A 104,407-nucleotide genomic window follows, 5' to 3' on the forward strand; every position below is an offset into this window, starting at 1 on the left:
CATCATCATCCATCATCAGATCCAGGAGTACACCCAGATGATGATTTTATATAAACTGTATATAAAATCAACCTCAGATAAGAAGAAATGAAATAAATTCTTGTGCAAACATTTGAATAGCAATTTTAAACTCACATGGATTCATTTTATTGCAATCTTGCACACGTTTGATAGATAGTATAAGATATGAAAGGTATGTATAGTAACTTTTTAATGTTTTCATTCAACATAATGATAAACTCATTAAATATAAAGATGATCTCATTCAGTTTAAAAAATGAATATTAGAAATATTTAAATGCAGCAGTGGTTTTTCCCGGAAAACCACAGCAGTCTAACTAGGTTAGTCATCTTTGTCATATCAGCGAGTACGTGAATTCAGCAATTTCTATATTTATCTTGACAGTGCTCTTGGTTGTAAGGTTGGAATTTTTACTCCAAACAGGCTTTTATGTTGCTCATCTATTGTGCCCACAAGCCTAAGACTTGCATGGCAGCTTCATTTCCTGGGCAAGGGATTTCCTCTAACTTTTACTGAATGACTAGTCATGTTTCATCATCACCACGTTCAGTCTTTTTTACCTCACTGGCAAATTTCCAAGCTCAATATTTCAGTTACATAACATATAAACAACTTAATAAATGTTTCTATAGAAAATAGGCACTAACAGCTAAAGTCTTAATAACAGCAACTTTATTAATAATAGGACTTTGTCTCAGCTCGCCAGAACCGTGTTTCTTCCTCACAGCATCTAATTGCAGTAGGATTCATATCACTTGTTTTTCTTTTCAGTGTTGATGTACGTAGGCAGGTACCGAATTGTGTGTCCTCTCCAGACTCATTTCCTGGCACTGCGCATCGGACCAGCATTGCTTTGATTGTTCTCATCAAACCTGCCTCCTTAATTCTCGTAATTGGGTGTGGTAAGAACTTGGCATGGGGACAGATTTCTGAATCCTGCTACAGTGATTATGGACTACAGATATGAACCAATTGTGCATTCATGTTCAAGTTTTGTTTTATAATACGCAATTTTGAAAGACTTTCAAGTGCATAGTATTAGAATGACTGGTTTACTGCTCTTCATTATAGATTCCCCTTTAAAAACATAAACCTTAAATATAATCCTTGAAAAGTTCATGATGCATCTACATATTGTACTTAATGTATTGGTACTATGCTCCTACAATCTTGATAGAAGCACGTTTTGTGGTAAGTTCAAGTCAAATCAATGGTGTGACTTTTCTCATTTTACAATTGATTCTCAATTGTAGAATCAACACCTCGACTTAATTTGTGTCTGCAACAATCTCCTTAACACTGCACTTTGTACAACAGAGCCAAAATAACAAACACTACATTTGATATAAGTCTTCTGTATAAAGTATGTGGAGTTAAAATGCCACAACAGAAGAAAAAACAGAGCAGCGATTGTTTGTGTTGTAACACAAAATAAATTCATGGCAACATTGCCTTTCTTAAGTAAAATGATTTTATCCCATTTGAAATATAATACAAATATGTAATACAAATCTTTGAGTAAAATAGTATTGTTTATTATTTAAGGCCATGCTAACAAACAGTTTTTCTCAGTTTCATGATAAATCAATGAATTGATTCCAATTCCAATGGCCCTGCCACACACAAGGCTGCAACTGGATGATTGAATTCATTTTGGCACTCATAATAGATTTGGGCAATGTGTGACTTCCAACACAGAATACAGAGAGAAATACAATCACCTGTACTCTATACTTGTACCTGTACTTGGATTTTATTCAGAGAAATGTGAAATTAAAAAAAATAATAATTAAGAAAATTATTGACAGCACAGTTGTATGACAGCACAGTTGTATTTTAATGTGAGTAAAAATGTACAGTACAATAATCATGTCTACGTTTTGCTATTAGCTGTGGCATGGTATGCATACTTCTAAAAGAGAAGTGGAAAATGTAGATTACACAAGATTGCTTTTATGTGTCATTTTATTTGGCTTTTCTTTTTTGATCTTCCTTAGATCTTGTTACTGAACATATTTATTAAATATGTTTGGAAAAGTAACATAATTTCATTTTTCTTTGGTAATTTTTCATACTCTTTGTTACCAGATGTATCTGTATGTGACCAAATATGATTTTCTCATATCTCTTCATGGAAAACTAAAAAAAGAGAGAAGAAATAGCACACAGGAGCAGAACCTATGGAAGATTAATTCTGAATTACATGAAAATTATTCTTTATTGCACTGACTACAGTGTCTGTCTTTCTTAAGCAGAAAATAAAATATTAAAAGAAACTGATAAACATTCCTAAATAATGATCGTATATTGTGAAATCCCACTTACATTTTTGGTGGAAGTCGTGAAGGGGGTAATGATTCACGCTCTGATTTTCAAAAGGGAACATCGTGTACAACATCATCAAACATTGCAGGGTTTTTCTTTATTTAAATAAGCTAACTCTCTGCTAGGTTTTCTGTGGCACCAGTCATTACTGGAAGGAAAATCATTTTGTCTGTCATTAAAAACGTCCACACATTTTGGACTGTTTTGACATCATCATATAAGAGGCCTCTCCGACTTCCTCTGCATGTGTTAGTGTGGCAGATTATAAACCCACATATGTGTAATGGAGATCAAATTTGCCTGATACCATTTGAGGAACAACATTCTCATTATTTAACTAGCTTCCTTGTCACCACGTCCCTAGCATGATTGTATTTCATTACTTAATTTATTTTATTAGTCAAGCGCTAATTTTAACATAAATTTAGGATTTGATCTTAAATTTACATTCGACAAGCAAGCAGCTAAACTTGGCAGTAGACTCAATTGTATTCTGTTGTACTGTTATGTACTAGTATTACCCAGTAACATCACACAGTAGCTTTTTAGTGCTGTTATACTGAATATCATCATCATCTTCAGCATTCTCTGACTAAAATTCTTTCGTTATTAAATATTCACAGTCACTTTTCTGTCTGATTTTTTTAGAAAGGTCAATGCAGCTTAATTTAGTGCTATCACTGAAATGACATAGTTTAAAACGGAAATCACTGGAATTTGATCACTATCGAGGGCAACCAACATGACCCTGCCTAGGCCCACACCCCACAACAGGGCAGAAAGCTCGCCCAACAAAGTGTTTGTTTTTTTTCCCCCACACTTCAAGCACTGGCTAAAGCGTTCTAATTAAGTGACTGACAGGCATGTATTAACATGCAGGACTGTGTCTAAAAACTGGTTGTTTTCAACCTGATATGGAGAAGTGTAAACAAAAGCACCTTGCATGAAGAAGGAAGGGCCACTAATATGGTATTATGTCACATTCTGTTGAGGTTAAAAACGCACACACAAAAATCTGGGCACTGCGTGCAGGCATTTTAGCACATGCCTAGAATATTCTCTCTGATTGTATCAGCTGCGTGCTTTTCCTACCACCAGGTGGCAGTGGTAAGTAGAAAATGCATGAAAACATGAAAAACACAGATAATCTTGAAATTGTGTTCTAGTCGTTACACTATAACAATTTAGAAATATTACATTTTAATTGACTTGACACATCATGTTATCATCCTCAATAGACTGTTATCTCTCTTTTCCTCTGACACATAGATTGAACATTATCTTGGAATGTGTGAAGCTTACACATTTATAGAAGCATAAAAGCATTGATCATTGATTAATTGATCATGTGAGCCTTCAGAGAACACTGTGATAAAGCACAGAATTTATTTATAAAGAAAAGATGCATACCAGGTGAAGGCAATACATATATGTTTTATGTTACCTAACAGACACAGGAACATTACGGACATTTTAACTACATGGTAGTCACGTTATCCCCTCTTGTAGTTTTCCAATTGTCTCTGCCTCCCTTTTAACTACTTCTAATAGTGTTAATCTTTCCCCTTATATTCTGCTGTTCCAGTACATTCATGTTTAAATATTATCCTTTCTAGATTCATAACTACACTTTAGATAGCAATGTATGTCACTTAATGCGCCTTCATTTCATAGATATTTAATAGTAGTTAATATTGATGCACCACAAGGATATAGACAAAAGTGATATCTTTAAAGCAGAAATATCCATGCTTGCAGCATTTTTTCATATTTGTTTAATAAATATGATATTTAAAGCTCAGAAAACATTCCTGAAAGTATTAAAAAAAAAACCTTTACGTTATCATTTCCTTGTGTTTCCCATAGTACTGCTTGATTCAATCAGTACCGTCAAGTGGACAGGAGAGCTGTGCATACATATGCATGAACGCGTTCAAGAACTTTATTTTTAGGAGATTTCAGACTTCTCCTATATCACTATGGAATGGAGATGTCTGAAGCACATGATGACCTCCATGGGAATGGGGGGGCTCAATTGATTCCCATCCAGCCTCAAGTACCTCAGCTTGGGGACGCTGCTGAAATCATGGACATCCTCACTCATGCTAAAGGGACAGATCTCTGTTCCATTTATTCCTAGAGGGAGAAGACAATGGTTCATTTAGCAAAGTTAGTTTTGCAAAGTATTTACGTTAAAATGTAGTGACAGCACAACAAAGGTGGGTAACTGAATGAGAGGGTGAGCGGTTGAGTGTATGATTGGATGAGAGGATAAGTGAGTGAAAGGGTGAGACGGTAGTCTCCTATAACTCACTCTCGATATTGTTGTTGTTGAGGTGTAGATGCTCCAGGTGGGCACTGAACAGTGGAACGTTTGCAAGTTTGTTGTGAGCCAAGTGCAAATCCAACAATGTGCTAATATTGAACACCATCTTTGGGAGGCCCTTATCAGTCAGCTGGTTATAGTTGAGTCTAATGAAGGCTATGTTTGTAAAATCCTTGAAATAGCCTTGTGGAATGTCCTCGATGTTGTTCCTGTCTAAGAACAGCTGGTAAATTCTGACTGGCACATTTGCGGGCATCTTCCTGAGGATGTTGTTAGCCAGATTGAGCTGTATAAGGCTTGTAAGGTCTTTGAAGACATTTTTGCCCAGATTGCTGTCGCTGATCCGATTATGATGCAAGTCCAGTAGAATTAGGTGTTGCATCTTGCCAAAAGCACCTGGAGCGATCTTTGAGATCTGATTGCGGCTTAGTCTCAGCTGCTCTAAGCCACGTGGAAGATCACTTGGCACTTCTTTCAGCTGGTTCCTCTCTATATAGAGATACAACAAATTTGGCACCTTCTCAAACACTTGTTTCTCTATGGAGCGAATGCGATTGTTCCCTAAGTTTAACCACTTGAGATCTGTGGCATTACTGAAAGAATCTGCAGTCACTTGGTCAATGAAATTGTTCTGTAGGTAGAGATAATGGGTACGGGGCGGGATGACTGGAACCTTGCGGAGGTTGCGGTTCTCGCAGTACAGGGCATTTGCGTAGGAAGGGGGACAGAAGCATTCCCTTGGGCAGTCTGGGAATGAAGAAGGTGGGCCAAGGATAGGAGGCGGAAAGTCAGTGGGCTCCCGGGGCTCAAGATCAGTCTTGGGAGGTGCAGGAGAAGGTTTCCTTGGGGCGGGAGGAACAGGTTTCCTGGTGGTGGGGGGCTTTGGTCGTGGCCTCCTCCGCTGCCCCCAGACATCTGTGGCCAGAAGAAGGACCAGCAAAGAGCAGAATCCTAACCCAGCCTTCATCGTCCTGAGTCAAATGAGAAATAGAGTCCATCCTATCGTATCACTATATTCAAGCTTTAATAAACTATAGTTTCAACTATCAAGCAATTCATGGTATTTTAAAACAAATGAAGATCACAACTGCAAATAACTTGCTGAAGGACGATCTTATTACAAATTTTACACTAAATCTCAGTCAACATAAACCTCACACACCTGTGGGAATAATTTGAGCTTTTAACATTTATGTGTATTTCTATAGCATGGTTATGTAACTGATATGAAACACCAATTCCTGTTCATAGAAAAAACACAGAACTCATAATCTCAGGCAGACAGATTTCCAGAGAGATGTGTGCAAGTGGTCCCAAGTGGTTCCACAGTCTGTGCGTTCCAGACATTGCCAGCCTTTGAGTTGGGGTTGTACAAATTTTCCTGGATGTTAAATAACCTCGCAGCACTAAATTTCCCTGGTTCTCTTCCAGGCTCTGGGCATAGATCTCCAGATAAAGGCCCCTTTGTGCAAAGCAGAACCTATGAGAGATAGTCTCAACAAGGGAAACAGCAGAGTCCCAATGGCTCAGGAAATCTCAGAGGAAACTGGTGACCAGTGGTCATAGGATTGCTATGCTTTCTGCTTCTCTGCTCACCACACATCTGAGACATAGTTTGCCAGAGGGAACACAGCTTCAAAGGTCGATAGCTTGCTTGTGCAACATATGGGCCTGAATTATTTCAATTACCAAGCGATATCTCTGCAAAGGCATGCACAATCACACAAGTCAGGAACACACAAGTCAGTTTTCCATCTTTAATTACCAATTCTATGCAAAATAGTCTTGCTTGGTCTATGGGGTCAGCAGGATTTTGCAGGCAACAAACTGGTCATGTCTAGTCATCATCAAAAAGAAGTAGGTGCTTATATTTTCCCAAAATTCTTCAGCATGTTATGGCAATGCTGAAGAGAGACTTTTGGAAAAATAAAAGAAAGAAAGCGTTCATTCTTCCACTCGAATGGGGAGAAATCTTCTAAAGTAATGAGCTATGTATAATCTTCAGGTCTCTAAAACTGTTAATGCATCTTAACTACAGTGTCTTTTACCGAATCTTTACCACAACAGCATATGTCAGGTTTTAAAGCAGGGAGCCATGTCAATATGATGTGTTGTAATGTATTATATAATGTGTTACATCATACTGCATGCTGGCTTCCTCTTACACATGACTAGAGCTGTGTCAGCTGTCAATAGCGTGGCTTATCTGTCAACAGTGGGAATCACCTATTTATTTTCACTGGAAATATGATTCATGACTTATGGTGATTTATTTGATCACTTATTGAAACTGTTAAGAACATAATGGCATGCATCTGTTTTTTGCACACACACACACACACACACACACACACACACACACACACACACACACACACACACAGGAGTTACTGCCAGATGTGCAATGTGTATTTTGAAAATCTTTCACTAGTGAAGGATGCCAACTTTGGGAAATAAATGAAACATTTATGAATCATGATAATATATTATTCAAACTATGGTTCAGCCCCAATATCACACTCTTAAGCCACTGGCCACTGATGTCTATAGGCATTGACACTGATGTAAAGCATGAGAAAACAATAGGTGATCATATATATATATATATAGAGAGAGAGAGAGAGAGTTCCCAGCTAATAAGCATAAAGTTTGCCTTTCATAGATTTATAAACATGATTATTTGGACACATGAGCACTAACCCTAGATGGACACATACATTATGACTCCTGGCAGTCCCCTACAAATGATCACAATCAGATGTTTGGCTCAAACCCTCTGGCTGAGTGACAGTAGCTTCATCACAAAGGCCAGGCCATGGGGGCAGAGCCGAGGGAACATGGAAGCCTGAGAAAATAAGGGTCTGTTTATTAATTCAGCTAAATGCATGCTTTAGATGGGGCTGAGTAGAGTATAGCTGCCATTGAAAAAGCTAATCATTTAATAAAATCCTCTTTAAATGTACACAACAAGGACTGGGAGTGATCATATCTTTGGCTTACGGTAACTGATTAAGGTAACTGGTAACCTAAAGTGACCGGTACAGGCATCATGCCTTTAAGTATTTTTAACGGACTGGCAAAGGGTTTAGAAACTCCAGATATAATAATGATGTCATCGTTGAAAAATATGAGAATTATATAATGGTAGCTTATGCTAAGTAAATAACTACATTTTTGAATGATGATAGGGTTTTGTATTGATCAGGGCTTGATATACAAAGATTACAAATACATATTTAGCTGCTCTCAAATAACAAGGGACAATTCTGTTTGCTTAGCCAATATAAATAAATCTGTACTTTTCTTCCCAACGGTCTTATCCTTTTCAGTTGTGATAATGGTTTGTTCTTTCCCCATTGCCCTTAAAAAATGTGTTCAATCACATTGTTGTCTGAAGTTAGGGACTTACAAAGAGGTTTAACTACACAGATTTGAGTGCTCAGAGGTCATCATGGAAGTTTGGGTTGTAATCATCTGATTCATATTCATCTGTAGTTTTAATTCTGTTAAGAGCTATTACATTATCAGGAAATACCACCACTGAAACCTTGATTCAAAGTTACAACATGAGGCTTCTTCACTCGATTATGTTAAGGCAAAAAAAATCTTATGTAACGATGTAGTGAATATTGTCAGACTTGCCCATAAATGTTGTATGTATATATATAGTCGGACAGGTGAAAACAAGAAACAAGCCTTATAGTTGATTTGTGTCCTTATTAGTCTCAATGTGCCTGATTTTAAAGACTGGAGAAATGATTTCATCACATATTTGAGTAACATCAGAAATAATGCTGCAATTGTCACTTTTGGATTTGTTGATGCTTAAAGCAGTCAGAGTTCCCTCTGAAAACCAACCAACAGAATTTAAACAGAGAAGAACCTTATAGGGAACAAGCCATGTAATGATCTAGTAAAGAAGTACTTGCTAGACATCAGAAATCTAAAAAACAAAAAACAAAACATAGTTCTAAGACCAGAGAAAAAGCTTCTGTTTTAAACAGCAGAAATGATCTCATCTCTGTCAAACAAACCACTACTATTGTTTTTATAAGCCTCCACCAAAATGTGCATGTCCTACATGGTTACATCAGCATCAGATAAATGAAGACCCATGTACTTGCCTTTACTTTGACACATGGAACTGGTACACAACAAGAGAGCAGTGGTGTCCAGAAAGTTCCAACTGAATGTTCCTTGAACAAAATGCTAAGGTCTGGGAGGGGAGTGCCAGTCTGGGGGTAGAGGGTTTCTATAGAAACAGAGAGACACTGCATGCGCTTGCCAAGACCTACATGTCCCCTAGGCAACACATTTTCTCTGTAGTTTTATTCTCTATGACACTAGATGTTTCTCTGAGCTCTCCCACCTTCAGAAAAGGGCACAAGAACAAAATGTTTCTTACCTGCTTTGGGTACCTGCCCTCTTTTTATGGGTCTTCTTAAGTTTTCTCCTGCACACTAAAAGTTTCTCACTTTTTCTCCTCCCTTTTTCTCCCTCTCTTTCTCTCTCTCTCTCCTCTCTGCTGCCCCTGCACTTCTCTTTTGAACAGGCTGCCTATTGGATCACTCCTTTACTGCTTTTCACTTGGAAGGTCAACAATAACGACTCTCTCTCCCACCCTTAAGGAATGGGCCCGAGCTAAAGTCTAAATGCCCTCACAAGAGTATTTGCTCTCATAGCTTTCTTGCTCCCTTTCCGTCTCTGTCTCTCTCTCTGTTTGTGGGTGAAGAAAGGGCTTTCATGATAATTTTCTGCAACCCTTCAACACTGTGTATTGTCCAGTCACAAAGATACTTGGCCAAATTTTCATGTGCCTTTTATTTAATTTCCACAATACTGCAGAGCCCTGGGAGACTCTTTCCTTCTGGGTTTGACATGCTGTTGATTACAAGCTTGCATGATTTTGCCTGATCTTAATACATAAAAACATACATGCACTGCACAAGCTTCCTTTTGGGGGTGTGGCTTTCTGTGTGGGCAGCTGCTTTCCTCCCTCCCTGCAGCTGAAGGCTTTGTGTGGATGGTCATTAGCTGAACCCACATGTCCCCCCCCCAGAGAGCAGAGATCAAGCACACCCACTATCACAGGTGAATATGTGTCAGCATAGTTTTGAAGGGTAGTTGGTTTCAACAGATTTTGCTGTCACAAAATGGCACCACTGACCCAGGAGGGCAGAGCTTATAATGACACCAATGACCCAGGAGGGTAGAGCTTATAATGGCACCACTGACCTAGGAGGGCAGAGCTTATAATGGCACCACTGACCCAGGAGGGCAGAGCTTATAATGGCACCACTGACCCAGGAGGGTAGAGCTTATAATGGCACCACTGACCCAGGAGGGCAGAGCTTATAATGGCACCACTGACCTAGGAGGGCAGAGCTTATAATGGCACCACTGACCCAGGAGGGCAGAGCTTATAATGGCACCACTGACCCAGGAGGGCAGAGCTTATAATGGCACCACTGACCCAGGAGGGCAGAGCTTATAATGCCCTCTTTATTAAAATACCCCCAGACCCTCTCAACAATGTCAAGGGTCACAACACACCAGGAGTAGAACATTCAGCCCTCAAGTTTATCACCTCTTTATGGAGACGTTAGTAGGCTGGGATATAATGCAACAGTTAGAAAAGAATAGTGCTGTGTGTGTCTCTCACAGTCCCATAGCCACTTACATACTCTGGGGTTTATTGCCACAAACAGCACATGCCAGAGATGACGCTTGAACCCCAGCTGAATCACAGGCATCTCATTGCCCTTACTTGGTGCTCCCTAAAGTAGATTATAAATGTATTATGACCATTTATAAATCTCTTCTCCAATGAAATGTATCAAATGTAATTTTTGGTAGATGTCCATTATTGTGGTTTTCAGAGGAATTTCTGTAGTCAGGATTTCTGCTTGGACTAAGATTCTGTAAAGCCTTCTGAATTAATCTCTAAAATCTGTAAACTGGCTTTGCCACACATTATTTCAAACATTTGCCGTTATTTATCTGTTGCTCAGCTAGTCATTTTTTCAACTGGTTGCTGAAGGTAACTGTTTGAGATAAAGGAGACAGGGCTATGGAGTTTTCACATGTTCTTTCTCATGTGGTGAGGGTCAGTCTGCCCAGTGCCTTGATCACAGTTTAACATTTTCAACAGGCACATCAGGGACATAACTGACTACAGCTGAAGTTAAGCCTCTTAAAGGAACAGACACTTCAGTTTTGTCAGAGGTTTGCCTCTGACACCTCTTGACCAGACTTTGGCTGACTTTTGGCATTTTGTCTGCACGGTACATATTTCTGGGAGTTCTGTTTATAATTCACTGTGAAATAAATTGAATTATGTTGAAGAATAAATATGAATAAAAGTACACCAAAACTAACAACATGGAAACTGTATTTTGGTCAAGTGCTGAGTTTAAACTGAAAAGGTTTTCAGAAATAATACGAACAGCTATAAGCTCAGGGATCTAGTAAAAGGTTTATCACCATCAGTTTCCTGGGAGTAGCAGCGGAAACATTTTGTCCATGTGCTCTAAGCTCTAGAAGACATTTGATAATAGCCCTTCAAAGTGTAAATCTGGCCTGGCAGCCCTGAAAACATAATAAACATTCCTCCTTGAAAGTAGGGAAACAATGGTGGCAATTTTCTGGACACATTAAACTTGATTATGTATTGCCAATTCTCATCTGTTATTAAAAAGCTTAAGGACTGTGTCAAATAAGACATATGTCAGGTTATGGATTCTAATACTATGCCTGTTTGAGAATGATCAAATCCACCTTTTCTTTCTTATTTTTACTGGATTTAAATGGATTCAGGGTGTATTTGACGTATGGCAGTAATGCTTTTATTCGGTCTTAGCTTGAAAGCACACACACACCCACAGCCACATGTACACGCCCACATACACACACACACACACACACACACATTGTGCAAGATACTAGACTGGGAGCGGCTTGCCTGAGCAAAATCTACTTTAAACTGCACAGCATGTCCTATAAAACATGTGCAGGCCTGGGCAGACACTCAGACACGCAGGTATGCACTATAACCATGTGCACCCACACACGTGTGCGCCCTCACACTCTGGTACTGTCTGCCTTACAGATGTGTGCTGATGTGGACGTCTGCCAGTGCAGGCACAGGAAGCATATGGGGCAACAACTGAAATCTTGCTTGTCAATGAATTTCATGAAGGACTCCACCAAGCACTGATGCAACACTGTTCACAGTAATATTTTTGGATTCAGTGTTGATTCTCTCTGATGTAATGAACAACTGTTGATTTTCCTCCGTCAGAGTGTTGGTCCTATAGTTTCACTATATAGGTCTGTATGTGTGACCCACAAGCAGATGCTTAACATTTGCTATGCAGTCATCAAACAGGAAAAAAGTCACGCCCACACGGTAACGTTTAATAGTCTAGACTTTGCTGCAATAACTTATTGCCACAAATAACTTGAAATATACTATATTCAGTTGAAAAAAACTGTATGTTTGACAACTTTCCATAATCTTACAAAACCAGTTATGTTATATAATAATAATAATAATAATAATAATAATAATAATAATAATAATAATAATAATAATAATAATGCATTGCTCGGAGATTTTGGAAGCAATAGTGATAGTTAACAGGAAATCGGCTGTGATCAATTTAGAGTGTGGTGGGCTGTGAAGGGACTTTTTGCAACTAAACTGTAATCACGAATATATCTAAAGAGCTGGGCCTGGTTTGTGTGTCTCTGAGCACATGAGCAGGGAACTGAGAGGCTCTTCTTGTCATCATGGTGATGTTGAAGGCTAGGGTCCAAGCCAAGGTTGGGTCCAGAAGGAGTATGAGCTATGCATCTGCAAATACTTCCCCATGAGCTCCAGTGGGAAATGACACAACTCCAACAAATGCACCATGAAAGATAGCAACTCCAAGATATATGGGAAGGTTTTTTGGAACAATGGATACTAACAAGAAGAGGCTGAGACTCAATTTTAAGAAGTTATGTGGCTATTAGTGTACATTCAAGATACCAACTTCAGCAGAACAAACACAGCTTCTGACTGAGGCTTCATTGCATTTTCTGGCTGAAGGATAGCAAATGCTTAGTTTACAGGCTCCCACTCTGGTCCGTAGTTCCCAAAACGTGGCCCAAAAAGAATAAACAAGCTCAGAAGCTTCTCGAAGGGAAACATCTGAGCTCGTTCATCTTGCCAGATGACTCTGTGTACTTCGGCCTGCTTGGAGTGCCTGGACTCGGTTTGAAGGGAGGAAAACAGAATAATTCTCTCCTCAGAAATTAAATTCAAACCATTCATGAATTTCTTTCTGCTCCAGGCATTCACGAACTGGTAGAAAGAGAAAGCTGATGATCTCAGGAAAGTTTTTGATCCATCACATTCCTTCCCTTCTGCACATTAGAGACAGCCAGTGTGTTACCATGTCTTGCTCTGACCTGGTAACAGATAATGCCTCACTGTCAGAAGTCTATTCTATTATTCTAGTAACAGGTTTCATAGATACAAAAGAGCTGCATTATCGAGGGAACAATACAACAAAAAAGCCACCATGAGCTAATAAAATCAATCCAAATTTAATGCAACTTTTAATAAAACATAATTACCCAGAAATGTATGTAGTTCTAATATGTAGTCAGGTATCAGTCTGATACAAATAATCTACCAACATTTACTTTTCATGGTCACTCACTGTTAGGTGGTGGCATAGAGAGCATGAGTCCTGATCTTTCAGTGTTTTTGTTCTAGTAAATTTAAATCCAAGGACCTGGTCTTTCTCTTTTTCTGTTTTTGGAAATGTGATTCAGAAATGACAATAATGTTTCCATGGTGATAACCAAGAGCCAATGGCTTAAAAGGCTTGTACAACTGCAATGGAATGTTATAGCTTCTAGAATCAGATGTTTTCTGAAGGGATGGAGAGAAGACTACTTTTTACTAATAAGAAAGCAATTCCTTTTGGTTAAAGCCTTGGCAATGGATTGGAATTCCTTAATTCCTTGAACCTTTTTCAAGTGTATACAAGCTTGTTGCTTTTGTACATTTTCAATTTTCCAGCCCCACCATTGAGAGCTTTCTGTTAGTAAAATTATTTTTTAAAACTTTTTTTTGTATTTTATTTATTTCTAAACAGCCTACCCAATGAAAGAAATTAACATAATTTGTTGTGTTTCTGCTGGAAAACTCTGTGAATGTAATTTGAATCTATTTTAGAATTTATTTGTAAACTTTGGTGTTATACCTCCTTTTATAAGCAAAACAACTGCCTTTGTCTATTTGATATTTATTATGGTTAAATACATGGGACCGCCTTTCAATTTTCAGACTAAAAATTTTAGAATGTAATGATTAGCAACTATGATACAGTTATGTGTGGAATCTGTCTACATTTCCAGACTTAAAACTGCTACAAAGAAGGGGTCACAGAAAGCACCATGCTTAGCATTGATTTCCAATTGATATGTAAAAGCAAAACATTTATCTTACAAACCATATACAATAGCTTCTCCCCTTCATTATTTAAAGCACTTTTGAATTATATCTTTTCAAGCATTTCCAGAATTTGTTACCTGAGGATTCTGTCTATGAGTCCTGGCAATATGTTACCCAAGTCCTGTCTATGAGTCCTGGCAAGTTTCATCCAGGTCATTTCTCCGTCCCGCAGGCAACGCTCAGCCACACCCGCCACTGCCACGGAATACTATCATGAAAATTGAAAATGATTCAAGTATCCAGTTGTACATCTAAAATTTTCAGGACCTTTAAGTATCTGAAGCTGAACGATGTACCATTTTTAGTAAGTCGCATTTAGTTCATGATTCTCCTCATCATGTTCACTCTTGTTCCCTCTAATCTCTCTCCTTTCCTCCACCCCTACACACCCACCTGGGCTCCCAGGTCATCCACCCCTACACACCTGGGCTCCTCGGCTGGTCTGATAGTTGTCCCATCTTCCAAACTCCACTCTTTTGGTCATTTAGCTGTCCCTCCCTTCTGCACCCCCAGGGCTATAAAAGTGTAATGTACCATTAAGTTAGGTAAGGTATAGGTGGGTGTTGTTGGAGTAGGTCAGATATAAAAGTTGTGAATGACTCTGAGGCAGTACACCCAGTCAGGGGGCATCTGATATTCTGCCATTTTATTTCCATCCAGGCGAAGTATCTTCATATGAGAATATGACATTGGACCAACCGTCTGGCAGAGGCTGCTCACGTTAAATTCTGTAAGAAGCAATAACAATAATAAAAAACTTAGACATAATGAACATAGACCTTTTCCATCACAGCTGCTCTGATGTCTCGCTGTAACGCCTGATGTCCTGTACTTCAACAATATATAAAGAGTACCAATGATTCAACTCCTGAATGCTTTCATAATGAGGTAAAAGCTGACGAGTCAGTGTGGTAGAGCAGAGGAAGTAATATGTGCAATAGGTGGCGATTTTGTTAATGCATAGGATGCAATGGCTATGCACTGCACTGGGTCTCCAGTACTGGAATTCAAAGCTGTGTAATCTGTATGGACCTTGTTTGTGCTGTTTCTATGATACACACTATCATATTAACCAAGGCTGGGAAATAGGGATTTTCAGGCTTTCATCATCTTCTTAGAAGCACTAAGAATCAACTGTGCAGAAGTTGCTTCTCCAGACTCCACATTTGAGTGGAATCACGTGTACATGCACTGTTGCTCATGGTGTTATGCCACCGGGAAAGGAAAGTGTTCTCCGTCAGCCTGGAACTGCTGAGTTCGAGTCGTTTTGGACACTGCAAGAAGATGTCTTCTCACTGAAAGTTAGGCATTGAATGATTGTATATGTGACAGACCTGTCTGCTCATGTTTGAACTTACTGTTGATGCATGTATTTGGTGTAATGTCTGTTGAATATCTCTTTTGGAAAATAGGCACACATTCTCTCCTCTTGCCAGCAGGGCTTTGTGGATTAAAACATTCTTCCTTTTGAAGTGGCAGGCTAGAATGTTCTCTCTGTCTGTCAGCATTTAGAAGGTCGAACTGGCAGGTTGATGTCTGAGCTCCTAACCCACAGCATCTTACATAAATGCCGTTTGTTATAAACACAAGTTACATGGCACCTCATTATTGCTGCTCTCATTACTAGCCTGCTTTGTAAATCAGTCAGAAATACTATTGATTTCAGCAAACCCACAATTAAACAAGAAAGGTTCTGTTTTCCCGTTCAACATTGAGGGAATTATAAGTGCTATTGACTGAAAGATTCTCGTGTAGACGTTTTGTGCTGCTCATGAGTGAAGACGGTATGCTCCCAAGAAGAGGGGAGGGGGGAGGGAACAAAGAGTGCTTTTGGCACTGCTGGAATCCTGCTGGAGTGTTCACAGATGTTTCCAGATGACGCCCCCCCTCCCCCATCCATTCCTCCCAGTTCGTCAGCTAACCCACTTTCCCTCGCTGACCAGCTCATGTCTCTCTCAGGGTAGCTTGTCTCTTGTAACTGTGACAAGTGCTTTCAACGGAGAGGGAGTCTTTTCTTTACCCTCTAAACATGTCACATTTTCCATGATTTTTCTCACTGACCGTTTAGTCCCGAGTGTTGATGTTCGCATGCCAAGGATGAGTTCACGAGTCTGACGGCATGGTTTTCCTCTCGAATTCAGCCGTGCAGCAAGCAAACCTCATAATAGATTTCAGTCGTCAGACAGCACAAGACCTACTGGATGCATGAATTCCAGCCAGTTTTCAACTACGACCTCAAAGGCAATTCTTCAGAAGAATGATGGCCTTGTATAGTGCACATTTAAATTAAGCAGCTAATTCACTGTTGGACTGCCATGCCAACTTTGTAGACCTCAAGAGAGGGTCACTGCAGAATCCTTTCAGACCACTGTGCTAAAAGTGCCTGTTTTTCCACTTTATGCTTGTTCATTTCAGGAACCTGCACTAGAGGGGGCTGCTGAGTGGACCGGTAAGACAAAACCCAGCTGTGGCATCAGCTGCTCATAGCAGGTGATCACTCGTAGCCTGTGGTGGTTGTCCTTGTTCACACAGGTCCTCCTCTTCCTGCTGTTGTGTGTGCCAGATTTGGGTGATTATAGCAAGCCTATGTTATTACCTGCATTACTCCTCATTTATGATATGAATCATTGGAGAGCTTTAAAAGTATTATGTTCTAAATGTATTATTACATGTTGCTCCTGAATCAATCATTATTCTGCTCTCAAACCATGAACTGGCTCAGGGCCACCACAAATGACAGCAGTCCAGGAGGACAGAGGTGACCTCCATTAAGAAATAAGCCCTAATGTTTTAGATCAGTCTGCATTTTTATCATCTCACCTCCGATGTTGTTGACCTCCAAGTAAAGGTACTGCAGGGTGGTGGGAACAACTGGGATTTGGGTGAGCTGGTTGTAGGAGAGATCCAGCTCAACTAGAGAGGTGACGTTGAAGGTACTGGGGTGCAGAACTTCACTTTTCAGCTGATTGTGGTTGAGACGCAAATAGTGGAGCCCACTGAAGCCCTGGAGGCTGTCTGATGACATGCCTGTCAGGACATTGCCGGAGAGGTAAAGCTGCTGAACAGATGGAGGCAGATGCTTGGGGAAAGTGTCCAGGTGGTTGTGGCTGAGGTCCATTAGGTTAAGGATGGAAAGGCCTGGCGATAAACATGACAGACAGATGCTTCAGAATAATTTATACTTGCAAGTGTTGTGGTTGTGGCCACTAATTCACTCTTTTCTATTTTGGAGAAAATGTCTAAGGATTTTTTTTTAAGAAATTAAGAAATGCATTGAAAAAACTGTCAGAGAAGAAGTTCTTTGTTTGACCTCAGTCATAAGGAGGAAGGAGTAAGTCTTGCATCAAAACTGCTTGTGCAACAAATCCACTGTGATAAATGTCACATACCTTTGAAATCATTCTCTCCAAGAGTCTTCAGCTGGTTGCCTTGCAACAGAAGCAGGTTCAGGTTTGTCAGATTCTGGAATGTTCCAGAGGAAATTTTCTCAATATGATTGTATGCCAATCTCAGCTGCCTGAGTGTACTGGGCAGCCCTGCTGGTACCTCTGTCAGGTTGTTGTGGTTAATGAAGAGGTTCACAAATCGGGTCAGACTAGACAGTGGCATCCTGTCGAGCTTCTTGCTAAGAAGCTGGTTGCGGTCCAGGAACAGCCAGCGTAAGATGGTGGCATTGGTGAAAACACCAGAGCCAAAGCCATTGATCATGTTACCTTGGAGAAAGAGGTATTCAGTCCTGGATGGAAGGCCTGCAGGAAGCCTGCCCAGACCCCTGTGTTCACAGTACAAAGCAGTGGGCCACTGGATTGGACAGTCACATTCTGGAGGGCAACTCTGCCCGGAACCAGCCGGGGTCCATCCGACCCCTCAGAGTGAACACGCTGCGCTCCCCCCGGAACCGGTTGATCCACAGAGGCACGCCTCCATAATCCAAGTCTGAGGTTGCAGCCTGCGATAGCCCACACGCAGAGAGTATTAGAAGTAGTGGCCTGATGTCCATTGGTTACACTGTCTAAGTTAAACAAAAACAGACAGTAATGACATGTTGTGCCCCGCATGCAGTTTAATATTAGAGGGTGCACAGGAGGCATCTTTCTAAACATATAAATGGCAGGAAGTCTCGTTGTGATAAATGGCAGTTTCCACCTATGTCATCTGGGAGACAGCAAGGCAGGTAGTCATGTTGTTCTCTCAGTAGCTCGTCAAATTTTGAGGTATGATGGAAATCATTTTACTTCATTCTTAGCTCACCAAGTTTTTTAAAACAATGCTATTTTTTGCCAGTCTGCTTCCTTACAACATTAGCTGTATTCTAGTGTTGTAACGTTGCTGCTGGCCCAAGTGCCAATGGGCGTGGAGCAGGACGCACAGACTCCCTCGATAGTGAAAGACATTTATTGACACAGAACACATACTATGACGGTGGCACTCACACAAAACATTAAAGACGGACATGATTTTACATTTAACTGTACACAGGCTACAGCAACATTTAACAGTGACTACACAAACGTTTGACATACATTAGCAAACAATGACCAACAAGATGCACGCACTAGCAGAGGTTGAAATAGACAGACAAAACACATGACGGTAAACCCCGTGCAGGTGCGTGCAATCACGGAGGGCGTGGCTACAAATGACGGTGAACCCCCCTGCACACGGCAGGCCATACCACGTGACTCTTGGGAGGGCGGGGGGTGTCCCGTAACAAGTGTATTACTCATTCTTACTGAAATATCAGTTTATTTTACATAGGCAAAGTCTATTAACTCAGACCTATCCAGCAGAAGAGAAAAAAAATGCTCACCAATTTTCTGCTAACATTGAATCATCTTTTCCTCCTCACATCATTTAGAAACAGCCTAATCTCAAGATGAATCTCATTCCTATCAATGCGGTGCTTACCTCTCTTTTCTCAGCTGGCTGGCGTTCTGTGTTTTGCAGAGGGCCTCCGGGTAGAGTAGGTTTGCCTGGCTTCTGATTGCAGCTGCTAATACAAGCTAATGCACGACGTCCGTGCGGGCAACCTGCAGACGTTAACCAGCTACAGCAGCATTCTGCACTCTGTGGCCAAGGCCCCACGGTCCTCTCATCCCGCACCTTTCCTGTCTTTTCCTTTTTTCCCCCCTCATCCTGCCTCGGCAGCCCATGTGCTGCAGTGGCTCAGTGGGATACCGAAGGGAATTTTACTTGGATTTTAGCCGAAAGCATCAGGACAAAAGTTGCCTTCATATGGCACGTTACCATACAGTGAAGGTTATAGTGATGAAAAAAAGTAATTCAGTGCGTGATGTTTTGCTCCCTGTGTGTGAACATGCTAAAGGTCATTCACAGTGCTGTTCAGTTGTATGGTTAGTAAATGAAGGCTCATGTTTTAAATTACCAAGATGAGCTAAACATCTGAAATTACTTTAAAGACTACAGAATTCTATGGAACATGTTTTGAAAAAAGTACTCAGAAAGTTCCCTTCCTCGATGCAGCCACAACTACTTGAAACCCAAACATAGGAGTGAGGGATATGGTGCACAGGCTATGTCTTGAAAAAAGCCTGATTGAGTAGTGGAGTGTGTGTGCAGAGCAGTGTGTGCGGTGTGGAGTGGAGTGCATGTGCCTGAGGGTGCAGTCTCACCACACGTGCACCCTCACGCGGCAGACGTACTCAGGACTGAGCTGTGTTACAGTGCAACAGCTGGACGGGTCCTGGGGAGCCAAACAGACCCTGCGCCTGTGTCTCTGTGCGTGCGAGCGCTTCAGCCGAGGAAACTTTCCTTGAGAGGCGTGAGGATGACAGAGTTTCATGGCTGTGAGAATAGAGAGCAGTCATAGCGCCCCCTTCCAGACAAGCAAAACAAAACAATAGCAGTTTTGTTTTTATTTATCTGTAACTCCTGATTAAGTCTGAATACAGTCCAGTGCACATGACTTGGATGTATCCAGGGCTGTAAACCTGAGTAGAAAAGTCCATTTGTCATTAAATATCCCGTCAATAGTTAAAAATATTTTTAGACTTTCTCTCCAGAAGGGAGCTAGTTATTCAGTGTGGTTAAATGAGCCTAAAACTTTTCAGTGTTAGGTCATCATTGTAGAGGAAGATATGCAACTTTCAGAGTCTGCAGATTAAATCTCATTTTCAAATAGGTGAAGATAGTCATGTTTGTTTAAAACTGTAAAAATATTTGACAGACCTGCACCACATACTAAATGTCAGTCAGTACTTAAATGGAAAATATTGGGCCACATTCCTGACTGAGTATTTAATGCTGAATATGATTTCAAAGTCTACAGCATAAATTCAGACCCCTTCCTTCTCTTACTTCGACGTTGTTTATGTAAGAACACAGAACTCATGTGGGAAGCTGCTAAATATCGACAGGCTGTCTAATGCCACAGGAGAAAAATAAATCAATATAAATCATCCAGCTATCAATAGTCTGTGAATCATTTAAAACAGTAACTCATAGATGCTGTTTTGGTCCATAACTGTGAGTATGGACAGCTACATGAAAACTCTACAGCTATATACTGTACTACAGTGTTTACTGTAGCCACATCTGTCTAATGCATTGGGTTATCTTTGCTCAGGCAGAACTCCCACTTCAGTGTAATGTGCACATTATAACACATCACAAGATAAAGGCCACACTGACTTTCTCAGCCTTAAACTACTGCTTAACACACATGTTATAATGTGCATTAGCCAGGTCGCAACACTGAACATTATTAACTCAGTATTTAATTAATAATGATAATCGTATTATAATAAAGCAGAGGGTGAGTTTCATCTCTACATGCAAGTGCATTTATGAAATTGAAATTCTTCCACCAGAATTTCTAGAAAATATTGACTTAAAGCTGAAAGTATGGCTGTTTTTCCAAAGCAGCATAGTGAAAAGGTAACACATGCCATTCCCGTCAGACACGTGGTAGTCTGTCACTGGCAGCTTGAGTTCTTTTCCATGAAAACTGAAGGAAATGAAGGAACCATGCTGTGCTTTTCAGACCCAGACACTCAGTCTACAGAGTACACCTAGGAAGCAACAACTCATCCACAAAAAAAGTTTAGTCCTATTTTACAAGGACTATATATTACATCATTCATGTTTAAGCATCGGTATTTATATTTTATGTAAGGAAAACAATAATAAATAATAATTATCTGCGTGTGTGTGTGTGTGTGTGTGTGTGTGTGTGTGTGTGTATGCATGCACATGTGTATGTGTTTACATGGAAAATTCCAAGGTCAACTTCTTTTTGATAAATTCCTATGTATCATTTAAGCAACTCATAACACAAAGCTGATTTTGAATTTCCAGTGAAGTCCAGGATGATATGAACATTTTGGTCTTTTTCGGTGTTGGGTTCCTGTATCTTGAGGAACTGTACATAACATAAGCAATAAGACTTTGCTCACTGGCCATAAACAGCCATGCATGAGCTGTACAGCCCCAGCAGACACATTTCTCTCCTTTCACCCATCTGCTCCTGACTGCCATGACTTCACCATGACTTCACCTCTGTAGCAGACTGCCAGACAACAAAGCCTCTGCATGCAACCGTTATCTAGACGCCACCATGTGAATTTTTGTTATCCTTCTACACACATGCAAGCAACAAACTTCTCAGCGTGTATGTGTGTGGTTTGCATCATGCATATGCACAGCAAAGCAGGTTTTCCTGTTTGTCAGGTGCCTACTAGCTGCTTCTGTGTTTCGTTTTCCTCTCGCCGGGCTTGCGACAGAGCTCTGTGGGTGGGGGGGTTGTGGTCTTACCTTCGCTGTGGGTGAGCACGGCAAAGCCACAGCGATTGAGCAGACAGGTGTGGTAGGGTTTACTCAGTGCTCTGCATACATGGGAACTGACTCATCTCATGCTCACTCTTGCTTGTTGTTCCACTACTCAACACAGGACTGCTCAGTCATACAAGGACAAATGTGGCTGCAGTTACCAACAATTTGGATGTATTGTGAATCTGTGGTGGAGGTCTTGAAAGAAAAACACTCATTAAGACCTCACATTTACTCTCTACATTAAATGTCATTTTGAAACGGTTGCATTCAAACCGCATAACATGAAGTTTTAAAGCTACGGATATTGCTTCTAAGTACCTGTATAATTGACGCAAGGCAGTTTTCATGGATGTAGTCAATCTTATGTTGGCTTCTGCACTCACTTATTTTTAGTGAGCTCATTTGACTCTTCCATCCAAAAGTAGTGCACTCAGATCCTAGAGAAACAATGAGTCAGGAGTTGGCTGCAGATTTGCTAAAGTCTGCCCCATGTGATCACCAGAGGGCGCCACAGGAACCACAGAGCTTACTGAGGACAATTTAAGTGTGTATGTATTTGATAATCAACTGTTTTACAAAGGAGTTTCCCCATTTTGTGACTCATATGTCTTTTATTTGCTTTTCTTTATGTTTTTGGAAAAGGAGAAATGATTTTGAAGAGATTGTAATTGTTACCATCTGTGTATGCAGGAAATGTATACCCAGCATGGGAGGAACTGTATATATTTGATGGCACATTCATGGGGAACTTGGCTTTTGTTAAATACAACTCAAGTATCTAGCCTACCCAAGAGATTCTAACACTTTATGAATCATATGCAACTTGTGAAGATGTGTATGAAAAATGGACAATGGAATTGCATTATAGTTAGTTAGACAGCTGAACAGTCAGGAAAAATTACTGTGTTCAATTTTCTAATCACTCAAGCTTATTATCAAAGTGGTCCAAAAGCAGAACCAAAACACCAAGGGAGAGATTTTTTGCTTCTTAGTTTTTATGATCTCCCTAGAGCATTTTGTTATTGCTATTCTCTCTCTCTCTTTCTCTCTCTCTCTCTCTCTCTCTCTCTCTCTCTGTACGTGTGTGTGTGTGTGTGTGTGTGTATCCTGTCTGTTTACTTGGTCTCTTTTTTTGGAATCAAATCCAAATGCCTCTACAATGAAACAAAAACAGGAAAAATATTTCCTTAGAAATATTAGAAAAATATTAGAAAAAATTTTTTATTACCCACAGCAGGAACCAGTTAGCATGGCAAAACCAAATGTCCAAGAGTGGGTCAGAAGTATGAAGAACTAGGCAGCGTCTAACATGATCCGTACCTACTGGCTAAGGAAACAAACAACTCTGCGTGGCTGACTAACAGAAAAATTAACCAGCTGCAACTCTGATCTGGGCTGGCTAACAGAAGGCAGGGCAGGGCTGGTCATGAAGGACCAACACATGCCAAACCCCATCCAGTTACAGATCAATAACATGCCTGTTCACAACATGGAAGCTCCTGTCAGGAAAACTAGCCACCAAGCTGAATGAGCATATGTGCAAGTACATGAACAGAAGGGGATTTCTAACAACACCAGAGGCTCAGAGCACCACTTACTGACAGCTTGAGCTATTCACTGCTCACCAGGATTCAAAAATCAGACTGTCCAACTTGATCATCACCTGGATAGACTACAAGAAAGCATATGACTTAAAGGCACACACATATTCAGAGTGTCTAGCCCTGTATAAAGTCAATAAGAGCATTAGGGCCTTCATCCAGAGCTCAGCAGAACATCGGAGGACAACACTAGAAGCTCCAGACAACACTAGAACTCAAAGTCAATTTCCCAGGTCACCGTAAAGGTCACCATGTGGTATATATCATACTGTATATATCCACCAGAACAGGATCTAGAGCAAGGACATAAGAATGTCATCCAGGCTGGAGAAGTGTCATTTTGGCTTATAATAAAAAGAGTACAAGTGATCAGGACAAAGGGAATTGAATTTCTGGAAGTGTGTATATCAGACCTGGAGGAATGCTACAAACACCTGGAGATTCTCTAATCACACAGGAACCATGATGCAGAAATGGGAAGGACAGCAGCAACCATTCACCTACAATCTGGACAGGCAGACCCTCAAAATTCAGTCGAATGGGAGCTTTAAGATGGAAAGTATAAACAAATTTCCTGCCAGTCATCAAATCCACAGCAGGCATGATATGCTGTACAAGAGAAGATCTAGACGCTGCCAAGCTGGTCAAGACCAGAGAACTTGTCACAATGCATGGGCTGGTCCATCCAAGATCCAACATCCAAAGCCTGCACGCCAGCCAGAGGAAGGGGGGGATGGGGCCTAGAAGATAATAAGATCGACTGTCCAGGGTGTGACACAAAACATCCATGAACACATCCAAGCAATGTCTCCCCCAATGACGAGCTGATGAGGGAGTGCCTAAGAAAATAAGAAATAAGAAAATCTTCCAGTGGTTGAAGAATAGCACAGGGTCACTAACCCCATTGACACTGTGTGGGTTCAGTGCAGCCAGTTCCATATGGGTTTTATGCACTAAAATACAAAACACCAACAGAAAACACAGTGTATATAAAACTTCCTGTCTAACTCTTCCAATAGGTGGTCATATCTTTTTTCCTCATATTCAAGCTTTGGTTAGTCCTTGGAGTAAAGGAGTGCTCATTCACATCTGCAAGTAAATTAACAGGTCTCCCGTGTCCAGTGTGTGGCGCGTCTGATTTATCGACTTTTGAGCCACCCCAATTGTCACTATCACATTATACTTCACTGGAAAACAATCACCAGTATTTCAGCTGTGTGTGTGTTTGTTTTATGTTTAGATATGTCTGTGCATAAATGTTATGGACATGTGTTTCGTGATGAAAGGTTCTGTAGATCCCTTTTTAGGGTCAGTTTAGAGATTCTACTAGTCGTCCTACTGAAAAAACATCTTCACCAGCCCTACGTTTTGAGTTTTGAATTCTTAAATGCATATAAAGTGTCCAGTGTGAAGAGAGATTATTGCAGTAAAATAGATGCATTGAGTAACAAGCTAACCACTTTTCACCACTTTTTTCCTCTATGTTAGCAGAGAGATAAACTAAAGTATGTGTAACCTTTCTACCAGCCTAATGAAACACAAATGCCAACAAGAACAGACATATAGGACCGAATAAGGTCAGTTTGCCTCTGCTGACTCATCATTTCAGTCTCCTCTGAGTTTATGAGAATATAAAAACTACTCTCCACCGATTAACCAGTACTAATTACCAAATGAAAAAGGATCCATTAGCTCCTAATAGGAGTTTGTTTTGTATATTGAATTCCTTTAACTGAAATATAAAAAGGATGCATTAAGAGATTTCTCATCTAAAATCATGTGATACAATCTTAACATACTGGGTCTTTTCTGAAAGCAAAGTCCACAGCTACCAGTTACTATACAGCACACACTGACTTTAGCTGGCTTGTAGTTACATGTTCAGCACAAACCATATCAGTAATAATAGTAATAGAACTAGCTTGTGTTTCTAGCTTTGCATCCAGTGTTTGAATGAAAGATGACAGTAAAATCTAGCTGATGTATTTATTGCTTTCTACATTTTTATGTAATATTGCTACATATGCAACATCCCCAACCCAGTCCCTCATTCAAAGGGTCCCAGCTCATCACAGCTGGAGAGACTTAAGCACGTGAGGGCAGGGGACACCAGGAATGTGAAGTGATTCCTGATGTTGGTCTTAGCTCACTCCATATGAGTCAGGGTTGAGTTCACTGCCTGCTCCATGATGGGGGAATTAGGTGCTGGGTAGATGCTGTTGCAGTATTGGGCTCCTCTGGATATAAAAACGCTCCTGATACATTAATATCACCTATCGCGTGAGTGTCATTGCTGTTTTGCTGATGTTTTTACACCAGTCAGTTACCAGCTGCAGTCCTGCAGTCATGAAGACCACTGAGGAATCAACTAGAAGGTGGCTGACACCTTTTATATGCTTATAATATGTACCTGTAAGGTTTATCTATTTTAAAAAAATGACCAATGAATATAAGCACAGGATGTTTCTAATAAGGGGACTCATAATGTGGGGAGACTGGATAATGTATTTTAGAGTTTAAAAAGACAATGAGCCACTCTTAGGGCACCCACTCCTGCCACAATCCTAGAAAAAGTTACTGAATCCCAGTGCCACCTGGCCTCTGTTCTGGTAGTAATCTATAGCCTAGGTCCCTTGTCTCCAGCGCTAACTCCAAGCATTTGCTTATCTAAAAACATCTGTCTGCTCCAGGCAGGCTTTAGTGAGGCCTCTCAGGGAAGGGAGGGTCCAGGCATTCCAGCAGCAGACAGGACATGCAGACCAAGGAGCCCCAGGCTCACAGCCTCATGGAGAGACTCTGGAATGAGCAGTTACAGTGGTTTTGGTGTTCACTTGAGCATTTTATCAACAGTATGCTGAAGGAGAACACAAGAGTCCTTCACCTTACAGTGTCGCTCATGCTTGAGTCAAACTTGGCAGCCACTGCATCCTGGTACCATGCAGAGAGTGGAAAGTCAATTTTCATTCAGCAGATGCTATTCTTTGGAATTACACTTAAGCTTTGTATTTGGGGGATGGTCACTTACCTTGGCTTTGGACTTGAACTCGGATATGAATGTTTCTGCAAGGTATCATGGGAGGTTTTGTGTCTGTCCTTTAACTGTTTTCTGTAGTCATTGCAAAGCAGAAGCGATATTTCATTCTGTAGATCACGCTGAGGCACATTCACAGCCTACAACATTCATTAAAGTTCAGCAGGTCACAAATAAACCCTTATGCACAATTTAGCAGCACCAGAGATTTTGCTCTGTAGTGTTCATTTGGTGCTTCTTCTCAGGTCCTGGCCAGCTGTTGGGTTCCTCTGTTTTTAAAAGTCCAAAGGCCTCACTCCAGAGAGGACAAAAAAAGAAGCCGACACAGGGAGGTGGCCTTTGATGGGCAGTTAACGAGGGCAGGTCAGTCACACTGCAAGGTCAGCTCTTGCCATAACAAGAACAACGTGATGCGTAAAGGAGCAGATGTGTCTAATGTGCTTCCCCAGCTGTGAATGAATATGCACAGCTACACAGCACTAATGAAGAGGGGTCCAAGGATGGAGCGAGAGAGAGAAAACAGCAGTTATAGGATGAAGTGTAGGAGGGGGGCCTCAGGAGGGTGGGGGTGGAGGCAGGAAACCTTGAAAGGGCTAGGTGGTGGGGGGGGCACTTACAAAGTGTTTGGCAAAGTCACTCTTCGCAGTGCTGCAGAAGCTCACATTGAGACTGGATAAAAAGGAGGGAGTGCCTATTAACTCAGTCAGGTAGGTGTGTTCCTGTCTAATCTATAATCTTTCTTTATTGTCTTTTATCACTTTTCCCCCTTTTTTCTGCATCAGGGAACAATTCCCTCCACTTCATGGATTTGGTTCTAAGGGGAGTCCATCTCAGTGGTTGGATTCATATTTGTAGCATGTACTGCATGTTTTTTCCTCACTTTAGTTCAACTTGAATATAAAATGGAAATTTAAATATTTTGCAGTGATGGTGGTCTCCCCTTATTTAATTTATTACATCTTGACATTTAACAAAATAACAGTAAAGAGGAGAATAGTGTGTCTTTGTTTAGTTTGCATGTCAACATATATACTGAATTTAAGAGTACTGAATTTAACATTGCTGAATTCTAGACTTTTCTTTCAAATTTTCACTCATATTGAGCTCCATTATATAAATATTTTGTGTTGATATTGTATTAAATTCTCATTTAAAAGTTTTGTGCATATTTCTCTTACAGTTTTTGTTAGGTTTTTTTGATGTTTTGTTCCCTCCTTTTCTGTTTTCTCTGTACATTTTTCATTTCTTTTGTTGGTTTCTTTGCATATCTGTAGCATAAGTCAAGTTCATGAAAGTAAATGTGATCATCCTCCTGCAGCTCCAGATCCTTCTCACTATGCGCCTTGCAGCCATCCTCCTGGTTGTGGGTCTTGTGTACCTCACACTGGCCCAGGAAAGAGATCCGTTCTTCTGGATCTACACTCTGCATTCCATGGCAGCCCTGACTGCTGACACCACCGGGGGAGACTGTGCAGCAGAGTGTGACTGTCCACCGACCTTCCCCATTGCCATGTACTGCGACAACCGGGGCATGAAACAGGTGCCTTACATCCCATCTCGCATGAAGTACGTCTACCTGCAGCACAACCAGATCACCGCGGTGCTGGATGATGCCTTCGGCAATGCCACCAACCTGGTGTGGGTTATGCTGCATGAGAACAATATCAGTACTGTGGGAAAGAAGGCTTTCAGCAACCTGGCATCCCTGCACCGCCTCTACCTGAGTGGCAACAACCTGAAAAGCGTGCCTGCCAGCCTGCCCCCCAGCCTGCATGACCTCCGCCTCAACCACAACAACATTGACACAGTGGCACCCAACTCATTCGAGGGCATGGAGAACCTGACCGTGCTGTTGCTCAGCAACAATGCCATCCAGGATCTAGGCAGCTCTTTCAAGGGCCTCAGGTCCCTCACTCTGCTCGATATCAGCAACAACCAGCTGAAGAAGGTCCCTGATGGCCTGCCCGCTATGTTGCACCAGCTCTACCTGGGCTTCAATGCCATCGACACTGTGCCGAGAAACTTCCTCAGCCACTTCTCTAACCTGCAGTACGTGCGCTTGTCCCACAATGAGCTCACGAATAAAGGAATCCCACCCAGCACCTTCAATGTCAGTGGACTGATAGAGCTGGATCTCTCGTTCAACAAGCTGGAGCGAATCCCTCAGGTCAGCACTAGTCTGGAGCACCTCTACCTACAGGCCAATCAAATCAAAGGTACAGCTGTTTGCAAATTCCTCCTATGAAGTAGACAAGGGCTTTTCTAGGAAGACCAATGGATTCCTAGATTCAGCCCTCTAATGATGTCTCATGAGGATTGTTAGTGTTAAAAGGTTCTTCTGTCTCTCTGCCCTAGCGGTGTTTCATAAGTAAATTCCTGTACAGGAAATTTGGGAGCAAAAATCTCCACTGAGCTCATAACTATCCCACTTTGCCAGATTCAACCTGAAGTTGTCTGAAACAAAGAAATGCTCTGATACATTTTTTTATAATCCTGTCCCAGATGTATTTGGTCAGATTCTCCATCTTGTTGTATCTGCATATGTAAGTAGTACAGCAGTGAAAAAAAGCACAGACAGCAAAACGCATGCACTGCCCTCTGTTGTTTGGCACTGAAGCTCATCTCTCTTAAGAGCCAATTAAGCAAACTCAAGGCTCAGTTGTGCCAACTCGCTTTAACATTCCGTAATAATAATCCTGAGAATTGTATTTTTGTGTATGAATCATGTATGCCAATCAGGAAAGTATGAACTTGTAGCACCATCTTCACTAAGTTATTATTTTAGTAATATGATTCAGAGTAGTGACTGGGCTGATTTCCCTGTTTTCTTACAGAGTTTACCCTGGGCAGCTTCTGCAGCACGGTGGATGTGATGAACTTCTCCAAGCTGAAGGTCTTGCGTTTGGAAGGCAACGAGATCACTCATAGTGACCTGCCCTCTGATTCTACTCTCTGCCTGCGCCTTGCCGCAAACATAGTCCTGTAATGCCTTCAGTCAGCCAGCAGAGGCCAGCCCTGTCTATTTCTCTTCTGTTTGTCTTCTGTATAACTGTTCTGCAGCATATGCAATCTTAGCTAACTGTTGTTGTTGTTGTTGTTTATTGGTAATATTTTCAATGTGTAATGTTGATGTCAGGGGTGGAAGTTAAAAGTTGTGTTTTGTTGATGTGTTTCCTGTGTGCAAATTTTTCGAAAAGAGGCAAGATGGAGAGAACCTAAATAAAGGTCAGGAGCACTAGACTGATGGGAACTGAACGTGTTAGACAAAGGTATATTTATCAGTTTTTTCCTTTGAAATACTTTCTTGTACCTTTAGTTTATTCTTGCAAGTGTGTGTGTGTGTGTGTGTGTGTGTGTATGTGTGTGTGTGTGTCTGTATATGTGTGTGTGTGTGTGTGTGTGTGTGTGTGTGTGTGTGTGTGTGTGTGTACAGAGGTCTCTTTGTCTTTGCACGTATTTTTTTGTCTGGCTGTCTCCACCTAATGCTGTTTTCAACACTATGGTTAGTTGGTCACATTTAATGGTTGATGGTCAGTTGATTTTGGTTTACTCTAAGTGTACTCTGCCTGGGCTCACATGAGCTCAGGACTAGTGGTTGAACAAAAATGCTGTGAGTATTTATTGTGCTTGTGGGCCAGGGAAAATCTCACCTACAGGCACACCTAGCAAACATGTGCTATTTGACATGTCAAACTATTAACATACTGTTCCTTGTCTATGAATAACTTGAAATACTTGTTGAGTATTCTAAGAGCAAATGTATTGCATGCAGTATATTAAGGAAGACTAAAGTCCTGATCTTTTTTTCAGGGCTGGAGACCTTTTACCTGGGTTAATAAATGTAAAACATGGTTAAGAAAAAATATCTTGCTTAGTCACCTCTTCTCTAAAACTAAACTTTAAAACTCTGTAGAAGTCAAAGATTGTGAGCATATGAACAGCATCTTTGCAGTGGAAGATTAAAAGTAAAACATCATTAATTAAATGTATTTATTTAATCGGTTTGGCTATCACCTATTAACACTTATTCAACATGGATGCACATGGCCTATGAAAAGGAAAATATGAGGAAAGTGATGTAGTGCTTTTAAAAGAGGCAGGTATAAAAGCCACAGAGAACTTCACTCGGCGTTTTCCTTCGAAATAATATTTTTTTCCAGGCAGCACACTATATACATGTATAATATTTGCCCTTAGAATTATGTCCTGAAGTCAGGTAAATGACTGAATTATTGTGCCATAATTCTTCACCTTCTGATGTATAATGGGAGGTCATAATGTTGGGTAAAGCTTACATAAAGTTCCCGTAAGCTTTATCCAAAATAGGCTATACAGTCATGATCACAGAAAACACTCAAAGGTAGTCGAGGTGATGATGTTATTTTGCAGTGAAGTCCATGCAGTTTTTCACTATCAACAGACCTAGTCATTTGTGTTTCAAGTCTCATTTTCATCTTGATAGAAAACATAAAAACCGTTCATTGCTGGGAATCCAGAATTATTTGCAAAATTCTCATCGGGAGGTTCATGCCTCTTGTAACGGCCCGAATGCCACGGGGCAAGGAGCAGGACATACAGAATCGCTCCATAGAGACAGAGGTTTATTGATAAACATTCACGACATTGGCACTCACAGGTAACACAAGTGGTGAACACAAACACAGGCATGGAGATGGTAGACAGAGGCACAAACATGAACTCGAACAGGAACAATGACAATCATGTACACCCTGACAAGGGTTTAAATAACTAAAAACATGACACAACTAAACCGATGCAGGTGTGCGCTTAACAATGTGGGCATGATTACAGGTATGTGCTTAAAGTGGGTGTGGTTACAAACGATACAGTTAACAAAGAACTCCCACTGCATGTGGTGAGCCATACCACATGACCAGTGGAAGAGGCGCGTTCCGTGACACATATATGGGCGTATGATTCTCTTTTGTGCCATTATGCCATTATGCCAATCTCACAATCTTTGGAGAACATCCAGATTGTTCTTAGCAAGGACTGATGAGGCAACCTGGCTGCTATTTGCCCATTTAAAAAAAACAAATTCAAAATAAAAAATTACGTAATTTAAAAACATAACAGTCTAGTTTAGTATCATACAAAGATTAATAATATTTTACAATATGTTCCAAGGGTATTTAAATTGCATCTGCTCCATGATGTGTTAAAATAACTGACAACTGTCACGGACTGCTCCTCCGTCCACAAGTCATGTGGTACGGTCCGCCGCGTGCAGGAGGATTCACATGTGTACCCCTGGGATTGCACACATGTGCACAAGGTTTAATGTTAGTTTGTCTATTTAAACCCCTGTCCGTGTGTGCACCTGTGTTGGTCATTGTAGCTGTGTAGCTACTTATGTGTTAAAGATGCTCTATGTCAACATCGCTGTAGCCGTAACGTTAGTCTGTGTACTCACCAATAATGTGTATGTGTTCTTTGTTCAATGTTGATGTGTAATCATGTTCACCATAGATGTCTTATGTGAGTGCCACCTATGTTGTCTAAGTTTAATGTTAATAAACGTCATTCACCGTCAAGAGAGTCTGTGCGTCTAGCCCCTGCTGCTCTCAGGCCAACAGCGTTACAACAACAAAGTGTTTCGATACGTGCATGCCTAATATGATGCAAAGGAAACAGACCCCCGACCACAACTGCCTTAAGATATGAACATTTTAATGGGCTCTACTATACTCCCTATACTGGGTGAGAAGGAAGCTGCTCTGATAGGACAGCGACGTAATCCATGTGACCAACACCTATTCACTGATTGACTGTATGGAGAATGTGATGAGTCTCTTGTCAGTTGGGGAAGTGAACTGTGAGGCTTGGGGACTGAGCCATGGTTCACTGTTGCTTTTATTCTACACTTGCATTATTCTTACACATGAAGCAAAATGTCTAACACAGTGGTCAGCCATTACCTTTGGCTTCATGTCAACATTTGGGGTTTGAGGCCTGTCATTCCTAAATCCCCGGTCAGCTAGTTGTAAAGTTAAACATTCAAATATAAAATGAAGATGCAGACTTCAGAATTCAGAATAGCTGGTCCATCTTTTACTGCAAGTTAACGTTATCAAGCATTATTGAGGCACCTTCCGGAGAATGTCCAACAACCGAACAAAGAACCCACATTTTTATACACTGGTCAGAATTGATTATGCATTCACCCCACCGTTTTACATAATAGTGTTTGCATTACATCCAAACCATACATTAGTCAACATATGCAAACTGACATTCAACAACCACACCAGTTGTAACACGTTACCACCACATTCCAAGAGAAGACTTCTCTTAACTTTGTCCTAAAGAAGATTGTTTTTCTGTACCATCCTGAGCCTGGTGGAGAGGTCATATATTTTACCCTGAGCTCCACTAAAGCCTACCCAGGATGCTTTGCTGAAGCCTATAGAGCCCTCTACAGAGGCCCTGTATGCAATTCATTCTAAAAGGACAAAGACTCTCTATACTCCTTTATGTTTTACTTTATTAATATGTCTAACGCAATGATAGGCATCTTTTGCCTGTTAACACTCTTTTATTACTTCATTTCCCCCCTTTCATGACTTTATGTCATGGACCAATCTGCTATTTTTTATGCTACTCTTTTCAAATGTTCTAACAAGAGTTTAACCACATATAGAGTCTATTCGTAGGGTTTGTATAATTACACTTATCCCAATATGTGTAATATACTTCATGGCAAAATGTAATATTGTATGTAGCAACACTGTTATGTCTGTTATTGGTAGTGTCAACACTGATGTCAAGAGAACACCAAGAGAACAGTTATATAGGAATACCTAAAAGTACATCTGTTCCATTTACTAATGCTAAGCTTATTACAGTCTTAACTTCTAGTCAAATGCAATCTTATGCAGTTTCTGCTTTTCCTATAATTACATAATATATAGATGGTTTTTAACTGAATAACATAAGCACAAAAGCTCAATTTAGAGCATAAAATGGGTCAAAATTACACAGAATCATCAAGAGTTTCAAGACCTTTGACAACCTGAAATGGATATGTGATGTAGCAAGGTACCTGCATATCATATAGTGGTAGCATCACTATACCTTGATAAACAACAAACATCTGAGATGATACTGATTTATCAACCACTCTCAAAACTAGACCTCTGATACATGGAATAACACAACACCCGCATAATGCAAATGAATTAAAATTATATGTTTCCATTTTCCAAACATTGAATCAAACCATCCAGGAATACTGTTATCAATACCAGAGTTCTCAGCTAATTCATTGCACAATGACTCTAATTTGGACAGTGCTCTTGTAATAGAACCATCAGGTGCCATATTGTTTGGAATAAATGTACAACGTGATTCACCAAACCAAACACAAACATCACCTCTTTCAGCCAACAGCATATCCAAAGTCACACCTTTGCCAAGCCATTAATGAGGAAGCTTGTAATTGTTCCGCCACAGCTGACAAAGTATCATGGGTGTAATTAATAAACCATTTTTGGTTATAATAAATATAGTTAATCCAGTCAACCTTCTTATTAATGTTAACCCACCAAAACAAGGAAAACTCAAAACCTGCTTTAATCTGATTTCTGGCCTTATAGGAACCCCAATGGCATCTATGTATATTTGATCATCTTAGCTATGTAATACCGCAGCACACTTATGATAGGATGATTATTGTGTCCTTTCAGTGCACTCTCAGGGACAGAGATAATAGAAAAGGGAACTACTCACATCACCCTTGTACAAAGACTTGTCTATCCCACTACCAATGTTACATTCAGCTCGTCATGACCACATACCCAAACAATATCTGGTACTATCACCCCTCAACGTACTAAGAGTTTAGTCAGTTTGTTGTATAACTATTAAGTGACCACTAGCATTAAAATAACGAGAACCCTAAAACATTCGACTGGCATGATTCACAACCAAAATGCTTTTACACAAACCTGTGAAATTTTCACATACTGTGACCAGATCCTCCTGTAGAATAAAACAATCAGGAAATATAGTTGAGTTGGTCTATACTGCTCTCACATCAGTTCGATTTCCATCAATGATGCGGTATGGCTCTGGGGAAAGAATAGTGTTATATTGTATAATAAACTTTTGACAGGATGACATATTTTCATGGTTTTAACAAAGTGTGAGCTACCTCTGTACACTAAACACCATAATGGACAAGGTTTATGATCAATACAGTCAGTGGAATTAAAGGGAAGAGACCATATCATTGGCTGGGATCTACACAATACAATTATCTGTTGTTATGGTCTGGGCTGTATAACTGGCATAAGACAGCCATACATTATCAGACTTCAAGTAAGTTTTATAGAGAGTGAATAACACACCATTTATTCTGTCCTAGTCCTGTTACTACTGTAGAACTGATCAAATGTGATATACTAGTGCCTCTTAATCCTATCATAGGTGTGTGATTGACACATGTATGCACATCTTCCCTACTTAACCTTATCCAGTTGTTGGTAAAAACGACGGGCGTTGCAATAACAAAAACAGTCAAGACCATTACACAAATGGAACCTCTAATACCAAACAGTCCTGGATGATGAAATGGATGCCACGGAAGCACAGTTATTGTTCAATGACAAGTTCAACGCAGCTCTGGTAGTCAGCAGAGCAGTATGGGCAGTACTTGTCTCACACCCTTACTGTATTGTCAACGTAGGTTGGAGTTGGATGACTGCTTACCAGCCGTTGCCATAGATTATAAAAATCTAATGGAAATTTTTAGTCAGAATCTTCTGAGTGTTCAGCCAGTATTGCTTGACCTGTAAGATTTCTAGTCACTAGCCTGGAAATTCCACTTGGTCCCAGGTCTTTTGCTTGTCCATCTTTTGTAGTTATCAGTGACACATCTGGAATGTCATTGTTAGATTTTGTGTACCAATGGTCAGCTCTAGCAGCTTAGCAAGTTTTAATGTTTGTGTTCCGAGAGAAACTTTGTGTCCTGAGCTGCTGATTGGACAGGGGAGGTGAGCGCCTTCTGGTCCAATCACTGAGTGCATGACACCTGTATCTACCAGGAACAGAAATCTTTCCTGACTGTTAATTGCAACTTGCACTTTGGGCTCCCCTACCGATGAGGTTGAAGTTATCAATTGCAAGTGCTCCTCCCTTAGGTCCCCTGGGCACCTTCAATACCATCCTTCAATGGGGCATGTGCGGCTTATATGTCCAGGTTGCCCACATGTCCAGCAATATATCTGAGGTCTCTGATCTTGCTGACCTTCTAATAATTGTTGAACTTGTTGATTTCTATCTTGCTGGTACACACCATTTGGTGGCATGTTGACGGGTCTTTGCACTCCTCCTCATCCTCTACCTTTTTGTCATTGCAGCTTGAGAGATGGTGTCACTTGGATGGGGCACTGCTGGGTTCTCAATTTGTTGCTTAACTATTACAGCAGTTATAGTTGTTGCATCCTATTTTTTCTTCTCTTTCTTTTTCAGTTAAACCTACAAAGTCTTCCTATGCACCTTACACTTCTTGAGACAGGTTTTTCTTGAGCATCGTTTGAAAGAGTCTTTGATTGGTTTCATTTTGATTCCATGATGACCCTGTTTCCTCCAGCCACTTTCTTTGAAAGGTGTTGATGTATTCATTGACACATGTTCCTGACTTCAGTTTCATTTTTTCTACCTGACTGGGATCCATCTTTAATGGGAATTCTTGTCTGATTGCATCCCACATCTTGTTTATGCGAGGGTCGAACGGAGTATCGTCCCATCCATTCTTGATGTGGTTCTCCATTTGTGCCATTGAGAAAATATTTTCCATCCTTCCTTTTCCAACTGTTTGTGACAAGATATCTTTTATATCTCCATTAGCCAACTGATGCCCTGCTGTGCATTCTTCAAAGGTTGTAATCCATCTTTGATCTCCACTATTGAAGTTTGGCAGTTGCTCAATCAGTCCTTTTAAATCCATACATGCCATGGTACATATGTGCATTTGTGTCCTTATTATAATAGTGCACATTCTCTAACTGGATAGTTCTGTGCTAATCTTGCAGATCATCTGGGTGGTTGTTCATCCTCACTTTCACTTTCACTATATTCTTCAATAAATTCCATTAAGTTTTCTTCCTGTATTTGGACATCAGTTTCTTTCATAACTTTCTTTTGCCTTTTCTCTTCCGTTGTTAAGAATGCTCTGAGTTCTTGAAGCTCTTTTTCTCTTCCATGCTGTCTTTGAACTTCTTGTCCTCTTTGTTCTTAATGATGAGCTTTCACTTTATCCACCTCTCAACATACTTTCATGTCTCTTTTCTTCACTTGCTCTTCCATTTCTTTCAACTCTTTCTGGCTGCTCTTCTGACTATTCTGACTATTATTATATCTCCTTTCATTTGTCAGTGAAATGGGCCTTCTTTGTATGGCTCACTCCTTGATTCTGATTGTAGTTTTCGTATTAACTCATTTTCCCAGTATGGAGTCTTTAACTGAGCTGGTGGAGACTTTTCTTTTATCTTACCTTCTGAAATAGTCGATAGACTGCTTTGGTTAAGCCCTGCATTTGGAACTATAAAGGGATTTCCTTTACTTCTGGCTGAATATTCAGTCTCTACCCTGATCAAGGAAGGTGGTCCACTTCTTGTTGAGTCTGGTGTTAGGATTCCTTCTCTCAGCAAGTCTCCATTCCGTTCTTCATCAGTAGCCCTTATCTTCACTTTCCCTTCCATCTGTCCTTCTGCTTCAGTCCATTCTCTTGTAGTAGGTACCAGATATAGGTTTGATGTAGCTCCCTGTCTTGGGGTATATGGTGGTGGTATCTGTTTCTGTTGTTGTAAATACTGTTCACATTTCTCCTCTGCTTCACTCTGCTTCACTCTTCTGCTTGTATTCCAGTTGAAAACAATTGCTTTGCATGTTTTTCAAAGGCTTGCAGTATTGTTAATTCCTGTTGTTTTTTAACTAACTGAGCTCTTATTATAATTTTCACATTTGTGTCTCTAATTATTTGACATAATTCTTCATCAGAGGATCCTCTCGTTGGCCATTGCATTTCTTTCTTGTTTGTCACTTTGTTCCATTTCTTCATAAGACATTTCAATTCTTTCTTAGTTCCTATTCCCGCTAATAAAATTAAGCTAAGGAGTGTTGTTCCTTCTTCAATTTTCTGCTTTACTGATTTATTCCCCATAATTGTATTTGATGAAATGATGGAGTGGAATGATAAAATAAATGAATGGAATAAAACAAAAATAAGCAATAAAATATTTTTATTTATTTAAATAATCTTATTTTCTAATGACTTCTAGTATCTATTAGGTGTTGCTGTTCCTCTCTATCAGCTGGATGGAGCTGTGCGTGTGTCTGGCTCTTCTGTCAGTTGGGAGGGCTGTGTGTGTGAGTATAAGGTGATTCCTCAGCTGGGAGGAGTCGTGTGTGTGTGTGTGTGTGTGTGTGTGTGTGTGTGTGTGTGTGTGTGTGTGTGTGTGTGTGTGTGTGTGTGAGAAGAAGCTCACTTTCTCTCCTCCCTGACTGCACTTCTTTCCTTAGAACTCTGACTCTCCTCTCCCTTCTGCAGTTCTCTTCTACAGTATTAGCCTGCTAAAATACAATATTAGTACTCATGCATTTTACACTCCACACTTCGTTGCTTGTTATTATCTTAAAATATGTCCATCATTTCAAATTTTATTGTCACGGACTGCTCCGCCTTCATAAGTCACATGGTATGGCCCGCTGCGTGCAGGGGGATCCACACAGGTACTGTGTTCATCTGTTTTGTAACCACGCCCTCCAGGATTACACACACGTGTATAGGGTTTGCTGTTAAGTGTCATTGTGTCTCTTTAATGTGTCTCTGTCCATGTGCTCCCTTTGTTGGTCATTGTCGCTATGTGTGTTAACACCTAGCTCTGTAGCAGTAACATTGGTTTGTGTAATTTGTGTTAATGTGTATAAGTCTTCATTTAATGTTAAATGTACAGTCATGTATGTGTCATGTATGTTTTATGTTAATAAACATGTTTCATCGATGAGGAAGTCTGTGCGTCCTGCCCCGCACTCGGGCCAGCTTCATTACAATTTATTTTTTATAACATTATATTTTCCAACAGCCATGCTCTGCTTTTGCCATTACTTAAACGTAGCACTTAAACGTAAATCATTTCCTTAACTATTAAACTATACTAAATTAGTAACCACCCCCTTGAATATCAGATACTAAGCTATTCATTTGTAAGAAATTGCCACTTTACATCTAACATACCAGGGACAGTATTGTACATTTTCCACATTTTAACATCATAATGTATATCACTAATTAAGAAGACATATTTAAAATAATCTTAACATGTTCCACTCAGAATTTCCTTCTCTAAAACTACGTAATACAGCTGCTTAATAGTTTATATCTGATGATAAAATGTCATACAGCTGATCACCCCTTACTATCTTATCTTATCTACCTAACAACATTCACCCCCAAGCAATTACTTTCCTTTGTATCCTCAATTTTCCTCTTTACCAAAAACATGTACTACAGACCTTTGTCTATACACACTAGCACCCTTATACACTATAAACCAAAGTCTCTGGTTTGCCAATCAGCTTTATCCTATTATTCCCAATCTCGATGTTCCTGAAGCTGATCATCTCTGCAATGTCTAGGGTTATAAACAGCCGTCACATTCCAATTTAAAACCGCCACTGTTTTCTTCACCGTCACGTCTCTCATCTTAGGCAATTCCCGGCAATATCCTGGGCTCAATTAATTCATTCTGGCTGCCAGTAATAATATAGCTAGTCTTCTTTCACTTCCCGCTTCCTTTTTTCTTTAAATGATTGCTGGCTAAACAACAATAAGTAAAACACTACCAGCAGTAGCACATTTGCTCCCTTAATCATAAGTGAGGAAAAGCAGATTCTTTGTCATTTAAGTTGTGCCACTCGATCAATAGCCAGTTTGGCATTCACCAGTTCTGACTACCCAAGACCTATCCCTACTGAAGTCTCTCAAACCAGTAATAAGTTCAACTTCCCTATGTTTCAATCAGTAATTACTATCCATAAGTTTATTTCATGTGTTCTTCAAAACCCGACCATTCTAAGACGTTTAGATTACCTAATACACCATTTACTTCACTTTTAGACAGAAACAACGACAAACAGACAAAGACTTTAGACAAACAAAACGAACTACATTTAACATTTGTCCATCTGCGTGCTTTTTCCTTTTGGCTCTGAGCCTTTTCATGTATCTCTCTGCACATTTTCTCATCTCATTGTTAACTGTTTTTATTGAGCCAGGTTTTTTTCTATCACTTGTTTCATTTTTATAACATGGGTTTTTCACACCATTATTTTCATTTTTATAAAACGTTTTCTCACATTATTTTCATTTTTTGTACCCCAGCCATTTTACTTTTTATACAATTTTTATAAGGTTTAACAGTCTATTGTTATTCACCAACACTCAGTCTGCATTTTCTATAACCCCTAGACCTAACCTCTACAAAACTGTGAGCTGAAATTTCTGAAATTTCTGAAATTAGCAAGGTCTGAAATTTCCATCTATGCAGAACTTTTAAAAGGTGTTTGCTTACCTTCAAAATGCACACTTTTGGAAATTTCAACCCTCAAACACATAAAAATGCAGCTTTTAAGTCATCCATCAGTTGGCGCTGATAACGGTGTGGGTGTACAACCAAAGGTACCCGTAGTATGGGCCAGCAAAATATTCGTTCCTAAATCCCCAGTCAGCTAGTTGTAAAGTTAAACCTTTAAATATAAAATGAAGATGCAGACTTCAGAATTAGAATAGCTGTTCCATCTTTTATTGCAAGTTAACGTTAACAAGCATTATTGAGGCACCCTCTGGAGAATGTTCAGCAACCAAACAAAGAACCCATAGTTTTATGCATTGGTCAGAATTGATTATGCATTCACCCCACCGTTTTACATACTAGTGTTTTTACATACTAGCATTTGCCACCATTACATCCAAACCATACATTAGTCAACATATGCAAACTGACATTCAACACCCACACCAGTTGTAACCCATTACCACCACTTCACTTGACCTTGTCCTAAAGAAGATAGTTTTTCTATACGGTCCTGAGCCTGGTGGAGAGGTCATATATCTTGCCCTGAGGTCTACCAAAGCCTACCCAGGATTCTTTGCTGAAGCCTGCAGAGGCTTCTACAGAAGCCCTGTATGCAAATCATTCCAAAAGGACAAAGACTCTCTATACTTCTTTATGTTTTACTTTATTAATATGTCTAACACAATGATAGGCATCTTTTGCCTGTTAACACTCTTTTATTATCTCAGGCCATATGTGCTTTTAAGAAGGAGCTCTTTAATAACACCTTGTCATGCATCATTCCACAAAGTTATACAGGCTTAAAATGAAGAGGTGAATGAGTACATAGAGCTGAGTGTAATGAAAACTGGTTCATGGTAGAGGAACAGCAGGCTAACTCTGGACGGCTAAGCCTGGACTAGTGATTCCCCTGCTGGATCCTCCATAACATTCATGCTCAAGTCCAAGGACTAAACATAGTCTATTGGACTAAAATGGAGATATTTCATGGAGAAATACTTTCTGCAGTGTAACTGAGTCAAAGGGGAGGTTCAGTCTGCGTGCAGAGTACCTGTGACCATGGAGTGTATGAGGTAACTGGTGTGAAGACTCATTCTTCCAAACAAGAATTCTTTTATTGCTTCATCCTTTGTTTCTCTCACAGGTTTCAGTGTCAGACAAAATCACAGAGTCTTGCTGAAGAAAACAATATTTTTCTCTGAACCAGATGACACCTGGTAATTGCTTTAATAATAACTTTACTAATCCAGTGTCATGTCATGTATGGCTCATGACTAACTATATCAGTCTCATATTATTTGGTCATCAGATAGTATGCGTGCATGCATGAACAACTATTATTATTATTTGCAGGGTAACAATACTGAATTTCAAGGTTCACACCCATAACGGTTTTAGTTGTTTTTCAATACAGCTATTAATAACACTATGTATTGGCAATGGTATCATTTAAGAGTATAATGTCTAAATGTACAGATCAATATATAGTCAATTCAAAGAGTCTCCCATTTCTGCTATGCCATACATTACTCACAAAAATAAATAAATAAATAAATTTCAGAAAGGGACCTCAAATCACATAATTCCACTCAGGGTAACTGAACAACATATTGCCTTTTATTTATTTATTTTACTTTATTTTAAATTATTCATTTATCCTGATTTGTCTTTTATGTTCTAACATTATGCCGTCCTCAAATTTAGAGGAGAAAAATTAAGTGGCCAAAACACTTCTCTTTGGATTAGAGCAGCCGTGAAAAGATAACATTGCAAACTCTGCATACTTTCAATATTTGCACTGTAGGGTAAAAATGATGCAATGGTGAACTCTGTTCTTTGGCTTCCACATGCTCTTAAACAGCATTTCCCAGCATCCTAAGCACCTAAAACAGTGTTTTGGTGCAAAACATAGTGTTTTAACCATCATGCACAGAATGATGAGAACACTTTCTAAGTGTTTCTATTTCGTGCGAAAACAGTGTTTCCAAGTGAAAACAGGCTGTTTTAACATGTTTGCAATGTGCACAATGCAGTTACTTGCAACTTTGTTCTTTTGTTTCCATATACTCTAAACAACGTTTCCTAGCATCATGAGCCTAAAACACTGTTTAAGTGTTTTGCACTGTTTCAGTGCAAGGGATAGTGTTTTCAGCCAACATGTACAGAATGATAAGAGAACACTATCTAAGACATATTTCATGTGAAAACAGTGTTTCCAAGTGAAAGCAAACTGTTTTAACACATTTGTAATGTGCACAGTTCAGTTACTTCCAACTCTGTTCTTTGGCTTCCACACACTCTGAAACAATCAAAGTGATCAAAAATCATCTGTGTTTATTTTAACTTCAAAGTTAAAGTTTAGGTTGTTTTAAAAGCTTCATCTTTAAAACAGCTGCATCTTCGTGTTAGTTTCCTGTTAATGGATTTGTCAAGACAGGACAACACTCTATGGGGGAGGGAGAGAGGTCTGAGTATAAGATGACATGGCTGCAGACAGTTTTCACTCACAAGCGTGCTGCTTCACAACATACAACTAAGCCATGAGGCAGCTTGGGCTGAAGAACATCTCAGACTTAGTGCTCAAAAGCCCTAGTGCACCTGATGTGGTAAGAGCTATAATTTGTGCCTACACAGGTTTTTTCTTGTTCACTTGCAATTACAAGTTTGAAAACATTTAAATCTGGTCAGCTTTTCTTAGTGTTCAGGTGTTTCATCATGTGTTATAGAGTAAATCTGTAATATTTAATTGCTTTAGGAGAACAATGCTGGTAAAAACCCAGACTCTCGTCTTGGGAGTGGGGAAGAGAAAACAGACAGAGGGAACTGGAGCAATAAGAGAGAATATCTGCTGTCAATGATTGGATATGCGGTTGGTCTGGGAAATGTATGGCGATTCCCATATTTAACATACCAACATGGAGGAGGTAATTACCTTTCCATATTAGTACTCACTATTCAGTGTGTCAATATATTTATTATGTACCACATCATTTTAATAGACGTCTAAAATTGTAAAATGCTCATAAAGCACTTCGTTGTACTATACTTGGGCATTCCTAACGTGCCCTGGCTGATCTGTTCTAAGGGGCCTTCCTGATCCCCTACGTGATCATGCTGGCTGTGGCAGGGATGCCGATCTTCTTCATGGAGAGTTCCTTTGGCCAGTTCTGCAGCCAAGGACCCATTAACGTGTGGAAAGCAGTGCCAATACTGCAAGGTGACTCGGAGTGAGGTCTGAATCTACAGACCTCAGCGTTCACAATCAGTATGTTCCTAGAAACACTATGCCGTGTAGTTTTAATACAGCGATAAGTGATATGAAAACATTTGTGATGTTTAATCTAGGATATGTTTTTGTACTTTATCTGAAAAAGCATATGTAGTATTTAGATCTTAATCTTAATTTCTTGTTACTGAAGTGCATAACAAAGGTAGCCCTCACTGTGTTGCAAGTAATACAAAGGCAGGCGTGTATAATCCAGTACAGTCCCAACATGATAGAAAGGCTGAGTGCATTTTCAATGGTTATGCATATCTGTTGCAGGTGTTGGCATTACTATGATGCTGGTTAATACGTTTGTGTCCGTCTACTACAACATCATCATCGCATACAGCATCTACTACCTGTTTGCCTCATTTCAGTTCCCACTGCCATGGAGTGAATGCACCAGCTGGTCTGTAATGGACTGCAACATCACTGCCAGAGGTTTGACAAGCTCTTCTTCAGCCTGAAATTCCATATGAAACAAATCTATAAAAGGTTATGCAAGATGCAATATTTATAAATAGTGTGCACTGTAGTGTATCCTTGGCCATATCTTTGCCAATGTGTAATGTTTCACTGTAGTGGTTTGACAGTCTCTTCTTCAACCAGTTACTGAAATGCCAAATATGACAGACTGTCATAGATTCCAAGATTTATAAACAATATTTTGTTTGCACACCAAAAGGAATTTGTTCTACTTTTAATCTAGCATGTGCAAATGTAGAATGAGCAAAAAAAAACAAAAAAACAAACAAACAAAAAAAACAGTGCGAAAGTTCAAAGTTCAAAATAGATGCATATTGTAGTACTTTTTATGATACATTCCATTCTGTTTTTAATTTTTTTTCACGTATGGTTTTTAAGTAACAGGGAAATTGCATTTTTACATTACATATATACTCCTTTTTATAAATAAGGTTGTTATTATCCTTAGGTTATGTACAAATGCACTTCCAAAAAGTTTATTGTATGAGTTTTACTATATTTGGCCTCATAAGCATCCCCCTTCAGTGTTCAGCAGTGGTCTGCCAACACAGAGGGGAACTTTCCTTAGTGCTGCTTTTCCACATAATATATGGTGTCATGTGAGTGCACTGGAATACTCAAAAAATGATGAGTGATAGAGAAAACATATTTGGATTAAGCATGCAAAAATACATTACAAACAGGAATCTTTTTGTATGAAGTTAAATTATTATTGACCAGTGTAAGTTGTGCCACTTCTAATGTACCATGAGCAAACTACACTCCTGGAGAAATTCCTGGAATTGTTGAATGATAAGAACACCTAGCAAATTGTGATCATATGAGGCTACTCTTTACTTTTACACCTGTACATATGACCTGTAATCATGGTCAAGCTCTATTATGCCACTAGACAAATATAAAATGATATGGTCCGTTTAATACATTATGAATTATTTACTTTATTTGTCTCAGCAGAACACTGCAATATGTCTGCTTACAATGGGAGTTTTACAGCTGTAAATAAGAGTGCGATGGCTGATGTAAATCAGATCTGTCCAGAAGAGTTCCAAAATAGTTTGCCATTACAGAGCCCCAGTGAGCTGTATTGGGAGTAAGTGTTTAGTATTAAATAAGTGTTCATGTGTGTGTGTCTGTGTGTGTGTGTGTGTGTGTGTGTGTGTGTGTGTGTGTGTGTGTGTGTGTGTGTGTGTGTAGCTGCTTGTCTGTTTCTTTTTCCTAATGATATCATCAAGTATTATTCTCATGTCCCATCCATCATTACATTGAGTAGACAAAATAAATATCTGGACAAAAGCAGATCTGGAATTTTATAGATTTTCAGTAAACCATTACCTTATCTTTAATGCCTTAATCTTTTAAGAGCTTTAATACAAATATCATATTACTATCATATGTATTTATTGGTGGTGGGGGGTCATTAAAATGACTGTGAGCACTTTGTGCTTTAGCCTGGTAGTCCTCCAGCGCACCAGCAGTATAGATGATACGGGGCCGGTGGTGTGGCACTTGGCACTCTCTCTGTTGCTTGCATGGATACTGATTGCAGCAGCTCTCTTCAGAGGCATCGAGTCCTCTGGCAAAGTGAGTGATCCCCATCACACCAAACACCACACCTTCAGCAGTCAAATTTGCTTTTCCTTCAGCCTGACAGCTGGATGTGAAGACAGAGAAACATCAAACACTTAAAATATCAGTTATTGTGCTAAGAGTGTTTGATTGAATAGGTGGGAGGTGAGTGTTACCAAACATCTACACACATCTACGTGTGTGTGTGACCAGGTGGTGTATTTCACGGCCACATTTCCATATGCTGTCCTGATAATCCTTCTGATTCGTGGAGTTACACTAGAGGGCGCAAGAGATGGCATTGAGTACTACATTGGCTCTCAATCGAACCTTACCAAACTGGCTGACGCCAAGGTAAGACTCAAGTCTCAAACTTCAATTATCCTTACTGTGCAGGTTCTTCACCACATGCCTCTTTTCCCTGATTCACTTGACTCACCAAATTTGTCTTTATTTGCTTCATTTCCCTACGTAGGTTTGGAAGGATGCAGCCACTCAGATATTCTTCTCACTGTGTATTGCATGGGGAGGTTTAACAGCACTGGCTTCATATAACAAATTTCATAACAACTGCTATAAAGACTCCATCATAGTGTGCATCACAAACTGCAGTACCAGCATCTTTGCTGGCTTTGCAATATTCTCCGTCCTTGGTCACATGGCACATGTTTATGGGAGACCAGTTTCAGAAGTGGCACAAGCTGGTAAGCTCTTTTGATGTATCAAGTATAGAGAAATGTTAGATATTTTAACACACGTTAACAAATCCACAATGTCAATGAAACAAGAGGTGATCATGACCCAGTATAATTATATCTGACACTTAAGACATGTGTATGCTGGATAAATGCTGAATTTTTTTCTTATTACCAGGTGTGAAGTTCAGGTTCAGAAAAAAGTTTAAATCCTCCCCAGAAATTAGTTCCTACTTCCTGATTCTTTAATTAGCTTAACCCAGCAGATAAAATTAATAACTGAAACCAGCAAAAGGCACAAGATCAGCTTCTACTTTTGGGACCTGAACTGCTGTTAGTTGGGAAAATTCACTTGACAGTTCAACTTTCCAAGAATCCATCTTATATTATATATGAAAACATACAAAAGGAAATATTTGTTTATGACGACCAACAATGTGATGTGATGAGTATTATAAACATTTTTGTCAGTGTGAGGTTGTCTATGTACTGATCTCTGAGTTCCCCAACACTAATGGAGTGCTGACTCTCCTCTGTAAGGCTTTGGTCTGGCGTTTATTGCGTACCCTGATGCTCTCTCCAAGCTCCCTATCTCACCCCTGTGGTCCATCCTGTTCTTTTTCATGCTCATAACTCTCGGTCTGGATTCCCAGTTTGCTGGAATAGGTAAGATTATCTGAGAAGGCACAAAGACAATAGGTAACAAAATATGTCTAAAATATCTTTATTGAATTAAAATTTCCTTAATGAGGAATTACTAACGCACTAGGTATAATGATTATACACCATATGTGCATCTATGTACTAGACTCACAGCATATCTCAAGGAGCTGGAGATATTCCTTATATTTAAGTGCATTCATCATCTAATAAACACATGGTTTCTTAAAGCATATACAAACTTTTCAAAGCCCATTGTGTGGCCTGTCTAAATCAACCTGCAGCTATTTTATCCCTAGAGGAAAAAGCTTTCTTCAGAAGATCAATGGCCCCTTTCCAATGTTTCACTTGCATGGTGTCTGTCTGGCAGAGGTTATCACGACATGTCTGCAGGATGCCTATCCAGCAATGCTGAAGTCCAAACGGGGCCTCATCACTGTGGTCATCTGCGTGGTCCTTTTTCTGCTTGGCTTGCCGTGTGTCACTGGGGTACATCCTTTGCCATCACTTATTCGACTCACTGCGTGTAGAAATATGTCTATCACATTTTGTTCTGTGTTGATTTAGTTTTAAAATAATCTGAAGAAGAATAGATAGTGTTGGGTTTGCTAAACAAGGAAAATTTGCTTTTTCAAAATGCACATCAGAGGACATGAAATAAACTGAATCAATCAATCATTAGAAAAATACTCTCTTTAAAGGCAGGTATATACTGGGTGAATCTTATAGATACCTTCTGTGCTGGATGGATCCTGCTGGTGGCTGGTCTGCTGGAAGTCTGCGGCCTTTCCTGGATATACGGTCAGTATATGACTATGTTGTTCAGCTTCTACTCCATATATGATCAGTTTATGACTTTAAGTGTTGTTTGATGTCTGACTGACACGCTAGCCTGTTATATGTCTGAGCTAGATTTTTGTTTTCAGGTGGGAACCGGTTTATCAAGGACATTGAGATGATGATTGGTACCAAGAGCGCCCTCTTCTGGTTGTGGTGGCGGGCTTGCTGGTTCTTCATTACTCCTGTCGTTCTCTTTGTGCGTGCACCATAAGCCCAACATTTCACTTCAAATTCGGAAATAATGACCCATAAAGTAATAGTGTTGACAATTTTCACTTGTGAACAGACCACATTCAAGAACTGTGTATTGCCTCTGCAGGTCATTATTGGGTGGTCGCTGCACACTTTCACGGCTCCAACGTATGGCTCTGTTGAATACCCACAGTGGTCCATTGCCCTGGGCTGGTGCATGACTGCGTTCTGCCTCTTGTGGATCCCAGTGGTGGCCGTCTGGAAGCTGGCAAAAGCCAGCGGAAGCCCCTGGCAGGTGGGCGGTGGGAACACATAGCTGAATAGGAAGTGGGACGTATTAAAACATGTAACATTTCATTACAATGTCTTATGTGCCTCTGCTCTGGTTTTATGCCTTTCTCCTCACAGCGTGTCAGATCAGTATGCTTGCCCACAGAAGACTGGGGTCCCTACCTGGAATGCCACAGGGGTGATCGTTACTGCCAAGGTGGACTGAACAAAATAGATGTCTATGTGATTTCAAACAAAACCAATAACAGATTGTAAGATATTCTTCTTAGTAAATTTGAGGGGTTTGTTGTTTTACATTTTGAAGATGTAAAATTTATAATACTGTAAACCATACAGTCCTCATTATTGTTTCCAGTAGGGTTGAATACACTTGAGTGCATGCTGGAAAGGAACATTTGCACAGTTTACTTATAAAGATATGCTAACATTATTAGCATAACATGCATTTGAATCTGTAAAGTTTTATACAGTTTAAAGCAAAGACAAACATTCAAGCACAAATGCTCTAAACACTCAGAGAGTACTTATTACTGGTTTATTGGATGAATGGCTATAACAAACACTTAATCTTACTGGCAGGAACTAGCGCGTACTCTGATACTTAAGCTTCCTGAGGATCTATACTGTTTTAAGGAGAGCCAATAATAACATATTTCATTTTTGTACATTGTTCAGGATGTATATTATTTCTGGCTTCAGTTCAGTTCCTCATGGTTGTATTTGTTTTGTCCTGAGATGGTTTATAATTCAGTGTTTCTGGGTCTTTTGCATTTCTTTCAATTTTTGGTTTGGTTTTTTTTCTGTATATTTGTTACATACCATTTTTGGTAAATGCCAGTTTCGAATAATCGGCACAAAGATACATAAATTATCACAGATTATTAGGGATTTGTAATTAAAAAAAAACCAACACAATTTACTCACTCTCACTGAATGAGATCTCTGTGACGTATGATGTACTTTCGGGTCTGAAAGGCTCTTTAAAATGCAGACAAATGTTTTTAGTTTTGTTTTGCTTATTTTAACGATGTTTAGTTGATAACAACAGACATCAGGATTACTTTGCTGACTTTTCTTTATTCTGGAACAGAGATTTACATGTTTGAAGAACAACCAGTGGAATCAACGCCAAGAGCAGCGTGCAAGCATTAGCTATGAGTTTAAGACCAGTTACAGCATGAGCAGCTGGTATCGAAGACCAAGCCGACAGCACAGTGCTCGATGTAGGTCTTGCCCTGGTCGCAGTTGTAGAACTGGTTCTTGCTGGTGGCGCTGGGGTACAGTCCATTAGCCTTGCCGGCACAGAAACCACTGCCTCCGCTCGGGCTGCCTCCACTGCTACTGCCTCCACTGCTGCTGCCACCACCAGCAGGAGGTGGAGGTGGGGACTTGGTGGGTGTGACTGGGGGCAGGGGTTGGGTACGGGATGTGCAGCCTGCAAATGGGGGTGAAAGTGAGATGACCACCAGATGAGTTAACAGCTCCCACTGCCTTGGTTTCTATTAAATATATGGCTAGATGATGTTTGTTTGTTTGTTTGTTTGTGTGTGTGTGTGTGTGTGTGTGTGTGTGTGTGTGTGTGTGTGTGTGTGTGCGCGTGTGTTGTACTGTATGTGACTCACTTTGGCCAGTTCCCAGTCCGCTCTTCAGGGTGTTGATCAGAGGGTATTTGCCCTGCTTGCAGAAGGTACCAGAGAAGTCATCCAGGTCCAGAGACCACACCATGGCGCCTCCAAAGTTGTTTTTCTTCAGCCAGTCAATCTGCAGGAAAATTAAGGAACTACACTGGTGTCTATACACTCTACATGTGGACTTGGGCCATTGTAAAATATCTGAGGACAAAAACATATTTCAACTAATTTGCAAGAATATGATACTCATAGCCAAAAAATCTTTTTGAAAGCCAATTCAATGAAAATCTATATTAATTAATAATGAATATATTAGAATTAATATAATTATTAATATAATTGATTATAATTATAATTATAATTATATTAATATTACTAGCACATCAAGCCTCAGAAAGAGTCTTACCTTGATCTGGAAGCTCTTGATGTTGTCATAACCCACCCAGACTTTCTGGCTGTTGTATGCATAAGGCACCTGCTGAGGTACATCCCATTCCTGAGTTGCTCCTTGAGCCAGGAAAGTGCAGATCTAAGAAGAGAAGAATGAATGAACACACAATCACTGGCACACAGACAAACACATACACACACCAGGACAATTTACTAGGATAGCTAATTGACCTAACTTCCATGTTTTTGGCTTTTTGAGATTCACTGGTATTCTCTTTCTAAGTGCTTCACCTCATAATAGGCCCAGAATCCAGACTGTCTGGTATAAGGTCCAGAAGGACCAGGTCCACTAGCAGGAGCTCCAACACCAGTGTTAGAAGCACTGGCCAGCATGAAGGTGTGTCCGTAGGTCGGGAAGCCAACAAGTAGCTTCTGAGCAGGAGCTCCATTGCTCTTCCAGTAGTTCATGGCATAGTCCTGAATGAAGATAGGCAGTACAAAAGATGCTGGGAATCAGGCATAAACTAGAGTGGCCTGTTTAAGGGCTTGGAGGTACACATACCACGTTGAAGTAGATGTAGGATCCCTGATCTGCTGGTCCTTTGTACAGAGGGCTGTTCTCCCCAGTCTGCTGCTCCCAAGAGCCATGGAAGTCATAGGTCATGACATGGAAGTAGTCAAGAATCCTGTATGTAGAGTAGAGGGACTTTGTAAAGAATGTGTAGCAAAATGCATTGTTTGTCTGTCAAAACCACAGGACCGAATACGAACTCGCCAATCTGTGCAATCTGGTATCCAGACTCAATGGTGCTCTTGCCAGCAGAGACGGCAGCAGTCAGCATAAGACGTGGGCGATTGGTCTGCTTACCCTCAGCCACGAAAGCAGCCATAATTTCCTATCATATAAAGACCCATACAGCAGTGTCAAATGGGCGTGTCTATGTGAAGCTCATCAGAATCTCACAATAATATCCAAATTAGCAGAAGGCCGAGGTCAACGAACAGGTTTTCAGATGTATGAATGAGTTCAGCTAAAGCTCTAAGCCATATGCACTGATGCTGGGATTTTGTACATTGTGTCATAATAGCTGTGGCTACCTGCATTAAGATGGTAAAGAGCTGCTTGTCCTGAGGAGGGCTTCCACGGGAACCAGGGTACTCCCAGTCAATGTCCAGACCGTCAAACTCATACTGCCTCAGGAACTTGATCACAGAGCTGATGAAGTTCTGGCGGTTACCTGAGGTGGACACCATTGCGGAGAACCTGAGAGACAGAAAGAGAGAGAGAGTAACAGCAAGCCAGTGTCATGAGTTGCTTTTTACACAAGCTGGATCTGATCGTAATAAAGGTTTTACATACTTGGCAGTCCCGAAGTTCCAACCGCCAATAGCCAGAAGTGTCTTTAAGTTGTTGTTCCTGTTGATAATACAAAGGGATATGTAATTCTCCTCATTTGGTGGTGAACAAAAAAAAAATTATTTAAGATGAAAAATCTCTTAAAATGACTTTATATTTATGCAGTTAAGAATTGGTCAGAAAATCAGTTGCATCTTAATTGTTTGATATCAAATCAAAGCAAAGTAAATGTGAGTACTGGTTTTTCAGGGCCTGGAACTCTCCATAGAGCTTTACATCATCCCACTCATAAGTCGCGATCGCATTGTTGTTCATGCCAGCAAAGGCATAGATTAGATGGTCACACAGGCAAGGGTCAACGTTGGTGGGGAAGTATTTCCCCGCTCCTGGTCTGTACTGCCCCCAGTTGGTGAAGTAACATGAGAGCAAGTAAGAGGATCCTAGGTGACATAAGGAAAAACGGCGAGTTATTATCAACTCACAGCATGAAAGAACTACAACCAGGGGAAAAAAAACTACAACTGAACAAGCAGTGAGTCCAGACCATACAGTCTATGATCTCAAGACTCTCATTCCTAACTCTTGTAACTATATGACTTTCATATTAGTTGTAATGTAATTGATAGATAATTTACAGTATCTGCTGAATAAAATGTCAGAATTAATAAATAAACAATAAGCCTGGAACTGAAGAGGTTAAGATGCTGAATATTGTTTACTTGCTGCAACAAAGGTAACAAGAAGTAAAATTGACGAATAGTTGAAGGATATTTTTTAAAGGCGATCTTACCTAGCTGTGCATGCAGCAGGAGAGCCAGTCCTGGAGATTAAAATGAGATCATCTACATTACAACATCCTTGGACACAGAAATGAATTCTAACACATATTGTTAAAATATGCTTTGTGATATGTTAACTGTCTCATACTGCATGTAGCCAATGCAGTAACCAATGACACGACGAAAACATTGTGCCTTTTAAATGTTCTTGTCATACACCAGCCTAGCTATTATACAGTAAAGGAATACTGGTTAGCTGAATAAGAAAACACAGAATAAAATATCATTCTTTAAAGCAAGGTTAAGGTAAGGTTTCACTTATGTACCAGCGCTAAGGATATTTGTACTAGATTGTCTTGTTCTTTCATCATTGGACAAAAAGGCCAAGCATTTATCAAATTATACATATCCTATTGCATCCTATTATAGTTTACATTGCAAGAAATTGTCAGAAATGGAAAAGGAAAAGACAGAAAAGCAAGTGGGAATTCTGTCTTACCAACGCAGATCAGCAGCTTGCCCATATTGCCTATGTGCAATAAACCGTGGGCAGGTTCTTCTTTATATACTCTTCACTAGAGTGCTTGTCTTGTTCCATTCTCTTTCATGTACATTTGCCCAGTTACAAATTTGATATCCATCAGCACTTTGGAAAAACAAAGTTTGAACAAAGATAAGTTTGCAGATATATCTCATTGTTTAAAAGATAATCTTCATTTGCCCTTGAGCTAAGGGAGTAAAGCTGACATTTTAACAAATATGTTAAATACTGGAAGGTTACAAATAAATTTTAATATATGTTATATTTAATTAAAGAAACTACAAAAATGAATTAACCTAACATATAACCTAACATATAATTGTAAGTTGCTTTGTATAAAAGCATCAGCTAGTTGCTATAAATGTAATATAATGTAATAAATGTAATATGGAGTAAAAACACTGTCAAATTAATAAAAATAACTATATTATTTTAACATGTACTCATTTAGCAATCAGAATGTGAATTCAAAAGTGAATCCAAAAGTCAATTTCAGAGAAATTATATATAAATACAAAGAACTAAATCTTTTGATGATCAGATGAAATATTCATCTAAAAACATGAGTAAAATGAAGTTCGAAGTGATTTTAAAAAGGCAAAAGTCTGTTTACTTTTCATGGTTCATTGTAAAAGTACTGAACATGTAAAAAGAAAAATAGGAATTTAGAGACAGAAAGATAATCTTGCGCATTGATTCATTTTAATGCATTTGAATGCATCCCATTATAGACTAATGCTATAAAAATGGTAGAGTAGTGGGTTTAATTAGCTTTTAATCACTTTTTCCACACATAAATGATATATCTGAACCAATGGACAGAAGTAAAACCATTTAAAGTATAGGCAGCTCTGTGTGTGCGTGTGTGTGTGTGTGTGTGTGTGTGTGTGTGTGTGTGTGTGTTTGTTTGTGTGTGTGTGTGTGTGTGTGTGTGTGTGTGTGTGTGTGTGTGAGTGTGTGTGTGTGTGTGTGTGTGTGAGATAATTTACTCATGTTTTCCATTCAAGATTATGTATGTTGAAACTTGTCTTATCAAACTGAGGCAACAATGAATCATGCATTAGATAAGTAAATATTTATTTAAACAAACGTAAAATCAAATGTTTAATTATATATCATTAAAGATCATGAGATGGGAAAGCACTGGGACACTACATCATTACTCCTGACAGCAACCATTTTCTACTTTAAGCTACAGAATCCATAATGCTTCATGGAAATAATGAATATAAGCAACAAAACTGTAATGTACCTCCATAACTGAAACTAGACAGTCTCTTCACTGTTGGCTCTCACTCCTGAGAATAGACTCTAAACTTAACTAGTTATCCATTATGTTCCTAATTAGGGTATATTGTCCTGATGACATCAGCTGCTGGTGGAGACCCAGTGGAAAATCAAGTGTTTTCACTGCTCTTTGCTGTGAACTCTAGTTAGTAATGGGCGGGATTGTTTTTGCAGTGTTCTGTAGTCTAGAAGGTAAAACTATAACCAAGCTACGTTCAAGCTGAATTGTTAGGCTGGGGTATTCAAGTGTCATACAAGTTATGCTCTTAGCCTATTCATAACTGACGTGGCAGCCAACCTGGAACCATTTCTAGCAGAGCTGAAATACTTTATTGTACTTTAATTATTGTTGTTTTTGTTGTTGTTTGTTGTTTTTATTAAAGCACCACTTTGTTAAGATGGAAATAAACAGGAGTACATAAATGTACATACCCCAGCAGGCGGACATTCTGTAGTTATACTAGAGCATAGAACAAACTCAGGCCCTCAGGGCAAATCTGGCCCGCAGTGTAATTATATTTGGCTCCCATGAAAATACCAAATGTGTGCTAGAGCTGAGCCACCTGTAGACAGCACATGCACCGCTAATACTACAAATCCCGGAATGCTGTGCTGGTGCGTTGGCGCATCAGTCAGGACCCGCAGGCTCCCTCTCCTCTGTGTCATCACAGACAAGTGAGCTGCAGTGAGGGCTTTTAAAGCCAAATTGTACCTGTGGGACACTCAGATGCTGCAAGGAAGCCTGGGTCATTTTCCTTGCTGCCAAACCATAAAATTGCAGATCTCTACCACCGTGTTCCCAAGTGCACAGTTTGCTGAAAAACTCAGTGGGCTCAGCGAAGAGTTTACCTGGCGATTTGTCGACTTTGATGTCGAGAAATGTAGGTTTGCACTGCTTAGTAATCCGTTTGCAGCTGATGTGGAAGGCGCACCAACTATCCTCCAAATAGAGCTGATTGTACTCCAGGGTAGTGACACACTGAAATCCAAGTATCATGCTGTGGGCGCTGCACAGTTTCCACGTTACACCCCTGACTCAGCTCCATACCCAAGCTGCTCCAATGCTTTCTATGTTCGGCAGCATATATCTGTGTGAGCAACCATCCTCCTTGATGAAGATGAACAAAACATCACACGGGAGTCGTCTCACTGATGAAAACCTTCACTCAAACCTGAGGATTTCCTCAGCTCAGAGTATCTGGCTTGGACCAGTGTGAAGAGATGCCAGGTATCTGGCTTGGACCAGTGTGCATCAGAGTCGATCAGAGTGCAGCAAACTGAGCTTGAATGAATGTTTTCTTTATGCACTTTTCCTTGCTACTCCAAGGCATGGACTTGAATGGTTGGATTTTCATTGAAGAAAATTATTATTATTGTTGTTGTTGTTGTTGTTGTTGTTGTTGTTGTTGTTAGCCTGGGGGGGGCGAGGTTACCTTTGAAATTAACACAGAAGTCCACAAATAGAGAAAGAGGCATAAGATTTTTATTTCATTATTTAAGAAATGAATGCCACAGATGTCTTTTATTTGACATTTGATTTCACATTTGTTTACAGTATTAAGCTTTGCTTGTTCCAGATTCAATGTTTAAGCACAACTTAAGTTTGTTTCCATATGAAAAGGTTCATGGTTATATCTGATGAGAAGGAAAAACTTCCTCAATTGTAGACCTTTTTTCAATTAATATGAAGGCTGGCCTGCAACTTTGTCCAAGTTTTTAATTTTGGCCCACTGTGTATTTGAATTTGACACACCTGTACTGGAGTATTAAACGAGAGCTGGTTATTGCATCTCCGGGTCAGAAGGGGGCGCCAACACCATTTACTATCCCATAATCGCTATAATCCATCGAACCGAAGAGAAGACAAGTAAGGAGAATTATTCGTGTACACATAGTCTGCAAAATGAACAGTTTGGAGTATTTAAACACTTTTTTGACCGAACGCCTAATGACAGTTGCTGGAGAAATATTTCAAGTCTTTAAAGATACCGTTACTGAATATCAAGGCGAGATAGAACGAATCAGACACGAAAATCGCTGTCTAAGAGAAACCCTTGCTGAAATCGACGGTAATATCGCTCAGCAAAGACAAGGTACAGTAGCGTCCGACCAGCTAACGTTACCTCATTTGCTGTCATATAATTAAAGACAAAACTGAGTTGCGTTTTACCCGTTGTTCGTAAAAACATACTTTTGTTCTGACCACCACTATTTGAATCAGTCCCATCATTTCTGTGCCTTCCATGGATGTATATGCTGAATGTACATGCTTGTATTGCGTTTCGTAAAGGTGAGTTAGCTCTGTGTTACCTCCACCACAGGTGCTCAGATGATCGACGCAGATGGAGATCAGCACAACTCAAACCAGGGACCTCTGGACTCGGAACACTCATTAATACAAGTGAAGCTGGAGTTTGCCACTTTGGAGCAGGAGTGTGAACCGCAGCAGGCTTCCAGCGAACCGCAAATGTACACGTCTAATGTTGCAAAGGCTATTCATGGTCCGGTGCCCACCCAGTGTTTCTCTGACAAGACTGTTGTCCTGGACGACATGGAGGACAACAGTCTGCACACGAACTCGGCAGTCACAGTCAAAGTAGAGCCGTGTGCATCCCACGCGATATATTCTGATAGCACAAGCACAGCTGAAATACTGAATGATGCTGCAACTGACCAAGCGAGGCTTGGACAGGACTCCTACTGTGGCAGGGCATTTGATGAGGTTTCTCATCTAGCATCCCACCTGCAGAGTCATGTGGACATGTTTAGCTGTGAGGTGTGTGGTAAGTCCTTCAAGAAAAAAGGTACCTTGAAGACACACATGATAGTGCACCAGAAAGAGAGGCCCTATCGCTGCAGGTTGTGTGGAAAATCATATAGTTGTGCCAAAGTACTGAATGTGCATCTCATAAGTCATACAGGTGAGAGACCCTTTGCTTGTGGTTATTGTGAAAAGCGTTTTAAGCTGAAAAGTCATTTGAAAGAGCATGAGAGGATCCACACTGGTGAAAAACCTTTCAGCTGTCCAGTGTGCAGGAAGTGTTTTACCAGATCGAATCCCGTAAAGATACACATTCGAAATCATCATCGTGAACAATCACAGTTTCTGCTGAACCAGTAAATGAACAAAGAGGGTTTGCTGCAAGAACACTTACAGTATGTTAAAAATTCCAACATTATTGTTGCTTTCAGTTTTGTTTTCTCCACTCCAGACGTTGCTTTAAGAGTTAGATGCTGTTAAGAGTTAAGAGATTGTCTGCAGGTACAAACTAAAACTGATTGTTTACCAAACCATATCTGTATAGCTAATCCTTAGTATCCCTACTATAGTATTGGTCATATGACAAACACTAATTCCTTATTCACGTGTGATTATTGTTTAGTTACCTTTTATGCCAAGCAAATGTCAGAGACATTGGTGGCTTTTGCTTCTCCTAATCTGCTTACTAACAGTAACTACTGCACAGCCTCAAAATGAGAGTGCAACTGCAGAAAATCACAGGGATCTTTTTTATTCTGGATCCATCTATATTACTTTAAAATCTTGACTACAGTTTTTTAAAGCACTGAAATACAATTCTGTATACTTTAATGAAAATTTTAAATATGCTAAACATTTTTAATGTACTGTCTATTCTTTTTCTTCTTTTTGAAATATAGGTAAATTTTAGGTAAATTTAATGACAAATGCTCAGAACTTGTAGAATGCATTTTTTTCCCAATAAATGATATTCAAAGCAGAAAATTATTGCCTTTTATTTATTTTTATTACATTGCTTTCTATTGACATAACATAAATTATATTAATTAGCTTTTATTTATATAGCACTTTTCCTCCAGGTAACACTAAAGTGCTTTTCAAAACAGAAATATAATAATATTACATTAAAAATTGCATCATGGCTAAAATTAGACCTTAGAGACTGTCAGTTGCCATTACCTCTCATCCCATGTTGAGTGCATAAAAAATATAGTTTCTTGAGAATAAGGTGCTATATTTGAAATGCAAATAAATGCAGTCAACAGAGTAGCAACTCAAACACAACAAATACACAAATTATACAGTGGCTGGAACAATCATTAAGCCTAGGACAGTAGGCAAGAGAGTAGGCAGAGTGCAATAGTGTAGGTGGATTCCTATTTTACATGTGCCCTTTGATGGCTGGTAATAAACCTTAGTATATTAAATATATAGTATATAAGTATATTGTTAGAGAAACAAACAATGTGTTCAGATTAAAGTAATCAAAGTTTATTGTCAACTGTAAAGTGACTGGGTGCTGTAGGAAGTGCATAATAATAGACATCTTAAATACAAAGTTTAAAATAAAAATAATCTAAATAATAAAAATCTTAAAATAATACATGCTGTATTTTTAATAACAATATCTTGACTATCCAATTTTTACAACCCCCATTCAAGGTGCAGAGTGGCTCATTAGTTACAAAGGCTGAATAATAAAAAGAAATGATTCATTAAAAACAAACGAGCAAAATAACAGTAAAAGAGATTAAAGTTTAAAGTAAAAAAACCAACAACATTGTTTTAAGGAATTGCCATCATCATAATATGTGAAAATAAATGAATTATAATTAACGTGAGACTGGTCACATGATTTCTGACGGCTCTTTAAAGTGAGGAAATTCACATTTAAAAATAAGAGCAATACTAATAACTCTCTGATAGGTGGTAGTAGTGTTCTCACCTCGTTGATTTCTCCTGTTCAAACCTAAGGAAGAAGACGTCCCAGACCGATTTTACCATGGCTTGCAAAGAAAAAATGACTCAGTTGGAGATGCTAAATTCATTTTTTTGTGAACGCTTGATGGCCGTCGCTGCAGAGATATTTCAAGCAGTTAAGGACACGCTCTGTGAGTACCAAGATGAAATAAATCGTTCCCAACAGGAGAATTTTCATCTGAGAAAAATGCTAGCAGAAGTTAGCCTCAGCAGTGGAGCAGGTAAGTCGTTTGCTCAAATGTCCATGTTAACGTTGTAACCTCCATTTCGTTGTTAATGTCTATAATGACAGAGGTGGTATGTGTTAACTTTACATTTTTATAGTTAAATAGCTCTATAAAGCTAAATATGCTCTCATTGTTAAATAGTTATGTATAGTTTGGGTTCAGTTGAACAGTGTTGTGACCTCCCACAGTTTCGTTTTCATCAAGTAACCGAGCTACAGAAGTGGAGGCCAGCCCACCACATGCACTTCCTCTTGTGCCACTGGACTCGGAGGCTTCAGTTATACAAGTAAAGCTAGAGCTCAGCACAGCGCAACAGGCTGGTGAACCACAGTTTCCGCTGAGGGACACACCTGCTTGCCGTGGCCCAGAAAACGCTGACAAGGCTCAGGAAGTAGATGGCCACAAAATTGTGGACGAGGACGAGGCCGTATGTTTGGACTCCCATGTCACAGTTAAATTGGAACGATGTGACTCACAGTCGCTGTGCATGGATGAGGTGAACTCCTGTGAAGTCCAAACTGGAAGTGTGTGTCAGAGTCAATTCAGGGTTACTGAAGATGAATCAGGCTCCCAGTGTGACGTTTCTCATATAACATCTCATTTGCAATGTCCCACTGCAGAAAGAGTATTTAACTTTAAGGCTTGTGGTGAGTCATTAAGAAGTGATGGGGATGTGAAGACACACATTTTGGTGCATAAGGAAAGAACATTTTGCTGTGATCTGTGTGGAAAGTGCTACAGTGCTTCACATGGACTCAAAATACATCTCAGAACTCACACGGGAGAGAGGCCATATCCCTGCAAGTTCTGCATGAAGACTTTTAATCAGAAAGCTCATGTGAAAGAACACGAGAGAATTCACACAGGTGAAAAACCTTACAGCTGTTCAGTGTGTGGGAAATGTTTCAATCGAACTTACCAGGTCAAAGTACACATTCAGAATTATCATCCAGATCAAGTGGCTAGTATTATCAAAAGTCAGCAATACAAATGATACTTTTAACAGCTATTAGTTTAGTATTTAATTTGTCCCCTGATAGGTCTCTTACCTCCTTTCTGTGCACATCAAAGTGTTTGGAAAATTTTTTATTGGTTTATTTGAAAACAAGCACTTAGAACAAGTGCTATGTACACTAACATTTACCTTTTACCTTTTTTTTTTTTTTTTTTTGAAGAGGAGATAGAATTACAGATTTCTACTATATGTGGTGATTTGCATTATATTTGATGCATCATTTTCTGGTTGGTTGTTTTGTGAAATCAAAGTTAAATGATTGAGTTTTCCGAATGTCCAATGACTATCCCCTTTTTTCTCTTTTATAGAAATTAAGGAGAAGCCAAAACATTAGTCATGCTGAAACTCTGATCATGGCATGCATGCCCTTCTACACCCAGGTTGCTTAGGCCTTTTTATGCATTTTGGGTGACATGTCATGTTGTCAAATTTGACACTTTGAACTTAGCCACATTTAGGCTATTTCTGTCGGGTATAATTTTGCCCAATAGCTGCACTAACGTTACTTCTAAAATATGCACTATGTGTTGTGTGCTTACCCAGGGTGGGGTGTGTTTTGACCTCATTCCTTCTCAATGTGTGACTTGAAAAGATGTGCATTTGTGAAATCTTTCTGGTGAGGTACATGCCTTTCTTTGCTTACATTAATGCACATGACAGTTTGAGTGCTAACATCTTGACAATGAACATGGTATTTATTTCATGTAGATATTAGATTTATTTATAGTGAACACGGGTCTTTTTCAGTGTTATGAGATTTGTGTTCGCATCTGTGTGTTTGTTTCATTATACGTGTTGGTTATCTTGATTTAAATTAAAGTTTTCTTCTGTTGATGATAAATTACAGATTTAATGTAGTTCAGACAGCTAGTCATTGACCTTGTTTGTTTTTCCCCTCTAATGTTATATAACAATCGTTACTAGCAATCGTAGGTAACACTCCAGTTTAAACTAGTTATAAAGCGGGGGGGGGGGGGATAAACCCGGATTACGATCCGCTTCCCTTCTCAGTCGAGTGCTATTCTGCTTCTAACGGAAGTGATATCTTTCAAATAAGAATCTAAAACGTAGACGATTCCATACGCTATCGTGGAAGAGTATTTTAATCAGTGTTTTCCAACAAAGCACTATAGAGTCTATAGAAAGAACTTCGTTCTCACCGATGCCAAACATTCTATACCTATCTGGGGTGTTCACACATTGGCAGGAGTGTATTGGGTATTCTGCACTAAAGGGCTTTCTCAGCAGTGGTGGACAACTAGACAAGGGGCATGTTTGTATGGATGATGTCATTCATGTGGCTGAATAATAAAAAAAAAAAATTACAAGATCCTGTTGGTGGCCATGCTGTATGGAAACGAGGTGTTCTGAAACCCTTTAGAAATGAATGGGTTAAAAAGTAATCAAAAAATAAGGGATCCGATTATGTTACATTAGACATTTTGGATTAAGTTACAGATACATTTTATTAGATAATCAGTAGTTTATAACTGAATACTTTTAAAAAGTAACCCTACCACTCCTGCATTGGGGTAATTTTCAAAACAGTCAGAAAATAATTTTCAAATAAAAATGTATTTATATAATGCTTTATACAGCATGTCATAAAGCAGTAATGGTGATTCAGCAGCGCCACTGCAGTTTAGTTCAAGACACTTTACATGCACCAGCTGCATGTGTGTTGTGATACTACTAGGTTCAGATTATCATTATTAAAACATTTAAAAGACATCTTCAGGTGTGCTTACTTTTTCTATCGTACAAATTTGCTCCAGTCATCCTAAAGCAAGATGCTTGCCAAATGTGTAAGGATGTGTTGTTGTGGTAGGCTCGCTTTAATCTGACGGATTAGGAGGAGTCCTTGTGGTAGGCTTGCTTTAATCTGACGGATTAGGAGGAGGCATTGTAGGTTCGCTTTAATCTGACGTATTAGGATGAGTCTTTGTGGTAGGCTCACTTTAATCTGATTTATTAGGATGAGTCTGTGGTAGGCTCTTTAATCTGACGGAGTAGGATGAGTCCTTGTGGTAGGCTCGCTTTAATATGACGGATTAGGATGAGTCTTTGTGGTAGGCTCACTTTAATCTGATTTATTAGGATGAGTCTGTGGTAGGCTCTTTAATCTGACGGAGTAGGATGAGTCCTTGTGGTAGGCTCGCTTTAATATGACGGATTAGGATGAGTCTTTGTGGTAGGCTCGCTTTAATCTGACGGAGTAGGATGAGTCCTTGTGGTAGGCTCGCTTTAATCTGACGGATTAGGATGAGTCTTTGCGGTAGGATCGCTTTAATATGAGGGATTAGGGATTGGACTGGATTATCGGATGTAGACGACGTCATAGCATCCGCCATGTTTCGCATCACGCACCAACAGGCTCGTCCGATTCAGAAGCCAGACTAAACCTAGTGGTCCAAACCCGTGGAATACGTCGCCATGGCTTCTAAAACCAAAACCAGTCAGTTTGACACTCTGAATGTGTTCATACACGAACGGCTGGCGGCCATAGCTGGGGAAATATTTCAGGTGGTTGCAGACTCGCTCGCGGCCTTCCAGGAAGAGCTCGAGCGCTCGCGACAGGAGAACGTGCACCTGAGGAAACTGCTAACGGCCGAGGGAGCAGGTAGACGGCTAGCCTGGACCGCCTGGCTCCGTGGTGTCACGTCGTGATTAAATCCGATAAACGCTGCCTTGACGGCGTGTGATGTTTCCGATTATCGGTCAAGTTTAATTTAAAATCGACGAACAAAACTTCGACCAGTATGTAGCTGTTTTCTTAGCTAGGTCACCGCTAGCTGGCTATCCTAGCTAATAGCTAGGATAGCTAACTACGTTTCCTAGCGTAAGGTCTAGATGTGTCCAGTTTTCCTCACAGGCTCGGGTCCTGTAGGTTCAAATTCTTCTCCTTGTACGACTCAGGACGTCTGACAGCCAAAACGGTATGCTAGCTAGCTAACTGCGATGTTTGTGTACACTTTTTTTTTTTACATTACGTCCAGATGCGCCGAATAAGAAGCCTGATGGATCTCCGCCTGAGCGTGAAGAATCCTACCAGGGGCCGCCGGACTCGGATTTGGAGACCTCGGTGATACAAGTGAAGCTGGAGCTTAGCAGTGTTCCTCAGGATCCGGAGGCAGAACAGCTACCCACTGCGTCTACATGCGACTCTGTACTTGCTACCAGAGGTCAAGGGCCACCTCATGTTTTCTCAGGTAAAACAAATGACTCTGAACGGAAGGGTGATGCTGATTTGTGTATGGACTCTTATGCTGCAATAAAACTAGAACGTTGTGACCCCTTAGTCATTTGCTCTGATAAGTCACACGCAAGTGAAGTCCAAAATGGATGCAGCAATACTCATTTGAAAGTTATAAAAGATGAATGTGAGCCTTCATCTCACTTTAACAGCTCATCTGCTGATGTTTCTCAATCATTTAATTTGGAAAGCCTCACGACAGAAGTATTAATTTACTGTGAGCTTTGTGGTAAACACTTCAATAATGACGTGCTGTTGAAGAAACATATAGTAAAGTATCATGAAGAAAAACCACACCACTGTGAATTTTGTGGGAAATGTTTCACTTACCCATATGCACTCAAATTGCACCTCAGGACTCATACTGGAGAGAAACCATATCACTGCAAATTCTGTGGCAAGACCTTTGGTCACAAAGGTCATGTAAAGGACCATGAAAGGATCCACACTGGTGAAAAACCTCACTGCTGCTCAATTTGTGGGAAATGTTTCATCAGGACGGATCATGTCAAATTGCACATTCAGAATCATCATATTAAGCAAACCTCTTCGGCTGTCAAAAAATGTGCAAAATATGGCGAATCCAAGCAAAAAGCACTAAATGCTTACTGCTGTGAGTTGTGTGGGAAGAGATTTGTTAATCAGCATGCAGTTAGAGTCCACTACAGAATTCATACAGGTGAGAGACCATATAACTGCAGATTCTGTGATAAGGCTTTCAGACAGAAATCTCATATGAAGGACCATGAAAGGACTCACACTGGTGAAAAAATCTACAACTGCTCGGCATGTGGGCTGAGTTTTACTTGGTGGAATCAGGCAAAAGCTCATGTCCAAGAGCACCGTGATCATATTGCGAAGATTGTCAGAAAACAAGGGGATTAGGTGGGTGTGAAATTGGAGTTTATTTTCAAATAGCTTTTACTGCTCAATTAACTAGTTTTATTATAGCAAAATTATACTGGAAAACTCCTAGTAAGATCTGGTTAGGCTTGTCCAACTTGTTTTCTTTGTCAGATCATTAGATTAATCTGTGTGTGTGTGTGTGTGTGTGTGTGTGTGTGTATATATATATATATATATATATATATATATATATATATATATATATATATATATATATATATATATATCTACATACATAAAATCTATATATATCTTCTCTCTCTCATATATATATATATATATATATAGAGTGTGTGTGTGTGTGTGTGTGTGTGTGAGAGAGAGATCTCTCTCTCTCTCTCTCTCTCTCTCTCTCTCTCTCTCTCTCTCTCTCTCTCTCTCTCTCTCTTCGGACAATGCTGAATTGCAAAGATCTTTAAGCAAAATAAAGTGTTCAAAATGTGTTAAAAACTGTGTTAAAAACTGTGTTAAACTGACCTCCTAAACAGCAATGCTCTCGACTGTCAAGAATTCCGCAATGACATCTGGATTTGTTACATTTGCACCATCTAAATGATGAGGCCCAGATATTGACAGGTTGCATGTACCATAATTGAAGGTCTGATTTTATAGCAAGTGGTTCTGTTTCTGTATGCTATATTGTTACTAGGAAAATTGGTCTAGTGTTTAACAAATGGTGCTTTAACATGTTTTGATGATGATTGTGTTTCATAAATGCTAACTGTTTAATGCAGCGTCTTTTATTATTAAATGAGATGTCAGTGTAAAGTGTTCCATGTTATTGCCAATACAGTTTAGACTTCTCCTGTGGGCAAGGGATGTATATTCCTTAAAGCCATTTTAAGAAATCCCTTCAGAAATACAGAATAATAATCAAATAAAGCCTTTTTCTTGATTTAGTTTAGTTCTCCATCTGCATCTTTTAATATATTGATGAACACCACTAACCTAAGAAGGCATATGGCAAAAGTCTAAAAGAATGATACAAAAAAAAAGCATGCCACCACAGCTATGTAAACTCCTGGGCACATGTTTACATCATACCGCTATGATTGCATTTAAAATAAAATTAGATTTTGGGGAAAACAAAGTGCACTAGTCACTCTTTCTGATTGTTTATTTGGTCGGTTGGTTTTCTGCCACCAATCTGATAGTCTTCATATAGTGATGTGTGTGTTACTTGACCTTAGGGTGGCTGTGTGCATCAAACTAGATGTCCCTCATATATATGATTTTTTTACACTGGCCAAAATAATTCATCTAATAAGCCACTTAATCCAGTTCAGGGTTGTTTGGGGCAAGACCCTATACCAACGACATGGTACAAGGGCAACTAAACCTAAAGAGGATGCCAATCTATCGCAAGATACGCAAACATGGACACACACACCTACCACAATTCAGAGACACCATATGTGGCTACTTGTTTCCAGTCAGATAGCATTTGGATTACAGACAATATTAGTCCCATTGTCTATATGAAGGCCAAAAGCAGTGAGGATGGGAGCACATTAAAATTTGTAGCGGTGATGTGGAAATTCTGTTTTGAATGAAAACAAAAATGACACTACTTTTTGGCCACTACAGTTGTGATCAAAATCCAGCATAAAATGCATTTGGTTTTACCCCAACCCTAAATATAAAACATACTTCAGAGTATCCCAAAACCTAAATATTTTTTTGTGTACTACATGCATAGTGTTGTGAGCTATAGTCAAGCTATCAGGTACATTTCGTTAGGAAAACAGTCTGAGGACAGAAGCCCCTCAAGCAAGCAACTCAATAACCAGAAAACCCAGCCTAAGAACATTTAAACACACATCAGATACCTTAAAATGTTTTTTATTTTGTATTCTTGACAGATGCGCTGGGAAGTCCTCCAGAACAGCAAGACCCCCTCCAAGCGCCTCAGGAATCGGATTCCTTACTAACACAAGTCAAGCTGGAAATGTCCGCTGTAGGGGAGAATGCCATCCCACAAAAGCAGTTACGTGAAGCTTCTTTATACACTACTCCATTTCTAAGGACTGCTCATAGTCAGAGGTGTCCTCCCTCCTCAGTTAAAACTCTCAGTGTTCCGAATAAAAATCATGACAGTCGAGCCCTTCACTCTGCAGTTCCAAGTGAACGAGAAACATGGAAGCCGACATGCCGTCACTCGGATATTCCTCAAACTGTGATACGAAGTGGAGGTGAGAGTTGTTTTCTAGCTATGAAAAATGAACCAGACTCCCATCTCTCTTCCCAGTATAATGAATCAATAATTGATTTTTCTCATATGAAGTCTGGTTTACACAGTCATCCTACTGATAGGTTGTTTTTCTGTGAACTGTGTGGCAAACCTTTCAAAAATGAGCAGGTCTTGAAAACACATTTGGCATTGCATCAGAAAAAAAGATCAAATCATTGTGAACTGTGTGGAAAGTACTACAGTACCACCCATGCACTGAAAATACACCTTAGAACTCATACAGGAGAAAGACCGTACAAGTGTAGGTTTTGTAACAAGACATTCAGTCAGAAAGGCCACTTAAAGGGGCATGAAAGGATCCACACTGGGGAAAAAATATACAGCTGCTCAGCCTGTGGGAAGCGTTTCACCTGGTTGAGTCAGGGAAAGGAGCACCTTCGGAGTCACCCTGGTCAGTTGGCTAGAGTTTTAAGAAAAATAAGTTAAACTCTTTTTTCCAGAGGTTTTTGTTTATTTTATTTGCTAAAAAAGTTAAACAATTTGTAAGCAGCCTTTTAGTGTGCCTGAACTTTATTACTGTATTTTAGTTTGTTTTTTAGTCTATTTCTCTTTTTAGATGCTGTCTTTATTTTATTTATTTTTTGTGGATAACTATTTAAAAATCTGCCAGCCACAGAGGAACGTGGTTTTTATGAGTGACTAATAAAACTATATTCTCCCTGCCTATTAATTTTTTTTTCGCATGATGATTAGCTCGCTATAATTATCCCTAGTAAATAAATGTCGATGTCAATAGTATGCTAGTTCAGCGCTGTTCCGTTTCTCGAGGACGTTTTGTTTTCGTAATAAGAACTCTTCTGATGGAAATTGGCCTCAAATACACAAAATACACCCAACTGCCACTCTGTTGGGAAGCCCAAATATTTCTATCGGTGGATAAAGCTACGTGAATGGCGTGACGTTCACGTTTACAGTGCGGCGTGAGCAAAAGAACACCCTTCCCTTCGTCCCATCGTGACCATAGACTATATACAAAATATACTGTAAATACTAAAGACTATATATACAGTTTATGTTCGTGACAGGCAGAATTCATTTTTATACACTCACATCATGCAAGATATGGTGCCGTGACCCCAGTTTCCAAAAAGGCACTGGAACATGTTTTCATCTATAATCAATCTCGGTTATTTCTGTTGTGTCTGAGGCTGCTAAATTTGATAAGGTTTTTATATAATGTTGGTTTTAGGGCAAAAATACATTTTATGCTTTTCCACGCATGTCCAGTAGGTGGCGATAAGCAAAACGATTGCAGTCTAAGATGCGTTTTCATGGAAGAAGCAGCAGTGTTGTGCAATGACTTATGCTGCCAAAATGACTAAACTGGAGTCTTTGAATTCATTTTTCTGTGAACGGTTGATCTTTGCCGCTGGAGAAATTTTTCAAGCGGTTAAAGACACTTTTTCCGAATACCAAGAAGAAATAGATCGCTCCAAACAGGAAAATATTTATCTGAGAAAAATGCTAGCAGATGTTAGCATAAATAATGTCCCAAGTAAGTCCTTTTCAAATCCTTTTACTGCGTTGTGGTCGATAGGTTAACCCTATATGTCGGAGGTTGAATGCCACTAGTTTACTTACATAAATGGCATTAATGAATAAGTATTCGAAGGGTAAAGTTGTCAATAACGAGAAAATTGCTTAAAGAAACTTGACGTTCCCATTGTTCCCTTTAATATAAATCCATTTCCAGCTAATCTCTCCGTCTCTGTCAGTATTCTTGCTCCACAAACCATATTTTATGGTAACGATGTACTATTTTAATGCATGCGGATTTAATTCACCGTATGTTCCCGACAGATTCACTCCAGTACCGTGCAGATGGCGATCCCCCTCAGCACACAAGGCTTGACTCCGACACCTCGGTCCTACAAGTGAAGCTGGAACTTAGCACTGTGCAGCAGGACACCAACCCACAAGAGGCATTCAATGATCTCTCTTCATGCCCCTCTCCATGTGCAATGACTGCTTGTAGTGAGCAGACACGTCACTCTTATTTTGTTCAAACTCAGGATGTTGAGGAAAGCAAGGGTGACCATTCAGTAGCAAACTCAGCAGGAAGAGTAGAGCCACTGAACTCTCAGGTCATGTGCTCTGATGGCTCCAATTCTACTGTAATACCGTCTGAAAGTGGATGTGAGAATCAGTTGGTAGTAGTGAAAGATGAACCAGATCCCCAGTCTTCGTCTCAGTGTGTGGGGCCATGGAATGATTTTACCCACTTAGCATCAAACTTATACAGTACAGATAGACTGTTTTATTGTCAAATCTGTGGCAAGCCATTCAGAAGTGATCGACTCTTGAAGACGCACATGATAGTGCACCAGAAAGAGAGACCTTATCGTTGCGAGTTGTGTGGAAAGTGCTACAGTTATCCTCATGTACTCAAAATCCACCTTAGAACCCATACAGGGGAGAGACCATATCACTGCAAGTTTTGTGAGAAGACTTTCAATCAAAAGGGTCATGTAAAGGGGCACGAAAGAATCCACACTGGAGAAAAAATTTACAGCTGCTCAGCCTGTGGGAAGCGTTTCACTTGGTTGAGTCAGGGAAAGGAGCACCTTCGGCTCCATCGTGATCAAGTAGCGACTGTTATAAAACAATAAATAATTACAAGTAATTATGTACATACGACATGCTGAAACTACATCAAATGTACAAGCCATTCTAATAGTTTCCCTTTGGCCAGCAATGTTTTAACAATTGTTAACAATTTTACTTGAACCATAAATGTCTTCATAAATGTTTCATTGCCCTTAATGTTTTTAATGCATTTCTAGAGCACAGCAAGCGTTTTATATGAGATAGCCAGACAAATGTAAAAGACACTTTGTAAAAAAAAAAGAAAAAAAAAAGTTATTGTTATACAAATTCAAGATTGACCTGAAACATTGTCTTCTTTCCATATCATTCTAAACCGGTTGTTCATAAGTGGAACACCACACACTCCAAATAGTCTTCTTCCTTCCTGTAACTATGATTAAAGAACCTAAGTTAGAACTTAATTTGTGCAGAGTGTATTAGCTTTTGGTCAACTCATTGTAATGTGATATTTTTAAAAAATAATACAAAGATTATTATCTTTGCTTTTTTAATATCTGTCATGTTTCTGAAATGAGACTGCATGGTTCAGGTAAGCAGTCTGGACCAGAGCTATCTTCTACTGTTCTGAAAACCATTCTTCAGATGCTGTCTGAAAACACAAGCCTGACTGGGCTTTAAATTAAAGAGTAAGTCGAAATCTGGCCGAACATGAACCATGCCACAGCCTACGTGTATTCTAACTGTCAATTGTTCTGTTGTGATGTAGCAAGTCTGCTTGAGGCTACATAATTGTGTCCCAGATAGACCATAGCAAGGGCACTGCTGTGGTAAGAGCTACATCAGTTGTTGATAGATTTATTGGTACTGCTTATTCCTACTTGAAATTACTCATATTGCTGCAGTAGGCGAATGTGATCTTAGACTCCATAGCTTATATTGATGCACAGAGTTTTTATGATGTGCTTGTGATCACTAACTACTGAATGCTTTAAGACTCGGGGAAGGTAACTGGTATTTTTCTTCTAATTAGATTTTTTCCACATGTTGTTTAGATGTTAGGTGTTTTCTCCACATCACATCTTATTTTTCTCATGATCTCAAGAAAACGTTTTTACTGATATCAGTTTTTTTTCTAGTTATCGCAAAATATCAATTTATTTTATTTAGCCTGCACTAGAAAATTATAATCAAACAAAATTATTTTCGGGAAATTGAAAGGTCTGTGCTTTAAAGTTCCAGCAATGCCAAACATTACTCAGTGAAAATATATGCTTTTAGGAAGCAGTGCGCTTGTGCCTATATGGAGAGAAATTCGTGCCAAATTGAAATGTCGTCATAACAGTGGAGAAAGGTGAAATGAAAGGCATACATGACATTACTTTTCAATAGCAGCATGCTGACTGAGTGGTAGAATGAAAAGCAAAGCCTCTAGTATATTGTTTTTATATCATCTGACCACTTTATTGAAAAAACAGTACATGCATGAATTTGGGTTAGAACTGAATACAATGCAACTTGAAATGTAATCAAGTGGAATGCAATGCACACATAAGATTGTGTTTAGACAGTGTAATGAGAGAAAATGTGCCAAAATGAATATGAAAAAAATGAAATGCCGAATTGTGTCAATGCAGACCACCTTGAAATGTAATCAACTCATAACACTGTTGCATTCCACTGTATGCTGCTGTGAACATGCCAAAACAAAACACAATACACATTGTTGCATTTCAGTCAAGAACAGTGTGGTAGCTACTTGTGCCACAATAAAATGCAATTCTTGTCCATTCGCAGCCTGCTTCTGAATTTGGGGCATAGCCCATGGTATGGGGCCATAACGGCCACAAGTAGTTTTGATGGTCATGGATTACCAAATCTTATCTCTTGGAATATTCAGTTTGCATCGATGTGACCCATTTTTCGCTATTTTGTATTGCAGAAATGTCAAAAATAAACTGACTGGGAGATCTATTGCAAGACTCTTAATGTCCAAGAAACTGAGGGCACATCAAATGTCACTCATGCAGGAAGCAACGAGGGTGCCTTAATCTTCATCTTCCACCGCCAAATCGGCAGTGGGCCATGATTGGACAATGATTACCTTTTACTATGGCACAAATACCATATTGTTCTTGACTGAAATGCAATAGATGCTTTGCCTTTCATTCTGGCATTTATTCTTCATGTTGCTATTGAAAAGTAATGTAATGTGTATTGCATTTCACCTTTTTCCACTGTTTTGATTGTATTTAATCTCCATATCTGCAGGCTGTGGAAATTAATTAATCAATTTTGTCAATTTGTAATAAAAACACTTATTGAGTTCATATTTTGTCTGCTTTTGGATTTGTGGTGTTTAATGTTTGTTATGGGGTTGTTGGTAAATACACTGAAAATGTGGCCTATCTATACAGAATCTATATAGCTGACAGTGTCTGTAGAATAATCTTGGTACATTTTCAATTTAACAATGCAGGATGTGATTAAAGATGGACACTAACAGTATTCACATGTGGTAAGACTATGCTAGTTTTGCTGCAATTATGTTATAAAAGAACCAGAAGGGTTTTGGTATCAAAACTGGAAAAGTATAATTAAAGTTTAAACACCAGACCATTAACACAAGTGCTACTGATACCCGTAAATGAACATTAAAATAAATTGCGCTACACCAGAAATGTATGACATTTTGTTTTCCGTCGCTGGGTGGCGGTAACTTGTTGAATTCGACCCCGCTGACAGTAAACTGAAGAGAAGAAGAAAGCGTTCTCTCGCTAATTTTGGATTCTCACGCTAAAATGGCCAAATTTGAGTTTTTAAGTGCATTTTTCACTGAGCGGTTATTAGCAGTGGCTGGAGAAATCTTCCAAGTAGTTAAGGACACCATTGCCGAGTACCAGGAAGAAATCGATCGTGCCAAACAAGAAAAGCATCACCTGAAGAAAGTGCTTCTGGAAACGCTGAGCAGCGCTGGAGCGGGTAAAGCTGGCAAAGCTGCGACGTTTATTGTTAACTCTTAAGTTGAACAGCACGAAGCACTTTTTGCATTTACAGACATTTAGCTACCTAACGAATTTTAACTAAAGGAAACAGTTATCCAGTATGCTATCTTTAGTCATGTGGTTTGTAAATTATAGTTATTCTCCACACATTCCTTACAGATCATCACAGGAACAGTCGAGCAGTACATGAAGCAGCAAATCTAAGTCAAGGACCACTGGATTCGGAGTCCTCAGTAATTAACGTAAAGGTGGAGTTTTGCACCTTGCAGCAGGATTCTGAGTCACAGGAGCTATTCAATGATCCACTGTCACGCACTTCTCCCTCTACGTGCTCTAACGGGGCACCATACCGCTGGCCAGTGAAGACTGTACACGATAAAGAAGACGATGGTGATCCTTATAACAATTCAGGAGTTACAGTCAAATTGGAGCCATTGGACTCACAGGACATCTGTTCTGATGACCCAGCCTGTAAAATGCAAGGTGAAGGCACACCTGAGAATCATTTAGTAGGTTTAACAGATGGTCAAGGTCCCTCTTCTCGGTGTAACATGGAATCAGACGGTTTTTCTCAAGCCAAAACTCATTTGCAAAATCAGCCTCCTGAAAGAGCTTTTGTCTGTGAGTATTGTGGAAAGCCTTTCAGGAACCGTGGCCAGTTGAAACAACATAGAGCAGTCCATCAGAAAGAGAGGCCAAGACCATATTGTTGTGACTTTTGTGGAAAGTGCTACAGTTATGCACAAGTGCTTGAAGTACACCGCAGGACTCACACAGGAGAGAGACCGTTTCACTGTAAATTCTGTGGGAGACGTTTTAATCAGAAAGGTCATTTGAAGGACCATGAGAGAATTCACACTGGTGAAAAGCCTTTTATCTGTCCAGTTTGTGGAAAATGTTTTATTCAGTCAAGTCAAGTCAGGAAACACATTCGTAATAATCATCAGGCTAAATAACAACAGTCAAAAGAGCTATAGTAGTGGATGACGGTTGATTTAAAAGGTGTCGATTCTTGTTTTGTTTACAAATATATGATCAGTCTGCAGTTTCTGTGCGAGGTTAAACTTTCTTGGAGGACTCATACTGGTGATAAACTTTCATGGAATTGTATGCATGTCTGCATAGTTATGTGGCAAATCAAGTGGTGTGCACTCTTTTCTGCATGTGCTGATACTTAATTGGACATTACAAGTAGTGCTTTATCTATCTACACTGGTGATCCTGTCACAAGGAAAAACTTATGTAGAGGTCCCTAAATAGTCAGAAAACAAAAGAGAAATTACAATGCTTCAATAAATTAATATACAGTAGACTGTAAGTTGAATCACTTTTCAAATCATTTAGATATCAAATGGAAGTATTTCACTTACATATTTTGTCCTGTGTAATCTTATGTCATCAGTTATAAAATAAAACATTCATGATTAATGATGATGCTTCTTCCCCACGTACTGAACCATATTTTCTACTTTATCTTTGGGACCTTCTGATGTGTCAGTGAAAAAAGTATAGTGGTAGCTCAGTATTTGACTAGTGTCAGGTAAATTCCATAAGTATGAATATATCAGTGTTGCCAAATGGACAGGAATCCCTCAATTTTTGTATGAATTTGAAGCTAGAACAACAAAAATATTACATTTTTTAACTATTTAACTATTTAATCGTTGGAAATGGGATGAGCTAAATAAGGGAAAATGTACTTTTTTTTCTTAATTTCGGTTACCAGGTTGAAAGATATATTCGTAAATAAGTTCAATCAAGCTGAGTGGAATTGTTATACAAAGTTGCTAAAACAAAACTATCAATGCATATTTTATTGATAATCAATGTACTAAATCTACTGATAAAATAACGGTACGGTTTTTAGGCACGTCATAATTTATTGCAGGATATACTGAAAAAATCACTACCTTCTAAAAATATGTTTTTAAGGGTTTGCTTAAGTGGTCAGTGCTGTACACCTACGTTTCCAGCAGGTGGCAGTGCGCTTTTAAGTCGCTGTACTGCGGTTGCGCAGAAGAAGAATCCGTTGAGGACTTGGTGTCTGGTGCTAAGTATCGTCGGATTTTTTATTTTATTTTTTTTTTATACAAGAATGACTAAAATGGAGTACTTGAATTCTTTTTTCGTTAACCGATTGATGGCGGCTGCTGGGGAGATATTCGACGCAGTTAAAGACGCGGTATCTGGGTACCAGCAAGAGGTTGAGCGAACTAAACAAGAAAACCGTCGTCTTATGCGCATGCTGGCTGAAATGAAGGCCGTTAGCATGGAGACGAGCCCAGCAGGTAGCTGAAGCTTTACAAAACTGCTGCATAACCGTGTAAAACGTTTAAAGCTTTGGCTTCCCCTGCCCCCTTTGTCTCGGTAACGTTTATCGGGGCTAGCTGGCCAACATGAACGCTGTAAAAGGGCCAAATCTTGCTAACTAACTTGTGTAGCCAGCAAGCTAATAGCTCGAGCGTTCGGTGGAGGTTATTTACATTTATGTTGTTTATTCTTGGTTATTCCTGGCTGGCTCGCGAACTAGCCCGTGGTGTGTGAGTTTGAGGCGTGTTAGGCTAACGTTAGTGTCAGTACACTTGCTAGTTATCTAGCTAATAACAAAGTTCTTAGCAGAATAAGAATGAGAATAAAAGTGTTCGGTGAGCTCGGTATCTTCACAGAAAACTAATGCATTTAATTTGCCTGGCTGGAGGTACCCGGACAACCGGCGAGGCAACCTCATAGCCTTTAATGTGCGAGCTCTCTAGCTAATTTCAGTGTCATTCGTCTAGAGTCAAAATCTCCTAAAATAAGTTGCATCCTCTCGATAGAATATTTCACTGAGATTTGTGGATACGAGCATATCATAACTGTAAAAATCACTTGAACTGTCGTCTTTTTCTTTGTCTCTTCTCTCTACTCAAGGTATCGGTCCTTTCCCCTCTTTCACTTGTGTTCTGTGTTTACCTTAAGATGTACACGCAAGTGATGCTGATGGAGTCGTTTCTGAGAATCAGAACTTCAATCAAGGTCCACTGGTCTCAGATCCCTCACTAATACAGCTGGAGCTTGCCACGATGAAGCAAGAAGCTGACACACAACTGAATGAAGTACCTACAAGGATTTCTCCCTGTGCAAAGAGTGCCCATGGTGAGGACTTAAAGTGTTTCTCAGTTAAAGCAGCTGTTCAGAAAAAGGAGGATGATGGCTTGCACACGAACAAAATGATCACAGTCAAATTAGAATGTTGTGGCTCCCAACTCGTCTGCCCTGATGCCTCAGCTGCAGTGCAGAATGTTGGCCCGAGTGGAGAGCCTGTCAGAAATGTAGAAGTGACTCAGGGCCCCTGTCTTTGTCCTCATTGTGAGGAAACATTTGATGACTTGACTTGTCTCACATTACATCTGCAGAATCATACAGATGGACTGTTTGATTGTAAGGTTTGTGGTAAGCCTTTCACAGATTGTAACTGCTTAACGACGCACAAAAAGGTTTTACTCAAACAGGGTAGACTGTACCGCTGTAAGCTGTGCGGGAAATCATTTAGGTACCCAAAATCACTTACTGTCCATCTTAGAACTCATACAGGAGAGAAACCATATTGCTGCAAGTTCTGTGGGAAGGGCTTCAGTCAGAAAGGTCACTGTAATGAACACGAGAGAATCCACACTGGAGAAAAACCATATACTTGTCCATTGTGTGGGAAGGGCTTTGTTCAGTCAACTCCCCTCAAGTCACACATTCGCAATCATCATCGTGATCAACTGCAATTATTAGAGGGACAGAAAACTGAAAAAGCTAAAATAAGGGAGCTCGTAAAAAAAGGGGACCTATTCAGTTGAAATAAAGCACTTCTCTCCAAATTTACAGTGAGCCACTTGCAGGTCTGTAGACAAGCAGTTGGCATCCCTATTCAGTGGTTCTGTTATTTGTCAGGAAAAAAAGGACATGTTTGCATTATAATGACATCATCACTAAAAGCAACAAATATTGGATGTGAATGATGGATGTGAATGTCCAGTGTTATAAATGATTATACCAGGAAGGCAAAGTTTATTTTTTCTCAATACATTTAGTATATATTTAAAGCAAATTAGTATTTATTGAAGGTTTGAATCAGAGTAATTGTAATAGAATAAAACCATTTGTCCAAGTGTTTAAGCATGCATTCTTTTTTTTAGGTTGCAGTGGTATATATTTAATGTCATGTAGCTTGAGAAGGTTCTTTGTCCTGTGTGTGTTGTTGTTGTTGTTTTTTTTCTCTTTTTTTAAGACACATTTGGTAATTATTAGGAAATTTGTCCTCTTTTCTTTATTTTTCCAATTCCTTTAATTTAGAATGTGATTTCGTTTTCATTTTGTGTTGCTATTATTTTGTCCACCTCTTTAGACACACAGACTAGCCATGCAGATGGAGCTCTTGAACAGCAAATCCCCTGCCAGGGGCCACAGGATTCAAAATCTTCACTAATACAAGTGAAGCTGGAGCTTGCCACCATAGCAGAAGAAGAAAAGGTGCCCCACCAGCAGTTGAGTGTAGGAAAACATGCTTATGATCAGGACGCAGTGGAGTCAGGGACATTCACTACTTTGGACACAGATGAAAGAAATGGTTGTGATTTACATGCAAATCCCTTTATCTCACTACAATCAGAGCCATGTGACTCTGAAGCTAGACATTACGATAACAAAGACTTATCCGCAGCTGTGATCCAAAGTTTGCAAAGAAAGCATTTGAATACTATGAACGGTAAACAAATATATGAGAAACTGTCCAGTGTGCCAGAGCATTCACAAAACCATTTATCTAAAAAAATGTTCGGCTGCGATGAGACGTTCGGAAGTGCTTCATCAACAAATAAACACGTGACTGCATGGCAAGAGGAAAAGGTGTATCGCTGTGACTTGTGTGGGAAGTGTTATGCTTGTGCACGCATACTCAAAGCTCACCTTAAAGCTCATACTACAGAGAGACCCTTTCACTGCAGCGTTTGTGGAAAAACATTCAAACTGAAGAATCATTTAAAGGACCACGAGAGGACTCATACTGGTGATAAACGGTATAGCTGCTCGGCATGTGGAATGAGCTTCATTTGGACGAATCAGGTCAAGGTGCACATTCAGAATCATCACAGAGGTCAGTCAGCTACAGTTATTAGCAAGTCTGTGAAAAAAAGGGGTACGCGCAATATTTTTTAGTGCTTACTTAGTCTGTACTAGGGATTCTGAATCTGTCCTGTTGGGCCTACTAAATATGTACGCTCCTTTTTACTGTCTGAAATTTCATGGTTTTAAGTCATGCTCTGTCCTTTGCCAAGTTCCTGGTCATGGACTTTACTGTCAGATGCGGGACTGCTTTTGTTTCATGTTTTGATTATTTTGGCTGGCCAATACATTTGCACATGATAATTGCATAACTAATAAAAACTAATAATAAAACGTATAGTAACCTGTTGTATAGTATCTATTTTGTTTTAACTGTCATGTATTATGTGTAATTTACGTGGTTGTCTCCGTATTCTGACGGCGTAGATTGTGAAAATATAGAAATCCCTGTAGGTGGCGGTAATGGAAGAAATCGACGTTTTCTAAACGCAAAAAAAAAAAGAAAAAATCAAGTTTGGCGGCGTGAGCGTGCGGCATGGCTGCGCTTGAAGCGTTTCACTCCTTCCTCAATAATCGCTTCACCAGCATCGCTGGAGACATTCTTCAGTTTGTGCAGACAATCCTGCTGGAGCAACAGGATGAGATCAAACGCACCAAAGAGGAAAATCGTAATCTGAGGAGCATGTTGGCGGAAGCTAGCGCCAACAAAGGAGACTCGGGAACGGGTAATGCTAGATGTCTTATCTTATCTTAGCTGTTTCGGGCTAAAAACAGAACGAGCTCCTTTTCAGTGCCAGTTGTGTTACAGATTTTAGTTACTGGTTTTAATTAGCCGGGCAAACTTTGGTTAACTCTGACAAAAGAAGCCCGCATATCTCGCAGCGTTGGATTTATTTTTCGCTTGTGGCTTGCTAGGATAGCTAGTCAGCCAGCTGTCTGAGGTGGGCTAGCTAGTCTGTCCTGGTCTGTACTGCCAGCCTGTTGTGGGGACTGTCGGCTGGGGAGAAGACAGAAGGTGAAGGTGTTTATTGAAGCTGTAGCAGTGAGTGTGGCAGCCTGCCGAACAATGTAAAACACTGGATGAGTTGCCTTATACCCACAGGGCTGCAATGCAAGTGCCAGCAATAGCTAAAGTGCTTTTGGGATGCTGGATAAGAGAAGTCACATTTGGGGGGAGTGTTGGTGCCCGGTCATCTTCCGTGTCCCTTAGAGGTCTCGGACAGACGTTTCAGTTTGGACATCATTTGGGGTTCAGCTCGTCCGTGCTTAGCCCTGCGAAATCACAGTTGATTGATTTAAATTATTATTATTTTTTAAATGTATGTTTTTTTTTCATCCATTTTAGATGCACAGACCAGCCATCCAGAAGGACCTGCTCTTGGACAGCAGAACTCTGACTATGAGCCACATGACACTTCATTAATACGAGTGAAATTAGAGCTTAGCACACTTGAGCCAGATGATGATGAAGAGGCAGAGCTATTGCCAGAGGCACCGACACGACTCAACCCCTCCCCGAAGAAAATCGATGCTGAGAAGGTCACTCGGACCTTCCCTGCGATAACGAAGGACAATGAAGGCCTACAGATGAACTCTTATCTCACAATCAATTTGGTACCTTGTGATGCTCAGCGCACTCCTGACAACTTAAACTCAAATGCAATGAAAAATGAAAGCAGGAGTGGAGGTTGTGAGAGAGGGACAAAAGAAGGTACAGAAGATCATTACTGTCCCTATTGTAAGGAATCATTTAAAGAGTCGTCTTTGCTAGCATCACATTTGGTTATTCATGAAGGTGTGCCAATTCCTTTTTATTGCCAGATCTGTGGCAGGCATTTTAAAAATCGTGTGACCCTGAAGAACCATATGATTGTGCACCAAAAATTAAGACGTTTCCGCTGTCATTTTTGTGGTAAGGGCTTCCATCAAAAAGGCCATCTTAAGGAACATGAAAGAATCCACACAGGGGAGAAACCCTACGGCTGTTCAATCTGTGGCAAACGGTTCACTCAGTTCAATCACGTCAGGGTTCATGTTCGCAATCACCATCAGGATATAAGTGAGCCGTTAGAAAAGCCACAAAACAAAAGATGATCAGGGTCTTGCTTAATGTGGTATGACTTGCCATTCACATTATTTCAGAGTTCAAGGTGGCAAAACGATTTGGAGTTATTTAACAATCTTTGGTAGTGAAGTTTTCTTTATTAAAGATGTCTGTGCTGTGATGAGGCACTGAACTATTCATTTTTAATGTAGCAGGTCTAATGAAGGTTTTAACTGTGGATTAGAACAACAGTTTAAGATGGACTTCCATACTCATATATGTGTAATATTCCTGCCATTCATAGCTTGACATGTAGGGACATATTCATCCTGTGGGTTTGACTATAAAGACTAAGCGTTTTGCTAACATGGAAATGTTACTTCAGTACAGTTAAAGATTCTTTCAAAATCAGAAGTGAGTAAAATGAGATTTTATTATTTTTTTTTACAAATGTTTACTTGAGTTTCATGTTGTATAAGGAAGTATTGGTATAGATGTTATGCTAAGGAACCACTTCACTTGCAAAGTACTGACCAAAACACCTATAAAATGTCTTTGTTTAATTTAAAACCTCATATCAAACAAAACTGGAAACTGATCTACAATGATGGATAACAGGCTATTTGTTTAAATTTGAGATTATAAATGCTGTGATGACACAAACCTAATCCATTGTGAATAATGAATGATCTTTTTAATGCCTTGGGGTGCTATTTGTGGTAGTTTTGATATTCTGTACTTGCCATTGTAATCCGTAACTTTCACATTCAATTAAATATGATAATTGTACATCTTTGAATACTTAAAAAACAAATTACCATATGTATCTCTGCAATTAAATCTTTTTAATTAAAGAATACTGCAAGTTAGCTTTGGCACTCTTAGACCTTAGGCAATTTATTTCATCTTTACTGTAGCATATAAAGCATATTTAATTTAGTCTTACTATTATTTTTGAAATATGCAACTGGAAGTTTAGGTCATTTAATGGGGTAATTTAATAGGGCTTGTTTTGATTAAACTAGCTAACTTTTTTTAAAATTAAAAAAATCCTCTTTATACAGTTGGTTTCAAGTTTCAAGTTTGGTTTATTCGTCTAAGTAACGTTATTGTATGGATATGTAATTATCCGATCAAACCTTCTTACTCTGCGGCAAACCTAGTCGGGGAAAAAACTAACGTCAATTCAATTGACTTTACAGGCAGCAGCGATGTACAGGTGCCTGTCTAGGTTATTCACATACATAGGTCATGCATTCATTTTTTGCTGGTTTTCCTGACTTCAAGTTCGAGCTTTGCACTTTAAAGCAGGACTCATAGCCACAGCAGAAACTTGCACTGTTCATGGGAGCGCTATCTATCTGTGGTCCAGAACCACTTCCACACAGGTGAAGAACCCTGAATTTGAATGATTTATGTGCTCTGCCGCTAAGAAGCATTTGGTTACTATCTGATGAATTAATATAGGTTTGTTGGCAGCAAAGACATCACTAAAGTGTACAGAGATCAGGATGGGTAAGTAGCAGCTTAATCAGTGGAATCTTCTGAGAGACATAACAGGGCATCGGTCTTAAATGTAATGTTAGATCAAGTGAGAAGCTTTAGTGGATTAAAATACAGATGACCCAAAAAAACTAAAAGTGCACCTGCACTGTTGGTTAAAAAGTTGTTCTGTTAGTCTGATTTTGTCCCAGTAATCTAATGTTTCATGTGGAATGGGTGGTTCAAGATTATATTGGTGTTTGCTTTATTGTTGTGATGTTCTTTTTAACCATAGTCTGCTTAAACTGTATACCAAATGAAATACTGACCAGTTAAACACTGACACAATCCCTATGTGGATCAGGCATCTGTAATAATTTCAACAAGCTACTGTTGTAACTCAAGAGGGCAGCACCTTTTTAAAGTTTGGATTCCTTTCTCTGTCTCGCTTTCTGGAGTTTTTTTGTCTGTTTTTATCAATTATGTTAAAAATAGAAAGGGTCTTACTTAATGCCATCTCATCTAATGAACTGGTGGAGAAAGTAATAATATGCAGATTATAGTTTTCTGTCAGAGAACATTATCTGAGGGTCATGTTGTACAGTTCATGATGCCCAGGGTGGCAATCAGGATGTTTCACAGTGATGTTCCATTCTGTGGTTTTCTCCAATATTCTATCAGTTTTACAAAATCTACCATCATCCCTTTAAACATGAGAAAACTGTGATGCAATTAAAGCATTCCCCATTCCCCATGTATTACAAACACAATACATATCTGGGTACTAAATTCTCCCTCCCCCCCAGTTGTCAGAGATATTCAAACTTGATATCAATCAAGCTATTAAAACAATAAGTGACGAACTTCATCGATGGACAAATTGCCCCTTACACAGGTAAGAATAGCGCCAATTAAAATGATAAATTATTTTAGGTAATATTTTTCAATGATTCTGATGCAGCCCCCGCCAACCTGGTTTAAATCTTTGGCTGCCATCATAACTGGATTCTACTGGAAAAATAAAATCACCTAGAATCAAACTCAGCATTACAGAATTCAAAAGTCACACAGTGGCATTGAGGCCCCCAGTTGTTTCCATTATTATATTGCAAATAAACTACAATATGTAATAAAATGGATACAATCCAGTGTATAAGACAGAATATGGAGAGACATAAAAATAGCAGACCCACCATTTATCAGTCAAACAAATCAAAAACCTCCAAGTTTCAACAGTTTGACAGTGGTTAAAAAATTAATTCAAATACGCTAAACTTACCTACATCCAAATCAGAATTTATAAACATTCCTAATACAAAAACTATTATCCAAGCTATACAAAATAATAGCGAAATAAAATTGCATAATTACTCTCCCATCGAGACAATGGGAGGAAGATTTATTACTAGCCCCCGATGCCAAATTCTGGATTAAAATGTGTAATAATCATTACCACATGACAGCAACACTAACCTACAATGCATTCAGTACAAAATAATACATAGATTACATTATACTACACATTGGATGTTTAAAATTGGTTTCACAAGCTCAGCAATCTGTACATACTTTACTCCAAACACAGCTGACGATTACATTCACATCGTGTGGCAGAGCACACCTATCAAGCAATTTTGGCAATAAGTCATCACACACATGTCCCATGATTTAAATAACCCTATCCATCCAACACCATCTTTATGTCTCCTAGGAGACATATCAACCAATATGACAATAGTAAAAAAGGGGGTACTATATATAACATCAATAATTACAAAATAAAAAAAAAAGAAATCATGAATTGCAAAACAAAAATAATTAGTAGTGTCACCCAATAGAAAAATCTATTAAGAGACTACATATTGATGGAAAAACTCTCAGAATGAATGAATGAATAACAGAACCACTAATGTACATATACAGTACATGTACATATACAGTTGGACATACAGGTACTCACAGATATACATACATACATAGGTAAATACATACACACACATACATCATTCCCATAATGGTGCAGGTGGCTATTCTATATACATTTCGCATTTGTCTGTTTGTCTCTATCCGTCTTATTTTTTCCCTTTCTCCTATTCCCGTTTCCCCCATGTTATTTATGTCTGCTCATATGTTTTATACCGCCCTTATAGTTGGAAACAGTGTGAAGTTATAAGTAAATAATTAATAAACAATAAAGTTCTAAAGTTCCTCCGATGGGGGGAAATAAATTAATGTATTTACTTCTCCAGATTTCTAACTCTGAGAGAAAAAGACATCCTTTTACAAATTAAACGTCGTTGTGGAACTCTACTAGGTTTAATTCCAGGCGATTATTTTCAAGTTATAAATAATAATAAAAATAATAATGAAGTTCTAAAAGTTCCCAACGAGGTGGGGTGGTGGTAGCGGCCACAAATATTTAAATCTTCAATATATCACATGTAATTTACTGTAAAAAATATTTAGATTTGGTTTACATACGAGTTATATTTTTGAGGCCTACTAAATGTTTACTTGTGATACATTCATTAATTAGCACAGATAATATATATGCTCTTTATACTTGGATTTCTAACCTACATATTAAAAAAAGTAATTTATGTATTTATTTTTCCAGATTTAAAACTCTGAGAAGAGAGACGTCTTTTGCACCTCGTTTTGGAACTCTACTAGGTTTAATTCCAGGTGAGTATTTTTAACGTCAAAGAACATATGCCTTCTCCAAGGTAAACTGCTTTCATCCCATTACCTAACTTTAATGTTTTATGTTGCCTAGCATTAGGCTAAAGAAAATTAATGTTGCTACATTTATCAAACTAAGATAATTTATTTTAAGACATGCAGTAAATGATCCAGTGTGACCAGCATATGGACGATTTCTGGAAAATGCTTTAACTAGGTAATATTTTGAAATGTAAGGCGTTGTTAAAGCCTCTCATTCACACTATTAATGCTATCAGTTTAGATAATTAAATAAATAGTTAGCATTTAGATAATATTTAAAATTAAACATTGTTAAAAGAACTCTTATGTAACAACCAATTTGTCATGTATCTCTGTTCTAAAGCTAAAGTGTTCCTTTGATCGCTTTAGTCAGTCAACACTTGCCTGGCTCTGTTAAACTGCTGGTTCATTTAGGAAAACTGTTTTATAATTCGTGTAGTTTAGTTAAATTATTTAAGATTTTATTTTGTTCATTTACTACTTTTTACTACGATTTCCAGAAAGGTTCACTGATGTCCCTTACAAAGATGAATCCAAGTGCTTCATGTTATCCGATGGCCTCGTTGTACATGGGTGACCTTCATCCAGACGTTACTGAGGCCATGCTATACGAGAAACTGAGCCTTGCTGGCACAATTGTCTCCGTCCGGCTTTGCAGGGACATGATGACCAGTCACTCAGTTGGATATGCATACGCGAACTTTCAGGAGCCGGCAGATGCTGAGCGTGCTTTGAACACTATGAACTAACGTCATCAAAGGCAGGCCTATGTGCATTATGTGGTCCCACAGAGACTTGTCTCTGAGGAAGAGCGGAGTTGGCAACATCTTCCTCAAGAACCTGGACAAGTCTTTTGACAGTGGAGCTCTTTACGACACATTCTCCACCTTTGGAAACATCCTTTCCTGCAAGGTGGTGTGTGATGAGAATGGCTCTAAGGGCTGTGGCTTTGTGCACTTTGAGACCGGCGAGGCTGCGAAGAAAGTCATTGGGAAATAAACGGCATGTTGCTCAATGACCACAAAGTGTTCATTGGCCACTTCAAGTCTCGCAAGGAGCGTAAGGCTGAGATGGGGCCCAGGGCCAAGGAGTTCACCAGTGTGTACATCAAGAACTTTGACGAGGACATGGATGACAACAAGCTGAATGAGATCTTCAGCAAGTTCGGCTCAATGCTGAGCATTCGCATCATAACAGACAAGAGCGGCAAGTCCAAGGGCTTTGGCTTTGTGAGCTTCGAGAGGCACGAGGATGCCTAAAGGGAGGAGATGGACGGGAAGGTGTATGTGGGTCATGTCCAGAAGAAAGGCAAGAGGCAAACAAAATGAAGCAGGACGACACGACTCGCTACCAGGGAGCGAACCTGTACGTAAAACTCCTAGATGATGTGCTGGACAACGAGCATCTACGTCGGGAGTTCGAGGACGACCACTCCAAAGGGTTTGGCTTCGTGTGTTTCTCCTCGCCGGAGGAGGCCACCGAGGCAGTAAAGGAGATGAATGGGTGCATCGTAGGCACCAAGCCGCTGTACGTGGCCCTGGCGCAGCGCAAGGAGGAGCGGTAGGCCCACCTCACCCACCAGTACATGCAGCGCATGGCCAGCGTGAATGCCGTGCCCAACGCAGTGCTCAACCCCTACCAGCCGCCCCGCTCTCCGGCTACTTCGTGGAAGCTGTTCCACAGGCTCAGAACTGGGCTGCCTACTACACGAGTAGCCAACCAACACAGCTCCATTCCACCCCCTTGGGCCACACAGAACGTCCACCCACAGCATTCCCAGAACATGCTGAGTGCCATCAGGTCCACCGCACCCAAATCACTGGGCCAGGAACCTCTCAGTGCCTCCATGCTGGCTGCGGAACCTCCACAGGAGCAGAAGCAGATGCTGGGTGATCGTCTGTTCCCCAAGATCCAGAACATGCACCCCACCCTTGCAGGGAAAATCACGGGCATGTTCCTAGAGATTGACAACTCGGAGCTACTGCATACGCTGGAGTCTCCTGAGTCTCTCTAAGGCGGATGAAGCAGTCGCTGTGCTCCAGGCCCACCAGGCGAAGGAAGCCACTCAAAAATCTGTAACCAGTGTTGCGGGTCCCATGGAAGAATAAGTAAACCTGCAAGTCAGCTTCACCAAGGCAATAAAAGAAAAAAAAAAATTACATATAAAAAATAATATTATTAATATATCTTACACTGAGGTCTCCTGAAGCTTAACAGGTCCAGAGAGCTCTCATGCAGTTTCTGTAATTGCATAATATATGGATGGTTTTTAACTGAATAACATCTGCACTTGAAAAATACGTGAATATAAAGGAACAAAAATAAATGAACAAACTAACCTCTCAGAAACAAATAAACAAAAAGAACAAAATGAACAAAAACACTTGATAAAGCGCATCCCTCATTTCCACTTGCTCCTCTTTATCAGAAACCATCCACTGCATTCATGAGACTGCTGAACACGTAGGCCTTACCTCCGAAACTGAGGCACAAAGGACAAGCCCTCAGACGAATCATTTGTTCGGGCCATACAGGGATACGTGGACCCGGGCTGCCACGAGGAGCTCAAGCCAGTACCGCGGCAGTGCCTGCCTTAGGTCGTCCCAGTGTACACCCAGGATCCTACCCGTCATCGGTCACGTTTCCTCGGCTGACCATCGTCACTCACTCACTCATCACTCAGGTGATGTCAGCCCGGTGCCTAGATCTTCCATACCAGTTTGCCCACCAAGAAAGCACTCTCCCTTCCAGACCATCCACCAGTCACTAATGACATGCACACAGTGCCATCAAAGGTATCAAGACCTCTGCCAATCTGAAATAGATATTCAGATGCAGGTGTGATGTAGCAGGGTATCTGTGCATCATAAACTGAGGGCATCACTAGACCTTGATAAGCAACAAACATCTGAGGTGATACTGATTTATCAACCGCTCTCACAATTAGACCTCTGATACACAGAATAACACAACTGCATATTGCAAATAGTGCTATCCCCAATCCTTATACCTTATCGTCAAAGCTACCCAATACCATACACGCATATGAACAGGATGAATATACTGTGCTTTTTAATCCAACCTCAGGGATAGAAGCCATATAGAAAAGGGAATCGGTAATCAATGTCCATCCCACTACCAAAGTTACATACAACTCGTCATGACCACATATCCAAACATCTTGTACTCTCACCCCACCACCCCTCAATGCAGTATGAGGATGGTCAGGTTGTTGTATAACTAATAGTTACCACTAGTAATAAAATAACAAGAAGCCCAAACCTATGAGACATAGTCAGGAATATGTCTAACAATCACACAAAGACGAATTTTTATACAGTTTTCAGAAGTGATTATGTGATTGCCACACTATCTCTACATACTGGTGTTTGAAAGCTCCACCACTATGTCCAAACATACATTATTCAATATACGCAAACTGAGATCCATCATTATGCAAATTGAAGCTTGACACCATTATTTCCCATTGGAAGGTTTTCCTTTTTTTAAAACAATGATCTCAACTCACACCACCAAACACCTGCAAGATAAATTTGTAGGTCTGAATCACCCTGCCCTTGTAGTAAGATAACGAACCTTACTTAGCCACAGATCTTTCAAAACAGAGATCTTTCCCAATAATAATGCACTTACAGACCCAAAAATGCCTCTGACCTTAAGATACCCCAGAAACATTATTCATCTTTATGCTTTCAAACGCAGTCTTGCACCAATCTGTACCTGTTAGAGAGCTTCAAAGCCTATTATAATTAGATCACTTTATGAAAATACAGAATAACGTTTGGCCTTTCCTTTACCCCAAAACATTTTATTACCTCGGGTGGAACAGTGTGTATAGATCTAGACCTCTTTAGCTGTAACTTAGAACCCCCAGTGACCTCTGTATGCGCATCAATAGCTGTATGAGGTCTTCTGAAAAATCTGTGGAGGACTCGATGAATAATTGACAATGGAAGAGGGGTATATCAGATTCACCCCTTCTGCCTCGGTGTGACAAATTAACACACTGCATAAATTTTTAGAAATAAAGCAGTCCTTTAACATATGGTAAGACACACTCCAGAAAAGACTACCTGGTAACAATTCATTCATTATATGAACTGTTTTTTGTGTCCTTATATCTACAAATGAGAAGTAATGAAAAACTTAAATGATAGTTATATAAATTACATAAAATGTATAAAAGTTCACAAATAAGAAACAACCTTGGTTGGCACTTTACTCCACAGATTCAAGGAACTCGTGAAAGTTGGAAGTTATAGAAACACATAGTACAGAATTATAGACTGACTGATGTGTGAGCAGAAAGATCACCATGATGTTCTCATATCTAAAGCACTCAAAGCATTGATGTTATGTAAATGAACTGAGATTTGATTGGTTCAATTTAAGTAAACAGATTCACCTACTTTGAAGTTAAAGTTTTTCTCAAAAGGTTAGAATTAGTTGACTATATACTGTCGTGTTCTGTAATAGAAAATATAAACATTTATATCCAAAGTATTACACGATAAAAATCAATTCAAGACTAACCGCTAATGACCACTAGATGGGGCCAGATACTAAGAAACAAATGAGTGCAGCTCCTACGTCAATACTACGCTGAAGAAAAAACACCGCCATATTTGTAGTTCCACAATGTGAAACGGCGTAATTTTGTATACCAATGAATATACACCTTGAATGCCTTGAAAACCACGAGAATAAGAATAGCTGTATGATTTACATAATCACAAATATATTATATGTACATACGTCTACATTTCAGTGGATCCAAATGTTTCACGTACTTATAACCGCAATTCTATGATACAGCGGTCATATCAGAGATTTACCAATAATCATCAGAATATAGACATTTAACAGCTTTTCCCAATAACCTTTCCTAGCTAGCTCGCAAAGAATAATTACGTTAGCTTGTAGCAGTACAGAATACGTGCTGATTGTTGATAAAAATACAATTAGCCAAGTTATAAAACGCAACAGGGGTAGATTACCAACCAGCTAATTCAGAAATAAATACATCCTTAAAATAACATTATCTAACACTAGTTTAGCTAATACTTGGGGATAAAGAGAGACTCACCAGCGGATTTCACGTATTCATTTTCTAACCAGATTAGTAATTGTCAAACCCTGTTAGGCCCCGAGAGCACAGGCTGTGGACCTTGCATGTTTTATCTAGACCTGTCATTAATATTACAACACTAGGCCACTTTCCATGTGGACAGTTAGCGAAAAGAAATAAACCACTCGACATGGGTATCAACTCCTGAACTGGAAAACACCCTTCTCTTATTTTATTGCGCAGTTACAAAAAACACATTCCTCTCTTGTGCTCTTTCTCTCAGTCGCAGCACTAAAAAACCTGCGGAGCATGCGCAGTCAATCGTACAGTTGAGCGCGTTACCATGTACATTCATGTTAACATTCCTATACCCGTTTTCAACACATGCATGCAATTTGCCCCGAGCTAAATCAAATAACGCACGATTAAGTATTTAAACCCTTAGCGAAACAAATAGCTAAATACATGTCAACCGTTTTAGAAACTTTTAAAACGTATACTAAAAATAACGTATAGGATGGATGGATAAATAGGACCACTGCCTACCTGTTGATAAAAAATGGATAACGGTTGATCCATGTCCATTTTCGTTCCAAGGTCTTGGCAAAGTTTCAGCTGGCTCGTTTCCAATTATGGCTGTGTGCTAATTAATGAAGTGGGTGTAGTGAGGCATCCCTTTAAGTAGGAAAGTTCAATGGGGGAAAATATGCATTTTAGGATAAATGTCACAAATTTAATTCCCCCACCCTTCTTGGTTGTAGTATGTAATGAAGTAGTAAGGCCCAACGTGTGATATTGGAGAAAACCCTTGTGTGATAAAACTTATACAGTGAAGTCAGTCTAGTTGCGTAAGTGAGTGAAAGCGAGAGAGAGGTCACTGACCTCTGACTACAGCGTGGGTGTGTGTGTCAGAGAGAAGGGCACTGAACAGATGAAGAAAGAGAATACAGAATGGTAGCATATGACACTGTAGTATATTAAAGAAATCCTACATCCTCTCATACACAGGTCTGGTTGGTTGGGGAGAAAAAAGGTGGCAAGTTTTGAACTTTCTGGCCAAAATTCATTACATCATATTTGTCAGAAGGTGTATTCTAGCATGGGTAGAGGAGTTGAGAGGAGGTGTGTCTTTCTGAGAGGATCAACCAATGGGAGGGATGTGTGAGTGGCTGAGTGAGAGACAAATCTGAGACTGTACACATGTCTGGGTATCACTATGCGACATGAAAATGAAAATAACTGTGTGGGAAAAATACATGTTATATAAATATAAATAAAATAATTGTATTTAAAACCCATGAAATAAAAATGAAAATAAGTGATACAAAAACTATGGATAAAAACTATGATAACTATGAGATAAGAAACTGCGCAGAGAGAGATTAAAAGACAAAAGAGCTCAGAGTAAAAAGGAAACAGCATGCAAAGAGATAAATGTCAAAAGTGTTCGTCTGTTTGTCATTTTGTTTGTCTAAAGTGAAGTAAATAGTGTATTGGGTTATCTAAATGGCTTAGAATTTTTGGTTTTGAAGAACACATGAAATAAATCTATAGATAGCAATTTATTGATTAAAGCACAGGGCATTCAAACTCATCCTATTCATAAGCATGCTGTGGTATTACATAGCTAAGATGATAAAATATACATAGATGCCATTGGGGTTCCTAGGGGAGTGCCAGATGAATTTAAGGCTAGAAATCAGATTGAAGCAGGTTTTGAGCTGTCCTTGTTTTGGTGGGTTACCATTAATAGGAATGTTGCCTGCATTAACTATATTTATTAACAACAACAACAGTTTATTAATTACACCCATGATGCTTTGTCAGCTATGCTTCTCACTAATTGCTTAGCAAAAATGGTGTGGCTTTGGATATGCTGTTGGCTGACAGAGGAGGTGTTTGTGTTATGTTTGGTGAGTTATGTTGTACATTTATTCCAAATAATACTGCTCCTGATGATTCTATTACAGGAGCATTGTCCAAGTTATTAGTAATTACGCAATGAATTAGCTGGGAACTCTGGTCTTGATAACAGTATTACTGGATGGTTTGATTAAATGTTTGGAAAATGGAAACATAAGTGTTTTCTTCCAGTGCAGTGATAGGGATAGCTCTACTTGCATTATGCAGTTGTTGTGTTATTCTGTTTATCAAAGGTCTAATTGTGAGAGCGATAGATAAATTAATATCAATTCAGATGTTGCTTATGAAGGTCTAGTGATGCCACCATTTTATGATACACAGATACCCTGCTACATCACACCTGCATCTGAATATCTATTTCAGATTGACATCCTTGATGACTTTATGTAATTTAGACCTATTTTGACCTACTATGAATTTTGCTTTTTGTAATCGGAAATTTGGCATTATCCTTTGTGTTTATTTTAGTTTTGATGGTTTCCCTTCTTCACCATGGGAACTGCAACACTGATTACAGATTTTTGAGTGGCTTCCTTCGCCTGGTGGCCCTAGAGCACAGCAACTGCTTCATCTGCCTTAGAGTCCAGAGACTCAGGAGACTCCAGCATATGCAGTACCTACGAGCTGTCGATCTCCAGGAACATACCCGTGATGGGTGGGTTCTCTACATGGGTGGGGTGCATGTTCTTGATCATGGGGAACAGACAATCATCCAGCATCTGCTTCTGCTCCTGTGGAGGTTCCACAGCCTGCATGGAGGCAGTGAGAGGTTCCTGGCCCAGTGATTTGGGTGTGGTGGACCTGATGGCAATCCGCATGTTCTGGGAATGCTGTGGGTGGACGTTCTGTGTGGCCCAAGGGGGTGGGATGGAGCTGTGTTGGTTGGCTGCTCGTGTAGTAGGCAGCCCAGTTCTGAGCCTGTGGAACAGCTTCCATGAAGTAGCCGGAGAGCGGGGCGGCTGGTAGGGGTTGAGCACTGCATTGGGCACGGCACTCACGCTGGCCATGCGCTGCATGTACTGGTGGGTGAGGTGGGCCTGCCGCTCCTTCTTGCGCTGCGCCAGGGCCACGTACAGCGGCTTGGTGCCTACGATGCACCCGTTCATCTCCTTCATTGCCTCGGTGGCCTCCTCCGGTGAGGAGAAACACACGAAGCCAAACCCTTTGGAGTGGCCGTCCTCCATCATCACTTTGGCACTTGTGATGGTCCCAAATGGAGAGAACTCCTGACGTAGATGCTCGTGGTCCAGCCCTTCATCTAGGTGTTTTATGTACAGGTTCACTCCCTGGTAGAGAGTCGTGCCATCCTGCTTCATCTGCACAAACTTGCGTTTGAGCTCTGTCTGCCTCTCGCCTTTCTTCTGGGCACGAGCCACATACAGCTGCTTCCCATTCAGCTCCTTCCCATTCATCTCATCCACAGCCCTTTTGGCATCCTCGTGCCTCTCAAAGCTTACAAAGCCAAAGCCCTTGGACTTGCCGCTTTCGTCTGTCATGACGCGAAGGCTCAGCGTTGGGCCGAACTTGCTAAAGATCTCATTCAGTTTGTTGTCAGCTTGTTGTCGTTCATGTCCTCTCCAAAGTTCTTGATGTACACACTGGTGAACTTCTGGGCCCCATCTCAGCCTCACACTCCTTGCGAGACTTGAAGCGGCCAATGAACACTTTGTGGTCATTGAGCAACATGCCGTTTATTTCCCAATGACTTTCTTCGCAGCCTCGCCGGTCTCAAAGTGCACAAAGCCACAGCCCTTAGAGCCATTCTCATCACACACCACCTTGCAGGAAAGGATGTTTCTAAAGGTGGAGAATGTGTCGTAAAGAGCTCCACTGTCAAAAGACTTGTCCAGGTTCTTGAGGAAGATGTTGCCAACTCCGCTCTTCCTCAGAGACAAGTCTCTGTGGGACCACATAATGCACATAGGCCTGCCTTTGATGACGTTAAAGTTCATAGTGTCCAAAGCATGCTCAGCATCCACCGGCTGCTGAAAGTTCACGTATGCATATCGAACTGAGTGACTGGTCATCATGTCCCTGCAAAGCTGGATGGAGACAATTGTGCCAGCAGGGCTCAGTTTCTCGTATAGCATGGCCTCAGTAACGTCTGGATGAAGGTCACCAACGTACAACGAGGCCATCGGATAACCTGGAGCACTTGGATTCATCTTTGTGAGGCACGTCGGTCAACCTCTCTGGAAATCGTAGTGAAAAGTAGTAAATGAACAATCCTAATTGTCTTACAAAGAGCCATTGTGATATAAATCACTGTATTAAAATAAAATCTTAAATTAACGAAATGATCTAACTACATGAATTGTAAAAGTTTTCCAAAATGAACCAGCAATTCAACACCGACAGGCAGGTGTCAACTGACCAAAGTGTTCAATGAGAGTTCAATAAGTGTTCAATAAGAGTTCTTTTAAAAAATGTAAATATTATGTGAATGCTAATTATTTATTTAATTATTTTCTGTAACATTTCTGTCCCGGGTACCGCAGGGCGCGAGGCAGGACGTACAGACTTCCTCGGTAGTGCAGAACATTTATTAACATTAAACATGTAAGACAAAGGTGGCACTCACATACAACATTTACAATGAACATGACTATACAATTAACACTAAATGGAGGACACATTCACTTTAACATGGGACTATACAAATGAACATTACAGCCACAAAGATCTAATTGAACACACATGTAGCGACAATGACCAACCCCAGTGCACAGACTGACAGGGGTTTAAATAGACAGACAATAGGATATTTCTCGTTTATGGACTGGCTCTGTATTGTTTTTATCAAAGGTCTAGATTAGTGGTTCTGTTATTCATTCATTCTGAGAATTTTTCCATTGTTATATAGTCTATTATAGATTTTTCCAGTGGGTGACACTAATATTATTTTTTGTTTTCCAATTCATGAGTATGGTTTCTTTTTTTGCAATTAGTAATGTTATATATAGTATCCGGTTTGTGTCTATTGTCATATTGGTCGATATGTCTCCTTCATTATTATTTTTATTATTATTTATAACTTGAAAATAATCGCCTGGAATTAAACCTAGTAGAGTTCCACAACGAGGTGTAATTTGTGAAAGGATGTCTTTTTCTCTCAGAGTTAGAAATCTGGAGAAGTAAATACATTAATTTATTTCCCCCCATCGGAGGAACTTTAGAACTTTATTGTTTATTAATTATTTACTTATAACTTCACACTGTTTCCAACTATAAGGGCGGTATAAAACATATGAGCAGACATAAATAACATGGGGGAAACGGGAATAGGAGAAAGAGGGAAAAAATAAGACGGATAGAGACAAACAGACAAATGCGAAATGTATATAGAATAGCCACCTGCACCATTATGGGAATGATGTATGTGTGTGTATGTATTTACCTATGTATGTATGTATATCTGTGAGTACCTGTATGTCCAACTGTATATGTACATGTACTGTATATGTACATTAGTGGTTCTGTTATTCATTCATTCATTCTGAGAGTTTTTCCATCAATATGTAGTCTCTTAATAGATTTTTCTATTGGGTGACACTACTAATTATTTTTGTTTTGCAATTCATGATTTCTTTTTTTTTATTTTGTAATTATTGATGTTATATATAGTACCCCCTTTTTTACTATTGTCATATTGGTTGATATGTCTCCTAGGAGACATAAAGATGGTGTTGGATGGATAGGGTTATTTAAATCATGGGACATGTGTGTGATGACTTATTGCCAAAATTGCTTGATAGGTGTGCTCTGCCACACGATGTGAATGTAATCGTCAGCTGTGTTTGGAGTAAAGTATGTACAGATTGCTGAGCTTGTGAAACCAATTTTAAACATCCAATGTGTAGTATAATGTAATCTATGTATTATTTTGTACTGAATGCATTGTAGGTTAGTGTTGCTGTCATGTGGTAATGATTATTACACATTTTAATCCAGAATTCGGCGTCGAGGGCTAGTAATAAATCTAGAGGCTAATTTTATGTTCCCTTTTGTCACGGAACGCTCGCCTTCCGTGAGTCACGGGGTTTGGCCCGCCATGTGGCTTGGGAGGATATGTTTGTGGCCGCGTCTGCACACTCCTGCACCTTGTCTTGTCTCTGTATTTAAACCCGTGTCAATGTGTGCAGTCTTTGTTAGTGTAGTGTGTTTGTAACTGTATATATCGAGTCTTGACTATTAACATACTGTTCGTGTATTCAACTGTTTTGCTCCCAACATCCAAATGGGTATAAATGTGGCTCATTACTCACCTGCACAAATGGCTTCTGACATACTGGGCAGCTACAGGGTCTTTCACCCGTGTGGATTCTGACATACTGGGCAGCTACGAATTCTTCACTTGTGTGGATTCTGACATACTGGGCAGCTTCGAGTTCTTCACTTGTGTGGATTCTTCAAAGCCCTTGCTGCAGAACTTGCAGCACTATTGCAAGCGGACATGCTTGTGTGAGCGTTTAGGTGCTTCTCAAGAGTCTTGGCACATTTGTGCCATTTTTGACTTTATTGTTAACAATTGAACAACAGTAATCAGATTGTTAACTGACCTCAACTTGATATTCCTTGTTTTAAAAAACATTTTCCTTACTGAGATTTGTATGTATGTATGTATGTATGTATGTATGTATGTATTAATTTTTTAGGCCTCGAGGAATTATACTCATGTCTAACAAACTGCACCTCACTCATGTGTCCAGCAGAGGGGGCGCTATGTGTGCGTGTTTGAGTGAGTGGGACGGTTGACTCATAGTATGCATACTGGAAATGGTAACAATCCATCTGCTGTGTCTGACACATAATTTACCATGCGTAATTCCTCTCTGACAGACCTGCGTCCATTTATCATTACTTATCACGGGCCGGTGTTCCCAAAAGTGATTCCGCCAAACCTCCCCTGTATCAGAAAGTCCAGAAATATGAAATCTCAGAAACCTTGCGCATGTGCGACTGGATTTGCCCGCTTGTGTCGGCTATGCGGTTCGTGCCATGGCACGGGCACTCTTGTGTCTCATTTCCTGTTGCAAATAAGTTGTCTGCTCATGAAGCCCGATCGGCCGCGGCCTGGGGCAGCAGAGTCTCTCTGACTCAGAGGGTTTCCCCCCGGTCCTCTGGTCATTTCTGCTCTGTGCTCAGGTGCTCAGCTCTGTCGTCTACAGCCAAAGAGAACCACACTGAGCCACCTGTATGCGTTAAGCATCTCAGTGCAAGGCCACAGATCAGGGTTCAATCTTTGCCTTTTCTATCCCAGCAAATATTGATTTTGTGTGTGTGTGTGTGTGTGTGTGTGTCCATTCTGTAGGCCTAGTAGGACTAGAGCACTCTCCCCTTCCACCCTTTACTTTACCATAACCCATCCTCATGGCTCTTCACCTTGGGAGGACACTCTCATCTGAAATGGCACGTGGAATGACACGTGTTGTCCTTGTCCAGAGGTGAAGGCAGTGTGCTCAGCGAATAAAGGCCCCTGACACACGGAGTCCCCCTCACTCAGATCTCAGAGAGACAGACCATGTGACCACTGGATGAAAGGTTCTCAGAAAGACTAAGTGATGCCAGATTTCAAATGGAAAGCATATTGAATAAATGTAAAAGAATAATTAAAAATGACAAAAAAAAAAGGATAGGATGATTTTATAGACCTAAAGTATTATTCCTAAAAAAGCAAAATTTACTTGTTTAGAAGTACACAAATTAAAACCATGTGGGATGGTTTTAAGAAAAATGGAGCATTCTGCAGTGATACAAACACAGTGATATATCATGTAAGCCACATACACGGCGCCAGTTTGCTATCCAAGTCTGAACTGGAGGTACACGTCTTCAGAATTGTTATGCTGATTGCATATGAATGGTGCTATATCTGTAAATGTATTTTGTTTTGATATGTTTTTAGGTAGCTTTTTAAAGACTAAATACTTTGAACTGCTGGATCTTGTCCAAAACAATCCGGATATCTTTGTTTACTTATGAATAGACAGAATTACAGTGATTAAAATGATTGAATTCAAATGTGTGTTGTGTGTGTATATAGTGGTTCAGCAGAAATGAGGCACATGTTGGCACATGTGTGAATGGTGGTAATCTTCTGGAGTTGGGAAAGGTCAGACTACATTCTTGTTATCACTGTCAATTCCAACAATACAGCTGTAGATTACTGTACCGTAAGAAGAATGTAGCTTTGTTGAGTGTTCAGTGATAATCATCTGGTCGTGCATGCCACTGACTGTAGCTAACCAGTGCTGCTAAGAGTGCCCAGCTACTGCCAGCTATGGTCTCCAAGCAATGCTGATGCATTGAATTCACACAAAACCAGCAAAGTGTCTCCAGGTCTTTACGGAGATGCTACAATGTCCATGTTCAGTCTTCATTTTAATAGGCAATGGATTTGTAAATTGAGTAGCCTGTCTTCTGCCACAGGAAGAAGATGGGTGCCCTTGATTCCCACGCAGGAGCTTTGGTTGTCATGTTCTGACACGTCAGCCTCTGACACCAATGCATGGGGCGTTTCTGCTGACCGGCGAAGTGGTCTCACCAGCATCTGGAAGGGCAGAGAGCTCCCGGTGAACCTGAGAGCCCAGGCCAGTGGCACTTCCTGTTTGTAGGGGATGGGGGAGGAGGCGTTTCACATAATCAACATCTGGGTCTGGTTGGAGGGTTCTGCTCACTAGCTGTGTTTAAATGCAGATCCCCCAAGTGTTTGCTTGCAGCCTACAGGGAAATAGCAAAGAGCCGGTCCAGAGCCAACGGAGCATGGGAACTGAGAGGAAGAGGAGAGGGACAACCCAAGAGGCCTACCCCCGCTCCCGGAGACCATGACAGTGGAGGCACTCGCTTTTTTTTCAGTCGCCAAGCCTAGTCTTTAATTGACTTGATTTTCATTTTACTCCATGTTGCTTATTTATATTTAACTCTGAGCAGTCAGAGTCAAAGTTGCTGTGTGGGTGCAGTTATTTTTATCCATTATCTAGTGCAGGAGACACCTAGTGAATCTGACAGGAAGGTCAAGAGCAGGCGTCTCTTGTACACATAGCTCAAAGCTCCTACTGCCTGATTGTTCCGCTAACTGGACGCTGAGCATCTGATTGGTGAGGCATTATGAGCAGAGAGAACGTGGCCTCTGGGTGGCAGCATGGACTGATATACTGATATACATTTCAATGTCACGGAGAGAGGCATTAATACAGGAAATAGCTTATCTCTGTGTCCCTAAAAGAGATTCATTTTATATTTAGAACACAAAGCATTACTCTGAAAGCCATTTGCAAAATGTGCTTTTGTGTGTTAAAGTCTATGTTAAATTCTTTCAACAAGAAACCATCTGCATCAATATTGCAGATTCCCTGTTATCAAAAATGAAAAAAGCATTCTATAACAGACAGAAAATCCTTTAAGACAAAATAAAGCATGCCTTTCCATTCCTCCGTTGGTGTGTCCACACAATCTGCACCAATTCTCAAGTAAATATTATAGAACATGATTCATTCTTTTACATTCTTTTGTATCCGTTACAAAGCTCATTACAGAAAACTGCAACAACAAAACATTTCGTCTTGCTCCAATTGCTGCACGTACGAGTGATAGGCCAAGCTAGATCAATGTGTCTCTTCTTGGCTTTTCTCTCCTCCTGTTGTCCTCTGTTCTCATCTTCTCCTCATCCATCTCTGTCCTGCTCGAGGTCGTTTCCAAGCCACTCGGGCGCTCACTTCCTGCCTTGGCGTTTATTTTTAACCAGAGAGGAGAGAGTGAAAGCCGCTAACCCATAAGCAGCCGTAGCAGGGGCTGAACAATGGAACCGTACAAAGGAACCCCCACTGAATGGTCAGTCTCACTCTCAGGTGTCTTCACTCACCAAAACTCAAAAACTTAAAACTTAAAAACTTAAAAACATTTTCACAGGATATATGTGCACCGGAATGATCAAAAATTAGTGCAGATATATGTTTTTAAGTTTTAAGCATGTGAAAAGGAGTACATATGAAAAATCCTGTAAACGACAGCTATAAGCTGCCATATAACCAATACTTAAGAATGTCATGATCAGATGATTTGGCTTGGCTTGCATCCGCGGAAGTCATCTCGTTCGGGACGCATTTCGCACAGGAACAGGAGGACTGTGGGAAGCATCACTGCTGCCAGTTCGTCTCCTGGAGTGACTGGGAGCTGAAACTGGTCCTGGGCCACTCGCTTCGCCCCGGTCTCAAGAAACTCTGTTTCTCTCCATCCTCCCACATTTTCACCCCCTCCTGTCTGCTCGGCTCAGTGTGTCTTTTCACTAACACTAAACAGTTCATTCGCGGCCAGTGGGAAGTCTTCCTAAAATAGAGAGATTTTCCTGTCTTTCCTCAGTGCAACACACAGAACCCTGAATATGTTGAAAAGCCCAGCCAGAAATGGCAGCTGTAGTTAGCCAAGCCAGTTTTCAGGGCAGCCACTGTTGACTAACACATGCTGTATACTCATCCAGCTCTCTGGCAACTATTCTGGACATTTATGCTTGTGGCTTTAAAAGTACATTTTGAAAAATTGAAAGATGTTTGGAAAGTTTTCTTAAACGTTGCCACGGATATTTGACAGCCGGTCTCTTCTCACCTTTTGCATTTGTTTTCCTCCCCAGGTTAAAGAAAGGGTAAGCCTGTTTAAGTTGTGAAGGTCACGTTCTGTTAGAAATCTACCCTCTGATCTATAAACAGCCTCCTCTGCGGAAAGTTCTAACTGCATCCAGCTCCTCCACCCTTCTCCTGTCCCCGTCACCACAACCCTGACCGAACTTGTCCTTTCAGAGACACAAAAAACCAGGCTCTGATAAAGGACACAGGTTTACAGGAAATCATACGTGCCTTTCAGAAACATTCATAGTGCTGCACTCACACACCCACACCCACCACATTCATCCACCTCCCTCTCGTCCACAGACACACAAACGCACGTGCAGACTTATTATACCTCTTGCCTCGTGTTCATTTCAGGCTCCTGACAATGACGCCCCATCTGAAAAGAATCCCCCCCGTTTTAACCTCCACGGCAGGGATGGGGAGAGAGAGAGAGACGGGCGCGGATGGTCATTGCGCGGGTGCCGAAGAGGCTACTTAGGGAGAAAGGCTCTCCCAAGCAGCGACTAATAGAGTGATCACAACCTTCATCTCTCTCTCCCCCACACATTCACACGTGTCTCTCTTTCTGTGTCATTCTGTTCCTCAGGCCTAAGTCCGTCTCTGTGCTGGCAGGGTCACACTGCTGTTTCAGCCAGTGCGTAACAGGAAAATTCTGTGTGCTTCTTCCAGGGTGTAAAAGGTCAATTTAGCGTGTTTCTGACTGGCTACTATGACAAAACAAGATATGCGCATTAGCTGTGGCTGAGCAGCTTAAGCCACCTCTGCAAATACATCTTTAACATCTTTACATTTTAGGTGAAAAACTTTCAAATAGGTACTGCATTCTATTTTATTTTGAAATTTGTTGCAAGCTGAAAATGTATTGTGACATATACAACACAGTAAATAATTTAGTTTGTAAATATGCCGTGATCTGGTCCATTCTTGTATCCAGCGACCGTTCACTCTGTCACATGATGATTCACGCTTTTGAAGTGCTTAAAGCACAAAACATACGCCCACGTGCACACACACACACACACACACACCTTCCACATAGTGGTGTGTTTGAGTGCCAATGTTATTGTTCTCCTGCCCACTGTCACCTCCCTCATAGTAGCTGAGACAACAAAGAATGGATGAGTGAAAGAGAGAGAGAAGGAGAAATAGAAAGAGAGAGAGGGAGGTGATGAGGTGAGCCGTGACTGAGTGGGCCATGATCCATGTACGTGCACAGGTAATGATGTGGGCTGATCCCACCTTTCAGGGCCCCCAGGAGGGTCAAGTTTCTCTAAACAGGTGAACAACATTGCCCACAGCTACTGCTGTAAGCCTTCTTGCATGCACACACACACACACACACACACACACACACACACACACACTCACACACTCACACACACACACACACTCACACTCACACACTCACACACACTCACACACACACACACACACACACACACACTCACACTCACACACACACACACACACTCACACTCACACACTCACACACACACACACACACACACACACACTCACACACTCACACACACACACACACTCACACATGTGCACACATTCGGGATTGTGGCTGTTTGATTCAGTGTATGACTTCATAGCTATAGGCCGTTCAGCATCACTACAAGTCTATCTGTGCAAATTAAAGTAGACACTCAGTTACAGTATTCACTTACAGATACAGAGTGGTTCTTATAGTACAGGGGAACAGACTGATGCTTACAGTATAGAAGAAGAACTTAATGCTTACTGTTTAAGGAAACAGTGATGCCTTTTTTCTCAGGTTAGGAAATTCTCACATTCTATACATACTATGCGCTTTTCAAGTTAATCTTTGGGGCTTCTCTTGCTCATGAGTTCATGTTTACATAATTGTTATGGTTGTAGAGTTAATTAGGATGTTAATCCTACTTAGTGTCGCTGAATTAAAACAGACATTTTAGAATGCCCAGCACACAGCTCTGGTAGCGTTCATTCAGCACTACTCCCTTCACTCACCATTTACCCCTAGTTCCTTTCATAGTGGAGCCCACAAGGCGTGCTGCCATTTTAAGGGGGATTCCAAACAAGAGCGAAGTGCAAACTTCAAACTGTGCAGGGAGAAGTGAATGATAGTTTATCACTATAGAGGAAGCTGACACCAATCATGGCATCTTGCCAAGATATCGTTGATCCTGCTTGCTGGCTGATTACAGGAGAGCAGCAAATAATCAGGAGTATGTCAGTGTTTTTAATATTTAATACATCTTTTCTGAAAAATATCAATGTGGAAGAAATCTGTTCAGAAAAGTTTCCAAATTAGTCAAAAATGAATTAATTTGTAACCTTTTTTACCTAGTTAATTGATAATATTAGTAAACATTACATAGATATCATTCAGTCTATATACATTAACAAATGAACTGTCTAATTGCTTAGCTGTCAAAAAGAAACAAACAAACAGCAAAAACAACAGACATCTTTCCCACAATGACATTGCAGGACATTCCAAATAAAGGGAATATCACATGACCCATATCACATGATTAGTGTGTAGAGAACACAACAGCACTGCTGAGCAACTCTGTGGAGAGGAGCATAAATTCAGTTTCTGCACCGCTACTGCGCAGATATTATTTGGTTGACAGATCAAGACATTGTCATGGGTGTTGAGCTTGTGCAAGGTTACCATCAAGATAAAATAATACATAAAATAAAACATTAAAGAAAAACTAAATCATTTTTGTTTTTATTTCCTGAGCATTAGATTAATACCTTAAATGTAGTAATTATATATATATAAAATATTTAGCACACCAGATTTCTAAATCTGAGAGCAAAAACTGAACTTAATATTAACACGTAAGGTAATATGTTCCGTAATATGCTCCATGTTACACAGAAGCGGATGTGCATGCAGTGCTCTCTTAAATCCGAGTCGCTTCTGTTTGACCATATCCAGTAATGCTGACGAGGAGAAAGCGCTCGTCTGCTCAGTGTAACAGCACAGAAGAAGCCCTGTCTCACCCCACTGAGAAGATGGCAGTACATGCGACTCTAAACTCTTTCCCTCCGAACCCCTTCTTGCCCTTGTGCACACGACTCTCGTTGTTTATGACTCCTGCACGCGGGTTCGTGCATCTGTGTTCACTCTTGTGTCATCAAAACCTGTAGCTTGGAGGACTGCAGTACCGTTTAGTGGTTCAAGGTCATCAACAGCACTGTTGACCCCCATGACCCTTATGGCTTTCTGCCATCTTCCAATCAGCAATGGCCCTCTAACTTAAATATATGTGTGTGTACCTTTACCTACGTATATGCATCAGTCTGCCTGGATATTCAATGTGTGTGTGTGTGTGTGTGTGTGTGTGTGTGTGTGTGTGTTTGTGTGTGTACCACCTCAAGGCAAAGTGGAGCTGGGAAATGTTGCTCTGATGTGTCAGAGTTTCACTTTGTCTGTCTGAGCTTGTCAAAAGCCCCACCTCCACCTCTCTCTATAACCACCTCTAGCCACTTCCTCATATACAAAATGCTGGGTAAAACCCCATTAAAATAACATATGCTATACACATTATTTAAAAATATAATGTATAATAATATTATGTTAGAATATTATGTAGTATATAATATTTAATGTGTTGTTATAAAAATAATACTTTCATTTCATACTGAAATTATAATGGGTCCTAAACATACATGGTACTTCAAATTAAAAATTTATTTTTCTAAGATTTTAGTGTATGTCTCTTTAAATATTCAGAGGTTGCTCTGAATATGAATACTCAAAGTGAACTATGAAATGCAAACTGAAAATTCACCTACACTGATATGAGAATTAAGGAGGTCCTTTCGTTGTAATTCGTTTGCTCTAGTGTCACACTGCTGCTCCTGTTTTGCGCCACTGTGGGATGATAATGACAGTACGGTAGTGTGGAGGTTTGAGTCACTCTTCACAGCCTACATGCTTCTGTTGTTGGAACGAAGCCTGCGTACAGTGCAAGAAAGGTGACTGGGAATGCACTTAGGCTCTGGATCTGGCACTGGACTGTGCGTGTGTTTGTGTGTGTGTGTGTGTGTGTGTAGGTTGGACCCTCGCCCAGTGTCCATACTGTTGCCAAGGGAGTCAGAAGGGGAGTCACAGCACATCTCCATAGATGGAGAGAGAGGGAGAGAGAGGGAGAAAAAGAGAGAGTGAAGGAGATTGGGAGGAGAGAGGAAGAGAGGGATAGGGGGAGAGACAGAGAGAGCCAAAATGGGGTGCGATAACAGCTTCCTGTCCACCTGGCCTTTGCCTTCCTATGAAAAGAGACTGAGCAGTAAACTGCTAAACCCTGGCAGCTGTAGCCTATAGGGCGGGGCCTGCATGGGGCCAGTATGAGGGCCACCGTGTGATTGGCTCCGTCCCCAGCTCTAAGCCACCCGTCACACCCGGAGGCCTGGCGTCCATCATCTGCCGGATACGAGGCCGCCGTGCATTTGAATGGGTGCCTCTGCTCTGGAGCAGGCAATAAAAACACAGGAAAGCGAGTCTGGATCTTGCTCCCACAGACACACACACACCTACACCCACACTTACTCTCAGTGGGCAACTGTCCAAGACCCCTAGACCATAGTTGACAGCCTGTCTGACATCTCTTTTAAAATGTTGCATTCAAAGAGAGTACACATATATGCACGCCACACACACACACACACACACACACACACACACACACACACATTTTTTTATTTTTATGGAAGCTTTCCATTTAATTCTGTATTACTCAGGCTGAATACCGTTATGCCTATAACTAAACCGTACCCTGTACAGTTTCTAAGGCCTGTGACACCACCTGTGACAAGTTTATACTCTTTAAATACCTGACTTAAAAGACTTAAAAGAGGTCTCTCTCTCTCTCTCTCTCTCTCTCTCTCTCTCTCTCTCTCTCTCTCTCTCTCTCAGTAAGCATAAGCATAAGGAAATCCTTTGGCTCTTTTAGTTTCTAAAAATGAAAACAGCAGTTTGTATATAAAAAAAGAAAAAAAAAATTCTCATGGGAGCAGTAAAGCATTCCCATAACGTCAGAATTTTAATGTTTTCCCCATAAAGAGAGCAACTTCAAGCCCACTCTTTCTACCAATGTCACGCACGCACACACACACACACACACACACACACACACACACACACACACACACACACACACATACACACACATACACACACAGAGCAGTTCCCTGTGCTGGAAACTCCACAGTAAAAATCACTGTCGACCGTCCCGTCCAAGAGCTCGGAGTTTTGTGTTGGGCACTGTGTCTGGGACCATCGCACTGAAGCCCTCCCAAGC

General features: G+C 40.1%; 11 protein-coding genes and 2 pseudogenes across 16 annotated transcripts; 9 read left to right on the forward strand and 4 right to left on the reverse strand.

The window, feature by feature from the left end:
* Window positions 1-1,756: 1,756 nt before the first annotated feature.
* prelp (proline/arginine-rich end leucine-rich repeat protein) lies at window positions 1,757-9,271 on the reverse strand. 2 transcript variants are annotated; one of them, XM_027012922.3, is made up of 3 exons: window positions 9,079-9,271; window positions 4,662-5,644; window positions 1,757-4,483 (listed from the first exon to the last, which is right to left on the reverse strand). In XM_027012922.3, the coding sequence occupies exons 2-3, from the start codon at window positions 5,638-5,640 to the stop codon at window positions 4,317-4,319; spliced, it is 1,146 nt and encodes a 381-aa protein (XP_026868723.2). In that variant the 5' UTR covers window positions 5,641-5,644; window positions 9,079-9,271; the 3' UTR covers window positions 1,757-4,316. The 2 variants fall into 2 exon arrangements, with proteins under 2 accessions (XP_026868723.2, XP_026868724.2); XM_027012923.3 differs by lacking the exon at window positions 9,079-9,271 and adding an exon at window positions 8,798-9,027.
* Window positions 9,272-14,757: 5,486 nt separating this feature from the next.
* Window positions 14,758-18,181, reverse strand: zgc:113307 (lumican). The gene is given in 4 exon segments (XM_027012934.2): window positions 14,758-14,909; window positions 17,002-17,319; window positions 17,571-18,019; window positions 18,021-18,181. Coding segments are annotated over 4 exon segments (1,080 nt in total).
* Window positions 18,182-27,230: 9,049 nt separating this feature from the next.
* Window positions 27,231-32,141, forward strand: fmoda (fibromodulin a). 3 transcript variants are annotated; one of them, XR_003410842.3, is made up of 4 exons: window positions 27,231-27,311; window positions 27,923-28,820; window positions 29,439-29,873; window positions 30,415-32,141. XR_003410842.3 is itself a non-coding variant. In XM_027012926.3 (3 exons), the coding sequence occupies exons 2-3, from the start codon at window positions 27,941-27,943 to the stop codon at window positions 29,588-29,590; spliced, it is 1,032 nt and encodes a 343-aa protein (XP_026868727.2). In that variant the 5' UTR covers window positions 27,231-27,311; window positions 27,923-27,940; the 3' UTR covers window positions 29,591-32,141. The 3 variants fall into 3 exon arrangements, 2 of the variants coding, with proteins under 2 accessions (XP_026868727.2, XP_081561963.1); XM_027012926.3 differs by having other exon boundaries at window positions 29,439-32,141; XM_081705837.1 differs by having other exon boundaries at window positions 27,923-28,771; window positions 29,439-32,141.
* A 10,601-nt stretch (window positions 32,142-42,742) lies between these two features.
* On the forward strand, window positions 42,743-48,473 carry slc6a14 (solute carrier family 6 member 14). Its single transcript, XM_027012927.3, has 14 exons — window positions 42,743-42,808; window positions 42,958-43,126; window positions 43,288-43,419; window positions 43,747-43,908; window positions 44,911-45,046; window positions 45,405-45,537; window positions 45,736-45,876; window positions 45,998-46,226; window positions 46,758-46,883; window positions 47,248-47,366; window positions 47,579-47,678; window positions 47,804-47,913; window positions 48,037-48,204; window positions 48,318-48,473. The coding sequence occupies exons 1-14, from the start codon at window positions 42,743-42,745 to the stop codon at window positions 48,453-48,455; spliced, it is 1,929 nt and encodes a 642-aa protein (XP_026868728.3). The 3' UTR covers window positions 48,456-48,473.
* A 784-nt stretch (window positions 48,474-49,257) lies between these two features.
* LOC113579164 (acidic mammalian chitinase-like) lies at window positions 49,258-56,626 on the reverse strand. Of its 3 annotated transcripts, XM_027012913.3 has the most exons (14): window positions 56,496-56,613; window positions 55,939-56,022; window positions 55,035-55,618; window positions 52,857-53,003; window positions 52,369-52,398; window positions 51,817-52,018; window positions 51,582-51,638; window positions 51,320-51,485; window positions 50,993-51,117; window positions 50,784-50,907; window positions 50,513-50,698; window positions 50,238-50,360; window positions 49,823-49,961; window positions 49,258-49,635 (listed from the first exon to the last, which is right to left on the reverse strand). In XM_027012913.3, exons 4-14 carry the CDS (start codon window positions 52,879-52,881, stop codon window positions 49,361-49,363), a joined length of 1,452 nt encoding a protein of 483 aa, XP_026868714.3. In that variant the 5' UTR covers window positions 52,882-53,003; window positions 55,035-55,618; window positions 55,939-56,022; window positions 56,496-56,613; the 3' UTR covers window positions 49,258-49,360. The 3 variants fall into 3 exon arrangements, with proteins under 3 accessions (XP_026868714.3, XP_026868713.3, XP_026868715.3); XM_027012912.3 differs by lacking the exons at window positions 55,035-55,618; window positions 55,939-56,022 and having other exon boundaries at window positions 56,496-56,626; XM_027012914.3 differs by lacking the exons at window positions 55,035-55,618; window positions 55,939-56,022; window positions 56,496-56,613 and adding an exon at window positions 54,151-54,186.
* On the forward strand, window positions 56,038-57,922 carry LOC113579167 (uncharacterized). Its single transcript, XM_027012917.3, has 2 exons — window positions 56,038-56,278; window positions 56,507-57,922. The coding sequence occupies exons 1-2, from the start codon at window positions 56,089-56,091 to the stop codon at window positions 57,304-57,306; spliced, it is 990 nt and encodes a 329-aa protein (XP_026868718.2). The 5' UTR covers window positions 56,038-56,088; the 3' UTR covers window positions 57,307-57,922.
* A 974-nt stretch (window positions 57,923-58,896) lies between these two features.
* On the forward strand, window positions 58,897-61,009 carry LOC145653052 (uncharacterized). Its single transcript, XM_081705116.1, has 2 exons — window positions 58,897-59,147; window positions 59,342-61,009. Exons 1-2 carry the CDS (start codon window positions 58,949-58,951, stop codon window positions 60,145-60,147), a joined length of 1,005 nt encoding a protein of 334 aa, XP_081561242.1. The 5' UTR covers window positions 58,897-58,948; the 3' UTR covers window positions 60,148-61,009.
* A 1,292-nt stretch (window positions 61,010-62,301) lies between these two features.
* Window positions 62,302-69,586, forward strand: LOC113579163 (uncharacterized). The gene is made up of 4 exons (XM_027012911.3): window positions 62,302-62,788; window positions 63,165-63,377; window positions 66,190-66,519; window positions 68,379-69,586. Exons 1-4 carry the CDS (start codon window positions 62,602-62,604, stop codon window positions 69,185-69,187), a joined length of 1,539 nt encoding a protein of 512 aa, XP_026868712.2. The 5' UTR covers window positions 62,302-62,601; the 3' UTR covers window positions 69,188-69,586.
* Window positions 69,587-71,884: 2,298 nt separating this feature from the next.
* On the forward strand, window positions 71,885-73,569 carry LOC118240392 (uncharacterized). Its single transcript, XM_035520631.2, has 2 exons — window positions 71,885-72,104; window positions 72,287-73,569. Exons 1-2 carry the CDS (start codon window positions 71,924-71,926, stop codon window positions 73,081-73,083), a joined length of 978 nt encoding a protein of 325 aa, XP_035376524.1. The 5' UTR covers window positions 71,885-71,923; the 3' UTR covers window positions 73,084-73,569.
* Window positions 73,570-74,149: 580 nt separating this feature from the next.
* On the forward strand, window positions 74,150-77,603 carry LOC113579165 (uncharacterized). The gene is made up of 3 exons (XM_027012915.3): window positions 74,150-74,415; window positions 75,086-75,262; window positions 76,503-77,603. The coding sequence occupies exons 1-3, from the start codon at window positions 74,223-74,225 to the stop codon at window positions 77,309-77,311; spliced, it is 1,179 nt and encodes a 392-aa protein (XP_026868716.2). The 5' UTR covers window positions 74,150-74,222; the 3' UTR covers window positions 77,312-77,603.
* Window positions 77,604-77,655: 52 nt separating this feature from the next.
* LOC145643270 (uncharacterized) lies at window positions 77,656-79,930 on the forward strand. The gene is made up of 2 exons (XM_027012920.3): window positions 77,656-77,943; window positions 78,564-79,930. Exons 1-2 carry the CDS (start codon window positions 77,754-77,756, stop codon window positions 79,310-79,312), a joined length of 939 nt encoding a protein of 312 aa, XP_026868721.2. The 5' UTR covers window positions 77,656-77,753; the 3' UTR covers window positions 79,313-79,930.
* Window positions 79,931-83,995: 4,065 nt separating this feature from the next.
* LOC113579155 (polyadenylate-binding protein 1A pseudogene) lies at window positions 83,996-85,482 on the forward strand (annotated as a pseudogene).
* A 5,615-nt stretch (window positions 85,483-91,097) lies between these two features.
* Window positions 91,098-92,645, reverse strand: LOC113579154 (polyadenylate-binding protein 1A pseudogene; annotated as a pseudogene).
* Between the last annotated feature and the right edge of the window lie 11,762 nt (window positions 92,646-104,407).

Source organism: Electrophorus electricus, chromosome 22, assembly GCF_041902795.1.
Source record: "Electrophorus electricus isolate QZ-2024a chromosome 22, ASM4190279v1, whole genome shotgun sequence".
NCBI lineage: Eukaryota > Metazoa > Chordata > Actinopteri > Gymnotiformes > Gymnotidae > Electrophorus > Electrophorus electricus.

Excerpts from the sequence above, each read along its gene's own strand:
- LOC113579167 (XM_027012917.3), top strand. The coding sequence starts at position 56,089 with ATGAACAGTTTGGAGTATTTAAACACTTTTTTGACCGAACGCCTAATG. Across the intron at positions 56,279-56,506 it reads TATCGCTCAGCAAAGACAAG|GTGCTCAGATGATCGACGCA; the intron begins GTACAGTAGCGT and ends CCTCCACCACAG.
- LOC118240392 (XM_035520631.2), top strand. The coding sequence starts at position 71,924 with ATGGCCAAATTTGAGTTTTTAAGTGCATTTTTCACTGAGCGGTTATTA. Across the intron at positions 72,105-72,286 it reads GCTGAGCAGCGCTGGAGCGG|ATCATCACAGGAACAGTCGA; the intron begins GTAAAGCTGGCA and ends CATTCCTTACAG.
- LOC145653052 (XM_081705116.1), top strand. The coding sequence starts at position 58,949 with ATGGCTTGCAAAGAAAAAATGACTCAGTTGGAGATGCTAAATTCATTT. Across the intron at positions 59,148-59,341 it reads TAGCCTCAGCAGTGGAGCAG|TTTCGTTTTCATCAAGTAAC; the intron begins GTAAGTCGTTTG and ends GACCTCCCACAG.
- LOC113579164 (XM_027012912.3), bottom strand. The coding sequence starts at position 52,881 with ATGGGCAAGCTGCTGATCTGCGTTG. Across the intron at positions 52,019-52,368 it reads CCTGCTGCATGCACAGCTAG|GATCCTCTTACTTGCTCTCA; the intron begins GTAAGATCGCCT and ends TATGTCACCTAG. Across the intron at positions 50,699-50,783 it reads CCTACATCTACTTCAACGTG|GACTATGCCATGAACTACTG; the intron begins GTATGTGTACCT and ends ATCTTCATTCAG.
- prelp (XM_027012922.3), bottom strand. The coding sequence starts at position 5,640 with ATGAAGGCTGGGTTAGGATTCTGCTCTTTGCTGGTCCTTCTTCTGGCC. Across the intron at positions 4,484-4,661 it reads CAACAACAACAATATCGAGA|GAATAAATGGAACAGAGATC; the intron begins GTGAGTTATAGG and ends TTCTCCCTCTAG.
- fmoda (XM_027012926.3), top strand. The coding sequence starts at position 27,941 with ATGCGCCTTGCAGCCATCCTCCTGGTTGTGGGTCTTGTGTACCTCACA. Across the intron at positions 28,821-29,438 it reads ACAGGCCAATCAAATCAAAG|AGTTTACCCTGGGCAGCTTC; the intron begins GTACAGCTGTTT and ends GTTTTCTTACAG.
- LOC113579165 (XM_027012915.3), top strand. The coding sequence starts at position 74,223 with ATGACTAAAATGGAGTACTTGAATTCTTTTTTCGTTAACCGATTGATG. Across the intron at positions 74,416-75,085 it reads CATGGAGACGAGCCCAGCAG|ATGTACACGCAAGTGATGCT; the intron begins GTAGCTGAAGCT and ends GTTTACCTTAAG. Across the intron at positions 75,263-76,502 it reads CTGTGCAAAGAGTGCCCATG|ACACACAGACTAGCCATGCA; the intron begins GTGAGGACTTAA and ends CCACCTCTTTAG.
- LOC113579163 (XM_027012911.3), top strand. The coding sequence starts at position 62,602 with ATGGCTTCTAAAACCAAAACCAGTCAGTTTGACACTCTGAATGTGTTC. Across the intron at positions 62,789-63,164 it reads GCTAACGGCCGAGGGAGCAG|ATGCGCCGAATAAGAAGCCT; the intron begins GTAGACGGCTAG and ends CATTACGTCCAG. Across the intron at positions 63,378-66,189 it reads GCCACCTCATGTTTTCTCAG|ATGCGCTGGGAAGTCCTCCA; the intron begins GTAAAACAAATG and ends TATTCTTGACAG.
- slc6a14 (XM_027012927.3), top strand. The coding sequence starts at position 42,743 with ATGAGGCAGCTTGGGCTGAAGAACATCTCAGACTTAGTGCTCAAAAGC. Across the intron at positions 45,538-45,735 it reads GCATCGAGTCCTCTGGCAAA|GTGGTGTATTTCACGGCCAC; the intron begins GTGAGTGATCCC and ends GTGTGTGACCAG. Across the intron at positions 46,227-46,757 it reads TTCAGAAGTGGCACAAGCTG|GCTTTGGTCTGGCGTTTATT; the intron begins GTAAGCTCTTTT and ends CTCCTCTGTAAG.
- LOC145643270 (XM_027012920.3), top strand. The coding sequence starts at position 77,754 with ATGGCTGCGCTTGAAGCGTTTCACTCCTTCCTCAATAATCGCTTCACC. Across the intron at positions 77,944-78,563 it reads CAAAGGAGACTCGGGAACGG|ATGCACAGACCAGCCATCCA; the intron begins GTAATGCTAGAT and ends CATCCATTTTAG.